General features: G+C 43.8%; 1 protein-coding gene across 5 annotated transcripts; it reads right to left on the reverse strand.

The window, feature by feature from the left end:
- Nucleotides 1–3,274: 3,274 nt before the first annotated feature.
- On the reverse strand, nucleotides 3,275–119,150 carry LOC130524891 (cadherin-22-like). Of its 5 annotated transcripts, none has more exons than XR_008950277.1 (15): nucleotides 118,921–119,150; nucleotides 84,551–84,697; nucleotides 55,124–56,002; nucleotides 46,041–46,335; nucleotides 34,723–34,842; nucleotides 32,299–32,466; nucleotides 30,952–31,133; nucleotides 30,021–30,277; nucleotides 28,393–28,529; nucleotides 22,365–22,486; nucleotides 14,923–15,040; nucleotides 11,202–11,351; nucleotides 10,861–10,962; nucleotides 4,058–4,796; nucleotides 3,275–3,558 (listed from the first exon to the last, which is right to left on the reverse strand). XR_008950277.1 is itself a non-coding variant. In XM_057031409.1 (15 exons), the coding sequence occupies exons 4-15, from the start codon at nucleotides 55,382–55,384 to the stop codon at nucleotides 4,240–4,242; spliced, it is 2,469 nt and encodes an 822-aa protein (XP_056887389.1). In that variant the 5' UTR covers nucleotides 55,385–56,002; nucleotides 83,951–84,029; nucleotides 84,551–84,697; nucleotides 118,921–119,150; the 3' UTR covers nucleotides 3,275–4,239. The 5 variants fall into 5 exon arrangements, 3 of the variants coding, with proteins under 3 accessions (XP_056887389.1, XP_056887388.1, XP_056887390.1); XR_008950276.1 differs by having other exon boundaries at nucleotides 3,648–4,796; XM_057031409.1 differs by adding an exon at nucleotides 83,951–84,029 and having other exon boundaries at nucleotides 3,275–4,796.
- Nucleotides 119,151–144,179: the final 25,029 nt, after the last annotated feature.

The raw sequence follows: 144,179 nt of genomic DNA on the forward strand, positions 1-144,179 counted from the left end.
TCTATCTCTGACTTGTTCACTTTGTGAGTGCAAAATAGAAAATAGCCAAAGGATCTTTGCGTGTTTTCTTTTTGGAGAGGAAGAAACAGCAACTTTACAGACACCATGTTTGAAAGCAGAGGAATTCAGCAAGTTCCAAATCACTGACTAAAAGAGCAACAACTGACAGTGAAACCTGTCCCATTATGCTCCAACAGTAGATCAGAAGAGAGACGGCTTTGCTTGATGAATTCACTGGATCTCCCCTATGTTTGGTCACGGATGTGAATTTTTACTTTAGCTAACAAGGACGGGTTATGACCTTTCGGGAGTCACGCTCGGCACACTTATGCTGTCAAACATCTCGTGTGGCCCCTCTCTATATGCAGTACATGCATGGATACTATGTAAAAAGAAAAAAATTATCTAAGGTGACTTTAGTTTCACTAGCAAAAAGGTAGAATCATACATCAATGTACTTCCTCCTACAGTCTAAGCCCTTTCTTTTGGGGGATTGCTGAATTGGTAACTCTAAATTGACCTTCAGCGTGAATGTGAGTGTCACTGTTTGTTTGGTCCCATGTTAGCCTTTGATGAGCTGCTGGCCTGTCGAGGGTGTACCCCTGCCTCTCGCCTGATAAAGAGGTTTATGAGATAAACCAAGAGATGGCTGGATTAAACAAGATGATTGCGAAATCACTTCAAAATCTACTTAAAACAACTGTAAAACCATAACTGTCACTGTAACCATAAACTAATTCTTTATGGACATTAATGGAGAGTTCAACTGTCTTCTGCAATGGTTGCAGAAGAGGGTTCATCCCAAACAAATTTAAGCAATTATTATTAGTGAATTGTCTCCCTGAACCGCTCAAAACGCTTTTTAAAGTTTTAATTTGTTCCTTCATCTTTTGGAAATACTTGCTTATTCCTCATCAAGGTCTGACACAAGGGGTTCATTTCTGGGGGGTCTGTCTGTCTTCCACTGCATGTCTTTCTCACATGTGAGTCACCTGTACTGTGCTCTGTTTGTAACTACTTATCAGACAATTGCAGGAGACTGTGTGCTCTTTAAGGACAAATGTCTCGAGTAGCTGCTAGGCAAGGATATGTGCTTGTTAGCTGTTGCACTGGAGCATGAATTAGTTGAGGCACATCGACTTTCATTTTGCTGAAATCACTGACAGATTGTCACGTGTCAGCTGTGCTCTGCCCCATGCAGTCTATCTCTTTTTTTTGCGAGTTTTATGATAACTTAATAAGTCATTAATATATATATACAGAAACTGAAATGAAGGTTTGTGAAGGTCACAATGCCAAATGAACAACAGGAAACTCACTGGCAGCTATTGTTCAGAAGTCCTTGCACATTAAATACGGTGCATTTTTTCTCTCACCAGCCATCCGTGCGAGCCCTAACAGCCATCTCACGTTATTAATTTGGCCCGTCAGAGTGCTGCATTTGCATTTGTTGTGGTAAAGTTAAGTCTGCTTATGCGGCACATTTTCACTCCCTGGATTTGATGTGAGAGCTGTTACGAGTCTGAGAGTAAATAAGTATTGCTAGTCCACTATTAGCCTGTGAGTGATTGATATTTTCTGCAGTGTGCTTTCATATTCCCCCCTCAATGTTTAATCAATGGCCATTAACAAGCCGAGTACAAAGATAAGGAGAGGATGTGTTGAACTGCTCTGATGGAGAGCAGTCGGTCAACACAGAGATCTGTGAGCGGAGCCATCCAAGGGCCTCGCCTCTGGCTGATTTACAGAAAGCCATTCTTATATTTCCACATGCAAGTCGTTCATTTCTTAGAGGATAAACAAGAGAGTAATGTGTGCGTGTGTGTGGAGGGGGGTATGACCTGAAATCATCAGAGGGCCTCCCAGGTTCATGCTTCATTACGTTATTTTGGCTTTGACTACATGAGTCACATGACCCCTGACCTTTAAGAAGACATTGTCCACCTCAGGGTTCCTATAAAGGAACACATGTGCTCACTGTCTCTCCCCCCCAGTGTGACCGTGGAGCTCCTGCTAACCTATATTTGGCAGATACTCATCGAATCTGTGATATTTGCTGGGCACTTAGCAAATGCTGGATGGCTAAAGGCTATAATAAATAATGGATGGGGGGGAAATCACACCTTGGCAAAAATAACTACATAAACACATCAGTTGCACCAGTAAAGGGCAAAATAATGTGGAACATATGATGGAATAAGTTACATGTTGAGGACAGGAAGTAATTTAAAATGTATTGAAACAGACGTGCAGTTTTTCAGTAGCTTTTTTCACTGTCACCGAGGGGTCAACGCAGGCACAAACACGGACGGCTAATTTACCTGACACATGTGACGCAACAATGGTTAAGGCATCGTCTTGGAGCTCTATGGCAACCAAACAGTATTTCTAGTTTGACAAAGGACGCCACATCCGGTCATTTAGGATGAATTAAATCCCATTTTGGAGTATGGAAAACTAAGGGTAAGTATTTTTTCCACTCCTCCTCACACATACAGTAAGATCTGTTGCCTGTTAGCTCGCTGCTCTTCATAAAAAGAACAAAAGGTCTCTTCTCCGCGACAGTCACATACCATTACAGACCTACAGTCTTTAAATATAGCCAGCGTGGGTGTGCCGTTTCATGCAGTTGCTACAACAACCGGTGTTGAAACGTTTTGGCTACAGAAAAAATAAGTAAATAGATTTGACAGACATACATTGACGACGACTCTGTTTACACGTGGGGACGTGAGTCAAGAGAAGGTGAAGACAGCCCTGCAGGATAATGCGTGATTATAAAACACTGAGCGATGAAGCTGATGTAAAATGGTGATTAGCAACATAAGTGGAACCTTAATCCACCTTAATACACTTCTAAACACCCTCCCACCCCCCCCACACACACAAAATTGGACAGTTGGACTTATTTAGGTGATGAGAAAAGGTGACATTGTCTTTGAAAGTTATGCAAATGAAGCCTGGCTCCCCTTTTTAAAAGCAGATCATCAAGATTAAAGTGATTTCTTATGCTCCTGTGACCATAACAGTTACATTAGTTTGGCAAAAGGCAGCCAAGAGGGAGATTAGACTCTTTGTTCAGCTGTGATTTTATCCTTTTTTTTATCCATCCAGCATTAAAATACATATATTCCCTGGGTTAAATCTCAGCTAGAGCAACAATAATTAAGAAGACGTCTTCAGCCAGGAGAGTAATAAATGGTGATCAGTAGCAGGAGCGCTGCATTATCACTAATCTCACCTAATGAGTAACTGAATGCACACGTGAAAGGAGTTTATTTTAAACCAAAAATTAAATATTTATTTGCTCTCATCACTTTTGAAGGTCAACAACTAACTCGAGGTTGTGGGTATCGGGTGGGTTCGCCCAGTCCATTCATCACGTTGCCCTTCAGTCCTCCACACAGATCACAAACCTTCTCCTCCCCCTTCGCGGGGAAAAAATAAAATCAGAAAAATGGAAATCATCTTTCATCATCAAATCATCAAATCATCTGTACGCGTCAGAAAATAAGGCTGGACCGTCTGCCGGGGCTCATTGTGTGTGTCGCTGATCCGCTATAGAAAGGACAGAAAGGAAACGGTGACACACAAACTGTTCTCAGGTTGACAAATCACTAAAATACAGCATATATACTCTGAATCACCTGACCGCAGCAGTTTCCCCTGTTTCCTGCTCAGATTCTCATATTTTACAAAAGTGGTCTTAGAAAATAAATACAAATATTAGTCTTGACTCTCGATGTCTTCAGCCCGGCCTCCCATTTCTCCTGTTTCCTTTAGCGTCTGATTAGCAAAGTTCGCTGCAAACTTCTCGGAGAAAATAAATAAGCACATACAAACAAATAAATACATAAATATTTCCTCATTAAATAAATAAATGTTCTGATGCGCTGCTTGCCGTGGTTTATCCCTTTTCTATGGTGAGTCTCTGAGGTGAAAACAGTAGTCTGGTCATTTTTCATAGGTGAAAATTCCCTTTTTAGTATAAATGACCGTATTTTTTTTTAGTCTGTATCGTCAACATCCATGCTGATGTCCGGAAAGTCCGACGTACCAATAAATGCGAAAGCTTACAAAAACTGGAGTTCACTGGTCGACAATGTGCGGGCAAAGAGGTGCTCTGTCGCTCATATGCGCTGAGGATGCAGCGCGCCAGGGGGCGAGAAGAGGAGGCCGAGGAGGAGGAGCAGGAGGAGGAGGGAGAGGTTCAAAAGTCTGTGCGGAGGAGAGGCTGTGCTAGGACCCCTCTTCCTCTGGTTTCCCTGGAGCATAGTAGCCTGCCAGCTGCCTGAAGCGCGGCCCCCAGTCGCTGAGGTAGGAGAAATCCTGCTCTGATGTGGTGGAGAGCGTGTGGATGGAGCTGAGAGAGAGCGCCGGCGAACTGGTGCCCTCGAAGGCGTACGTCTGGAAGGAGTCATACGGCGGCACTGACAGGTCCGCATCGGCCTGCTCCACCTTCTTCCGGATGTAGCCTTTGAACAGAGAGAAATCTGCCGCCACGGCTGCCGCCGTAGCCGCAGCTCCCTCTGCGCCAGCTCGGCCTCCGCCGACGCTCAGTCGGTTGGCCTGGATCCACTGCGGCAGGGAGCGTATGTCTGGGCCGGAGTCGCAGCTCTTAGCTTCTGGGAATTCATAGAGGTTCCTCAGTGCGCTCATGTCGTACGCCTGAGTGTCCTGCTCCCCTCCGCCCTCGTCGTTGTACTTAATGACGTTATCCCTCATGTCCTCCTCATCCTCTGCTATCCGCTGGCCCTTCCTGTGGCGTTTCAGGGTCAGGATCAACAAGACGAGTACTAAAAGAGACAGAAGAACAACCAGCACGCACGGGTCAGATGTGTCATACGAGCAAATTGATTCAAATAAAGGAAAATTTGAGCTATTTGTGCCAGGTGGAACCTGATGTCATTAGGTTCACAGGACCCCTCAGCAACCGGGAGTGTCAACACAGCCCTGGGCAGTTTATCCACACCAACTCCATCCAATTTTTTTGTGTTCGCTGAAATGTCCCCACATGATTAGAATGTCAGGAGCACTTTATTGTTTCACAGAAGACTATTTTTCATGAAGGCAACATCGATCCGCATGTACAAGTTTCCTCTTCCAAATGTGTCATAAATCGAAGCATTTTATTTCTAGGGATGTGGTATAAATGGTAACCACCCAAAATATAAGAAAGAGGATGGTGGAAAGACCACAAGGCACGAGAAGAAGATGTCATTCCCTGTTGGGCACATTCTATGGTGGTTCTAGTCATCTCAACAGGTTCGCTGCAGTGTTTCAGCCTCGCTTTTAATATCGCTGGATCAACATGAGGAGAGTGAGGTCAAAGCCAGGACCAGGACAGGTTTCTGCTTAATGGTCATTACAGGAACCTCTCGCTGTGCCCCACACACGGATTAATTGTTGTCAGGATGCATTTAAAGAGCTTATGCATCCGAAAAAAGCTCTTGTCGACTCAGGTCATTCATTAAAACCACAGCATTAGAAAATATGATTGCGCTCAATGTATTTTAAATAATGAATCTTAGGGTGTTTTTCACAGGCGACTTCAATTTGGACCCTATTTTTGCTTTGAATGCCCCCCTTAGGAGTAAAGTCACAGCTGTGGGGGGATCTATCGTTTCACATTTTAAATGCATGAACATTGATTTTCCCTTTTTAACAATCCAAAATTGCCTCCATGTGCAATGATATAAAATGGCTAATGGCGCCTGATCTGGACATCAATACCCCTCAAAGTCAAGTGAGCCATTCTCGCCACCTACGAAGAAAAAGGGAAATGCCCGAGAAAATTAAGCCGGGATTAAACACGATGAAATGACAATGATGGATCATTGTATGGAGTAATGAAAAAGGTTGTATGCGCGGATAAATCAATGAGGCTTAAGTTGACCTTAATTACTTTAATCAGCTGAGACCTGCACACCTCCATCATCCTCAGCCGGGCGCCCATCACTCGTCTAACGCCATCAGACGTAAACCTCAGACTTCATTCGATAAGAGAAGAAGCTGAGTAAAGAAGCTGGGGGCATAAAACTGTTAAAGGGGTCCTGCAGAGATGCTAATAGTGGCGGTGCAATTCTTGATTGGTCAAAACAAAACCTTTGACAGGAGTATTTCTCTTATGTTGCTTCTCTATTTGACTTATAATAAGCCTGCTAGAAAAAATGCTGTTTTCCCCCCCTTTTGGTAAATGTAAAAACAAACATCAGTGTTGCTCCCTCAAAACACAAACTTCCAACCCCTTTAACCAACCGGACAGTGACCAATGACTAGAACGTCAAAGGACGTCAGGAAGATACAACCTGCTGCCTCTGCTGTCTGAGGGGACGCGGATAGTTTAATATTTACACCTGCAGGATATTATCACAAGTGGGCGTTGGGGGGTAGACAAATGCAGTTGTTCAAAGTGACCTTTAATTTCTCTCCTCCCTCTAGTTTTTTTTTAACTCTCTTTTGTTTGTGGCCTAAAAGAACAGAGCAGAGAGGGGAAGCCATATTTGTTCCCTGGCTAAAACTGTCAGAAGATTCTTCCTGACGGAGAATATGAGCCGCTCCCTCTCCTGCATTGTTTGTGGGGCTCCTCTGGGAACGCATTGTCTGCAACTCTTCTGTTTACTCTTTCCCACCGTGAATGAGGCAAATTAATTGCCACGGGGCTTGGCTGGTCATGGTTTATAGCAAATTGCAACCCATACTGTCATGCATATTAAGCACCAGTTAAGACATTTACTGTTAATTTGCGAGGAGAGAAATGAGAGGTGCAATTGCTGATGTCGTAAACTCCCCCTTGTGGGCAAATCAGTGTGGGGAGAATGTAAGAGCACGTCGGTGTTGATCAAAAGGACTTGAAAGCACGTACGATGTGCAGGTGATGATCGAGTTGTCATGGCAACTGAGGCAATACTCGACTACCTATCAACACTTGGTCCTGAATATTGGTGTGTTAGAAGCAGGAAAACTGGGGTGAGTGGGGTTTAAAAATGTAACTTTTGACTGAATCAGAACATCTTTGAAAATGCTGCTGTGGCTCCTGTGGGAAAGTGGTCACAGAAAAGGACAGTGGTCAACCGGCAGCATCATCCAAGGCTCGCTGATGCCGTCGGGGAGTGAAGGCTAATCTGGGTGGTCCAGTCCATGGGTGAGCTACTGTCTCTACAGTTCTGACAGAAAGAATATGTGCATCACAATTTGTTGCATAGAGAGCTGCATAGTTACAGGCAAGCCAACGTGCCCATGCTGACACCACAGCACACCTCAGGGCTCTGGCGGAGTCCGTCTGCTTAAAGGGTCAACAACCGCTCGACCTAAAAACTTGAATCGTTGATATTAGCATATCCCTTGCTAGTGCTAGTGTACAGCTCGGGGCAAATCGGCCTCATATACATACAAAGTTAGTCCCTAGCTTTAAAGATACTGCATTAAACCTCCACACAACATGGTTAAATTACTTTTTGGGCTGGGCGGCGTGCCCCCACCCAGGATCTCATTCCAAGCAGATGGGAGGTAATTGGAATAGATGCCTGCAGATGCTGCAAAGCAGTGGGATGGATTCATCACATCAGGCCAATAAATGAGCTGATTGAGAGACTGTTTGTTTGTAAAGTAATTAGGCTGAAATTTGTTTCATTTTTCTCATCATCCAATAACTGATGGAAAAAAGGCGGTCCAGCCTCTGAAGAGATTGCTAGACGGCGTGTTTGTGGAGGGTGTTTATGTGGCACACAGAGAGGGACCGCAGTTTAAAAGTCGTGAATGATTTGTCTAATCAGGCTTAAATGTGTTAAATGCGTGAGCAGACGTGTGCACCATTGGGAGCGGTATGGCAGTCACGGGGGATTAATTAAGGTGCGGGAATCCTTTTTAAGAGCATTGTTCTCCTGAGCCATCACATTGACGTCGAGAACCGATTAATGAAAACTGTGTAAAAATAAATGACTATCATCTTTGCTTATCCCTGTTTGGCTGATTTTTTCTTTTTCCTGTTTGCTCTCTGATTCAGGCTTAAATCTAAGGCAGCCAAAAGTGTTGAAGCAAGAGAATCAGTTTAATTAAAGAAGGTAAATTGCGTGTCAAGGACTGAAGCCTCCGTGAGTGTTTTCTCCTGCGGCTGAGGCGGGTTTCGGTTAGTTTGGACAGTTTGGCCTCGCTGCTTGAATGTAATGAAAAAGAGCTTTAATCTCTTTGTTTAAACATGTGTTGGGGGGAACTGGGGTGATCAAGACTCCGCCTCCGCCACAGTATTGACAGGTAGCGCTAAGGATGCGTTTTTGTTATTGACCACAGCCAGAAGCAGCAATTATGAAGTTAATGCTGTCATATCAAATGCAGCTTTATTCCAGCGTGTTGGTGTTCGGCGAACGACCTACCGCAAAGTCCACCACAAATCACGGCGAGGCTCAAACGGCTGACAAAGCCAGAGACAATTATCGTAAATGAAGTGAGAGTAAAGACGCCAGCAGAGGCTGGACCGGTGGATAAACATGGACCGACTCGCAGAGGAGGCACGTCGGCTGGTGAGAGATAAAAATTCTGCCGCTGCTGGGACCTATTTCTCTAATCTTTCCCTTTTTCTTTTCCTGGGCGGTGAGGTGGTTGTGGCGTCTGGGAGCAGAAAGGCGTCTGCCATTTTTGCCATGCAGGCTCAAGAGCAGCGAGTATCTCGGCACTGCACCCCGGCTGGGGTGGCGACGCCGTTTCATCTGGGACTGAGGCTTTTGCCTTTTTCTTTTTTTAAAAAAAAAAAATCGTTTTGGAAAAATGGCATTTTTACAGATTTGCCCCAAAACTGTGAAGTGGCAGCTGATGCAAACAGCACGGCGGCACTTATTCATGCTTACGTTCCTTTACAGGCTGATATTGAGACAGAAAGACCAGTGCAAAGTGAGACAACTCCATCTGATCAGTCTACTACCGGCACCAAAATGGAGGTGTACGTGAATTTCCTGTAAGTGACTTCCTTGTTTTTTGATGTCTTATTTACAACGATCTGATTTCCCATAGTTGAAGGAGGTGTCTTGGTTTGTTCAGACACAATCTCCAGAATGCAGCCTGGAAAAAAGAGCCTCTTTTGTGCAGAGTGGGCCGGCCACCCTCTCCTGAGATGCTCTCAACACTTGTAGCCGTGCACAAGATACTGAGGTGAATCCAGAGAAATGGGATTTTTAGCTTTGGTGCTTTCAGATACACTGCAGCATAAATCTGCCGCTGATGGAAACCTCCAACGTTGCTCGGTTATTATGAAAACCTACTCGTTTTTCTCTCCGAGAATCAGAAATCTCTTACAGACTCTAAACCGGCGACCTTTTAACAGCGTGACAGAGGTTCATAATGAACCAGTCAAGTTGGGTTTTTTTTCACTTATTAAGAAATACAAAACACTCAGGTGTCTTTAGTGTGTTAGCAATAACCAGCTATCGTTTAATAATTAGCATCAGGTCCTCCCTTTCACCAAAGAACGATTGCACAGAATGAGGTACAGTAATCCTCACGTCACATTTGGCCCCATTAGTAGCTAAATAGGGACTAACCGGTGAATGTGGACTAATAATTTCTTTAGCAGACTGTGTTAAAAATCCAAAACATTGTTAAATCAGTGTCAGGGACATGGGCTGGACAATAAATCATTGATAAGGTCGGGCTTTTATTCATTTGTTCATTGGCTGGTGTGTTTATTTACAGCGAATGGAGGAGGTTTGGTGGAAGTAGAGTTCAGACTTTTCATCAAAACAGCAGTGAAAATAAAATATAGAAATCATCCCACCACCGTAAGGCTGATTTTTCTCTTTTTCTTTTCCTGCACAGCAGCAAGCGAGTTGAAAGGCCGGAGAGCCGAGTGAAGCTCAGACCTTTGAGGGGGATGTCATCGAGCCAAGAACACCAAAAACCACAAACACTGTTTATAAATCTGGCCATAGCCAGCAGAGCTTGCCTCTTTAGTTGTTCATAGCAGGGCCTTCTTTTTCTTCTTCTTTTTTTTTTGAGGCTTTTAGAACTGTGATGAATAAATGATGCCCTGCTTTTGAAGTTCACCCCAGTGGAAGGGTTTTGGTTAATGGAGGCTGGTTTTTAACAGCCCTCATTAGAAAACCTCTTAAAAGAAATATATGACATTGTTACGGCGGGAGCTGCCGGCGACCATCCCAGCGCAGTGTGAGCGTGAAAGACAAAACGGCGCAGCGGCTCTGTTCATTCCTCTTCCACTGAGGGGGCGGGATGCTGAGGTGCACAGCGGAGGCGTAGTGTGAAGCTAACTCATAAAATTTTCAAATATGGCAATAGTAAACCTCCCTGCTCTCCGAGAAGGCCACCGCGTTCGTGCATGTGCACGTTAATACGTGTGTCTATCGCCAGATTTGTAAATAAGTAAACACAATTAGGGATTAAAGACTGTCTGGAACACAGTTTAGAGAACGCCAGCCGAGCGCTGACGCAGCTCTTTTCCGTGCTTCCACCTCTGAGCTACTCATTTCCATGTAGTTTACCTTCCACACGCATCACCGCCGGCATCATTGAAGCCACCACGAGGTGGCATCAGGAGATCTGCGGAATGACGCAGGGACAAATTGATTCCCCCCCCCTGTCATTTGTGTCTCCTCATTATGAATCCCCGGTAAAAGTAGTCAATCCGTTAAAAGTCACATGCCTGGACGTGGAGACCTCAGCCTTGCCTCTTCACCAGTCCAGCATGATGTTACATATAAGGCTGCTATGGCTCCTGGGGGGGTAGTTAAACCCATCTATGACCTCGGACAGGCGATGCTAATGAATTGTACTCATCCGTCCCTCCAGCCATCCATCATACATCCATCCATTATCTCCTCAGATAGGCATATGTGAGTCCATCTGCCCGCTTACCTATGAGGATGAGCATGCAGACCAAAAGTGCTATCAGCGCCCCGGGGCTCAGAGCAGCGCTCATTACATAGGCGGTGGCGTTGCAGGACTGGATGGCTCCCTCTGTGTGGCAAAAGACAGAAACATCGCATTTACAACACATCTTCAACGGCAAACAAGCCCGTGAGACAAAGGCAAAAACAAGTGCTTGTTGTTTTTTAAATCTTGTACGTTTTCACTTGGCTTGTCACTATTACCGTCGGCCGAGAGCAAACAACGGCGAAAACGACCTTTTCGGGAGCAGGCGCGATGACAGTGACGATGATGTCATGTAATGGCGCGGCATCACCGGGGGTTCTCACCTGTGTCGCAGCCGCAGACGTGAATGGTCAGGGTGCCCGTGGAGCTGAGCGAGGGGGGTCCGCTGTCAACCACCAGGATGGGCAGGAAGTACACGTTCTGCTCGTGGCGGTTGAAGCCCGCACCCTCCATCCGGATACCAGCTGTGTTGTCTGAGCGGGGGGCGAAAAAGCAGAGGATTTACGAATGAGTGGAGTGAGGTTGAGGGAACGAATCTCCAGACAGACAGTTGTGGCGGAACATGTCGGGTGCATGAATTCACCGGGAAATGCTGCACAACAGCACACTTCCTCTGCCGAGGTTGGACACCTGGCTAAAGGGCACTAGGATGGAGGAATGGCCTATTATTTCAGGTTCCATGAACTCAGCTAGTTTGCGCTTGTCCTATTTTTAGATATGGTTTTAAAACCCTCCCCAGGTGAGATTGAGTCCTCATATCGGCTAATAATTCAAAATCCCTCATATGCTTTAAAATTGGGCAATTCTAAAATGTTGGATGAATAGCAGCTCTCATCAGAGTTCCGCCTTTCTCGGGCCACTGGTGCTTACCTTCTCTGCCCCACTGCCTCTTTTTAAACCAGCTTACGTCACACGGCTACGTTAGCAAGGTCAGAAATGTGATGCTTACCAGCCTCTTAAACAAAAATAGTGGAGAGAAAATGAGGACTGTTAAATTCAGCAGCGTGTCGAACTGCTGTCTCTCGCGGAGACGTAGATAAATGTTAGCTGGAACAGAGAAGGAGGCTTTGACAAATAGTGTCAAGGAAGCTTCGTGGGCAGACGAGCATGGAGGAGAACGGCCAATCCATCTCCCAGAACATATATCACCCTTATCCGTGTCATCTTAGCACTTCTCTGGCACATGTAGAACTTCTCGTGCTGCTGTTTATGTACAGAAATGTGACGCCCCCGATTTTGTCCTTTTGACTTCCACACAGGAGATAGAGGCTGACACCAAAAACGGCACCACTGAAGGAAATAGGAGCAGACGTGCTCGCCGCTCCAGTTATCCTTCAAAAATACTGACTCAGAAGTTGCAAGTGTATAAAAAAAGTCTTCTGTTGTAGGAGAGTTCAACTTATGACAATAAAAATAAATAAAACGGCATGTGTTAATGCAGCCTTTCTGTCAGGTCCAGTCTCCGTCAGCACCAAATGAGTCCTCGGAGTCCGCAGACGTTAAGATTGTGCTGAAATCTCAGGATTTTTATGATGATTCCTTCACGCTAATTGGGGCGCAAGACCGCGTCTCATTGTTACTTGTCTACAAAATGCAGGTGTTGTTTCCTCACTAGAACCAGCGGGAATCCAAAGTTCCTTATTCACGCGTAATTTGGTCTCTAATCTCCTGGGTGTTTACATCACCAAAGTTGATGAGAATTATGCTCCATTTACGTCTTTATTTGCTTTGAGAGCAGCCGCAGCGTGAAGCTCAGCCTGCTCGGGGTTTACTGGAGACGATGGAAATTACCAGCAGACAACAGGCTGCCTCCCGTCAGAGGTTTGCGATGCTGCGTCTTCACATCTGCTTTGCGTGAACCATTTACTGTAAATATTGGTTGCTGGAGGATAATTGAATGTTTGCCGCTCTACTGAAGCAAACATTTGTTTTGTCGAGTCTGACGGTAACGGCAGCTTCTCTCTGACACTCTGTGTGAAACGGGAACAGCAATAATTAACCTGATGACCACTTTTAATTCAAGTGAAGCAGGAATGCGTGTAAAAAAGAGCGAGCCATCGTGTTGCTGACTGTTTGTGAGGGCATTATGACCTTACGCCAGCTTAAAAGAACAGGAGGCACAGAAACATAAAAACATTCCAGATGGTTTTGTGCCATTCAAGCAGTCACACTAGTGGACACATTGTCCTGTTGTGTTTTCGGGTAACAGTTGCTAACAATGCGAACCATTCCTGGAGCAATCGGCCTTGTCTGACACTCAGAACTGAAATCAGACGCCTTCAAGAAAAACCAAAGTGTGAAGAACATGTTTTTTTTTCAAAAGAAAATGAGACAAATATACAGCGTCATTGTCTATATAACATATGGGTGGAGCAGACGTGGCCATCAGTGAGAATAATACAGGCTGTTAATACCTTGTCCATGCCCCCCCAAAGATGGGGCTGTTATCATGGCTGCCTGCCTGCCTGCCTCTGTAACCATGCTCAGATTCCCGGTGAAATCACGCGTGACGGCAACTTGCCAGCGTCGATGACTTTTTATCGCGGGAGGATTCCTGGCGACGACTTTAAAGAGTTTAGCAGCGCTGGGAGGGGCGGGGGAGGGGCTGGGATGGGGGGTTCCTTTCATCATTGTGTGTCAAGGCTCAGAGACATAACACAACGTGAGGCCATGATGGGGGAAGAAGAAGCTTGAGTGATTGAAAGTGACACGTTGACGCATCACGGTTAAATAAGGAGCGGTAGGAGGATGAATAAGTCTGCATGTGCATGTAGTTTTCTATTTTTCCCTCTAAAATGGCTCCCTGGGATGTGCAGCATTGTTGGTGAACAGATAAAATGCGGTCAGATGTTTTAATTCATCAAACTTTACAGTCACCCACACACACAGACGACACACACAGACACACACGCAAGTGCACGAACACGCACACCAGTGCACGAATACACAAAGGCAAAACTAAATCAAACAATGTGTGGGTTTCCATGTGGAGAGAGCGCGGTGTCCCTCCTGTTCCTCTCCTCCGTGCACATGTGTACAGTACGTGTGCACGGCGGGCGAGGTTACGTTCGCGAGCGCTGCAACATGAGCGGCAGACATTGCTGACTTTGTTGACATTTCCCTCGCTCGGGCTGCTCTCCTGACATTTTCCTGGTGTCAAATCAATCCTGATTTAGCCTGATGTCACATCCACTTAGCTACACGTGTCTAATCACAACGATCTGCCCAGCAGTTTTCGCTGAAACGCGGTCCTGAAATAAACAGAGCCTTCCCCATCTGAACAGGGTTGTTGGGATCTTTTCTTCTTGACAGCCTGCCAGCTGGATGATTCCATCCGACATGTATGCTAGCTATTTGATTAATCCCTTTTTGTACATGTTCTCACATTGTGCTGAAAATAAAATGCTACTGTCACTTCAACCAATTACATATAAAACGAGTTGTCAAGTTTCGACCTGGAATTTGTACATTCTTGAATCCAGTTGGGGCAAATTTGACTGAATTCTATGACAGGTATTGTGGGCGTGGATGGGCAGATGGATGGGAACGCATAACGGAGAGATACAGGTGTCACCAGATGGCGAGGGAAGGAATGGAACGCTGACACGAGAAATAATCACTGATCGGCGTTGCGACAAAAGTTTCCTCTTCATTCAAACTTTAAGATGGGTGTAAGACACGCCGCTGCTTCGGTGCAGAGAACACGAACAGGTGGTGTTTATCCAAGCTGCAGGGGAGGGGGAAAACTTAATTTCCATTCACGTTTAAAAAAAAAAAGGTCCATCATAGTTGTCAGAATTTTAAATTTTAGAATACTCCACCATCTGGAGCCTAAACCTGCTAACTTTATCACTGACATGTCTGCATTTACAGGATTGCCAATCGCTGAATTACAATTCCATTTCCAAGTAAGTTGGCTGCACCAGCGCCCCCTACGGGTAGCTTCCACTCACATATAATTGCATTCACCTTTCCACTCCTAAAAAAATCAAAATTCAAATTTTGCTGTCATCAGCGCGGCTGCATAAATGCGCGGACGCTCACCTGTGACATCCCCCAGGGTGAAGCGGCGATTGCTGGAAGCTTCCGGGTCCAGCGTGAAGATGAAGTGATGTCCAGCCAGGGGCTCGTCTCTGTCCACCACACTAATGGTGTGAATCACCTGAAGCAACCAGAAAAGAAGAAGTTCAGACCTAAATGGCACAAAATTTTGACCCAAGGGCAAAAAATGCAAAAGTGTGATGAAAGAGTTTTAGGGCTCAAGCAGACTCCTCTTCATGTTCTCACAGTCGTCCTACCAAAGAATATGTCCCGCTGTGAGTGAAGGCCAGAGACAGAGACCCTGGTTTCTAGGGTTCAGCCTCAGATAAAAAATTGATCCTTTTTAAAACACGCAATGCAGAATGATGGGATACAGAAGCACATCGTCATATATATCCGAAGCACCACGGAAAATACACGGGACTTGCCTTCGTTGGCTGGCGCAGAATAATATTTTATTTTTACTTTTATTTCAGGCCGTTGTGTTGGGGTACAACACGCTTGTTATTTCACGGCGACCCCATGGCAGCAACAAGGTTGCAGAATGGCAGTAAATGTAGGGTTTAATTAGAAATATCCTTTAAACAAACTAAATGTATTCATTCATTCATTTGTGTGTGTAAAAAAGGTACAATATATGTATTACACAGAGCTATAATGAGCCATCCAAGAACCATCCACCGGGGCTTTTATAGGAATTAATATTTGGTTGGTATTGAAGCCAATTCAAGGTCACTATTTGTTTTCCAGAGTGAAATTAAAGCTGATAAAACGTGAGTAAATTTCATCCACTTTCACGCTAAACTTTGCAGAGCCTTCAAACGGAGGTCCGAGAAGTGCTATTAATTGTCCTCCTCCAGAGTGTTCACCTCTGTCTGACACACAGGTGAACTGGTAGAAAGCTGCGGGGACGCCGATGACAAACAACCCCCAGCCCTGCTATTAAGTGAGGTATTTCTTACAGTGATTAAAGCGGGGGGGGGGGGGGGTCGATGACTGTAAGTCCTTTGGTCTCGCCGAAGGTATTAGATAAGCTCCAGGGAAATTTATCAAGCCATAGGCTGTTACAGATTCTGATAAAGCCCATAAAATACTAAATATCTCCTGTGTGCAGGACGGCAGAAGCTAACCAGCCTTTTCTGCATGTTCTGGTTCCTCAGCACTTTTATTCAAATTTAAACATCTTAAATAGGAAACAAGCAGCAATCTTTGGACACAAAGGCGGCATCAGTTTTACCATTTTTTTAAGCTCACGTTGCCCATTTGTGCGCGACCTTCTTATTTCTTTACCACGGCGCGCAAATCTGAAGTAACCGTCTGAGCGGAATCTATCCATTACTGTGACTAAGCTACTGCCAAGCACACTTTCAGACCTCAGTGCTGTTAAAATAAACAGCTTCTTACCACTGGCATAGTACCACACACACACACACACACACACACACACACACACACACACACACACACGGAAACAAGCTTAGTCATACTCGCAGCTCAGGGAAGCTGTTTTGGATAATGTGGCTTAGAGTAATTACAGAATGCTAAGGGTAAATCAGAGGCTTCTTTCTTAGCGTTCCGCAGGAATGTGCACTCGAGAAAATCTGAATAAAGCCCGAAACAGCAAACACGTCTCTAGTTCTTATATTTTCAGCTGAAGTCCCACTCTGGTAAACATTTGTGGCAATATGCGACCTCATGGAGCGCGTGAGTTGGCCCCACGCACGTTTCTCTTTAGCATCTAACTATTCACTCCAGTGCAGCAAAGCTGGGCAGAACCGCCATAAATAAATGCACGTGACACATGCATCAAAACTCGCACATGCATCGACCCAATCAGCAATTTGAAAGGTCAGGGTACGTCACGTTCCTTTTAAATATCGGCATGATCATTTATAACAAGCTAAATGTGGAATCTTTTTTCTCCCCAAGCGTGCATCACTGATACGTTTAGCTATCAAACATAATAATAATGACACGAATGACAATAGTTCCCCACCCGCCACCTCAGTATGGATGAGGGTCCAATGGTCCTAGAAGCTGTGTTGTCTGGGGTTTTATGCCCCTGGCAGAGTGACCCAAGACACACACACACACACATATATATATATGAAAAAACCAACTGGTATCTTTGTCAGCAGGGGTGAAATATGCAGACGAAATAACGTCTTAATTCTCAATGTCCAACAGCTCTCCTCCAATAATGTCCAGCAAAGGCAGGGCTGCATTTTAGACTGATCGGTCCAAGCTACTATAGAGTAGCACTTCTAAACTCCCGACAATCTTATCCGCTCCTCCTCCCTCAACAACTCCTTTTCAGGTTTGTTTCAGCCTGAAGCTGCATGAATGAGCAGGGCGTCAGCCTGGTCTCTATTATCAGCTGAAGGTTGACGGTATTCGCTGTTCTTGCCTCCGCGAGGCGATAAGAACGGCGGTGAAAATGTAGCGGCGGAGACACGATCTGCATTTTGCGACTGTGCCCTCAGCAGGGGGAAATCTGGAGCGGTGGCGGGGGAGAGATGGAGGGAAAGAAAGTGCAGTGAAATGAGGGAAGCGAGAGGAAGCAAACAAGTGTGTAGGTGTTTATTGAGCAGCGAGCGAAACTCCCTGAAGCACAATCACCTAATTAGGTGTCTATCTTGCAGCCCCCTTTCCTGATCCCCTTAAATCTCTCGCAGTTCTGCAAGGAGACTTTCTCAGGAAGTACAGCCCCCATCAGCTTTAGACGAGTCCGAAAGGTCAAGGTTGGATGACAGAGAGAAATCCACCACTGTGGCGGCAGGAAGAAAAGGAATATAATAAATAAATACACACAGAAACGAAGCAGAGGAAGATAATGAGAGAGGGAGGCTTATCGCTCAAGCCTGGAGCGCATGGTCAGGTCAGAGTAAAAACTTCACACCTTTCATGGGAAAATCGACTGACTATTTCTTTATTAATCATTTTATTTTTGACACTCACTGTGTGGAAAAAAAGCAACTAAAATATGAGCAAAAGCCTTTTTTCCTACTGCGGGTAATCAAACGTATATTATATAATGTGATCCACTGCTGATCAAATGCTTGAGCAGTTCGCAATACATCAAGCAATCAGTGAGGAAGGCAAACAGAATGATTTTCATCAGTAAAATTCCAGCAATAACCTTTCTCGCTCATTCATATCCCTCCGCCAATGGAAATAGATCACGACTACCCACTCCGATCCCTCTCGTGTCACAACAGCCCCAACGTATGCGATCTTTCACCTCCCATTGACCACCATGTGATGTAATGAGGGTGGTGGTGGAACTGGAGCCGCTCCCAGTACTGACCAGCTCCACATCCGCCTCCAGTCAGCGCCACGTGACCATCACTCAGGATAGGTCTGAACCCTCAGGGGGTCCCAGTTACTCGTGTGGCGTCTCCTCGGAGTCTCACAGCAACGGACGAGCAGAGGAGACGGTTGGCGAATGGCGCCGACAGGGGTCTCCGCTCTCACGGACACGTTGCCAGAGCAGGTTTGCTCGTTTCCCTTCTATGCCCAACACCGCCGTCTTGCCTCGGTAGCCTTCCTGCGTGCACATTAGGTGAGCTAGAGCCCATGCGTGCGCGGCGTGACGCTCACGTCCGACGGCCTGGACCCTCCGCGGGTTTGGAGGCTGTCAAACTAAAACGAGGCTGATCTGGTTGCGCTGACCCGCCCAGCCAGCTGCAAGATGGCGCAGCGGCGCCGACAGACCTCCGCTACCTCAGGACATACTTAGTGTTTGGCTTCCAACCCAGACATTTGTTTTTCGGCACATAGAGCACTATATGATATCTGTCCCTCCGCATCAAGTCAGACAAATACCACGAGGAGGGCAGGGAGGGAGCCGGGGGACGGAGAATGTGCTGTCGGTGGGACGCAAAGCAAGAAAAGGCATTTTATTCATGGAAATCGATTTATTTGAATGTTTTTCAGGATAATTTGAGTATAGAAAAAATGAAATGGCCATAAAGCTCAGGGATTCCCGAGGACAGTGAGTTTGATATGAGGACGAGGATGTTCATATATCTTGGGTTAATCGGGGTTATGAGGAATAGAGGAAGAGGAGCAGGAAGTGGATTATGTAAGCAGGGATCTGCAAAGGCAGGGGGCAGCGGAGGGTCTTCCAGACTCAAGGCCAGAGCCGCTGCGAGGCTGTATGCAGCCAGTGCTAATGAGACAAAAACCTCGCTCCCAGTCGGGTCCTGTGTGTCAATGAAGCCAAAATAGAAATGGAATTAAAAGTGATTTTGCTTTTTTCTAAAAAAGGTTGGAGCTTTATTGTCTGTGCTGACAGACTTGAACAAGATTAAAGCGCTTTCATTTTTCGCACATGAAGGCAACACGGTAGCGTACAATCATCATTTGCTGTCCCTTCCCTCGCCTTGCTCTGTGACCCTTCAGGGGCCCCTGCGAAGAAAAGGTGAGCACCTGTATAAAAGCATTGTGTCACAGACCCCTCTTGAGCTGTCTCAAAGAAAAATAGCTGCTCAGCCTGTGCAACATTTTTATTTACGTTTTGGAAGGGATGGGATGTAACCCATGTCTCCTTCTCCCTCCACATGCCTTCTCCATCGAAAATACAAACAAAATAGCATGTGTTGCCAACCTTCAAATGGGATCAAACCCAGCCACAGTTAAAAGGTTTAGGTTAATCTGATTTTCCCTGCAGTTCCACTGCAAAGCCAGACCTGAGCCATGGAGCTGACACCCTTCGAACAAGACAGATAACACATCGCACCACGGCACACAATGCTGGCTCCACGTTAGCTTCAAAACCCGCAGGATGATGCCACACTCTGACAGGCTGTACGCAACGAGTGTGGGCGCGTGGGTGTGTGTACGTGTAAATGCTCATTTAACTGACGCGCGCCTATGACTGTCACCAGTCACGTCTAACAGGGTGTCAAATGTGTGATATACAGCTAATTTAGCTAATCTAGACGTTTTATAGGGGTCAGCGGTGGTTAGCATGTATCTAGGAAGGAAAAATGATGGTGGTACAGTTTGCTGAAGGTTTACTGCTCAAAGTAAGGGGGGGGGAGTAAGGGGGGGGGGTAACTACTGTGTGCCTGTTTCCTGGAACAGCCGCCCCATCCAATTTTTAAAATTGATTGTTAGCTTATTTAAAATGTAAACACGCTTCTAGTAACTGACATATATGCAGTGTTCACTTGTGTGTTTTTGTGGACAGACAGGCAGACAGGCAGGCAGGCAGCAGGCAGGCAGGCAGGCAGGCAGGCAGGCAGGCAGGCAGGCAGGCAGGCAGGCAGACAGACAGACAGACAGACAGACAGACAGACAGACAGACAGACAGACAGACAGACAGACAGACAGACAGATAGATAGATAGATAGATAGCCCTCTATCTATCTATCTGTCTGACTTGACACAATGCTTGGAGGCAGGAATGATCTTTATGCAGGAGGAATAATCATTTCCATGTGATTAAGAGCTGAAGGTTAATGTAGGCACATGCAGATGGGGAACGTGAGCGCGGGTGTGTGCAGACCAGACAATATTCTGTGCTGGAAGCCGCTGTTACAAATGGCACATGGGGGCTATAAGACTGCAGGCAAAGGAACCTTAATTACACATGTAACTGCAGCTCCCAGCATGGAGAGCGCACATTAAAGCCTCGCGTATCAGAAATATATGTTTCTTTGCTCTGCAAATGATAATTGGGTCGTGGCCCAGGGACTCTTGACTGTGTAAGTATTCCCCACTAACTTTGTCCATTTCTAATTTGATCAGTGCTAAAACAACCCCCCAAAAAACACACCACCTCCTGTTGCTCTCACATCCATTGTGCTGCCTTTTTGTTTAATCCTTTCCCCTAATAAGACTTGCAGGCTGCATTCTGACTGGCACATCAATAAAAACAGCTCCTTTTGTACATAAACTGTTTTTATTATGCAGCATGGCACGCTGGAGGCATCCCAGCTCCTGGGCCTAGATCCAGAGATGTGGACCTGAACCTGCAGGAGGCTGCATCACTTTATAGTCACATTGTTGTTTCAGTCAGTGTGAAGTTGCATCTTTTATTTTCTTTCTGTAATTAAAATGAAATAAATGTTGCTCAGTAGTGAATGAATGGACCAGTTATAAGCTGGATTAAGTCGGTGATGAGCGGAACAGCTCGTTTATCTTGGGTCCCATCACGGCCGCACCTCCAACCGTACAAACAATGCTGTCACTTTAAAATGAGAAGCAGCTGATGCAACAGATTGTTTCCCACATCTGTCACTGTTTTCAGAGTTACTCACCATCTCTGCCAGCATCGGTTCCTCATCTTTTATATGCAAATGCACCTGTGCTTTCACATTCTGGTTTGGAGTTTGTCAAGCGTGACACTGCTCGCTTGACTTTAGAGGTCATTTTGGTGCCTAAACGTTTAGTTTGGTTCGGTTGAAATGGTTCTAGGTAGCGCTGGACAATCATGACCTTCCCGTGGCTCCAAACAGGGAGAATCCTTGAGCAGGACCCAGTTTATAGGGGGTGTTTCTGTTGATGGCCTGCTGGGTAGAGGAGGAGAAGGAGGAGGAGGAGAACCAATAGGGCAGAATTGGCTGGTTCCTGGATCTAACCCAAGTTACTTTTCTACTTGCAACTTCTTGTGACCTGCAGTTATGTTTTAAATATCAGCACCAGTCGTCAAAGCAACCATCTTCAGTTTAGCGTATTTGCATGCAAAAGGAGCCGTTTTCATATATGGTTCTATAGACAGAGGAACATTTCATTACTGCAGGCATGTATATATGGCACTGCTGTGAGTGAAGAAATAACTGCAATGTTTTCAGCTCTGGTTCTGCAGGCAGCGTAAAATACCACTATCGATGTTAGCGCTGAAAATAGGCAAACATCTGTCCTCTAAACTAGCCATTAGCGCTGTTGGGAAGGCATGCAGGAAACTTTCCTTTCACCCTTATTGTGTGGCAGTAATGACCTATTCATGTCAGGTTGCAGTGTGAGAGCCACACGTATGTGGCAGCTGTGCACAGTAAGTCCTGCACCTAAAGGTTCAGCAGCACAGTTCAGTCTTTTCTGCTTTCTTTTAAACCCACATTATTATTTGTTTATCTCCATTGTGACTCAGTGACACTTATGACTTGTGAAAACGATGTGAATGGGGAAAAAAAAGCCTTTTTATTTTTTGGTAAAAGGCAAGAATCTCTTTGCGATTGTTGCGCAAGAAAAAAACCAGCCCTGTTGTAATTACTAACCACAGCTGAGTACACTTGAGCTGAAGATCAATAAAAGTAACACCCACGATGTCAGGGTTGTGCGGTCCAGCCGATTTTTGCCTTTTACAACAACAGGTGGACAGACGTCTTTTCTTCATGCTGCTGCTGATGCAACCATCACGCAGCAAAGCTGGTCCAGAATAGAAATTCTGGTTTTACAAAATAAATCCTTTAAAAAAGTTATGAAACTTAAAAACATACCTGTCCTGGTTTGGCATCTTCACATATGGAGGCCTCGTATGGCGTGGCCAGCTCGGGAGGATTGTCATTCACATCAAGGATCCGGATACTGACCGGCGAGTGGGACGCCATAGTCTGGTTATCTGCAGGAAGATGAAAAATGACAATGAAATTCACTGTAAAAAGTAAAGTAAAGCAAAAATTCCTAAAATGACTGATTAGAAGAATGGGAATTTGATCTTCTATTTTTCCCCCCAGTCAGGCATCAGGTGCAGGAGGACACGCTCGGTGCAGCTGACACTGACATGGGCTTCGGATTTTGCTGGCATGGAAGTCAAGGTTGTTGTCGACAAGGTTGGACATGATTTTTAATGCTCTGAGCGTTCATGTTCAGTGCCAGTGAAACTTGGAGACACACAATTTTCCATGCGGAAGCAGACGGTCGCTCGGCTGCTGTGGGGAAGCGCTGGAGGGATTTAATCTAATGCCTCAGTAAATTGCACCAATCACCTGGAATAAGAAAAAAACACTTCCTTGCACCAGCGAGTGACATGAAAATGGCACCAAATATTACTTTTGTCTCAAGATCCTCACAATCCGATAACGACTCCTCAGTATTTAGCAGTTTAATAGAATGTGAGGATTCGCACACAAATAAATGGTGTTGACTCCACTGCAAAGGGACTGGCAGTAATTGGTTTTTCAGGCTCCTTTGAATGAGATTAAACACAAAAATATAATAACAGAAGGCCTTCGCAAGACATTTCACCCAATGGTGCAACGTATCAACATAGGAGCAGGATGATGATGCAGTCAGGACAAGAAAAGCTGCTTAAAATGATCATCACTTCCTATTGAATTGTAAATCCCAATCTTAATTATGTGATAATGTCTGATAGAGCCCCTATTTTACTCATAACATGCCAAGGACGCGACTATGGGGGGCTGGGGACTTCAAACATGCGCACGTATCCAGGTGTTAGTGAGAGGGAGCACGATCAGGCACCATCAAGTGCTGAACATCCAGGTTAATTAGAGAACATAACTTATCAATTATTTAGCCTACCCAGCTGTCACAACCCAGTCCATGCATGCAACGAAGACCTTCTCATAATAACCCGGCAGCAGAAGGGTGACAGTGATCATTGCTGAGCAGCAACGTGCATGTTTGCATGTAACAATACCTTAAAACACCAAATCCAACTGTGGACCAAAACACCCCAGGGCTTAAGGATTTATGTGAACATACAGAATACATATGATATTACACTGTGTCTGACCCTGAGGGGCACAAATCCTCCAGGTCAGGACCCTCATGCGTGGTATCACAGCTTTGCTTGGATACATACGGACTCGTGAACCTCGGAGCAACTCGTCAAACATTAAGATCTCCGCAACTCAAAGAGTAGAAAGATGGGATCAGAAGAATACCCAGGAGAATGTTTAGAGCCCTCCGTCTAACAGAGGCACAGCTGCTAATGAGAACGCCGGCCTCGGCTCACAGTCTTCACATCACCGTAGCGTTTTAATCGACTGTGACTTGCAACAGCAGCAAGCTAAATGCATAACAGAGGCAGACAAAGTGCATCCTCTCCTCTCTGCCGCGGCGCCAGCTTCAAAATCCTGTCACATTTTCACTCCCACCAAAAAACCAGGAAAAACAATGAGCGAATTCCCGCTTCTACCCATCGAAGAGAAGGGGGGGGCTCCCGTGGAAAGAAAAATAATATTCGATGAGACAGGTTCATTCATCTGGACCAAGTAGCTCTGTTCTCAATCTGTCTGCACACGGAGGAGAAGAATAAAAGGATTTCAACAGATTATTGGCATGTTCTGCCTCTGCGCCGCGCTCGCCATCTGTTGTGAGTCTTTCAGAACAACTGTACTGCAGACCTCTAAGGCACCCCATCATACTGACATGACTTCAAGAGAGGCAGAGGGGACGCCTGCGCGCGCCTCATTCTTGCTTACACGTGCGTGCCTGCCTGGGCCTCCCTGGGCTTTGTCAGTGTCATTTTCCCCACGACCAGATGATTTGCGTTTGTTGCCGGGAGGTTGGGGAGAGTGTTTGGGTGAAAATGTCCCTTTTGTGAGAAGTGGGAAATAAGGACACAAACTCAACAATGTCTGGTCTCTACAGGACCAGAGGCCCGGGCATGTGTGGAAGAAAACACCAGGATTATCACTGCAGATGGGTTTTTTTCTGAAGCTGCAGGGGAGCTGCAGCCGGGCACCTGAGCGTGTTTCCACTGTTCGTTTTGGAAGCTCCTCACATATAATCCACAATGCAACTGTTCCTTTAGGCAGACTGTGAATGAGACTGCAGATCCGTGCGCTTCCTCTGCTGTAACTGATTTGTTTACACAAAATAACCTGATCCGAAATGAATGCAAACAGCAATCTCACCAATGCCACAACACAAAGCAAACTCCCATAAGAAATATGCTTTTGTGTTAACAGAATACTAAAAACTTTGATTACATTCCGCAAACTGACACAAATCCAAGGCTCAAAAAAAAAACCATGGACACAGGAATCTATGGAGAAACATCGGAACATTGAAAGAAGCACAAGCTCACAGAGCAGAACTCTGCTTTTTTACACATCTGCAGGAGGTTTTTGCAACAATTTCCACATCATTTCATAAAGCCAGGCCGCTTTTATTGAAACCTGTCTGGAGGTCGTCTGATTCTCGTGCTGTTTGAAGCGTGAAGCTGCACTTGTAGATGTTAATCTTCAAACATGAAGCGATTTTAAAGTAACCACTGAGACAAAACCACACTCTCTCGATGTGTGTATGCTGGCTCAACACACGAGGATTTACACCTGTGTGCTGGTCTGAGCCACTCCGCGTCTATCTGGCGCTCTCTCCGGACTCGTGTACGTGACCATAAAAGTCAGATCATTATCCGATTTCGGGGGTTTGTATATTACTCAAATAGCACAAAGTGCTGTGCTTAATCGGACCACAGCGGTTATCTGAGCAGGAGAAATCAGATTAACACAAAGATATTTCTCTCCAGTACTCTGATGTCTTCGTGCATCTATAGCTATTCATCTGATTGATTTCATTCTCTGACATCTGTGCAGGAGAAAGAGAAAGAACAAAAACAAGGAGGGCGTTCAGCGCTGGAGAGCCGACCAAGATCTCCCCCTACAGCAGAAAGGAGAAGGATTTCTTGTTAAACTAACCCCCCCAACATCCAAATATGACGTCCTTAGGACTGGAAAGGATGAGACCATTTCTAAAGTGCCTGTAAATGCACCAGATCAAATAATTAATTAATAATTGTCTAATTAATACAAACAATGCAGAATAACCAGTGTCTGAACAGCACAGACACCCCAGCGTTACTAAACAGGCGGTTTTTCAGCCACCCTTCAACAACCTGAAAGAACATTAGGACATCAGATTTATGGATGGATGTCATTTTCTGGATGTGTTGTTGTCAATCTCACTTGGTAATAATTTAATGCTAAAGGGTGGCCGATATCTCCTCATCTGCATCATATCTGAGTGACACCGTTGATTTAGGTAAGTCAAGGCCTTGAAATAAGATGAGAGGTTTAGGGAGAGAGACAGTCCACCCAACTGTGGGAGATTTCTTTCCTCTGGATAAAACAGTAATCCTTCCCAGGACAGACTGTTGGAATTCAGCCAACAGCCCAGATGAGCATCAAAAGACCTCCAGACATCACTAAACACATTTAGGGTCAAAGTTCAGCATCCAGTACCCGAGACCCTGAGAAGCAGGTGCTGGCCAAACAAGACAAAGGCTCAGTTCACCCACAGAAGTGTTGGCGACACCAAAGGCTTGAAATAATCCGGGTCGTTGAGCGACGGCCAACGTTGGCCGATTTACTAATTCTGAGATATGTGGGCCAAAATTCCTAAAACATCTCATTTACAAATATAACAGTCAATGTTTTCCCGGGGGATAATAAAGCAGTGCTGGGATTTAGGAGAATAATCACTTTATTACTATTTTTTACTATATGGACGTAATGCATGACCTCAGCGAAGAGAGTCACGTCAGATCTGTGTAGGTGGATGCTAATTACCAGTCTATACTGGCTTCTCCTCTTCCTCCACATCTACACTGGTACATCATTATATCAGACCATCAGTCCATTCTCAACCTCTGGTCCCTGTCAGCACATGATGGTTTCACAACACCATCAACTACATTTGCCTCGGCGAAGCGCTTTAGCCCCTCTCTGGCGCATAACAATGCCTCGGTTCCATTTTGTCTTTCCAAATTTGTCCCAGTTGAAATTGATCCAATTTACTATACTCCGAAACACAGTCCCCTTTGATTGAAGGGAAACAGCAGCATCGTAACCAGAGTGAAATTCCTCAGGGGTTGCAGGATAATGGTAGTTCAGTTGCTATAAAAGTCAGCTAGCATTTTTTGGAGGGGGGGGGTGATACTTTAGAAAGTATTTATTTGACTGCAGCGGTGAAAGAGATAAAGACTTTCCAGCTATCCTGCTACAGTATCATTTTAGCCACAGGGTAAAGGTGCTCCCTTTTATCCCTTTTATATTTTATTTAATGTTGTGCAAGATTCTATCATACTTGCTATCAGTTCTTTTAAATTATACGTCAATCAAACTTACCCCGACATGTTGCTGCAAGGTAAAAGCCTGTCGAAGGGGGAGCCTATCCTGGGTAAATGCTGCATTCAGGGGTTCTGCATTTTCTGGATAGGAACTGATCCCTCCCCCTTCTCCGACAGGCTTCTTCCTTCTGGGGTCGCTACGTTTAATTGGACCAGCCTGAAGATGCGCCGCGTACCACATGTCCTGAGACCGTCGGGCTGCAGCTGACGGAAGCATCTTTGTTGCAGTTTTCTAGCCAGGGTTAATCCTGTAGACGTCTGAAAGCTGTTGTCCAATAACGATAGCACGGCAATACAGTAGTTCAAAGGTCGATAATGGACCGGGGGATAATTGTGGGTCGTGTCACATATCTTTGGTTTGGCTTCGGACAGCGTGACCTTGTGGCTCCGCGGCTTTAATGAGCAGGCGGACCTCACCGCAATGGGGACTCATTGAGGGGGGAGGTGGTGGGTTTGTCTTTGAAATACAGGGAGACATCAGTTTCACGCCCCCCTTTGGTAATTTCACGCAATAAAGAAACATTGGGGTGTGAATAGCAACACCACTCAGCACGGCCGGTCTGATTGTTTTTTCTTTTTTTGGGCGATATGATAGGCTTTATCTATCAAGAGCAGGCATGTGTTTATGTCTGATATTAAAGGGTGGCAGGACGCCTTTAAATGTTCAATTAGCATTAAAATGGACACATAAGATAATGCAGGCTCAATGAGGGAGCACACAAAAGGCTCCAAATCACTCTGGGAATTACAGCTCTTTAAAAGAAGTGACTTTTGTCTAATTTTGTATTAATGTTTGTATTGGGTGAGACTCCTCACTATTTAGTTTAGACAGTATTGATTATTAGAGTAATAGCCTGCGGCTGAGGCCCAGAAAGAAAGCTGGACTGGGAAATTAGCTTTGTTTATGTGCATTGTTTTCTCCGTCCTTTTTGCAAACGGGTTTGATGCAGAGTGCAATCTCCTCTGCTTTCCCCACAATCCAAAAAAGAAAAAAAAATAGCTTCTGTACGAGATTGAAAAAGTGGGCGATGTGTTCCTCCACTCCTCTCAAGTTAACTTCTAATCATACAGTAATAATTTCCCAGCTCCTCAGAGTTATTACAGTTTTGTCGGTTTCTTTGCAGTGGCAAAAAGGGCTCGATATGATGAAGAAAAATGTAAATTCTTCCTCCATTTTCAGCGGGGTGCGAGTTCGCTCTGATGCTCTTCAGCGCCGCAGCATTGAGAGATTTGATGATAGCAATAGTCAGGGAATACATCTACCTCACTCATGTTTTGCTCTTTACTGTTGTTCACCTTGTTTTGATGCGTGACTATTATTGGATGTCACAGAGAAGCAAATAAAACAATGATGAAGTGACCTACGATACAACTGGAATTGAAATGAAAGGCAATAATAATAATACTGATGATAACAATAATAATACCTGCTTCGACGGCCTTCACCGTGATGTTGTGCCAGCCTGCCGTCTCCCGGTCTAGATTCTTGCCCAGTGTGATCGCACCAGAATCCGGATCGATATAAAAGATCATCTCTTGGTCTGTGGCACGGTCGATGGAAAACCTGTAGCAACAAAAACAGTAGAAATACAGACTAAATAAATCTGAATTTACAGAGCGTCCTTTCCTGAAAACTAGTTATTGCCCTTTTAAACGTGTCGATTCAGAGCTTGTTAAGGCTCTAAAGCCTATTCACCTTTTCTTTCTCTGGTGAAAGAATGAAAAAAAAAATATCCCAAACATTAAATTTTAATTGAGCACTCCATGTAAATCACAAATGCATTTTTTATGGTGCAGGTGGTCGCCGGAGCCCTGAAAAGAATGTTGAATCAGCAAAATCTGCTGAAAGGTTTCTTTGTTTTAAGTTTCTCACAAAGAGTGAGTGTGTGTGCGAGTGTGTGTGTGTGTGTGTGTGTGTGTGGTCTGTGTGCATTCATGTGTATTAAATAATGGCTCTGCTGCATTCACGTCCAAACCAATCTTAACTTTGGGGACCAGGAAAGCAGAACTGCTGTCAGAGTCGTTTAATGTAGAAACTGGCTGTGAACAGCACATTCAGAGTCTGGAAATAATCTACCTGTAAACACCAAAGTTTACTTGGTCGGCGGCTCTTAGCAGCGATGTTGCATCATTGACGTTTGTCCTAATCAATTGTCACTGCAAAATCAACCAACACTCAACTTCCTGTTGACAATATTTCCCACATGCACGGTGTCGCTCCACTGCTTCCAAAAGTGCATTCCTTCCAATAAAACAGGCCCCAGTCATCAAGTCTGTGATGACACCAGAGCAGTCACACACACTTATGAGAAGGTTCAAGTGGAAATCTAAACTTTCACACCTCGCTAATTTTAGCATAATAGTGAAAAAAAAAGTGTGAATATTGAGGTAAATGCAGAATTTAGTAAAGACTCTCTCCACCAGCAGCGAATGCCCAGTATTTACTGACCTTCCGTCCATTACACTGGCTTTAAATAGGCTGTGACACCAGGGGGCAACTTTGCCCAGCAGGGGGGGTCCCAGTTAGCGCTCCCTTGATTTGGGCTTGTAGTTGTTTAGCCAAATGCGTGCAAATAGATCACAAACATCCAGCTCAGGGCTGCCCAAACACTGGAGAACGATAGTGCTGCTAGTGTGTTGCACTTTATTACACCTGGATCTCTGGGCCTCATGCATTTTTAATTGAGGCAGTTTTCACAGACACTGCATGTGTCATAGCCCTTATCTACACACGCTCCCCTTTAGCACTGCAATTGCTCCTCTTTAAGATGGATGAACTGCAGAATATGATACAGAAGGTTCTCAGAAAACATCTGAGAGAAGAGAATATCTTTTTTGCATTTAACGTTGCAACTTGCCGGGACTTTAACTCCAACTTCTACAGCCAGATATCCTCGTCCCCCTTCTGCACAGCGGTAATAAATAAGCTTTTCCCCATAAAGGCAACAGTGAAATCCATCGTGGCTCAACGTAAACACAATTTCTACACGAATCAAATGCATAAAAGTGCAGCCGGGACCACCCTTTCCTGCACACTGCCAATTCTATGTCATACCTGACTGATTTGTTCTTCACATCTGGATCACTGGCAGAGACGACGCCGACCAATGCTCCGACTTTTGCGTCCTCCTGGACCTCCATGATGGTTCCCTCAGGCGGTTTGAAGGTGGGTGGCTCGTCTACATCCGAAACGCTGACCCGAACAATGGTCTGATCGCGGAACGAACCCAAGTCCACAAAGCGAGGGTCAACGTGCTTGTTTACCGCTTCCACCACAACGTTGTGCGTGCGCCTGGTCTCGAAGTCGAGCGGCTGGAAGATCAAACACAAAAATGACTGTTTGACTCAAGAACACCAGTGGTTTGATGTGACATCACTCTTTGGTCTGAAATGGATCGTTGGAGCTTTCTGGAAGCAATACTGCTGAAAAGAAACAGATTGCTGTAGTATCGATTTCTGACAGTCATTAAAGGCAACGCTGATCTAGCGCTACTGTGGCGTGGGGGAATCCATCTTGTTAAAGTTAATATTTTCTCCAAGTTGCTGTTTTCTAGCAGCACCAGCCAACCAGGTCATCTAGCCTGAGTAAATCGTGACTACCAAAACTCAACATCTCTGCGAACGCGTTCCTTTTTTGAAAGACCGCAGCGCACGGGACCCCACGTTGAAAGGAGTTTTGACGAGACTCTAGACGGACAGCACACATGAGCGGATGGACGCCTGTCACGAGGACCAACCATCATCTCTCCAGCGCACGACTCTTTGAGTCAACTCAGATTTGGAAAAACTCCGTTGCGCAACCTGGAGTGCCCTCGCTTTTCACTGCTGCTTGTAGCTTCTGCTGAAGCGAGCGCGCGTTAGCTGCTCCGAGCATTTGTTTGGATGTTTACTAAGCTTGGAGAAATTTAAATAAAAAGCTGTTCCTGCCGACCAAGTCAAAGGCGGCTTGACACATCTGGTTTTTCTGCATGGTTGCTTGATTGTACCTTCTTGATGGAGACAACAGCTTCCTGTGTCTCAACGTCAGTGGTGACCTTGAAAAGCTCTCCGCCGTCTTTGATGAGATAGGTCATGTCCGTGTTCTCGCCCATGTCGGCGTCCGTGGCAATGACACGGCCGACCGGTGTCCCCACAGCTGCTCCCTCAGACACCGAAAACTGGTACATCTCTGGTTCGTAGATCAGGTGGAAGCAAAGGAAGTGGGTCAGTTTCATCAAAGCAAGGAACAACAAAAATGTGTGTCATGCATGTGGGAAATTCCACAAAAGAGGAAGGATGAAAGACATTTTCTACATGAAAGAGAGAGAGTAGCAGTAGAGGAGTGGTTCGGAATATCAGTCAGCGAGATGGATGGTGAGCAAACAGGGGAAGGGATGAGTGCAGGAAAGATAACGAAGAGGCAAAGAATCCAATAATGGGAGAACAAATGTAATCACACAAATAGACTGAAGGCTGGTTTGTCAGTGTCATTATTACAGTCACATTAACACGACTGGTGTTATGGAAAGTCATTTCTCTTTCTCACTTTTTTCTCAAAGGTCTGTACGCCTTTAAAAAACAGTCGGCTAGAGGCCTTCTTGTTTGCCTGTTTCGAACTCGACTGTCCCCGATGGTCCCTTCTTTTCAAGACCACATCGTAGACACGAGTCCGCAGACTTTGTACTGATGTCTAAGTGTTTCCATGCATTTCGATAGAACAACAATACGATATAAAAAGAATATCATCTCATCCAATCTTATCTTACACTATTATGTTCTGTTGCAGAGCAACATGTACCTGCCAATGCTGCTCTGGGTGCTGTGTTTGTGCAGTGAAGTGAGGAAGATTGCATTTTTGCTTGGATGATTTGACTCACGTTACACTTGTCTCTACTGCAAACCGTTTAGCCAAAAAGCCACTTTGACATCATAAATCCATAACATTACAATGAGGGAACAATCAGCCCCATTGATTCAGTCCTCCACAGAGCCTGGCTTTAAAGAAGGCTCAAACGTGCGGTGGAACGCATCAATTCTCCGGTTTGATGGACTACTTTATTCGGGGCTGAAGGTTTAATCACCCACAAAAATTAGGGGATTTTGAGAGACTGCATGAGGTCCATTTAATGTGGTTGCCGGTGGCGCCAACATCAGGCAGGCTGGACAGTTGCACGCATTTTTAGTTTTATCTTGTGTGTCTCATTTCATTTTCTTTCCTTCCCTTTATTCCTATTTCAGGCTCCGCTTTTGCAAGTTTCTTATTGCCACTTTCTCTTCTCCTCCAGTGTCTCACCATGATTCCATTTTCTGAGCTACGATAACCTGAGTGTCTGTGTGGGGGGGTGGTGGCTTACTCTGTGGGAAGCGAGGCGGATTGTCATTAACGTCTGTGATCACAATGGTGACTGTGGTGGATCCAGAGAGACCACCCATTTGTCCTGCCATGTCCGTTGCCTTGACGACCAACTCATAACGATCCTGTGTTTCACGGTCCAGATCTGCCACCGCTGTCATGATGATCCCTAATGATCAAGGAATAAATGAGGGAGCAAAGAGCAGAAAAGATGGCGGGGGGGGGGTAGAGAGACTGAGAAGTGAGGTCAGGGGAAGGGTGACTTCAGCAACACATAATTATTCATATCGGGAAAAGAAATAAATGGTTTTCCAATCGTCGTACGTCATCTCATGATGGATTCTGCATGATGGGACTCATAGTTGGCTTACAAATACCAAATCTATGGTGACTGGAGAGATGGAAGGGGAAGAGTGTGTCAGGTTCGTGCCTGCTGTGAGTTTTATGACTCGGCTGTATTTAAAAGCATAATACGGGGGCAGAATAAAGACGAGCATTACTGCTTCTCTACAGGGCTGTAATCAGATCTTAAGGAGACATCCAAAGAGAAAAAACATATCAGAGGGTGAGTCAGAAGTCAGTCCATTCACACTGTGGGAATTACATGCTAATCCTGCAAATTTTCACTACTGGTGGTCAAAACCCACAGCATTGAGACACTTCAGCCATGCTGGTGATCGAGCCGATAGCCTGTCTCATTAATTCACGAGCCTCGCATCACTGTTATATTTGAGAAAAGAAGCTCAACAAGCTGGATTGCTGTTGGTAAAGTGTCAGGCTAGGCGTAGTTTCTGGACATTCTTTTAGTGAAGGGCACAGAAATGACTAAAGCACCCGGTTCGCCAGCCAGCACACCTCAAACTGACCGGTGGTTTGGCTGTGCAGGGTGAATACGGTTGTGCTGCAGGCTGTGGGATTGTGCCCATTAGAACCTAATGATCCCTGGGTTTGATAGGAGGTCTGGGGTTTATGTTGTGTTTTGCGCACAACTCAATGTCTTAATGCAGCCACAGCAGAAACAAATCTGTGTGTCGCCAGCCTGACGTCACTCGGCAGAGACGAGGCAGATGAGCCCGTGCACACGTTCAGCCTGTACATTCCCATTACAGCGATGCACATCACGTAACTTTAACCTAAACCAATTTAGCAGCAGAGTAATAGGGTCACATTCACCAACTGTCAGATGGTGTCCCACTGTTTTATCAGTTAAACTAAATGATGCTATTCAAGTGTTGTGTTTTTCCTTAGATCAATTGAGATTCTTCACATCAAGTCGTTTGAACAAATATACGAAGCTGTGTCTATCAATGCCCATCAGGATCACAGCAATAAACACAAGTCTATATTTCAGCATGCATCATGCATTCCTGCTACTCAGAGAAAAGAAATATTAGTTTTCTGTCTCAATACATACACCTAAAATAGATATAACAATATTATATATCAGCAATAGTGATGACGCTCGTGTACCTCGGCAGTACAATTACCGTTAATGGTTTTACCAACCGAAGTTAAGTTGCCGCCTTGGACATTTTTGTATACTTTCAGTCAGGAAGTGAAGTTGAGTAAGTCAGTTGAAAACACAAGACCAGTCATTATCCTTGTGGAAGACCTTTGGACACCACAAGAGTCCACTCACAGAGCCATTCAATTAGGATGCAATTACACTTATGCAAGTGCAGAAAACATTCAGAACATCCAGGGAGATGTTTCTGCAGCTGCATTGTGCATCAGGGAGGCTGTAGTTGGTTGGTAGTGGAGCATGCTGGCCTTGCTCAATAGGAAGCCCTTTGAGCTCTTTTTTAAACAAGAATGACTGAGCCACTGTTGACTATGACAGACTATTCCAGTCTGTAAAAATCAGACCGACGCTCTTTGGTTGAGGGGTGAGTAAGAGCTGTATTAATAAGGCAGATTGCGCAGGTGTTTCATCGCCTTTTCATTTTGACCTTCTGGACTCTCGGGCCTGCCCTTCCTACAAGAGTGCAAAACGAGAGCGCGTGAAAGAGAAGCTCTCTCTGATAGGTCTACACCATCAGGGTCATTTATCATCCACGTGCTCAGGCTGACTTCACAAAAGTGGCGCAGACCAAAAAGGAATCATTAAAACTTTGCTGCATTTCCCCGGAGGCCCGATTCAAACGGCAATGCTAAGCTACTCTGCGGCTACGAATGGGCCTCAGACTATAGACTCCCCGTCTGGGGAAATTGGATACTTTTCATTGTATAGCTCAGGGAGGTTCAGAGGGGGTGAACCTACAATTAGAATTAAAAAATGCACTATAATGCCTGAAGACAGCTTGAAATGCTGGACTGTTCAGCAGGTGCAAGAGATGCTAACAATAAAGTAGGTACGTCTGGAAATTACAGCAAAACTCTGAAAACTTAAAAGGGAAAAACTGGACTTGGTGTTCGTGATTCTTACCGGTGTGTCTGTCAACTGAAAAGAACTTTTCTCCATCCAGAACGCTGTAAATTACCCGAGCGCTGCTGCCGTATGTGGGGTCGTCAGCGTCAGACGCAGTGACCTTCATGACGGATGTTCCTGGAATGAGACATCGGAAGCAAACAAGTAAAACCAAACATTCCAACGTAAATCTCGGTGCGTGTTGGGGTTTGATTAGAACCTGTTTAGGTATAAAGACCTTCAAAAGGTCTTTGTGATTTACTGACTAAACATGAAGCTATTGAGAGCAAAATGAAGAGGTGAATTCTCTGATACAGCCTTGTCAACATAATTTGTCTGTACACAAACATGGGAAGCTAATGCATTTCAAAACCACTTCAAATGGCAGTTCCGGATGCACATATTTTTAGACACAAACATTTTGACATTTTTTTGTTGTTTTTCATGTAGTGTCCCAAAAGATGAAAAATAAATGGAATGAACCAAGTGGCCTTAAACTGTGACAAGAGCCTGAAATATACAAGAAATGATTGCAAATGATTGCATGCGCTTAAGCAAAGATTACAGCTTCAACACGTCAAATTTGTATTTGTGGAGTAAAGTCGAGTTATTATTTTCCACTCAATGCAGAAAAATTGTCGACTTTGTTCGCGGTAATGGTCCTTTTTCCCCATTTTAAATACCTAAATGTTGCCCTTTTTGAATCTTAGACACTTAAAAAAAACAAAACAAACAAAAACTTTAAAACATGTTTTTTCCCCCCAGGGAAATGGAAATGAAGGTGTTCCATCCTGGGTGCCCCCAAGTCCTCAAGGACGAGGACTCAGCGGCCGTCTCCGTCCCTCTCAGTCTGGGTAATTACTGACAGCTGGTGTTGTCTGCCAAAAGGTCATCCCTGTTGCCTTTCTCAGAGCCCTGTCGTGCCACTTTCCAGCCACATAATGACCGTATGCTAATGACGCTAATTAGCAGGAAGTGTCAAGGCGCTGTTTGCTTCCTGTCATGCAATGGGGCTTTTAAGAGAAAGGAGGGGGGGAGTCTTGAGACTGCTGGATTATAATTAAAGCACCTGGTCATTAAAGCAGACAATTCAAACCACTGACCTGCTGCCTGTCACACATGCCTTCTACTGGGTATGAAGCAAAGCGGCGCGTGCACACGTTGAGGTATGAGGCTGAAACGCGAGGCTAATTTGAATGATGGTGCGGTGTAAAAATATCACTGGAAATAGGCGGCTGCGCGAGGAGTACGAGCTATACCAAAGAATCACGAATCCCGCCACCTTTTTCTGTCAAGTCTGGGGTCGACTCAAGGCCGTGAATGTGAATGGGAAGGCCGCCTTTTCATTTAATTCAAATTCATGAGTTTTATTACGCAAATTCATTATGTCGACCAAATATGCAAAAGTACACAGCAGCCCGATCCTTAGAAGATCAAGATATGCAGCATCGCAGTCAGGGGATAAGGAAAATAGTATTCTTATTTGATGAACAAAAAAAAAACATCAACTAGAAAAGCTACATGGAAGCAGTGCATTTTTATTATTATCATCAGGCAGTGGTGTGTTAGTTCTGCCTACCCCGTTGCCCCTACTGCTACAAGTCCAACAAAACCATTTTCATCCATAGGATTACTCTCTTATCTTAATTTTCCCCAGGTAACAATCAGTTTGGAGCCCAGCTGTTTCCAGGTGCTGGCTGGCAGCAATGTTAGATGGTCTGGAAGAACCATATAAATGCAAATGCTTCTTTATTGTGTTTATATTAAAACGAGGAGTGAGTGAGTGAGTTTGGCACTTGGACTCCTAATAAAGCCCCGGCTCGCATCAGTGTTTTTCGGTGAGAGAAGTCATTACTTACAGTATCAGCCGGTGTCTCACTTAAGCAATTTTGCTGTTGATGGGCTTGTGGGATTCAATAAAACCTATCGATTTCCTCCGATTCTAATATAATGCATATTGCAGTCACAGACCTATGTCTAATGGGTAAAAGCTCCAGATATTAATCAGCTTAAGAGTTTTATTTTCCTTTGTTTTCTTGTGTCTCACCAACCAAAACTTCAGTCACAAATTACCATAAGACCATAAGTAAAGAACAATGACACTATTAACTGCCAAAATACCGGTTGGTATTTTTATTTATTTTATTTTTTTAATGTTCCCTCATGGGTACAATTCTTTCTGCAAATTCTGGAGTTTTGGGTTTGTTTGGTTTTTTGTTTTTTTTTACACGCAGCCAAGATCTGCAGGGCTTTACGGCACAGTGTTCTTTTCTATTTTCTGAAACAAACAAGATCTAGTTTCCGTCCTGAGTTACAAACTTGAGACCGACTGATGAGCACTGACATAAGCCCACAGCCTGGTAGGTGAGACAACAACTGCCCTGAAGTCTTTACAGTCTCTTTTTAAATTTGTTGATATTTCTTTCACCAAATGCATTTTGGTCCATTCAGATCTTCAGCATGTGACACGATGCTTGTTCCACCATGGCTCTGAACATTTCCAGAGTCAAAAAGAAACCATCCAACCATTCATCCATCCCACAGCAAGTCCCTCGGGATCCAAACCCAGGACCTTCTGGTTATGCGCCCCTTAATGGAAACCAGTGCGATTTGTATTTTACCATTAGTGGATCAACAGAAATCTAAACACTAGTCCTCAAAGCGGATCTCAGGTTCACCTTTTGCTTGGCTGCTCAGCCATACAGCCTGATTCTCTTCATCTCACACACGGTTACAACATTTCTGTCGCCATGTGAAAACGCGAAAATCGTTTGGGTGTTCAATAATCATTCACTACGATTAAATGCAAATGACACAGCGGAGCTGAGCGACAGCTATTTATTTAGCATTATTTACGGCTTCCTTTGATAACAAGGCTATAACTCTGCAACGCTATAATTGCAATATGACAGCTGTTTTTCAGAGCAATAAACATCTTCACCGTGCACTTCAGCTGAACAGCTTATGACGAAAAGCAAATAAGAGCCAGTTGCAGCAATTTGCCTTTAGCATAGACTTAATTCCTTTTCTATGTGTCAATTTTGTTTAGTGGAACACATGATTCTGCTGATAATATTGTAGCATTTTCTTGGAGAGAAGGACACAAAGGAAGCGCCGTTCATCCCGCAGTAATCCCACAACCATAGAGCATGTGCTGTGAGTGACAAACAGCGTCCATTATCCCTTCAATAATGCTCGATCCAAACTAAAATACCATTCAGAGTGAGCCCAACACCTGGACCATCTGTGGGGGAGTGAAGTAAAGAGTATTGTCGCGACGGAGCAGTGAGGGATTGACTGTGGGGTGGGTGACAACGGCTGTATGCTTAGATTTATGCATGAGTTTGGTTTAATGGTATCAACACAGTCTGTCAGAATGGCTTCCCACACCGTTTCAGCACTCTGGGAGCGATGGTTCAATTACCGCAAGGGGAGCCGCAGCAGTGCGACGCATGTGGGACACCAGACTGACAGCTATTTAAGAGGTAGCCTCGTAAAGGAGATTTGTACCCAGCTCAGCTGGGGCTGTAGTGGTATGGAGCACATGCATGTGGGGGGGTTCAACTGCTCTGAAGTTGAGCCTCTTTCCTGCTCCGACCTACCTAAATCTAGAGGACTGAGTGCTCCCCACCCACATTATGGATCATTTAGTAAAGCCATAAAAGCTGAGGTGTATTCACATGAAAAGTTATTTCTTCCCTGCTTCTCCTATGATTCATTCCCCTCTCATCCACATAAACGGCTCAGGAGGGGAAGAGAGAGGTGCAGAGAGGATGGAGGGTGGGACGGAATGAAGTGCACAGTGAAGAGAAAAGCCGTCTTGTCATATAAGCCAATGGCCTGCTTACATTGATCCCCTCTGAGATCCCGTCGGGGATTTAGCGACACTTTTTTCCCCCATTTTTTTTTTTTTGCCAGAGAATCTAAATTTAAAATCAAACGTTTGTAATCCCTCGAAACTGTGACTTCTAATAGATCAGATCATATAGTGATTTGTAGGTGGAAAAGTTAAATCTTTTCAGCCTGATTCATGCCCAAAAAAGATGGATTTTTTTTTTTTTTACTTTTCCGATAGAGATAGATATAGACAGACAGACGGACAGACAGATAGAAAGGCAGAGTGTGGGAGATACACAAGGATGTAAATAGATACACACATTGTCACCCTCGGCAGTGTTGTGGAGGTAATAGATTACAGTTTGTGAGATGTAGAGTTCAGTAAGGAGGCGGTCAGCGGGGAAAAAAAGGTCTCAGGTGGGTCTGACTGCTTAATGTTGGCCAGGAAGGAGGACAAACAGAATGTGGACTGAGTGAGAGATGTCCACGAAGACGCCCGGGACAAAGCTTCCTCTAAATGTCCTGGTTGGGAGCGGAGTTTTGAGCAGTCCTGGCTGATGCAGCTGGATGAAGAGATGTTAGTGAAAGTGTCTGATGTCGGTTGACAGATTAATGAAGATGGGGTTCTGGCACCGGGGAGGAGTGCTTACCTATGTTTAATTTATATTTTGGAGAGGCTCAGACGTGGTTTTATTTAGGTGTTGGCTTTTTGAAGTATTTTTGTGAGGTTCAGCCAAGCTGTCAGCCAAGAGGAGCGTTGAGCTCACGTCTCTCTCCCTGAAATGTCATTCAGTTGTCATTAGAAAGGTTCCAGTCTCATCACGAGTGTGGAGCCCGTCATTTTGGTTCTTACAGGAATGACCCTGGTCAGTGGTGTGCATCAGCACCATCAATACGCTATAATTCCTCCGTGTAGCGTTACGTGATCTGAAAAATCACGAGACACTATCTATGGAGTTTGGCCAAGGCTGGAGGCTTTCTGTGATAGAACACACTGTTTCCCAGGTTCTGTGAGTCTGGGCCCGCCCCCTTGGGATCAGAACCTGCTGGTCTGGATCTTTCATGGTCTCTTCTAGTATTAAGGCAAGCCGGTCAGGTGGGAGTACTGTGCTGTGTTCATGAAAAATGTCATGCTCAAATTAGTAAGAATGGAGTTCGGAGTTAACAGGCAGAGCTCTCCATGCTAACTTAACAAGACTTCTATGATCGTCCAGTGAGGTTTTATGGAAGAAGCGCTGAAGAACGACCTTCATCAGTTTCACTGCTGCAGGTACTGTGGCACTGATGTCGATCCCATCATGCAGCGGGGGAATTTAAGTTGAAATGGGCGGAGGGAATCGATTGGAAATCGCTCCTGCCTTGTTGCATTGCTTCCTCCTTTAGACTTGCTGCTCCCAATGTCCCATCCTCTGTTGCCATGACAGGGCCTGACAATCTTAATGATGACTGCATCAATTTGTAGCCTCTTGGGCAACCTCTCTAGACCCCGGCAACAGACTAGGTGATTATTACTTCAAGCCTCTGGTAGACATCTGACTTAAGCAGAATTGAAAGCATTTCTCATATTAACCGTACTGGGGCAAGAAGGAGAGAGACACAAATATACGCGTGTAGTTGGAAACAGGACATGTATCTTTACTTTGAAGACCTCTAAATGAACTATTATCCACAGAAACCATCTTCTTTTGAGGCAGGTGTGCTAACAACAGCACCGCTGGAGTGTCCGAATCCAATAAAAGTTATCAAATATGCAATAAATCAAATGTTTCTCATTGCGTCATCAGTGGGCACGAAGGACCAGAAGGGTGCGCATGTAAGCGACACCTCAAAATGGCATCAAGCAGATTGTTTGCATCCTAGAATCACTCCTGCTCTACAAGCAATAGATGTACATTTTTTTTAAAATCTATAGCTGGACTTTCTACAGATGGGGATAGCACAGGTGCCTCGGTGCATTTCAGAAAAGCAAAGTGACCTCAGGCGCTAGGGTGTTTAATCTCCCTGAAACTAGACTTAATATTTTGCTACTTTTAACAGATAATATGATGCGTATCACACCAACCTGACAGTAACTGTGGCGGTTTGCGTTGCATGGCGATACGGAGCCTCGGCTGCTAGATAACAGCTATTTGTTGTCAGCTTGATGTCACCTGTCTGACTGCTTATTGCCTGCTCTGCTGTTGTTTGGACCCCGACTTGTCAGTCAGTGTTACCTGAGGTTAGAGGCCAGCGCGCGGGTGTCGCGTCCTGTCACATCGCAGCCAAGCGGAGGTCCTGCAGTGCTCGATGGCAGAACCACATCAATCACAGGATTAACTTCTGTTCACCCCCCATGTTGCTAATATACTCTTCCCTCTTCCAGTCCTCCCCCACACACCTTTTCCAAAATCTTCCTCCCCTTCCCGTCTTTGCCAGAAGGGAACCAGCTTGTGTTTTAATGACTGCATGGACAGAGGTTTCCTGGCATTTAAAATTCAGGAATAAAATAAGGAAATTGGCAGATTGGTGGAGGAGTTAGTATGCAAGATTTAACACACCGTTATAGTGAATTAATAGTGGAAAGTGTGTTTTATTATCACGATATAAAAACGACGCATTAGGCCGAAGGCTCCGGTGCCAATGACTTCTTTGCAGTTTGTCTGCTTGATATTGTGTTTATTAGATTAACCTTTTGAAGGCTGCAACGCTGCGTAACTCTCATTACGGAGCCACGCAACACAAACGATATCCCTTTAGTGCTTTGAGTTTGCAAAACTTTTGAGACCGAGTTCAAAGCCAGATAAATATTTGAACAGTTACTTTGGCAGGGGAAGAGAAAAAAAAGATGGATCCAGTTCAAATATTAATGTTCAGGCTTTGCAAAACATAAACATGGGGGGGGGGGGGTTCCTATAAGCGTCTAAACATTAAGATTAGGACGACAGGAAAACTGTGCTAAATTCCAAACTCTATATCTAGCATCACAGGAAATCTGCGGGATTTTTCCATTTCCATTCGCCAGCCACGATAAATATTTCTTTATTTATTATTTTTGTTTACATGTGCGAACACGTTAAAAAGGAACCAAGGCTGGTTTTCAGTCACAACAGGACAATTTCCAGACAAATCTCCCCAGTCGGATCATCTGTGCGCACGTCTAGAAGTAAAATAACCATTAGTCAGCAGAAACACAAAACATCTACCAGGAGGAAAATCACTTTCTTCGATCCATAAAACACACACACACACACACACACCACACACACACACACACACACACACACACACACACACACACACACACACACAGAGGGAAAACTTGGACGTATTAGGAGGAACTGGAGAGATGAAAAAGAAAGAAGCAAACAAGCCATGTTCGTGAAAATATTAAAACTTAATTTGTTAACTGCGTAGCACAGAGATTAAAATAGTAGCATATTAAATTATTAGGAAAAACGGTTTATAAAGAGAACAGTAATGTTTATCTACTGAAACCCAAGCTGCCAATAGATCTGCCAAGATTAAACCAATAAAATCCTAAACTAATAAAATACTTTTGTCAATTACTCTCCCTGGGGATCAAACACACAACCTTCTGGCTGAAAGACGCTGATAATGTGCCCAAACCGATGGTTCAAAATAGATGAAAGTATATACAGCACAAAGCTGATCATTCGAGGGCTCCAAGGGTAAATCACTTAAATAAAGTACAAACCATGTCAGAGAAGGGCTGCATGTGCTGGAACTGTTCGTCATTTGGGTTGGTGGCCCGACTGGCTGATTCCATCCCGCAATGTGCCAAAATGCTCTGTGCACTTATATGTCAAATACTTTTGATTATGCAGAACAAATGAGAAGTGTGCTATTAGCCAGCTTTGATGGCAGTTTTGATTATCCAAAAGCTGGGCGATGGTAGACTTTCACACTTCAGACTTCTCTGCGGCTGACGTGCACATGATTGCAGCTCCGTGGGGGTCTGTCGCTCTTTGTGAGAAATGTTCGGTGTAATTTCCTGGTAATTAGGGTTTGTAAAAGTGGTGTATTTTCACTTTCTGGTTCACTGTTACCTTTTTGCTTTTATAGTATTATTAAATGGAAAAAAGAAGGAAAGCACATTCCTCCATCTCCAGGAAGTACACCGTTCTTGCTTTGCACTGCAGTTCTGTAATAATAATCCCGGTCTCTCAGGACGCCTGTCCGGAGCGCTCCAAATAAAGATGTTATTTTAGACGAAAAGGGGAGAAAACTTTCTAATGACCATAACCATTGATGGTGGGTGAAATTTCTTATCATTTTAAACATAAAGGGACAATATTAATTGACAGAAAGACGATCTGACCATTAATCAAACAGACTTATCTCAAATAAATCTAACATTTTAAAGCATCTTGTCCTCCTTAACCAGGCAACATAAAGGTAATGTAAGACCATTAAAAATGCATTTGTCTTACTTAACAGGCGATACAAATTTTCCATTATAGTTGGATTTTCCTTCACTTACGGACATTTCTAACAGCGATACCACCCTCAGCAATGTATCAAACATGATCACAGGATAAAGCGGTCACACATTTATCATTTGGAGTCACGTAAACTCGCGCGCTTTAGGTGTCTTCCTAACGGCGAGCGATCGCGGCTGCAGATGCTTTTCTATTTCCCAAAATGGGACGAGTGCGATGACCAGATTTACGGCACTACACAAACAGAGGAGTTGTTGATACAGTTAATGATTCATGCACTGATGCTCCCTCTTCAGTGTAGTTCAAGAAATAAATATACTTTTTATCCCATGATGACAGAAGTCATCCAAATAACAAAAATCATGCAAATGACAAAATAATGAATGACCTATATGGCTGTAATTTGAGTGATCAGTATAATTATAGCAAGCAGTAACGGCTGAATGTTGGCATGTTTGTAGTAGTACTCTAAAAAACACCAAATCTCTGGAGTAGCTATTTGTGGAAAATTCAGTCTTGTTTCCCAGCAGCCACCACAGTTGTGTCACTCTTGATGGGGGGTAGGGATGGAGGCCAGGTATTCAGATCCTGGAATCGGCATAATTGAAATCCTACCCGTCGGACTTTTAATGCCAGGATCCCTGAGCAACGGTGCGCTTGTTCCGGACGCCCTCTACCCGCTAATTTCCACAGCCGTAGAGGACACATTAAGGTTCCGCAGCATCTCCATCCGTGTTAGTTTATCTCCGGACATTAAAACCGCGGTTCTCAAAGCAGCATTCGACGCAACACTCGATCACTCATGAACTGCAAATTTGATTTAGGACTTCAATTTCATTAGCTGAACATTTTTCCAGAGCAAGACGGAGCCGGAGCCCTCGTACTTTATCACCATCTCTGCTACCCCCACTTTGTTTAACCTCTCCTTTTAATTTAAACACCCTGGAGAAGATTATGTACGTGATTTTTTTTCTTTTACATTTCTGGCAGTACATGCTAAAACCACAGATAGCCACATCGACAAAAAGCAAGTCTACACAAACGAATTAGGCAGCGACCGGGAGGCTGCAGAAGCACGACAGCGACATGACAGGGGCGATAAGTAAAAATGAAAATGCTTCCCCCGCTGAATTATTACATTCCTGCTATTATGACCTCACGTCATGCTAGGTATTTTTGCTTTATAGTGGGCTGTAAAACAGCACAGTAAGCATAACACCAGTATATCTAATGCTAGCAACCCGCTTCCATCACCGCACAAAACACAAAACCAAGCCTGCTTCAGATGACTGGAAATATCTGGAGCAGAAAACACCAAGAGGACCTCATGGCTGGAGAATGAAAGCAGTGCAAGGGAATCCACCAGTGACCACAAAAACGCCCACAATCTGGAACAAAACCACCCCAAGTACAGTAAATGTAAATATACTGTATCAAAATCTCTGGAGCTCAGAAATGTGACACCCCCATCACCTGATAGCATTTAAGTGCATTTTAATGATTTAATAATGTGCAAAATAGTGCTCCTTTTTCTTCGATATAATTAAGAATCCCCCCCGCCAAGCCCACATGGGGATTCACAAAAGCTAAGAAAATAGTTTAGTGGAAGCCAAAGACCGGGCAGGACATTCTGACAAGACTGTAATGATCACATATCATCTAATGGAATAAACATCCATCTTTGCTTCAGTCTTTTGGACACGAGCGGCTGCATGCAAAATGCTCACACGCCGTTTCGGCGATTCGTCAACGTCACGCCAGCGAGGCAACTTGTTGTCACTGCTTTTTAATTAATATGGTCGCTGCGCTTTTGACCTTATCACGGACATGTCGGGAAATACTGCTGGTGTTAGCCGATGTTCAACACGGAAAGCAACAGAAAGACAAAAAGAGGAATGGGACGGAGCTGGAGAACGCTTGACTAAGCACTTGCTTTTAGCTCATTAGGGCTAGTGCTCTACAATGTTTAAAACATGAACTGTGCAGTCATTTAGTGCATAATTTGACTGTGGTGCAACAGGGTCAGCAGCCAAAGTGGATGGGCCCTGATCATTAAGATAACATTAACCAGCATTAACAAAGGGTGGCTTTGACTCCAATTTTCACTCTCCCTGTCGCGCTTCTCTCCAAAATTGCATTATTTATATCGATCTTCATCCTTCTCTTTTCCTTTCTTTTTGTTGCCGCCTTTCAAATTAGCCCCAAAACACCCTCACACTATTATTGTTATTATTTTTTTAGATGAAAAGGCCACGGTTGAGATCACGCTGAGGCAGCAGGAATTACTTTCAATGGGGCTCAAACAGGTTTGACCCCCCCTGCCCCCCCACCCCCACCACCTATTCATCCTTTTCATTATGGACGCGGACACACACATCCTAGTGACCGTGCATTGTTGTGTGCTATTGTGATACTGCCGAGCGGATCGAAAAAGGATGTTGTTTGCTGTACATCAGAGACCAGCCTGACGTTGATTTCATGTTAATGAAGCCCCCCCCCACCCACATCCACCTGTCTGCTCCACTCTGCCTTTGAGCCGGTGCTGCTTACACCTGCATCCTCCCCCTCGTCATTCTGCTCGTAACGGTGTGTCAGGACGCAGCCACAAAACTCAGCCGATAGTCACGCATGCTGCCCCCTCCACCCGTCATATGATTGCGCTGCCGCCTTTCATTTTCCTCCCCCTCCCTGTAACTACAGGGTGCCGCTAACCCCCCCCCCCCATTCCAGACAGGAATCTTCACATCACCATCCAACGTCCTCCTCCTCCACGATAAATCCTCTGACTCTACAGTTGTTTCCATCCTATCTCCTGTCTGCTTCTTTTTTTGCCTTTTTTCTGTCTCTACAGACACATTAAATATTTTAGCACTATGGCCGTTCTTGGCATTTTAGACTCAAGGGAAAAGTATGACTCTACAGAGCCGAGCCTATGAATCATGGCTATAGCTGTATTAGAACTGGTAATTCTGGACAGAATTTCTACCTTTGGGACATCTGAGCTTGAAACAGCTATCCAGATGATCCACGTCCGTGCGCCCTACATGACTCTTGCCTTACCTATGGGCGACAGCTCCGCCACGCTGCCGATATAGGGACCCTCCAGGAACTTGGGCTCGCTGTCGTTAATGTCCTGCACCTTGATGACAAACTCTGACTCTGGTTCCAGGGGATCGTCGGATAGACGGTTCCTAGCCTGAGCCCGGAGGGTGTAGAAGGCCTTCTCTTCCCTGTCCAGTCTCTCCGTTGCGTGGATGTCTCCCGTTAGCTCGTCAATGATGAAGATGGAGCCCGCCCCTTCCCCAGAGATGGTGTACTTGATGTTGCCCTCACCCTCGTCAGAGTCTGTGTGGATCTGAAACCAAAACAAAATAATCACATATTATTTATGGACACACTTTTTTTTAATGATGAATGAAAATGGACAGTAAACATCTAGCTTCTTGCTTTTGGCCCAGTGAGACGATGGAATTATGGAATACTTAGTTAGGGATCAACTGAAGTGCTTTACTTGGGGACTACAATATATTATGGGATACAATATATTATGAGTGATCTAAATAGAGCACAGCAGTTCTCACTCAAGGGATTAGGGAGTGGTTTCGGGCAATATTGAAGCTTAAAGCTCCCTAAAAGTGAAGTGTTTAGCGCCCCCTGCTGGTTGGATGCAACATTTCTCTGCGCTTCGGTAGGATTTGGACAAAAACAGTCACAATGCAGAAGAACAGAACATTTGGCGACAGGTACCCTGCACCCTGGTCAAAAACAGCTCCAGTCCAAGACAACTCTTGTCCAAACACCCAATGTTTGGTCTTCATTTATCATCATGTACATTACAAAAGAATGTTAGATTAACCACTTTGAACTTGCAACCTTTTATTGCTTATTTAGTAAAAACTAATGAGATTGACCTAATTTAAACAGGACTCACAGTTTAACCATAGAGAGCTATGCAAAAATTCTAAACATGCTCATGCGTTCAAGAATGAAGCACAATAGTTGTGATGCTACGTAATATCATTTTTCCCATAAACGGCCCCATTTCAGCACGAACCTGTGACCCTCAGTTGCAGAGGGGGGGTGATCACAAGTGTGTCAGTGCCATCTTCCCCCGTGTGAGGGCAGAAATCAGAGTAGCGTGACCAAGACAGCGTGGGCCACACAGCATGCAGATGAAAGTTCAGCACAACGAGAGCGTGGACATTTCCCTTTTAATCATGTCACTCATTGGGCGTGAGATTTTCTTGTTTTAGCTCTGCAACGGTGACTGCTCCAAGTCACTTGTACTTGGCCACAACCACAAGGGATTAGCACCTTTCTCCTGCTCTTCCCTCACATCCAAGGAGCAATTGCAGCTTTCCAGCTCCCTGTAGCCCAGTTACCGTCGCTTGGGGGGGGGGGGGGCAAGTTCTTGAGATGATATACACCTTTCCTGTGTGTTTTGCCCTTCACAGGATGAAGCCCAAACTAGAAGATCAAAGTCATTTCAAAGATTGTTATAGCTGGAGACACGGAGGTGCCAGAGCTGTGAAGTGAACTTAAAAGAGCTCTTATAAATCAGAGCTATAGTTCCCCCCTAATGTGATTAGAAGACATTCCAGAGGCAGCAATATGAGCAGCATCGGTCCCTCATCCCAACATCCCCTTTGGCTCTTTAGTGAGCACTAGTCCTGCTCTCTGTCCCTCTCTTACCTTCTATCCAGAGTTATAATTCACCACTGTGTACGTCGTGTAACTGTGGTTCAATGTACTAAGCAGACCCGGGGAGAGGGGAAATCACCCCGGCCTCCGTGGTTAATATTTTATAAAGGCTTAATTAAATATGGGCTTCCATCAACCTTGCGGGGGTTTTCATTAAGTATTCGTCGTAAAACTGTGGAATAATGCAAGGCGGTGCCATGATATTGCAGCCCACATCCATTCCCCCTTCATTTTTTATGCTTTTTTCCTCAACCCACCATCCTGAAGACAAATACACGAACACCCCGAGAAGATATACTGCCCGGGACATTGAAAGTATCAATATTTTAGTTACAATAAAAGCAGTCCCAATGGTCCTAACTGTGCGCCATCCAATAATAATCATAAAAAACCCACTAAGGTGCACGGGTGGATGACTACCACCACAAATTCCTCTCTTGTCCTCTCTCAGCAGTTCTAAAGGACATTCCGCTGACTAAAGGCTGTGTGTGAAATGTTGTCATCAGGTGTTAATTCAACGGCACAAATGCTGGCACACTGCAAGGTCCTACCCAGAGTGCACGTGCCCGCCCAAACACACGACGTAAAAGCGTACATACGTCGTGGTGGGGGGGGGCATCATTCTGCTGGCATGACTACCCCCCCTCAGGCTCAATATTTCTATCCGTCTGTCACTCTATCCACACTGGAGTGATTCAGGTTGGCAGCCTGATACACACACACACACACACACACACACACGCATACACATGCACACGCACACACACACTCACTATGCTTTGCTAAGTTGTTTTCTACATTCTAAAGGTCAAACCTCAAATGTCAATCAAATAACAAAAAGCATAACCAGGGGTGAAAACGTCTTGTTTTAACATCATAAAGCAGACAAGGGCAAAACAAGGGAGGCCTAATTATTTGTACATTTTACGTATCACATGGAAATTGCAAAAATAAAGCAGATTTAATGTAGCAACTTTATAAAGTATTTCTTTTCCTCACACATTCTATAGTTGACCTGAAAACTGTACGGAATAATAAACAAGTCCTGATGTCATAGCCAATTGATTTGTGCAGAGCAACAGTCAATATGGGATACTCTTCGCCCAAATGGCTGCACCAGCGGTGCACCGTCATAACTGCAACTCAGTGGGACGTGGACTGACAATACAGCTGGGTCAGGCTGTATTTCAGCCAGAAAGATGAAGCTAATACGCTTTCTCGCTTGCAGCACGTCAGATAATGGATATGATTGTTACCCTGTTCAGGAAGGTAGGGGCTCTGAAATAACTATCAATAATGAATGTGTACATGGGCTATTACTGTGAATCCACTATTGGCCAGTCTGGTCTAGAGTGTGTGGGGTTTTGTTGTAAAACTCAAAAGAAACTATTGTTACTGTTTAGAAGTGAGTCACAATGTGGGTCTAAGTGAAACTTTATTAAAGTAGCAATAAGTGGAACCCACAGGCTTTAAAGCTGAGAGTGTGCAGTGAGTCAGGGGAGAAAGAGGTTGCCGATGCCCTGCTGGGTTCACTTTAGGGTCACTGTCCGACTGTCACCGCGGGCCGACGTGCTGAAGGTGACAACATGTGACTCAGGGACAGAAAGTCATGGAGTCAGCTGTTTGGTGGAAGCATCAACTCTAAATGATAATTCAGCATTGAATGTCTTGCAGGGCCTCAGACAAAAGTCTCACATTTCCATTTTAACTGTAATTGTGTAACGGGAGGGGAGCAAAAAAGTACATTATTTGGCTTAGCGGGGAGGAGAATATGGGCTGCAGTGGATCCTTGGCTTATTGAGGGTTTTAAGCATGCAGCAAATTGGCTGTCTTATATTTAAGTCTGTGTAATCAGGAGTCAGCCTGGAACGTTTCACTGCAGCTTGTCAAGCTTTCTGATCTTAACAGCTTCAAAGTGTTAACAAGGTGACTGCATCAGAGGGAGCCGAGGTGGAGACGGCTACCAGCAGGGAGGGCGAAAGAAGAAGTAAATAAATAAAGAAGTAAATGACGGCAGAGCAGAGGGGAAATTGAGAGGGGAGTCAAGGGAGGAGAGAAATCTCAATGATGGAGCCACAAGGCTCCAAAGGGAGGTAGACACGCAGGACAAAACCACTCAATTCATGTGCAGTCTAGTTCATCCTCATTTATCCAGCATGCTTAAAGCAACTGGGTCAAACCAAGTGATATTTGCATGATATTCAGAAAATATAACTTTACAATTAGAACTTATGGTTCAAGGTTGTGTGCAGGGTGACTAGCTGTCAGCTACAGGTCCCACTGTGTTAACCTCAACACACATCCTGAAACTAAGATGTTTCCAGAATTCCTGCTAACAGAATATATTTGAAAACTCAATAATAATTAACCCAGATGAACCTTTCCTGTATTAGCAACTCTATCAGTTAACATTCATCACATTCCCCCTCCCTCCCACACACTTAGTTCTGCTCTTGGGTTTACAACCCTTAACATCTGCACACCATCTTCAGACAGGGAAATGTTTTTCGGTCTAAATAAAAAATCAAATGTATGTCTATATAAATAAAATTCACCCTCCTTCAGTGACACTTCTGTTACCCTTGATTTTAACAAATGAAGTTTCTTTTGGCGTTGACCTGTTTTGCTCAGCACCAAACTACATCAAATGGTATTTTGCATGCAAATAAGTTTCAGATTGTCCTTGTGTTCACAGCAATAGGTGATGTTTCAACCCAGTGCTGAAAATACTAATAAGCTGTTGACATTCAGCATTAAGGACACAAAAGAACATATAAAAATGTTTGAAATACCCGTTAAAGTAATTGGCCTCACATAAAACCTAAGTAAAGAAAATATAAGCAATTGTGTCTTTTTAGTATTATCTATAAAGGAAGCACACATTTATACATTTGGCGATACAGTAAAGAAGAAACAAATGACGGCCATCAAACATTAACGTGATTTAATTATGCATAATGCACCATTCATTATGCAACACATTTCATTTTGTTGGGACCAAGACTCACGACAAAAGTCCCATCGTGAGTTTTTTGTCACTATGTTGCTTTGAGGGATCCATCTTCATCAAAGATTGGTGCTCCAATACAGGGCGCAGAACAGGCACTGTGAGAGGGGCCCCACTCTTGTGGAGGGGGGGGAATTTTGAGCGATATGGTCAAATTGTGTGATTGCTGCGCATCGCTGCGCAACGTGAGATGCCCAATGAGCACCTCGCAGTCAGAGGCTGAGGAGCATCCAAGAGACAATACGACTCTGTGTTTTATGCTGCTAGTGTTTGCATTTCTTTTTTCTCTCGGCATATTTGAGGACAGTTATCAGCAAAAGAGGGGGGCACTTTATGGATTTTATTTTTAATTCATTTGCAGAAGGGCAGATATGACAGAGTGTAATCTTTCCATCTTTGATTGTTTATGCAGCTTCAACTCTTTAAAAATAGAAACTCAACTTCCACGAAGACAACCAGTAGTGCATTTGTTTCTGCATTTATTCTTGACAATGGAGAAAGAGACATAGTTCCCACCCCCACCTATGGTCATGAGCCATGAGTAGTGACCGCAAGAAGAGATCAAGGATACGAGTGTCCGAAATGAGTTTCCTCCGCAGGATGTGTGGTCTCTCAGAGATATGGTGAGAAGCTTGGTCATGCAGGAGGTGCTCATAAGAGAGGCGCTGCATCATAAGGAGCCAGATGAGGTGGGGCAGGTATCTGGGGAGAAGGCCATCCTTGTGAGATTTACTGGAGGACGGCCTCGAGAAAATGCTGGATAAGCAGAAGGGACCGGGGAGGGAGAAAATCCAGCCCTCTTTGTTTAGGTTACTGCCGCCGTGATCCAGCTCCCCATTAGCAGCAGCGTACGGATGGATGAGACAGGTTTAGTGTCATTTCAAAAGGTAGTGGAAAGTCTTGAAAAATCTCAAATCTGATTGTCAACCCTTTTGTTGGTCACCATGGTCAATTATTGGATCTAAGAGTTAATATTTATTTCTTTTTTTCTTGTGTCAAATATAAGCCTTTAAAATGCAGCCATGCCTATTCCGGCAGAAGCAGACTTTAATATTATGCTGCTGCTCAAATTCGAGCGCTGATATAGAAAACTCGGCACGCGTGAAGGTGCAGCAGTTATGCGGGGACTCGCACACCATTAATAGCAGTGATTGGGTCGGTATGTGCCCTCGTCACTTGAAGTGCAATAACTCCAGATAATTGTATTAATAAAATCATCTCTCGCTCCCTCCTGCTGTGGCTCTCCCTCGAGCTCCTCTCAGCCCTTTAACATCAGCTCACTGCCTTCCCTGGCACCCTCTCCAGTAATGAATCACAAGTCCCTGTGATGCCTCCCTTCTTTTCTACCCTTCCCTCTTCTGTCGCTCCATCCCTTCATTTTCTCTCTGGCTACCGTCCCCTGGCAGCCGGAGAGCAGATCCCGGGAGCCTCGTTGTTGGCCTCACCAGCAGGGATGCAACACAATCCCACAACACAATCCCAATGGCAGCTAAATAATGAGTGCAGGATAATTATGCCGTAGAAGAGTGGACGACATCTCTATTCATTTGCAGCGATGGCGGGATCGATAAACACCCAGTTAGTCGGTCAATTGTGATATCGAACTGATTAGAATCGAGGGTATCGAGATTGATGTGGGACTTCAATTAATCCCAGACGGGCTGCATTAATATTCTCTTTTCATTTCACCTCAAGGCAAATGAATTTTGCTCACTGCCCACTCTCCTCCAACAAAAGGACAACAAAGGAAGGTTCTCAAATGCGCTGCGGAACAAGGGAACGCAATTTTTACTCAAGGCTGTTATGCCGACATCACTGTACCAGGGACATTTGCATATGTTTTCACTGAATTACAAATCAGTCCAAATGAGACCCAAAGCACATCTTTTTCATTGCCTGCTGTTATCTGATTGAAAAGCAGAATTGTTTTTTCTTCTTGTTTATACTGTAAGAATGAAGCTGTTATCTCGTAAAAGCTGATCACAAACGCATCACCATTCACCCACTTGCAATAAAAAGCCCACAGCACACGAAGGAGATAGATTCTATATACTTTTACTGCTCTCTGTGTCTTCGTCAGAGGTTCTGCCGTTGTGCTTAAACTACGACCACGGTGGAGTGTTTCTGAGGTTGTCATTTTAAGAAGGGAAACAAGCCCCGTCCCAACTAGAGTGTCCACAATCACTCAGCAAACGCCCCTGTTGACACAGCAACCCACATATCAGGAAGCAGCACACAAAAACATTGATGCGGAGGGGGACCGAAATGATGGTCGTAGTTGCATCCCGAGAGCGTGCAGTCCACTGCAACGTGATGGGCTGCAGCAGTTCATCAATACCGCTTTACCCTATTTTAAGATATGACAGCAATGTGTACAGTAGTGACTCAGAAGACCCCAGAGGTCTCAAACAGGTGTGAAGGTAGAAACAAAGCTATCAATTTGAATATCAAAGTGCATTAGTGTAGATAACAGAAGGTGACCTACTCCAATATTTGTATAAATGACATCCTCCTCAGAAGAGAACAACAGAGCCATTTGCATGATAAGGTTATTATAAGCCATAATACGCATGTCTATCTAAATTATGTTGTAATTTTAGCGATAGATTATTAAAAATGCTAACGTATCAAGCTTCCGAGTCTCAGTCAGAGCTCGTACCGCGGAGACCGCCTGTCTTCTCGGGTCACCATGGTGATAGCAGAGCGAGGGGTGCAGACGCCAGAGAGGACAAAAGCAACGGAGTCATCCTCAGTCGTGCTCTATCTAGTTTATGGAATGGAACTTCAGCAAATGCTCATACATTTTATATTTCGTGAATTTAATGTTCAGTTTTGAAGTACCTTTTTTCAGGTTGGTAAGTGGTTCCTACTTTTCGTGACACTTCTAAAAAAGAGTTAATGGAGACATGCTTCCTATTCTTTACATTTACCTTCACCAAGGAGAAAGGAAAGGCTCAATTTGGATGTTGTGATACATAAACTCACATCTACCACTGGATGTTTTCAGACCTGTCCTGATAAATTTTGTTAATATAAACTCTGGGCCATTTTCCCTTCATATTTTTAGATTATGTGGATGGAAATAAGTGGGCTGGGACCAAGGGTTCCACTGCTGGTTGACAGTGAGAGTATTTGCGTGTAAACCAGGGCTTTTTGCACATTACTCACACTTTGACACACTCTTAGAATGTCATGTTAATGAAATTTGCTTCTCTGTGGAGGTGAAAAGTTGGTGTTACGTTCACACATTATGTGATTAATAGATTCTTATCAAACACAATCTGCCCTCCACCCCTTGAGCACATGCACGTGCATTTAAAAAAAATCACAAATGCACTCAGCACCTTTGTGTTACTGTCAAGATGCAAAATGTGTTGTTTTAAAATAATGAATTGGGAATTTGTAATTGTCATTTTCAACCCAATATAACAAATGGCTTGCTGGAGTTGTACTACAGAGGCAGCTACTAAAACTCCAGCCAGGGGCACAGGCAGCAGCGGTGTGTAGGAGGGACAACTCTGCCGAGATTTCTAAGTCTTTAGGTGTGAGTCTAGTACAAAAAGGAAGCAGATTTCATTTGCAGAAAAGCACAACCATTTTCCCAAAGTCTCTTTTGAAACCGAGAAGAAGGCGTCATCAAATCAGAAAACAAAATTTAGCTCCCACAAGAGTAACACTGGCAAAGTAAATCTGCTTTTGTGAAAGAAAATTCAATGAAAATGTGACGTCGGATGAAATGGACTGATACAAACACAAAATTGATGAATTATAAACTAGGACAGCAAAGAAGGGCAGACAGACGCTGGAACAAACCGACTCCACCGTGACTCGACAAAAGCAACGGTGAGACGTTCGGTGAGTTTTACTGTTATGAAACCACACTGGAACGCTGACAGTACTTACAGAGGATGGTTCGATGCAAATATCAAATACATGAAGAAAATCTAATACATAAAACCAAATATTTTTTAAAAATGAAGCAAACATTTACTTACATGGATGGATGGATGGATGGATGGATGGATGGATATAATATCTCAAACATTAACAGAATAACTGTGGGTGTTTTAATGTTAAGCTGCTGGTTTGCGAGATCATAAAAATAAACACTTTATTGCACATTTGCTGTTTATTCAATTGCGATTACAGTAAGAGCATATTAGTTTGAGTCTGTTACATGGAAAACCTACCGTGTTAGTGCAATTACATCAACTTAACTCTGCCTGTCAACGTTGCGCAATATTTTGTGTGGTTTGCGTCAACGTGGATGACGAGAATACTTAACACATCGTGGTCTTTGGGGAACATCTAGGTCTGTTGGAGTCGAATACGGAACTTTTTGGGCGATTTTCCGAAAAAATGTAGAGGTTCAGAAATTTGCTTTCAAAAATGCTACAGAAACACACGAGGGATAAAAACAAAAAGGGCGTCTTACCTTCCCTACGTAGAGCGGCTCAGTGCCCGTGTACTCCTCCACCACGAAAAACTGGTTCCACACCCAACCTCTCTTAACGCGTTCTAGGGATGAGGGTCCGTGGTCCTCTTTCCTCCCTCCTGAGGTTGGACTACTAGTCCTTGAGGCCTCGCAATAACCAAAACGGCAAACACTAAGAAGCCCCAGGGCTGCCAACAGTGTCCAAACCCCTGCAGTCCAAGAAGTAGCCATTTTGAGAACTAAATAAAGATTAAAATTCATGTAAAATAAGGGATGTGTGAAAAACTGGTAGGTTTGCGTAACTTCTGTCCTATAGGAAACAGATGCAGACTTAAGAAGTTAGGTAAAAAGTCAAAAGTAAATCCATGGGATCACAAAATAATCAGAGACTGTTTGCACACTGTACAGCAAGGTCAAGGAGCATATTTGATTTTTACCGCCTGCATAGTCCAGCTTCACTGTAACAATGGCGCCTATTCTTGTCCAGTCAAACGCTTGAACAAAAATAGTGCAAAACAAAAAAAAGTTTTTCAAAAATCAATAGTTTTGAAGGAACGGGTCACTTGTTCAAGAAAAATCTCAGGAAATGTAGATATATTCCACTCATCTGTGCTTTGTCACTTGCTGGTTTCGATACAAAGCTGCACTTGAAATTACGGCAGCGCTGCTCTTTAAAATGTCACGACTTCACTTTCCAAAGCAGAATCCTTCAAGTGAAAAAAGGTCATCTGATTTTATTGTCGGTGATTTTGTTTGATGTTGGGAAATTTCCCCTCCAGAGCCATCCAGTGGATCGGAAAGTTCATTCTTCAGAGGCGCTACGGTTTTCTTTGGCCATCACAACGCCACCAGTGATTCAGAGGCATGAAACAGACAGACCTGCGGACAGACAGAGGAAAGAGACCAAAAAAAATCAGAGGCGAAATGTGGGTTTAATTAAATAAAAGTAGCTGTTGTGATCTGGAGGATCTGCTGTTGTCAGAAACAACTGCGACGTCTCTTAATGTGCACTGTGAAGCGGACAAGGACGGAACAGTGAGGGAAGGAAATTAGAGAGAGGAGAGAGAGAAGGTGGTGCGACGCAGAGGAAGGTCCTGGTTCATTGCCCACCGGACCCAAAGCATCTGTCTGCCTTTCGTCTGGCTGATGGAGCGGCCCAGCATCAGCCAGCTGATTAATTGCATGAGGGAGCACTAATTGGATAATAGTTTTAATCAATTAATTCCATCCAATGAGGCAACAACTACCTAATACTTCAGACAAACACTGGAAAGAGCCAGGAAGGGCAGATCTCGAGGAACGCAGACACAGGTTGTACAGAGGGCCGTAGTTAACGGAGCAGAGAGTGATTGGAGGGGGGGGGGCAAATAATGAGTGACAGTGTGTGCTTTCCGTGGCTGTGGATATGATTAATGGGATCCGTGGAACTATGGAACGGAAGGCCGACGATGGGGTAAAAAGGGGGACAAACAATAACATTAGCTACGTCTTTAGTCCTGTGACCTCCACAAAGGAGAATCACAAGAGCGTTCGGAAGAGCTACAGGCCGGCAGGTACCTTAACCTATTGTGTTTCTGTGGGGTGAGAGAGGACTTCTAATCTCACACTCCCCCATCCCAGGAGCAAAGTCAGTAGATCCGGAAATAATTCTTTCTCAGCCTGTTGGCCGAGGCAATGTCCGTGGTATTGGAAACCAACTGCTCTGGGGGCGTCCAATCTCCAGAGCAAACAGTTCAAAAAACCAGCTTCAGTGGCTCAGGCGTCATTCTTCTCTTGTCCACAGTTGAGGTTGTTAACGAAGCGGGAGCGCAGGTACAGTCGGATTTACACACGTGATAGTGATGTTCTGATGCAGGAATGAGTCGATAGAAATAGAAATGTGACTGTAAATATATGACATATTGCACACCGATGTCTTAAAAATTAAGGAGGACAAAAGTGGATTGAGTTCACTTTCAAAATTCCCTTAAACCTGCATCTGGACAACATGAACATGTCATGTGCAGACCTCCAGGTGGCTCGTTGCCATCAACTGTAGCATCAACATCACCACGTCACCAGTGCGTTAAGACTCTGAGTCTTTGGTCCAGTTTAGCTTTGTCGTCTTTAATCGGCTAAAGAATGGTATCAGTCATCAGCTGCTGCTGGTTTGTCGCCCCGTGCTGCTGCTATCCTCACCGGTGGTTAGCGTAGCAGCTGCAGCAGCCCCGATGCCCCGCGGCACCTGCCCCAAGGGACTGATTTTCCTGTCCCTCGGCTTCTCTGTCAAATATTAGAGCACCCTCACTGTTTCACATCTGGGATGTTTTAAGCACAGGTGTGAAGGAGGGGATCAGTCTATGTTACTGGGCTCTATGTGACTGGGGTCAGCCTGGGACTAGCCAGCCTGGAATGCGGACTATTCAGATCATTGAGGGAGATTTAAAGCAACCTATGAAACTGACACAGACTGTTAGCCTACATCAACGAGCTGATTTAGGAGAAACTGTAGACGCAACACAGCTCAGCATCCAGTAAATGTACACAAAAGCAGGAACAGGAACATTCCATGAGAGTGACAGACAGGAATAAGCTCACACTTCCACTCTCGACTGAGTCGTCGAGAACATGGTGCTCCATGTATGTTTGGCATCGACAGCCCTCATTTCCATGATTTACCTGGAGGAGTGTGAGATACCTGCTGACTCTACCAGCGTGTCTCCCCGACCCGCCACACAGACATGAGAAAAAATGTGGCGAGGCGCTTTTCTGAATCTCCACAGAGACAGAACTGTGTCCTTCTGAGGCCGGCCATCCTCTCTTTTGGGAGAAGCAACTTCTATGGGTTGTCCCAGCAGAAGCTGATGTGTTGCTGACTCTAAAGCGAAGAACCAAAAGATCACTGCTTATCAACGTGCCACATTACTACCCCTGAGGACAGTAATCCTCCACCTTCTGATCAGGCCCCAGAAATACGCAGGAATGTAGAGGTCTGGGGCAACAGCGAGGAGGTAGCAGAGCTTTATCCAGGCAGAAGCCAGCTGCTGATGAAGGTAGAGATAAACATTACAAGCAAACGCAGAGATCAATGCGATACAGGCGAAATGCAGCACAAGCCACAAATATTCAAATATAAAACAGGTAGTTCTCTTTTCCATCAGGGAGCACTGAGCTTCGAATCGTTCACAATCTTCAGGCACATGATGACACGTCGTCGCGACACTAAAAATGTATTTTATGAAAAGCTCATCATCAACCTCTTGCACGTGTCTGTTGTTGCGTTCTCAACAGCAGAGGCAGACCAAATAACGGGCCAAAATAAACAGCCCCCCTCTTGATTTCATGGCTGGAAGAGTAAATTGATTCTAAAAAAAAGAGAAAAAAAATCTTTTCAAGTTCCTTCTAAGATATATTGGAGCTGCGAAATGAGAACTTCAAAGAAATACAAACAATATTTTTTCCCCTCCTTTTGCCTCAAAGGCAAACGGTATTGGAAATATAATTTGCTTTTGCTATTTCTGTTGCCACCCAGTTGATAACTTAACTTTGGGGCTGGCGCTTCGAATCTGTGTAATTAGAAAACATTTGGATGATTTCCTCCCCCCACATCTACCCAGGGCCCAGATGTTGCTCTACAAATGCCACCATTTATCGAGCACCAACTGTTTTCTGTCTGAAAACAAACCTACACTCCAACTCTTTCTGTTCAGCCTTCCCACTTGGGGGAGTCATTAAGTGTGTACACATTTATTCATAATTAATCCTAAAAGAAGAACACTCTAATGAGGGAAGATGGAGAAACAGTCCTGAATTCTGAGTTTTATTTAAGCCACGTCGAGTCCGAGTAATTAACAGAACCAAATTATTCAAAGACATTTGTTCCACTGGACAGAGGCTAGAAAATATAATTAATGCTCAAAAAAGCATCTGACCTGACCCATCTTTCCTTGAATATCAATCCCTTGCCCCTTTTTCAGTTCAAAGCTATGAGCAATGGCGGTGCAGCCACACATGACCCATTAGAGTTCTGGGCTGATTCGAGCACGATTCAGCAGCCTCTCCTCAGTGGGTATGCCCAGGGTCTGCCCCGTTACGCCTGGCAGTGGACAGACAGACGCCAGCCAGGCAGGACTGATCCCTGAGAGCTGATAGGCACGGGGCCAGAGCCCCCGCAGGCGGACTCTCTGTTGCTCTGGCACACACACACACACAGTTACACAAACATCTGCAGGCATGCTACTGAGCAGCATGTGCGCCTCTGACAGATATTCTGGTCTTGCTGGAACCTTTGATATCTTATATGTAAAAGCATTGTGTGAATATATTATTGTCTGGATCGTAAAAGGTCAGGATAAAGATACTCTCATCATCTGCATGTCAGTTTTCTGTCACATCCACTCCTAAATGGAAATTGACAAACACATCAATTAAGGTTCCCGATTGAAATCCTTTGCTGTCCAGGGGATCTTTTGTTTGCAGGAGCTCCCTGCGCCCGGGTGGCTTCGCTCCAGATCCTCCCACATCCCACCACAGTCCAAGGTCATGCTTTTGGGGAATAAGTGAATCAACAGTCCTAAACGGACCTGAGGTGTGAATGTGAGTGCGGGTGGCTGTCACTGTATGTTAGCCCGGTAATGACCTGCTGGGCCCGAGTGTTGCTCCTCTCCTGCCTGAAGGCAGGAATAAAGTAGGATGGATGGCTTTATTTATGTACTGAATGTCCATGCAAATTTTAATTTTAATGGTTGCTATCTGTAAATGTGAGAAAATTGTGTGTCTGTGTGCGTGCGTGTGTGTGTGCGTAGACCCTGTTCAGCGTGTATTCCTGACTATTTCCTGGTGACTAATGTGATAGAGAGCAGCAACCTCTTGTTAGAAATATGAACATTACAGGAATTAAATCCTGGAAAACCAGATATCTCCATCGAAATCCATGTTAAGTGTGTTGGCGTGAGCGCTAGGCTACGGCAGCATGAGCTAATGTTTGGCCGTTTTAAAAAATTAATCATGTTTTGCTGACTGAGATACAAAAGAAGATATAATGTGGATACCGACTGCTTGCTTATCGTGAAAAAAAAGGTTAAGCATTTCCATAAATCAACAAGTCATCACGTAAACAAGCTGCGAGCTCCGTCGCTCTTAGGCCACGCTAAAAATAAAAAGATCAAAACTGCTGCGTACACATCAAATACTTAAACCACAGCCACTTAATGTGCACCGAAGCCTTCGCAGTTCCAAATAGGAATATTCTGATTTGACCTCATTTAGTGCAGTTTACATGTAGAGAAAATGCATTTAGAACCTTCCAATGTCGTGCCAACAAGGTATAAAGTTCAACATGTGAAGCTACAACATAAACAAGAAGAAAAACATGTTTCTGCCTGAAGGGTAGCAATAAATGAATTCCATTACAGGAAAATGTTGTTTGCTCGTGTCTCTGAAGCTGTTTTGTTCTTATTGCGCTGCGATTGTTTTTGCTTTTCTCTTGGAAACGTCTGTCAAACTGGACGAAAGCCCGACACTTCACACAGCCCCCCGAGATAATGTGCAGCATTAATACAATACTTAAGGCTGCATAATCAGGCCGTTTCCCTAAAAATAATATTACAAAAACAAAGCATTGGGCTTGGGAAAAGGCAAAAACAAAACCCACAAATATGCAAGAAAATGCTTGCAAAGTGACGTGGATGGAGGTTTAATATGATTTGTTCACTGGGAATTACAATGCAAATCAGGTTTTATTCATTACCATGACTTTTACTTCAGTTCCAGAAAAGCAAACCATGAACTGGTTTCTTGATGATAATCTGAACAAAACACACAGGTCCTAGCTCATCCTTCCATCAGAGCTCCGTACAGAAACAGCAGCTGCTGAGGAAGTGGTTAGTTCAAAGACGGCGCTGCAGCCGTGAACCATGTTTGAACTGGCCAGTGTTTTGAAGCAGGAAGCTAAAATTCCTCACAGGGCTGAGGTTTGTGCATTAGCAGAATATGTCATGCTTTAATTCATAATTCATGTTTCCACAGACATTAAACTGCTTCTGCTACCAGTCTGAAATGTTTGCTTTCCTGGGGGACTGGAACAGCATCAACAAAAAAAAGTGCATTTCTGCAGCCACAGCAGCCACACACACACACACACACACACACACACACACACACACACACACACTTTTGAACTTGTAAATGTAATTGAGTCTAAACACGAAGGCCATCTCTGTGCCAGCCAGAGACCTCAGCCATCCAGTTTTGTGTCTGACACTTTATTTCTTGTCTTTTCTGTCTCATTCTTTATTCTACACACCTCTCTGGACTTACTGTCAACAAGTTCAAAAACCCTAACCTGGTTTTCAACTTTCTGCTCCCTACTCTTGGTGTTTTTTCCTTTCTTTTCCCCCTTTCAATCCTCCCCCCATCACACTTTACGTTGTCTTCACGTCTACTTCATCTTTCTCCCTCTCTTGTGCCATCCGCGGCCACTTTTATTGGTTCTTTTATTACCTTTCTGCCCACAGACTGTTTAACAGCATCAGCATCGCTGCCTTAGCAGGTTTATTTGTCTTCCCCCAGCGTCTAACTTTCCTGTCATCTTTCTCTCCTCTTTTTAATAAAACACAGTTTAGTGTCGAGTCTCGATGTCAGTAAATCAAAGAGTCTGTCAGAAACTTACCATACACACTATGATGTGAATTTGTTTTATGCTTATTCCTGCACATAAATATGCTAACACGCCACACGCGCTATTCTACAGTGCAGTGGGACACGCTGACCCTCTATCATTAGTAGATGTGTCTTTTCTCATGGACCGCTGTATCAAAACGCACTACAAGCACCAGAGGGAAAAAAAAACACTTATTCGAGCAATTTCAGCCTAAGTAAGAAGTTTATTTTCTGAATTAATAGCCCCAGGGCAAAGACGCTGGGATATTTAGTCCCCATGGCCCACTTTTAACAGTGTATTTCTGCAGCACACTGATGTTGTGAACTGATTTTATATTTACCAAAAACATGCACACCTTAACACACACACACACACACACACCACACACACACACACACCACACACACACACACACACACACACACCACACACACACACACACAACACACACACACACACACACACACACACACACACACACAGAGCGTAGATAGCGGGACAAACCCGGTTCCGTCTTCCATTGCCAGGATCTCCACATCAGATGGATGAAAGCTGCCATCAAAGCCAGGCCCAGGAGGAGTTCAGACAGTCTGCTTATTCAAGTGAGCCCAACACAGAGCCCAATCCCCTCCACCATGCTTATTAAATAGCCCATTTTGTCATTTCCAATCCCAATTTGTCACAGTCACTTGGTTCAGCGGCACTGTGCCATGTGGTAGAGGGGCGGGGGGGCGGGGGTACTGGAGACACAACATAGCATGCTTGTTTGTGGACTGCTGTGTGTGTTGTTAAACTTCTAATTCTTGTAAATGATAGAAAGATAACACAAACTTTGGAAACAAACAGCCTGGTAATACAATAAACGTGCAAAGGAAGTGTTAATGAAGGCTCAGGTAATAGAAAAGAGGAGGCTAGAGGAAAACATCCTCTAATGACATTCTGTGGTTTCTAGTCATCATCGGATGCACATTATTCTTCATATTAAATAGTTTACATTGGAAAGTCGACGTACTGCTTGACAGCAATGCAGATAATAGTCCAGCCTCCCGGACAGATTTATAATCTGGCATTCTATCTGCCTCAGCACAACTGTCTGACACCTTTCATCCATCTGCATCAGTCAGCCTCACTGAGGTCTGACGAGGATCCAGGCTTTCTGTTGAGCTGCCAAACGCGCTGTGCTCGGGCAGCATGCTGCTAAGAACCGCGGTTGTTTGGGCCCGTCTCTCTTCCCAACAGGACTGTGCATTCTGAATCCAAAGCCTAATGTTGTATTGGCAAGTCAATGATATGCAGTCGAGCGTGTCCGCCGAGAACAGAATCTGCATCGACACTAGCAACTGTCTGGAGGACGCTATTGCCTTACATTAGGCCACCGCCTTTGCCTTCTGGTTATAATGAGAGGTGACACTTTGTCAGTAACTTGCTAAAGTCGATCTCCTAATAAGGGTAATTGCTTGCTTGCCCTCCCCATCCCCCTTTCACTTCCCTGCAGCCTTCCTAATCCACTATTAGTCCTCTCCCCGTGCCAATACAGCTCTTCAAAACTAAAAACCACCCACCCACACACCAAGATGACTCTGCCCCCGCTCTCCCCTCTCTACTTGCTTCCATTTTATGTCCTTTTTTTTTTATAAATTGCTTTTTCATAAACTTCCTCTGTGTCTTCCTCCTCACCCAGCCTCTGCTTATCCATCATTCTCTGCTCTTTTCCCACTTGACATGACTTTGTGCTCATACATGCCACAGTGTCCAGCACTGCTGCCACAGCCCCATGACTCTGCTGCCAACTGCACAATTACTAAATCGCTCATCTCACGGGTGGCTGTATCCTGGCTTTGTCTGAGAGACAGAAATAGAGTGAGGGGGAGAGAGAGGAGGAGAGAGAGAGCGAGGGAGAGAGAGAGAGAGAGAGAGCAATCATATAAATGAAACAAAAAACAAAAAGGAATGGGATCCCAAGGCACACACCAAATTGAGAGCCCAAACTTGCTATTGTGTGGCTTCTCCGCCACAAACGTGCCCATCTATGCACGTCACGCACACACGTATGAACATGTGGTCTCTGTGAAAGACAGGTGATGGCGAAGGTAGCTGACAGCTGTCAGTGCCCACAGACCCCGAATGGAGGCAGAGTGCTGGTGTCTGTCAACAGTCCGCTCAGACTCTGTCCTTAACTTCAGAGCACTTAGGACCTCTTAGGCCAATCAGAACCAACTGAAGCCTTTCAGAGTCGCTTCCAGCGGCTGAACGGACTACAGTAATGTCAACAAACTGACAGGTTTCTTTGCTCTTTTTATCAAAAATTGGTGAAGCAGAGGATATTGCACACCTGTCTTGCTGCAGCCCAATTCGGGAGGGAATTATGATATTATCTGCATATAGTGTAAACACTGTCCCTCCGTCAGTGACCTTTATGACATTGAGTTGAGTAATTTTCTCCAAATTCCTGCTAATGCAGACCTTGCATGTCCTTTAGACACTATTTGATATTTTAAAAAGTGCATTTATGTAAAAGGTGTGTAATTGACTGACCCCGTGGGTCAGTTTAAATGGTGACCATGGGTCACTGGGGCATTCAGTTGACCTGATGACCTCAGCTAATATCACTTATCATGACAGGGATATTAAACCTTAATACATATGTACAGCAGCACCATTTCTATTCATGCTGTAAAGAAGAAAGCAGGCAATTATGTGAATATGCTTGGGAAAGTGCAAAGGTTTGGGACAATCGACAATACTTGAGCACCTCCAAGGTGAGAGAGTGAGAGCGCCTGTAAACTGGGCCATCAGTGCACGTGAACTCAACCCACAATCCACGTTGACCAACGTATAGTGTGATTGTTTTGTTCAAATTCATGAGAATAAATCTGTTGTGGCACTGACCTCTAACACCTGCCGATAATGTCTGTTAGTCTGTCACCTTTTCCGTCTCTCGTCTGCCTGTCTGGAAACGGCTGACTGCGTGTTTACCCCCCCCCCCCATCCCCCACTTTGACCGCACTTCTGCTACTTTGTTCCTAATCATGTTACACACGGTTTCTCATTTTTAACGTATTCACAGGAATCAAACTTTTTGCTTTTTTACTAACATGTTTAAATAACTTTACTCTCTCCTCGGTGTAATAATCTCTAGGCATAGCAAAAATATGGAAAACAAAACAAACAGTGCACTGGCTCCTGCATACTAAGACTAGAAACTTGCAAGCCCAAATCAGTTTGCATTAAAAATGCAGCATGTAAATCCCCTGAAATGTAAATGCTCAAGTCTCTTAAAGACTCTTGACGTTTCTATCACTAACACATTTATGGTGAGACACAGGTCGGCCACCGAGAATATCTTATTTACTTTCTGAATGCATCCCAACTCTGGGCCTGAGCTAAAGAAATGCATGTATAAAAACGCACGCCACTTGATAGCGCAAGCAAAACTGATCTCCTAAGCGGGTGCACCGAGGATTCTCGTCTGTCAAATGAGCAAAGCGGTTGCAATCCATTTAGCGTGTCCGACTTCATGAATATGTAGAATATATGCAGATCGGAATATGCCAAATGCGATCTATCAGACCTGAAACTGACTGCAGTGTTTTTCCGACTTTAGCGTGTTTGAAAGGCAGGTGCAACCTGGCACAGCGTTACGCACAAATGGCTGTGGTCACTGTGGCGAGAAGGAGGCATAGGTGCAAAGACAGATGCGGGGAGATTGTGTGATGCAGGATCTTCCATGTCTGTGTCAAGATATTTGGCCCCTCAGGACTGAAAAAGGGTGAGACGTATCATCTATCCAGCAATGCCATGTTTGAGCTAGCGCAGGCAATTTCTTTTTTGCTCGTTATTTGGGATCTGAGTAGATCATGGCCCTGCGTGTTCTGTTTGGCGAGCTCAGCCTTGAGAGGACCAAACCAGTCCAGAAGCTGCTGGGCCAAATATATGGGAGGGAAAAAGGAGTGATAAAGAAACACCGGCATGAGTGGGATTATCACTCCTGATTTCACTTTCTGAGCTCCCTGCCCACATCTCAGAAGTCCCAAGGGACGATCGCCAAAGAAATCATGCAACAGCACGGAGCGCTGATGAGAGGCAGCGCGTTCGCTGCCACGCTCCCAGCGCACATTCCAAAATGACATTCTTGTATTCGCATTAAGGGTAGCTGAACATGTTACTCGTGGGTAAAAGGTCAAGGCTTCAAGCCCCAAGACAGATACTATACGTGAGGTAATAATTACATAGCAGCAGCAGGAATTAAAGGGAACTTTAGTGTATGTCAGCAGTCCGTCAGCCACTGTCCTCCTCCAGTGGTGCAGAAATGTCAGTTTTGGGAAAGTGACACGAGCAGAGGCGACGGCCTATCCGGTCCTGTCGAGTGATCTGCAGCAGATCCTCGACACAGAATGACACAAAACACATAAAATAGATTTTATCCCGTTTAGCAGCTATTGATTTTCACTGACTCCTCGAATAGCCTGGGAAGTTTTCCTGCTGGGGATAAGCACCAACAGAAAATATCAGCTTTAAAATCAACCACAACATTTTAACAAATTCAAGCCTTCCGACTTCAATCAAATGAAAGTGAATATAATGTCCCCGACGCACAGCATACATAACACAGAAAACTCTTAACACGCTCTTAATCCAAGAGTAGATTTTCATCAGAACGGAGACAATTATTCCATTTGTTTTCCTTGGGAAAGAAGATAGAAGAGTGGCTCTAATATTGTTCCTCCCAAATTGATCCTTGTGTTGATCCTGCTGCAGGCTTATTCTGAGTGACAATAAACACTGTTGTGCCTCCCAATGAGAGGTCTAAAGAAAATCCATGCAAATGAAAGCAAACATCACAAACAGCCAATTAGCTGAAACGCTCTGTCACCAGCGTCGTGTTCTTCATGTTTTGTTTTTTTTCATGTCGAGCGACATTAAAACAAAAGCTTGCATGAAAGCACCGCCCTTTGTTACACATTAATAAAAATAAAATGAGCATTTGATTCAATAATCTTGATTTATTTTCCTCACCAACGGCCATACGGGCTATATGGATCTCCGAGCTATGTCTAATTATGGGATTGATAATGATATTACGCCACTCTTTGGAAACATAATTAATCATTTCCTGTCCTCAAGTGGCACAGATTTTAGTCTTTGAATAGAGAAACAGCTGCTAACTGCAGACAAAACTGAAGATTTTGCACAGCTGGTCTGTTATTACCCTGAGGAGCCTACGGGGGGATTTAAAGGCCTCATCAAACAATTCAAAGAATGCTGTCAACTCCTGTCACGCAAGGTGGCCCCAACTCATTGACAACCTGAGAGATTTGAAAATTCAGGCCTTTTCCTGCCTCCAACACATGATTTCACTACTGTTCTCTCTAGATTTGCTGGGGCTGAGGCTGGAGAACCACATTTTGGCCATATATTGGTTATTTCTATGCTGTTGTGTTTGCTAGTTCCTTTTCTGGTTGTCAACGTGACCCTCGTCCCTGTACTGCCATTGTGTGTTTAAACTATGTGAAAACCTTCCTTCTCCTTGAGCGTCGACCAAAAATTCATCACAAAAACATCCATTCCTGACACACGTGTGCCCCCCCCTGCATTCAAGTGCTCGCTGATGGAGGAATGCTGGGTTGCAGTAAATTAAATTGTACTCTCGACCTGCTTGAGTGGCACGAGATAACTTTGGCATCTAGAGTCGGTGCGATATAAATTAAAAGGACTTGACTAAAGTGCAGTCGTTTATCTTTGTGTGCAGCGGTAGGCATTTCTCCCTCTCCATTTCAATATTGTCAGTATATCCCACACAGCCTGATTTGACACTTTTGACAGGTTTCAACTTCAGTGTATTAGTTATTAGAATTATGTAAAATGTGAAAAGGAAATGGCTGAATTTTAAAAGCACCATGACTGTAATGCATTTTATGTATAGATAAATACGATACATCTTGTACCTCGCTGTCCAACTCCAACTTCTCTTAGTTCCATCCTGGCTCTGGTTGAGCAGCCAGTGTTTTCTTAAGCACATAAGAAGATGAGGGTTTATAGATTCCCCCTCGCTAAATCTCACAGACTGTTAAGTAACGCGAGTTTAAAAACAATTCATGTGATTCTGCTTCGAGCTCCATTTCGCAGTCATGGTTGGTGCGCCACTAAATCATGTTCAGTTGCACTGGCAACTCTGAAAACGCAAGTGTGAAAGCAACCGGGCGCATCCCGTGCATCCTATTTTGGAGAACTGGAAGCAATGAATACAGAGCAGCAGAGTCCGCCTACAGCAACTGATTTCATATAATAGCCACTTCACAGGACATACCTCCTCATCATCTCAGAGAGCCTTTTCCAAAATCAATAGTTGGCTGAACATTTACTTCATCATAGTCTCTCACACACACAGGCGGGCTTGCACAATAGAAATAGCAATCCCTCCTTTCTTTTTCTTCTGTGCTCTCTGCAGTCTGCACAGACCCGATGCTTTTGTGTCTGATTTGTGTTAAATGTCCTGAAAGTCATTATAAACAGTCCATTTGTTTAATATAACATGTTTTCTGAGACCATATTAATACTTGTTCCTATCATTAGTTCTTATATCCCTCTAAGGAAATGGCACGACGAGCAACACGAGGTGTGGGACCAACATGCAGTCATAGATAAACAAGCGCGGGCTGCTTGGATAAACGCATAGATCACAACCCCAACGTGAACTCTGCTGAGAGGGTCGTTACAGTACCCATTTGTTTTCTGAAGCCATCCGATTGTGGGTCAGGGGAGCCTGAGTCGACAGCTTACGGGGCAAAAAGTCAAATAAAACAAAGTGCTTCAGTATCAGACACAAAAGAATTTGCTGCTCCTGCCCAGCAGCAATATAAATGGGGTGGCACGAGACGGCTGAGGCTCATGGGGAGAAAAAACAGAAGAGGGGCGAAGCTGGCGACATACACGCTGGAAGCTGGCTGATTGTATTTTTTGCTTCACTTTATTGTCAGTAAATAAGGATGCAACTGCTTAGGCCTGTCACTGAAAGGCTTTTGCATTCGTGAGCGCGTCTTTGCTGCCTTTTATTTTTGACTCACCCTAAAACCAATCCTATCTGCTATCAAAGCAAGTGTGCTGGCTGGGCGTGCTCCCTCTGTCAGACAGTGACTACAGTATGACTGACAAGCTCATTACAGTATCCCCATTACGATATTGCCTAATCAATCAATTCATTGTGCTCTCCTCGAGGCAGAAAAGGCAATCTTTTGCATGAAAAAGACCCTTGCAGCAACGATTCCAGGGAGGGGAGTGGATGAGCATAGAAAAATAGTGACCTTCAATTGTATCAGCTGTACAACTGGTGGCATCAGCACCCATTCTGATTAAAACAGAAACTGTATAATAAAAGGAAACGTTATCTACTGCTCACTACTGAACAAAGCTCGAAAAAGGAAAAAATTCCTTAACAGAAATCCAGCCGCCCACTTTTCCGTGAAGTCGTCTCCCTCATTTCGTAAATGACACCTTTGAAGTGGGCTCACTTGCTTCCCGCTGTGGTCGCCGTATGGCTGCAAACACACAATCGGGACAGCGAGTTTGCGGCATCACGACCACTATCATTAGAGTAGCTTTGAAGTTATCATTACCAGCGTCAGTTATCATTACCAGCCTCAATAAATAAATAATGTCCATTAGAAGTCAATCACAAACACAGCGTGTGGGCACAGGTCCAACAGATGGAGGAAAATATGTGGGAAAAGAAGATGGACTTTAGAACCAGCCAGTAAAACAACTCATTTCATTGAGCTGTGATAATGTCCTGCAGCCCAGACATTATAGCCTGAAGATGTATATTTCTATCACTTTATTTTCATTTATGTAGCTGTTTCTACCATGAGGAATAATAGTGGCAGTACTCCGCTTATTTATCGGTTTGTTGAAAAAAATACAGCAAGTTTGAAGACGGCGAGAAAAAACACATACGTCATAGACAATGCATGTGTATTCTATACAAAACATATAACCGGTCAGCTCTCAGAACACTGGGTCCAGCAGTAAAGGCTTTGATTCTTGCACCGGCGTCGTGACTGGTTCCTGGATGTCATTTTATGTGAGTTCTGCCTTATTTCCATTGTTTGGCCCTGGACAGCTCGGTGCGCTAAAATCTCCTTCACATTAGGAATTACGGAGGGAAACAGGCCCAACCTTATTCTGGCTGAACAATCGTGCCTCCGTGGATGAACTGAAGTATCAGTTTGTCACAGATTGTTGCAACCAGCACTGATGATGACAGCAAGGACACAAAATTAGGAACTAATCAGTCAGGAGAAGAGGAGAGTGTTTATCTGTGGCTACTGGCTGTAAAACCGTTCCCCTGACGCCGTCTGTCACTCACTCATTGTATCTCACACTGGTACCGACAGAAGAAGCAATTTCTGGACTGCTTCTTCAGGACTTCATGCTGTGCTTTTAACAAGAATGGATTTCCAACCATGCACAGCCAGTAGAGCCCACGTATACAGTATACCTGTAAATGTCCGTTTAGAAGTCTAAAATAACCTGGTTAGAATTTGAACAACTGTCGCGGGGGAAAATGGCTGCTCCTTAAGTTGTTGATAAATGCCTTAAGTTAATGTCAACTTCACCAAGGGAGGCGATGGCAAGAGGTAAGAAATAGGGGTGAAACCTTGGGATTGATCAACGAGATCTGGAGAGTGAGGGGCTAATGGAGAAGCATTAATAAATTAGGAGAAGCACGCCAGAAAAATACACCCTGTGCGGCGTGTCCCACCTCAAGCAGAGGACAATTATAGTGTGCGTCCATGTCAGCTTTCAAACTTCACTTCCCTTCATTTTTCTTAATTACCGGGCAAATATTCTCTCCACATCTGCCTCATTAGCTACTTTGTTCGGCATTGAGTGATGTCACAAAGATGATAGAGGGACGGAGCAGTCATGCATGCAGGGAGGAAAGATGAGGTGACCAAGAGCTCTTGTCTTTAGACCAAGATTAGGGCACTCAAATGGTGCTCCAACTGCATCCAGCTACTGTTAGTCGATCCATAACACTGACAGGCAAAATGACTATAGATTATGGTTTTGATGCCTGACCCAGTGCTGCCTTGTGAGTTGAATGGGTGCTATGAATTTTAAAGGGTTATCTCTTCCCAGCAGGCGCCTCTCCCATTGAGGGGGAAAATGCCTCCGTGTTGGTACTCAGCTATTGTCTCAAATGAGGAATGTAAGTGGCGCAAACAAAGCTAAATATATGGCAAATGCCAGCAAGACACCCCCCCACCCCCCACACACACCTACTAAATGGAAGCCGTGTTATTAATATTCAAGCTGCCAACTCTTTCTATTAGGAAAAAAAAGCTATAGACTGCAATCATCCAGACGTGTATCAAAAACAAGCACATCGCAAAAGAAAATTACTGTTTTAGTTCATTAGCGGTGCGAACCTGCATCCTTTTATTTTTTGGAAAACCCAGTGGGCTTTTGCCTATTTTCTCCAATTTAGAAAATCTTGTTAAGTCACCCGTCCCTAGAATCTGTTCACTTCTCTCTCTAAGAGTTCTCTACCTTTTGTCTTGTCTCCCTCTTTTCACTCTCGCTCTGTGGCGCCTTCCAGAACGGAGCAGCGAAAATTGTTATTCCCAAGTCATTATCTTATTTGTGCGTCTCCACTCGGCTGTAAATCCTCCAGGTATTCCGCCATATTCTCTATTAACTCCACTGCAGTCAAGCTTCAACTGCCAATCACAAAACATTACCGAGGGAGAAGAGGGGAATTGAGACAAAGACAAGGGGAGACGAAGACACGGGCTAACAGAAAATGTGATTGAGAAATAGCAGAGAGGCTGGAAACAGGAAATGGACAAAAGGAGGAGAATAAAAGCTAAAGGATTTTGTTGGCCAATGAGACTGAAGGATGGAGGGAAAATAGAAACAATGGGTTGAAAACTCAACATTTTCCATTCCACTTTAGTGATGTGGCGCCTGTTACAATCGAAATTATGTCTAAATTGTCGCAGTCAGCTGGAGAATTTTCATTTCATTAGCATAAACGAACTGTAGTCTTTATAGTAAATGTGATATGAACCATCTTTAAAACTAGCACTTCAATCCCAATGGCGTGTTGCAGTCTCTTTAACAAGATGCTGTGATCAGCTGAATGAAAGGCAGCACTGAGGTCCAGCAGACAAGTGCAGAGACAGTCTGAGGCTACGAGAAGATCATTAGCAGCTTAAACAAGCGCTGTTTCTGCACCAAGATGAGCTCTGAATCCTGACTGAAACGTTTCAGACAGACTGTTCCTCTGCAGGTGGTTGAGTAATTGAGTCAGCACCAAACATGAGGTTGGGTTGAGGCCAATAATTTGCTTTTGTAGGATTTCTGCAATTTTTAGATTCAGTAAGTCAAGGACATAAACTGTATTTAAGGGGAGAAAAAAAAACTATTTAGCCTTGAACTGAAGTGTTAATCAAGGGCAAACTCCCTCCATAAGAGTGCTGAGATAAAGACTAACAGACATGTGGTGCATTCAATAATTAATAGCATCACTACTAATTACTCATTATTAGTAATTAGTAGTCATAGTAGTAACTGCTCATCTGGTCCTTCTGATGTAATTAATCTATTTTATAGGCCAGTAATTATTCTAATTTATAAGCCAGACTGTCTTTATAGGTAAAACTTGAGCGCACATTTAAACCCAGAATATTTTTCAAGTTGACTGTGATGGTCAATGGTGCCATCAGAAGAGAAGCAGGAAAACTCCCTGGAGAAGGCAACATTTCCTCTGTACGCCTACATACGGATGGAACTGGAAAAGGCCCGGGCCACAATGGATCCCAGGACCTTCTTGCTGTAAGGTGACTTTGCAGTTTTTAGAAAAGAATTAGTACAGAATTAGTACCTAAATGCATTCGCAGGAAGCCACCTAAAACATGAGCTAAATTCCATATCCGTAGGTGTCTCCTCTACCTTTCAAGGCAACTGAGCCCTTTTTAGCGAGGTATTTCTGCGCACACATTGCAGCAGCGAAGCCGTGAAAACATCTGCCCTTGCCACCACACAAGCACCAAATTTAGGCGACAGATTAGCACCACTGAGAGTGAAAAGGTTTTATTTAAAGTAATGACTTACATGTAAGCAGAGTAAGTGGTCCTCTAGAAAAGCGTCACCTTTCCACCGCATTCAGTTGTTTTAGTTAAGGATGCTTCAGAGCCAAACAACGCCCACATCTCACTCAACACACAATCAGATGTTTTCAGGTAGCGAATGTGTGAAAAACACTCTGTCTGATGTGCTAAGATATAACAGAATGACTGGAACAAATGTAGAAACTCTTGAGAATTCACTCTCTGCTGCTGAAAGTGCTCATGTTGTATGCTATATACATATAAATAGTTTGAAAATACCCCCCTCCCTGGGTAATTCTGGAGTACATTCAGGCTACAGCTTTACATACTTTTTTAACCTAATGCTCTCTGGGATGACTTCAAGTGGCTTCTGAGGGCTTCCCACACTTTATCTACTTTATATTTCAAAATCTATTATTTTTATACACCGGCGAAGAGTCAAGTCTTTTTTTTAACTTTCTTCTTTTTTTCCAACCGCGTGGTGGTTAAAAGTGCACGCAAAGGTTGCTGCTGAGAGCGAGACAGAAAATGGCAGCTGAGTGGCTCCAGAATAAAGCTGTCCGGGAGCCAGAGATGTACAGATGGGGATTTTAGCATAGCAATGCACGATTTAAAACAGATACATGTTAAGACGTTTACGGATAATGCCCAGATAGTATTTTAGGGAATGCAACGACTTATGGTGATTTTAATATCCTGACGTTTCTGTAAATGTTGTGCTGTAGTCAGACTAAAATGGGCTAAAGGGCTGCATCTTCCACCTGGCACGTGACATCCTGGCCGTTGCCAGGGCAACGCTGTGGAAACAGAAAAGATTCTATACCCAGCAAGATCAAGACTCTGAATACTCTCGAACAATCGAGGTCGCCGTGTGGCTAAGGTGTGTGTTGGGGAGCAATTTGTGCGCTGGTGATGCTGCACGGTAACATTTGACCAGGGACCAAAGAAAACCGGCTCTACAATCAACAGGTGACTCTTCAACGCACAATTGAGGTGCCGAACTAAGATGGCACAAATACCACACTCTTAAGACTGAATTGAGACTCACCATCGTCCTGGCAAATTTTTGCACCGTACTTGAAGGTATTATCCAAGGTCTCGGCTACATATACTCAACTGTGTGCGAGCATTTCATCGCTCATTTTGTCTTCAAGGTTAAAAGTAATTTTACAGCAAAAGCCTGTGAGTTTACATGTTTTATAACTGGCCCTTGCTCTGGTTGCTGCACACAATGTGCCTTTAAGAGGTAATTTTGCATCTTTTTCAGAACATAATCGCAGACGGCACTTTTATTCAAGTTTTGAAAAGTCAGTGGTGCCACTCCCTTTGTGGGAGGTTTTATACACACAAAAACGGTGTACAGTGGGACCTCTACTTACGAAATTAATTTGTTCCAGAAGTTGTTTCATAACCTGAAAATTACAAGAGACACATTTTCCATGTAAATGCCCTAATCCGTTTCAAGCCCCCAAAATCATTTTTTTTTATAAATCATAAAAATGCATCAAAACATGTTACAATTAGATAATCGCACAATACATGTAGGAATTCAGTGCAAGGCTTCTCCAGGAACAAAATGAACTTTATAACAGGCTAATCTTACATTAGCCGTCATTACTAGCAACGAACGTTAACACTTGTGGAAACACCGCCATCTATGATGCTAGGCGATAGCGAATGGCAGAGCAGCTACAAGCATGTTTGCATTCGCTAAACTCCACGAGCTGCGAGTAGCAGCGGTAGCGTATTTTTGCCTTTCGTATCCTGAAATTTCTTTCGTAACGAGGAAATATTTTCCCGTTTCGTAACCTGAAAATTTCGCATGTAGAGACGTTTGTAATTAGAGGTCCCACTGTACTGTGTTTCAGTTTGTTGCTAGGCAACGATGAAAGAAATAAAACACTGAGATGCACCCCCGTAATTGGATTACAGCCTGCTGTCTTGTGTTCAATGTGTAGTAATTACAGATATTAAAGTCGCCTAACCGGGGGAAATTGGCACCAACCCTAATGTTTTAAGCAGCTGTAAACATATCACGTTTGCTCCTCAATTCATCTGGTCGGATGATGGCAAAAGATATTGCCAGCTTTTCATTTTGAGTTCAATGCAATGAAGTCCGTCATTTCTTTGAGTGTTTGGAACTTAGAAGACCTAAATTCAGAAAGCTAAAAAATAATCTTCATGAAAAAGAATCAAACACTTAATAAATGGAAGCAGAAAATATAACCTCACACATTCAAATGTTACACAGGAGGCTTACAGGTGACTTAAAAGAAACCATTTGCGCGCTAGTCGGGCTAAAATGTGACTTAAAGAGTGAATTTAAGCTGCCGCATTTTTCCTCTCAACTGCGATCAATGTTACAAATCAGCCTAACACGCCCAGATGGGATGAGATCTCTGACAAGAAATTCCTGACCCAGCAGGCAAACTGCACGTAAAAAGTGAGAGTGGAGGCTTCAACAGAAGAATGTGAACATCCTGCTGTTGCAGTTGCGGGAGATAAACATTTTAAAAATATGGTCGGGAGAAAAACCTGAAACCAAGACTTGTTCAAAAATACTAGCTAGCTCTCTGTTGACTGTAGTCTGCGATGCTACAGGTGAACGACGCTGCTAACAGGCTGAAAAGTGCAAATCTACCATAATGGATATAATAATAACCTCAATTACAGACCTCTAGATGTATACTGGGACTACCACTTGTCCAGTTGGCTTGAGTGAGCTGTGCGTATCAGCATATGGAGAAAGTCCAGTCCTGAACCGCTCTCCATCGTTGTTTCCTCTCGTCTTCTATCTCGGATGGGTAAACACAACTGGCACCTTGCAGCACTGCATGGAAATCAGGCAGGGCGCCTACTCGGCCCCGTCTGCAGATTAATCCTTCACAGGTCAAGGTCAGGCACATTACAACAATGTCGGCCTGGTAATAAGCATGCCTGAAGATTTTGCAGGACCTAATTTAATTCCTAGAGCATCATGCGGAGTGGGTGTGGGACGGAGAAGGGGGAGCGAGAGGTTGAGAGTAAGAGACCGAGAGTGGGAGAAGGACAGGAAAGTGAAAGAATCGGATGGCGGGATTGACCGCAGTCCGTGGCAGCAGCGTCTGGAGAGCTCCTCCCTGACCGCCTTTGGGACGTTTGGATGTGGCAATCAGCGTCATTGAAAATGAACAAGGCCATTAGAATGGAGGACACAAGCAGCGTCCTCCACATTTGCCTCACCAAAATAAAGCATCAGAGCTCAGTCAATCTTACCTCAGGTAAAACATTTCAGAGGTTTGAGATTTTCTTCTGTTTTAATTGGTTTTAAACAAAGTAAAACACTAGTTTAAGACAGATGAGCCCTCGTATTTGTCATTATTCTCGTGGGACATCTGTGCTGCCTCCTTCCTTGTTGTTCCTTATGAATTGTAATGGCTTTATATACATATATACTAGGCAAGTTGTTAGCAAAAATTGTTGGAAATCGAAAATGTCTTCTCACACTTAAAGGGTTCATTTTTATTTTGCCTCCTTTTTTTGTCAAGATGTTGGGAAATGGAGCAACTCCACAGACAAGTGAAAGGGCTTTTTTGGATCAAAGAAAAAATGTCCCTTGACACCCATTCATGCTTTTAGACCCTCCCCCATGCAGCGTCCCTGCAAAAACCTGTAATGAAGGAAATTAAACCCACATAATAAAAAGAGGGCAAACATGGAGACTCTGCATGACAATTCTCTCAGTTTCCTCCCCAAAAAACACATCAATATGAGCTCAGTTTATCTCCTTATGCAGAGAATGTAGTGACTTTTTCACCTGCAGCTGAAGCTATATCTTAATTATCTGAGTTCAGACTGCAGACAGACAATATTTGACCGAGAGAAAGACGTTTCCGCTCCTCTCCTGCTTGTGTAAAAGTAAATCTCCATGCCTCAACTGGCTAAAGCTCATGAAGGTCCAATCTCCCTCTCAGAAGCTGTGTGCAGTCTAGTGTAGAAACACTACCGAATGCTGAAGCTGCTACAGCGTGTTGAAATTGTGGTCAAGAGTCGCCTCGTCCTGTTGTGTTCATGGTTCTTAGGAAAAAATAAAGAAAAAAATAACAAGAAACTTTTAAGACTGTAAGGCCCAGAAGGTCTCTGGTGTGTAGGCTGACATTACTGTCAGGCTGAGAATTAACTAGGTGCATCTGGCCTCAGCACAAACACAGGGACGTGACTTACTTGAAGTCAGGGAAAGGACATGGGTGAGGTCACGTGGTAGCTGTGGATGTTGAGGTCAAGGGTTAAGGGGACCAATAGCAGTTATCAAGACCCAGATATCTCAAAGGTCCTAGAGGATTGGAGGTCCTGAACGGGCCGTAGATGCAGACAAACATGCCCTGTCCAGGTAAATACTGTGAATGCGATCTACAAAGTTCGACAGGGGCCACAAGTGAGTCGCCCCGTGCACAAAGGAAAGCTCTTAGCCATGAAAGCAGCAATATCTGTGACTTTTTCTACCCACCATATTCAGAGCTGAACTCGAGGAAGCACACTGAGGCGAGAGTTAATTTACAGCTGAATAAAGATCTATATTGAGAATAGAAAAATGCTGAAGCATTCAGGAAACAACTTCCCAAATCTTGTTTTTCTCTTGCATACATGGGCATTGTGTCCAGCTTTTATTGAGGATAACTCCTTGTTGTGCCGGTCTGTAGATGTAGGCGCGTCAGCCTCGCTGGAGGTTTAAAACTCTGCGCCTCGCCATCATTCATTGCGAACTTAAGCCTTTCGGATGAAACACAGAACATCTCCAAGAAGTTTAATTGCTTTTGACTTTCAACACTTAAACTAGCATGACCTGAGTGGCTGAGGATCCAAACAGACAGCTGGGATAGGCTCCAGCAGCCCCCAGACTCTGAGAATTACAGTTAACGGAATAACAAAGAACACTGTCTGGCTGAATCTGACTTCAGGCCTGTGGACGTGCACTGGAATGTGACACAACTATTCTTTATGCGCGCACTAACATACAAGACTGTCTATTTTGAGCTTATGAGGGCTACGTGCTAGTAAACACGACACGCAGGAGCTAGCAACACCAATTAATTAAGTGTGTCATTGGTCTTCCTGCGAAAGTGGCCCCCAAGAGTGTGTGACACCTGTGGTGTATTGTTTTCTGTAGCTGTTCCGTGCGAGAGCTATGGAATGGGTGATAATTGAGAAAAACACGGAATAACTCGGGGGGGGAGGGGAGCGAGACAACCCAACAAATATCCAGCAAGTCCATTCCGGTAATGATGTGTCAGAAAACAGAATGTACTGCTCTGGCGGGGGCCAACAGGTTGTTTCATTTTATGGCCACGCATGCACCGACGTAGCACACATCCATCACGAGGCGACGGGACGTTATGGACCCTGAGAGGAAGCAGCACTGTGGATTACAGGCACACACCAGTGTAATGCATGTGTAAGGAGGCAGCGCACAGCCCACATCATGCGGAGATGCAAACACAACTATGAGGCCGCCTTAATGTATGAAAAACAAATAGCCGAAGCCACAATTCCTACATACGGTGCATTTGTGGATTACTATGACGGTAATAGCCCTCTGAACAACAGTGGGGTAATACACCCACTCACACAGCACTATCAGTGGAATTCACCGCTATGTGCACGAGCTTCTGGGGTAACATTCAGATCATGATTGGTCATTAAAGATGCACACTTCAACTAAGGTTGCTAAATACGGTAGATGTATTTATTCAGGTGCTAATGTTGCATCTGGGATATTCTGACCTGTAAGAGTTGCGCTTCGTTGCATCACAGAGGACGGGCGTTGGTGAGCAGCACGCGCTGCGGGAAATTCTCGAAACTGCGTGAATCTACCCCCCTAGATGTGAAGTGTTTATGATGCGGCTTACGCTCTCGGCTAAAATGAGGATCGTTCATTTATTTGGAAATGATCTGTTGTGTCACAGCAACAGCTGCATGAAAAATATAGGAATCTATGCTGTTCACGCTGGGTGACTTATAGATAAAATAATATCCAAAACACTTTTATGCTATTCAAATCAAGTCAGATGACTTGTCTGGGCGATGACTTTGTAATTTACATGGAAATCAAGACTAGGAATTGGTTAGCAAGAAGTTATTAAACAGAAGTTATTAAAAAGCAACATGTACATCAAATCTGGAACCATTTTATGGCGCTCGACAGTGCTAAAGAAACCCCAAACTTTATTTTAAACAAATGCTGTTGTTGCTTCGAGTCAATTCTTATAAATGCAAAGGCTGGTGGCCGTTGGGAAGTTTCTAAACATGTTCCAGCAGATCACATCAGCAGGCTGCTCTTCTCTGCTTCCACAGTTAGACGGAGGGAAACTATATTTTTAACCACCGAAATGGATGTTTTTTCCCCCGATGTGGAAACTGATCCTTTTATGTAAACCCGTTTTGAGAGCTCATTCGGTGCTTCCAACTTGTGAGAGGTGCCTGCAGCCTCAGTAATAGCTTGGCACGTCTTTCTTATGACGCAGAACAGGCGTTATAAAAGCTACTTGATAGGTATGGTAATTGCTGCCAACCCCAAGCCTTGAACACGCCAAGCTTGATTCTTTGGGAAGTGTGGAGATAAATAAGCCTCTTTTAATGAGAATCGAACTCCTGCTGAGATTATACACTCCTGCACCAGTGACACAACTTATCCCCCTGCAGGGATTACACCTCAGTTCTCTAGTTAAACACATCCATTCATCTCCCGAAGTGGTGTTTGAGTGATGGGGGTATCATTGCCTGTGGTACACACAGCGCTTGTCATCACTCTTGTTTTCCATCTTAACAAAGACGGTGGCTGAGTGTTTTGTATAATAGCTAAATGATTAGTGGGTATTTTTGATCCACGCAGTTACACCACTTGCGTATTTATGAACAGATTTATATCTGCCTGGTGACGAATAGAAGATTGCAAAACTAAAGCTGCGTTTCTAACACGGAGTTTACTGCAATTTAGTCGCACACGTTAAGCAGTATAGCCATGTAGCTAGCTAACAAATTCAATTAGAAAAAATGAAAATACAACTTTTACCGTGTCTATTTTGTGGAATTTTGTTTACTTTTTAAGTTGTGTCCCTACCTGGAAGACAGAGACACGGGGAGGTGACCGGAGAGGAGGAAAGAAATAAAGACCCGTGCAAGTGGGAGTGAAGACGGCGCAATGGCGTGGCTGAGTGATGGTGCCTCATCCTTCACCGCGGTGGCGCGAGACTCGGTCAAAGGCTCATCATTCTCGACCACGCGGTCACTCAGCGAGCAGGGGGCTAGTTCTGCTCCCTCAATTAAATGCCGCCCTGCACATAATTAACGACTGTTTTGTCCACAGATCAATACAGAGTCTGTTCATTAAAAGCCCCTTTGCCATCTCAAAGATCCCCTTACTTAGCTCACTGTTGTATGCCGGGAGGTGGTGGAGCCTGGCCCAACTTCCACTCTGGGTTTTTTCTGGAGATCCTTCTTCTTTTTTTTTTTAAAAGCCGGATAAATAGCCGAAGGACTCAAACAGGGAGAACTTGAATCTTTGAATATAGAAACCACATGAGCGCCACTCGCTCACTTATCTCATGAAGACATACGTACGTCATAATACTAAAACCATTACGGGGCAGAAAACCAGTAGCTGGCTGGACTGTCTAGGAGAATCCACCATTTGATTTATTCTAACTGTTAAAGTGATTAAGTAAACCAAGAAAACAGCAATGTATGGGCAGCTTTCTCAGACGTACAGTAAAGAAAGAGGCCCTAAAGAGGCAGCTCACCTTTACAGTCACACTAACCGCCGTCTTACCTTCAACATCATGTTCACAGATACAGAAACATCCCAACTGTTACTTCTCCAAACAATAACTGATAGAGTGAAGCCAGCAGGAGCTGGATTTAGCGTGGAGATGGACTGGCTGCCAGCTACCTGCTGTAGCTAGCATCCTCGTTTGGATCGCCGGTTGTTTCGGATTGAGGTTTTTTTTTTTTCAGGATAAAAAGACAGGAACAGCCTAATGGCTTGTAATCAGTGCGCGCCATGCTGCTGCCTTCTAAACTCTCCGATCATCTGTGGAATCATCTCTGGAGACGTGTGACGCGCTTTGAAAGTGCTGCGGCCTCCAACTGGCGTGTGTGTCCTGTTGTGTTTACCGCACTAATCAACTGGGCCGTATCATCAGTCTGATCAGCTTGTGTTGACATGTTGCAGAGCAATTAGCAATATAATAATTAAAAAAATCCAGCCTTTATCTATTTATAAATATACAACAGTAACATGAAGGAACTGATGCATTTCAACTAACAGTTGGATCCTGATTATTGACACACTCATACAAAAGGCAATTTTAAATATTGTTCAAATGGACTCAGACAGGTTGATTACTTGGCTAATTACTTTAAAAGAAGGTAATTATATATTGAAATGTTAAAAAGTATCTGTTTAACAAGCCTGTAACCTCATTAACGTGTCAATTTGAGGCTGTTGCCAATGATAACACGTCTTTGTGCCGTGTTTCTCCCTTTGTACGTGATGCAAATACAAAGAAACAAACAGAAACTTTTGAAAAAGCAATGCGACAACATTCTGCAAACGACAACGCAAAATGAGAAAATCATGAGATAATGAGACGAGCGGTTAAAAAGACAACAAAATCCCGGACAATGCTAGCCAGCGCTAGCTAAAGCGATCCAGCCAACAGCTTCTGTGACAGAAAAACCCCACTGGCAGAGGGAATGACATTAAACTGGCAACATTAATGACCCACGTTTCACAGAATCCCTGAATTTGTTTGTATCAGAGGAACTCATTTTCAGCGGGCCGGCCCAGAATCAGGGCACTGTTGGCCAGCTTCGCTGCGGATGAATTCCCTAGCGTAGCATCTGGCCGTCTCTGGGGAGCACATCAGTCTGATCACTTATCTGCTCATAAGCTGGTGTAAAATTACCCCTTTGAATCTTCTCTACAGTGATTTCTCATTCAGTGCGAGGCAGCTGTGTCCATTCATATACTCTTAATGTATTCCAAACGCCACAAACGTCTGCAAACTTCTTTTCTCTTGGTTTCCTAAGAGTGAGAGAGCAGAGCTCTGTTGAAACATGTGAGCACCCGCGCACGCGCACAGCCACGGGTAGGTTCTGCATGTTCTTTTTCCCCTAGACTTCATAATTCGACCCTTTCCACTTTTTAGATAAAGAGTGAATCTGAGATTTGGTAAAGCCTCTAACCCCCCCCCCCCCCCCCCCCCCCTCCCCTCCCCTCCCCCCGACAGCCTCACAGAACAGCCATATTTTCATTTGAAGAGGTTAATCCAAATCTTTAGTTGTTAAACCTCTCGGGTGGGAGCAACATGCTTAAAAGACCATTTTCCATCTCGCATCATTTTAATGCCCCGAAGAACAAATAAAACCAAAAAAAAAACAAAAGGTCCTGGGGTGGAATTTTAATTACTTTGGCACCAACATACAATTAATCCACACAGAGGAGTGGAATGTAAACAAAGACACATTTCACAGTAGCCAAAGGGTGGAATTATAGTACAACACAGCGGCACAATTACAAGTACAATAACATGTGTGGCACAAATATAGCTGGGAAAAATAATGTCGGAACTTTGCTCATTGCTGCATTATTGATTATGCATCTGTAAAGACAATTAGCAAATGCAGTGATAAAAGGATGGCACTGTGCTTTACTGGGGTTATATGAGTGTAATCAAAGCGTGTGTGTGTGTGTGTGTGTGTGTGTGTGTTGAGCAGTGGGACTTACAAAGAATAATACCCTATCCTGGCTTGGCAGCACTGACACACTTTTCTCTCATCTCTCCTTGTTTGAACCACATATTTGCTATATGGTTCAGAACAGGAAAAACACTCAAACATCCTCCTTTTGATGTTTTTTCCCAGCGTGTACATGTTTTTTTGGAAACAATCATTTATAGTTGATTTTGCTACATTGATGCTGTTATTGGAACACATGGCATTTTGTCGGGGTGAGATATTCCATCAAACGCTCGCCAACACATTTCTCATCTCTGAATCTTACCTTTTCAAATCAAACATGTAACCTCCAACTACAAGCCGGATATTACACGTTACGTCATATTTTACACGGAACTCTGGAAGCCGCCCGCTTGTGTCGTCCTGGTTTAACTTGAGTGTCTGCGAAGGACTAATGGACAGCTGCCCAACAAAAATGGCATTAAAGCATCTCAATCCCTTGTCGCTGTCTGCAACATAGGTCGCTAATCCCTTATCCGAGTTCTTAGCAGGGACACGAACTGCACCGCCAACTCAAACCATGTTTTTATTTCTGTCAAATGCATGTTTGTCATCATCATTTCCACCCTCTAAAGGGGACACTACTGTTTAATGGTAGCCTATAGAGCCCCAGGCTGTATTTACACACACAGGACCAGAGCAGTGTCAGGTACAGGTGCTGCTTGGACCGCTGGCTGGTCAGTGCAGTTTGTGTTTTTAATCATCATCATGATGAGCTGCAAAGGCCCTTACACACATGATGTAGCCAGCTGGCCTTTTGGAGCAAATTGGCTGAGTGTGTTTTATGCTGCTCATATCAAATGCCCATCTGGCTCATCCTATCCGTCACCGGCGTCTTCTTCCGAATCACTGCACGTAAAAAAAAGATATGCAAGTAATTAAATCCAACGACGGGCAACATGGACCGTAAAGTAGTCTCTAATGGATGCAAATATGTAAAATTTTGGTGACTATGTTAAACGTCTCCATTATTTCAGGAGGGTTTGTAGACATCAAGCGCTTGGTGGTTCCTTCCTGGTACCTTCATGTGCATCCCAAAGCAAATTCTCTTGAATGATGGTGACAAATTAACAGTTGGCTGAAGTTGGGCAGGACAATTACCCATCGGACACATGCAGCCGCAGTAGCGGTTGAGCGCCCAGTAAAATGTCCCTACTTCACAAATAATGCCCCAATTTGCTAGTAGAATGAGCACAGGCACACACACATACACACACACACACACACGCACACGCACACACACACACACGCACACACACACACACACACACCACACACACACACACACACACACACACCAACCTGAGCAGCAGGAAAAGATCAGGCCAGGATGTATCAGATTATTCCATGCAAAACATTCAATTACATCCGATGGTGGCTGCTGTAAACAGAATCAAAACAGGCGTAATCTTAGAGATTGGATGCGTCAGTCATATATTAACCCTGTATGCCAGGACCTGACACGCACGCGTGCACGCACACATGGACCGACATGTCAGGACTCTGAGCTGACTCAGCAGATCTGGGATTTCTCCACGGCATCAGGGACTTACATGAGGACAGAATGCAGAATGAATCATGTGGGGACTGGAAATGCTCTCTCGCTTCCATCTGTCTCCATTTAATCTCTTCAGCTTTAGCTAACTGACACATTTTATTATGGTAATCAAGTGCTGATTACCTCAAAGCATACTACAGCTGACGTGTTGTACAGACAAACATAGCGTGATTGTAGAGCTGTGATTTTGACCGTTGTAACCTTCTTCTTTTTACTGGGATCAGTTCTTTTTGAAGACAACAGTTACAAAGCTGCGTCTCTCATCTCAGTCACCATTTGTAAAAGAGGATCTATTTGGAGACATTGTGATCCTCCATTGTGATGGTGTTAAAACTCTTTATTACCTGATAGCACGCAGGCGGGCGCAACCCACCGACCTTCAGCCAGATGACCTGCTCTTCACAGGATTGCTGTGAGGTCACTCAGGTTTCTTTCCTGTTTGCCGTCCAACACTTGTTAGCCTCGTGGCTCTGGGGGCTCCTCCTCGACTCCTGAAAAAGCAAATAAATCCAAATAAATAAAGCGGAAGATGTGAAGGGCAACTCCATTGTTCCTTTCCTTCTTTTCTCACATTGGAATCTTAAAGTGGCCCGCTATAGTTCTAGTTCTAATTTAAAGGTTATGAGGTGCATGAAGCTAACGAGTAGAGGAAGGAAAAAAAGGGCAGAAGCAATTTACTAATGGAGCGTTGAGGGGGGTCAGAATGTGTGGACAGAGCTCAGTAAAAGATGAAAGATGAGTTGCACAATTAAGCTTGGTCTGTCTGGAATGTGTCTATATATATATAGACTTATTTTTTTATTTTTTTACTTTTCTTTTGATGGCACTATCATGCCATCATAAAGGCAAGTAGGAAAAGCAATAGAGAGTGGATGTGGAGAGGGCTGGAGGAGAGAGGGCACTTTATTTGCCCAGGAGATAATTCAATAGCCTGCAATCTTCATTTAATTACTTGCATTACACCTCAAAACCACCTCTTCCAGCAAGCAGCAGTCCCCGGAGATTCCAGTGCGGCTACTTAACAATGTTAATCACAGCGAGAGTCGCGTCGAATCACGCACACCTTGTCCTGAAGATGACCTCGCCAGAGACAGACCTCCTAAACCTGAAACCATCTCCAGCTTACAAGTGGAATTACAGCTCTTAATGCGGTGACTTGTTTGTCACAGTTCCCATTGAATGGAAGGAAATTAAGGTTCAGATTCCAGTCGGTCATCTGAGTCGCTGGAGTCCAAACGTACCTTTTTTATATCCATTTTCACCACATTTCTATGGTTCTGACGTGATGAGTAGCTCCAACTTGGCACATTATGACACGTTTAGATGTATAGTGCTCTGAACACATTAACTTCACTTCTGATGTATGTGTACAATAACTTTCAGTAAAATATGTCACCGTGTTATGGACAATGCTCCATATGGTACATTAAAATGCTGTAGCCTGGCAACAAGAGCAGAAATAATAATCAGTTATGATTAAGGCTGCAGCAGAAATATACAGACGCGAGCACCAAAGTCCGATAATGCCATTTCATGTGATGAGGGTGATATTACACGCCTGGCAAGGCGGCCCTGTTGCCTGGCATTGTGGGTAATTTCTGTTTGGCCACGCTCAACGGGGATTTGATGAGAATGTCTGTAACTTTTAGAAATGTATTTTCACTTTCTTTTTTAAATGAAGCGACATTTTCTTACATTAATTTAAGCTAACGATATACGTCACAATAGTTAATTTTAACTTCGCCAGACCTCAACTATATATAAAGAAATAGGAATTTATGGAACACAATGTTAAGTTCTCACTAATCGTGACAAATCCACAGTCATCTTGAGATTAATTGCAATTTTTCTAAATCAGTTTTATTTTAACTTTATTTGTGGAGAAACATGCACTCTAACATGTCTTGGAGGGCGCTGCTGAGAAAATATTTGGATTTTTGCTTCGTCCCAAACTAATGCAAATTGTTCTTTTAATTGATTCTAGCAGGTATAAACGAGGAAATATGCACTAGTCTTTTATGGTAAGCGAGCATGCAGCCAGGATTAAAATACTAAGAGACGGGACATTGTGTGGCACTGTGATAACATCCTCAGCAGAACCCAGACAGCAGTAGATTTGGGTCTTTTGATACAAATAACTTTTATAGAGATTATAAAAATGAACTGACAGCTTTCGTATAGAAAGCCTTCTGCACAGCAGGAAGGGGTCGTGGGTTAACTGGATCAGTCTGCGTGAGCTTCAAGGGCGCTGAGAGCGGGACGCTGAATGCTGAATGCTGTGCACTCGATCCAGCTGTGACACAGCGCTTTTGATCATTCGCACTTCCCTCTTGGACCTCAGCTCCATCCCAGAAACTGTTCCTGTCATGTTCGCTGTCAGTGCGACTCCCTGACTGAAGCTGGCGGCGCCAATAAAAGAGGAGACGTCGACACATGGAGGTGAAAACCTGAAAAAGCAACAAACGCGTCGCTCTACGTGCACCCTTCCTCTGGATCTTTCACTTTCAGCAAATTAATCACCAAAGTATGTGACGCAATCCTCTGAGCCCCCGCCACACAAATCCCATGAAACCTCTCCACCTCCCAGTGTGTACATGTTTTTTTTGCTCCGTGCTCTGACTCTCAGCCGGTTTCCTACCAGTCCCCAGGAGGCTGGAATCTATTTATACAGATCCTAAAACGTACCCCCCCACCCACTCCATCCCCAACTCCCCACAGCTGCAGCTTTGTGTGACAATGCTGTGACAATGCTGACAAACATCCGCATGACGGGCCCGATCTAATCTTTTAATCGCTCCGGTAGCTCGGTGTCTCTGGGTGAGCGCCGCCTGGACGGGCTCCACACACGGCGTGATCCCGAACACACGAGAGACGTAAACACGCGCAAAAGCGTCCACCCCCCCACCCGCAGGAGCCTCTTGTATCTGTGGGTATTAACAGATCAGCGCAGAGCAGCAGTCACCCTGCTTAAAAGTCTTTTCCTGAGGTGGTGCTTCAGAAGCCTGCTGCAGAGGAGGATAAACGCACAGCAATCCCTCAGGCCCACCACCTCCTCAGCTCCACTCCACTCTCTTTTCGCCGGCCTCCCTCCTTCACCGCCATGACTTACTTCTACCCATCTTTTCTCCCCCATCCCTCATCATTGGATGCCTCCTTATTTTCTGCAGCATCTCTCCTTCCTTGTCCTATTAGCAGTTCCCTCTTCTCTCCGGACCTTTGCATAATTCTTTTGACGCGCTCGCTCGCACTCCTTTGCCATTTTTGTACCCTCTTGGCTCACTGCTCAAACAAAACTCAATAATAATAAGTGAACGGTTCAGCATTACTCGTTTTTTTTTGTCTTCTAAACATAATGTCAGTCCGTGACAGCTTCTTTTGGGTCCCTTGTGTCTCATTGTGACAATTTGTGCACATAAATCATTCATATCTGTCAGGCAGGAAATGAAAATAAGCTGAGACGATCAAGACTGGCGGCCACGTGGCGGCCTTAATGAACAGAGACTCAAATGTGCCTCTTTATGCGACTCAGTGACTCATTTTTGTGACTTGGGGTCCTGAGAGGCTTGGAAATCACGATTCCTCATCTGCCAAATTCTTACTCAGCAGGGACGCTGGCTCATGGGATGATTCCATTACTCACCTCTGAGATGCTTTGCTTGTATGACTTTCATTTCTTAGGGTAAAAAACAAAGATTTTCTCAAAGAATGAATGTAGGTTCACCTCTGCCCCCCTTTTATTCTGCTGTTAAAAGACTTTATTAATCTGATTATCTTATTGCTCCATACAAAGGTTAACATCATCCAGTGAGTAAGGTTTAAATATACACTCTACCGCCTTAACTGCAAGACTCTAACACAGATACCACCTTTAATCCACAGCAGCAAACTGTCTTCTCCAAATGGCTCGAGTGATCTTACTGCAAATGCTGAATTATTGCAAAGAACAGAAACATAAAAGACGGCATGCATTGTTGCTCTCGTATCGACGCACACCAGTCTTGCTTGTACAGAAAGGCAAGCTACAGTTCAATCAGAATTTTACACATTTTTACACTTTCATGCCTTGAAAAACAGATTTAAGAATAGATCAAAAGACAGAAAGAATCCATGTTAAGTTATTTACCTTAGCAAAAATAGTGGGAAAAACTAGAAGCATCCTTCTGGCATCCTTCCATTCTAGTAAAATAATAATAATCCAGCGACCTTGCTTCTGATTACCATTGTGCTGCTTTAAAAAAAAAAAAAATTGGTTATGAGTGTTTTCGTTTGGATTATGGAAATCTACAGTTTTCACTTCTTCTCACTATTTTATTGTCGGTCGGTCCCCAGGGCTAGCCCGTAGGTTCCCCAATCCAAAGATGGACTCAATGTGCCGCCACGATATGCAGACAGAAAGTGTTCATTACGCGCCGCTTTAACTGACGGAACAAACAACAATCCACCTGAAGCGTTCATACATTTATTTGGGATAAACCGGAGCCATAAATCTTTCCTCTGTCCCAGTGAGACGCCACCAACAGCGGGAAGATGAGCTGGGGGGCAGAGCGTTGCTGTTTGGGTCCACGGAAGTGAGAGTTAAATCAAGTGACACGGAAACGCGTCTTTTCATTTGAACAGACAGAATGACGGACGGATGTGCAGGCAGACTGACGGGCAGACCAGGGAGGGGTAAAGTAGGCTGAAGCCAAATTAAGCTGATCAGAGCTCACTGTGAGTTAATCGAGTTATGTGGATAAAGAAGATCCCTGTGGCGAAAAACACGGCAAGTTGTGACTCAGTGTGCATGCATCTATGTGTGTGTGTGTGTGGGGGGGGGGGGGGCTGTCTCCCAGACTGCCCTCTTTTCTGTCTGTTTACCATATTTAAACACACCCGCAGACTTATGAGCTTAGAAATCTTTCTGAACAACTGAAGTGGGCCGTCGATTCAAATGTAGATTTAACCAACTGACAGGAGGCCATTCGCTGATGGAGACGCTCACTTCAAAGGGAAATTTGAAAGCAGAACCAATACGGGAGTCAATCGGCCACCTTTTCCCCTCATCACAGCGGAAGAATGAATGATTGCAGGGCAGTTGTGCAGTGCCAGAAACCAATGCACCTTTTTGAAATCCAGCCTCAAAGAAAGAACTGAAAAATAATAATGAAAAAGAAAAAAAACAAGAAAGAGAATGGGGGAAAAAAACAGGTGGGACTGAAGTTGGAGGGCCAAGAGATTCAAAATTGAAATAAGACTTAACTTCTACCAACTTTCTAAAATGCTTTAAGACAAACTTCAACATGAAGGAAAATGAAAAGGCATTATTTACTATAAAGGAAACAACACAGGAGAGCTCGGCAGCCAAGACGGCAGAGAGAAAAGGGATGATTCCCTTTCTTGGGTGACACGCGGCTTCCCCGCACAGAGCAGAGAAATAAAACATGGACGGAGGGCCACAGCAGTAGCTTGGCTCCAGAAAGAATATGCCTTTAAATTAAGATGACACGATCAAGGAAATGAAAAGGTTCCTTCAGAGGCCCTGAGTTATTCTTATCTGTGTGTGCATCACGTAGAGGTGAAAGCCTGTTACTTGGTTCTGAGACAATAAGGGGGAAGACGGGACACGCCGACACGTAAATCTCGTGGAGATTTGCTCATGAGGCGAGCCTTAGGAAGTGAGATGGAAGGGTGCCGCTGCAGCAAGGCATCGCAGCACGTGCACGCACAACGCAGCGGCGGCGGTGGCGGCGGCGGCGGATCCAGTAAGGCAGTTAAACGATATCCACACTCCTGTTCTGGGCTTCAGCTGTTGCCCCTAGCAGCAGCTTCAGGAAACTAAGTAGAGAAAGCACTTCCTTTTGGACTCAGCTATGATTTTGTCTCACGTCAGTGTTAATACAGCTGCTTGTTTAAAGTAACTCTGCCAAAAATAAAGAAAATTGAATTTTCTCTTTAAAAAAATCGTGTAAAAGTTTTGTGGCCTTTTCCTTCACTTTTAGACAAGCCATAACTTGCTTTTTCTCTGGACTTTCATAAAAAGTAGAATCCACTTGTAAGTTTGATTACAGCTCTGCTGGAGGCTGAGCTGGATGAGGAAAAAACCAGGAGAATAATGAGAAATCAAGATAATAACTCCACATCTCCATCGATGATCTTTACTTTTTCACTCCACTTCTGACATCCACAGTTCTTTGTTGAAGCTCCTCCTGCCTCTGGACATGACTCTGGGACAATAAGCCTCTCAAAGTCTCTACTGCTCACATTCAGGGAACAATTACATGTTCAGAACAAAAAGAACAAATCTGTTAAACCACAGTTCTGAAGTTGACCTTGAAAAAAGTTGGCAGACGAATTATTAGTGACAAAGAAGCCATTTTCCTCAGGACTCATGATCCATCACGCGTTCCCTGCCTGCTATAAAACCACAATTTTTACAGTAAGATGAGGGACTAGGATTGTTGCATTTCATGACTTAAACGGTCATCCAAAGCCTAACTACCCATCACCACGTACGCGCCAATGTATTAACTTCATGATCCTGGTTAATATTTATGCTGAACTCGACTTATGAGTAGTTTGAAAGAGGCATCGCTGCAGAGAGCCTGATATGGCCAGGCCATAGATTCTCAAACCCTGCATTCATTTTGTTCACTGGTTTTGCTGACTGGGTGAAAATATTAAGAATAGTTCTGGTGTTTATAATTGTATGTGTTTCCCCTAGAAAAGCCTACTTTTCATTTGAGGCCTTCACATGTATCGAGTGTCTTTAGTGAAAATTTGACACAAATCCATTTTTTTCAGTCTTTCAAGGCCAGTTATAGAGTCCGGTGGATTACGACAGATGCTTCAGGCTCTCTGAATTGCCCTTGTGGGATCCATAATTCAGACTTTTAGGCAGAATGTGAAGTCAATGTCAGAAGAGCCATGATCAGCGGTTGCCATACATCTTTGTGAGTTATGAAAATGTGTCCACGACTCCTTTGTACAGCCTTGAATCTAAAATCCACAAGGACCTATTAAAACGTCAAACTCTACTGTATTAAGCAGATTTTCCAACCAACTTGCATATACGGTGTGATAACAAGCAAAACAGTTTCGTTTTGTAAAATCTATTTTATCCATCCTCAGAAACTGTACGCTGCTAGTTCTTCCTGATTCCTCCTCAGCTCTGTTCATAATTATTTATGTATAGATTGATTTTTTTGCCCCACATCCATTGTGTTAAACCTCATTAAACAGTTAATTCTCAAATATGAAACACATCTCTCAAGGTCACTTACATAATAAAATAAGCAGTAGGATATAAAGTGAGATGTGTTGTGTTTTCAGGCCCAGATGGAAGCTGGTGGCACTTTCAAAGCGACTATTGTGTTGAGGTTCTGGATTTTGCTCAGATCGTGTGTAAAACAATCGCGCTGCTTTTTTTAAATTTCTTTAAAGGGGAAATGCTGGAGAGTGCGCGCTGATGGGAAAACAAGTTCGGTTCAACCGAGAGGTTAAAGTTTGGAGGGGAGCTAAAGAAAAAAAAAACTCCTCTTGAAAGCTTTTGTCTAACGGTGCCTGTCAAACACGGCAGAAATATGTTTCCGCGCTGATTTTCCGAAGGCTTCCTTTTCTCACCACTTTGACTCTCTGCCGCCGTAGCTGTCCTGTCTATCTCGGGCCTCCCAAAGGGAGGAGTGCATGAGCCCACAAACTGCTTTACAAAACTGTGGAACGACAATAGGCCTGTTAAAACCATTTGGCTCCCCAACACACAGCCCATCGATTTTATTGATTGCCTATTTTGCTGGGAAACCTCGTAACCCCCTGGAAGGAAGAGGATTTGCCATAATGGTCAGCAAAGTCATTTTAATTAGATATGCGGCTCTATCACGCGCTCTGTCACGCGAGCATTCACCAGGGTGACTCTGAACAAACTCCCCTTTCACGTCAGGTGCTGGTGGAGAGAGAAGCCTTTACACGCCTCATCTCATCATTCATCATTCATCGGACTTTTGCCTGATGGTCTAAGATCAAGCAGAGGCCGTGACCTTGTGAAATAAGGTCGCGCTAGCGAGAGAGGGTTGCCTGTTAGCCAGCAACGTTAGCCAGCAGCTCAGATAACGGCAGTTTACAAGCAGACATGTCAATCAAAAACCTGCTTTTCAGTCTCTAGAGGACTGAGTCGCATGATGCTCTAAATGAAAGTGAGAGGTAAAAATTTGGTGGCGTGGTCTCTGTGGATACTAATGGAGTGCCTAACATGATATACTATACTTTTACTTTGGTAATAACCTTCACGGCTGCTCAGATCCAATTTACTCCACTCTAATGTGCACCGAATGGTATTTGATCACAACCGTGTGCTACAAATAGAGTAGAACAAGTAGAACATTTAATTTAAAAATGCTATGCTAAGATATGAATTTCAGGCGTAGCAGCCGATCAAACTGCTTCCAGCGGATCTCGAGAAACATTTTTCATATGACCAACCGACAGAAAATCTTTGTATAAAATTGAAAAAGGGTCAACTTGGAAAAGGAGGTCAGTGTACAGAACTGAGACATCGCTTGATTTTAAGGGGCGTGTAGAAAAATTACAATTCTGATTAAACAACATCACCTGTAGTTATAGTGATTCTGCCTACATGATGAGATGGAAAAACCAAATCTTGACAGAAGAAAAAAAGAACCCATGACATAAATAGTACTTTGAGTGGCCCTCCCTGGAAGCATTTTTCGGCCTGTTCTAATGGATCCATTGTTCGGCTGGAAAACCAGCAAGTGGCCCAGTTGACGGACAGGACGTCTTTTCCACTTCGACTGTGCACCGTTTCTTGCTATTGGAGAGACTCAATGACGTCTATTTGATGGAACAACTGGATAACTTCAGGCAGTCAGCAACAGCAGAACAGTCAACCTGACCTGGCCCCTAATCTAAAACTCTGATCAGACCTTTCACCTTTCCTGCTGAGATCGACGGAATATGGGGTGCAAACCTATACTGTCATGTTCGAAGCAGTTGGTGATATCCTCAGCATGTTTTTGCCCAACAGCGCACCAGCCAAGAGAAGCTGGGAACATAGCCGGGAGCCTGTGGAAGGCTGGGACCAAAGAAGCATCAAAAGCAAAAGAGGAGGGGCCATCATGGAAAGATGAGCCTTCTGGGCGGCACATCGGACCGGGGATTGCAAGCCAAGGAAGGATGCAGTTTCCATCGACATAACAATCCGATGAGAAACAAGATGGTTTCTTCCCTCCAACACAATTGTCAAGAGAGCAAGAAAAAAAAATCGAGGTCAAGATTTGCCTTAATTCTGCTGCGTTGCACTCTTTAGTAGACATGATAGAAAATCTCCAGAGATAAAGTGCGAAGACATGCTGCTATGCAACATAACCAGTTGCTAAGATGGAGAATTTGACTTTCAAATAGAATAGTGGGGCTTTGTTGAAAGATGACCTGGACACTGCGTGTTGACTGTTTGCTTCTCTGCTGTCCCAAGAGAGGTGCTTGCTGCTTCAAGAGCGTGCTTACCCTTTAACCTGGCTGTCAACCATTTTCAGTGGTCAGTTAACAGGCTGGATGTGCACCAACATCGGCCATGATCACGCCAACGTATGTGGGATGGACAAAATTCCCAGACTTACTTGTGTCTTGAGAATATCTTTTTTTTCTTCAGATGAGAGAAATGACATTTTCTTTCCTCATTTCATATCAACAACAAAAAGGCTTTAAATTCAATCTTCAATTTTTTTCTATGCTTCAGTGTACACACCTCTATATGTATAAGTGTCAAAGTAGAGATGTTAGTGGCTGCTCTGTCGCAGCAAGTGTGTGTGTGAGTGTGTGCGTGCCTGTCTACACATTCCGCTCGATGTTATTTGAACTCTCTGGCTCTCAAACATTCAATCATAGGGAGAAAATTGAATGTTCTTTATCTTCCACAGCCCGCTTCGGGGGCAGTTTATATTGGAAGACACCACCAACTTTATCATGTCTGCTCATCTACCTTTACCCTTCACTTCTGATGCCTCTGACATGTGCAATCGTAAGTGTATTTCATAATGACAGCAGAGGGAAGAACAGGTTGGATGGTGGTGGTGGCAACTGTCAATATGTAGTCTCACTACATTTATTACTATCATATTAAGCAAAATAATCATCATGACATAAAGATATTCTGATTCTATTATAGCATCGAGACCCACAAGAATAAGGGCCAGACTTTGTATTACTCATTTTTCTAACTCAGTATTTCCAGCTGGGTTGGAAAGAGGGATTTGCAGAATTAGGGATAACAGCAGGAGCAGGGCAGCGGGTGGTACCACAGCATCATGGTAACTTTGAGTTTCGTGCACAATTTCTTTTGAGGAGAGTCTGCGTGTCCTCCCAGCGTCTGTGTGGTTGCAAAGAGTTTCGGGATTTTATATACTTTTCTTGAATCTTTTCCACCGTTCAGAAACAGGCAGATTTGTTTCACTCAAAAACTCAAAGGCCCTAGGGGTGTGTGTGTGTGTGTGTGTGTGTGTGTGTGCGTGTGTGTGTGTGTGTGTGTCCTGTCCATGGGTGTGTTCCTTCACCTGTACCTACTGGAACAGACTGCATACCCTTTATAGAATAGAACTTTTTGCTATTTGCAGAAGCAGAGCTTCCTCGTTGCCCCTCTTCTGTAAAGACCTCCACGAACCCGGTGTGCCAATGTTTTATCCAGAATTATTCACCCCAAACTGAGCTCCAGGACCACCACTGCAGCCCTTCCTGTTACTCTCCCACTCTTACGAATGTGACCTCCCCCAATGTTCCTCAACTCAACCCCCCACCCCCCCCCCCATTGTTTACAAAATCTGAAAAATTGAACTGCAGCTTGGCGGTCTAACACGCTCCCTTGTATTGACAAAATTTATTATTTTTGGTGAGGGAGAGAAACAAACAGCAATTAATTGGGAGTGTGCCACTAATTCCTATGGAAACAAATTGAGTAAATATCAGATAATTGCATGTGTGAGCAAATGTTTGTTGACAAGGTTTGCTTTAAGAATATGTAAAGCAGCACCAGCAACATTACTTCACCCTTGAAGACAAGGCACGCCAACAGAAATATGAATATAGATATTAAAGAGTTTTCAGCAGTTATATTTCGAGGGACACACAACGTCAGCGTGGATTGGTTTGCTTTACTCTGGTCCTGGAATCAAGGCTAAAAACTGGATTATTTTACTGAACATCTGACTTGCCTAAATCCATAAACGATGTGACTCATTATGATCTATATCTTTTGCTTGCGAGCTCAAAATGAATGTGTAACACTTTCACCCACTTGGAAATCACCAGAGGACAAGGCACCAAAGGTCAAGCGTTTGTCAATGTTTCCAACACTGCTGGGTATTAGGGGTCATTTGTGGAGAGAATCAAACAGAAAAAAACAAAAGCCTTTAAACTTTATGCAAATTAGCCAGAATAGAACAGCTCAATGTGGGGTTATCAGAAGTGTTAGGAAACATGAAACACGATGTTTATGAGCACTTAAGTGGGCACTTTGTTCAAGACTGTATGGACGGCCATTGTCAGCATGTCGCCATAAGGTGGATTATCATGTTTGTGATTAAGGTCTTTGTGGATAGGTGGTTCAGAAACAGAGAGTTTTACCAACACTTGTATACAGGGAGCAGACCCCCCCACCCACCCACACACACACACACACACACATAGTTGCACGCTCTCCAACCTTTAAGCCTGGCATAGAGAGTTTAAAAACTGTGCAGAAACATTCTGTGATCCCTGTATCCCTGATTGGAGGATATTTAATTTTGTCCAAAAAAAAAAGACCCACAATAGTTTTCTGCATGGAGTAGCTCAATTAATGCCCTTTCTTGCACAGTGGTTTGTCAAATGCATGAGTCTGAGTCTTGGTAACAGGAAGAGGCTCAGAAGGAAAGGCTCTAAAAAACATGATTACAAGATGAGAAAAAAGAAGAAGCCACAAGTAAAGCCAGAGGAGCTCAAATATGCCCACATGCAAGAGAATTTGCAAATATTCTGCTTTTGTTGCAATCTGTCCATGTAATCAACCACCATGTAATTATCCAGATTGACTCACTTTGTCTTTGACCATTTTGCACAATCAAAGAAACAAAAATGGTGGAGTTTGCAGAGAGAACGGGAAGCAAAAACCCCTGGGAAGAGTCACGTTAAAAGAGATAAACGCGCCAGAGCGCGGACCCGACATCTCTGTTGATAATTGTGATGGACTTTGGGGGCTCTTTGTCCAAGGGAAATGAATTGTGTGTGATGTGCCACCAAAGTAAAACAATAGCTGGTTTCATTTGTTTCTGTTACGCAAACAGGCAATAAATAACGCTGATTAAAATGTGTCGTGGTCACGCTTCCCTCCGATTTCTCTTTTCATTATTCAATGAAAAGCAGACATGCACAAACAAAGCAGTAATGACCTGCTACGCTGGAGCAGAAGTTATCAAGGGAAAATTAATCTGAAGGCCATTTACTGGAGTTTTTCTCAGCCTGGAAACAACCAAATTCGCAGTAAGCGACCTCCGTCCTGATAAACAGTCTGATTTTATTTTATGAATTTATTAAACTCAATTTACATGAGAAGTGAAGATAATACGTTTTTGCCAGTGTGCACGAACAGGTTTAATGAGATGGGGGAAGGTTAAAGGAACAATGGCGGTGGCACGACGGCTCTGTTCTAATCGTGCTGACAATGAAGCGTTTTTCAGGCTTTCTGTGATTTTAACTTGTCATTATCCCACAAAGCTCAGCTCTGCTCTGTGCATCAGTCCCTTGTTGGGCATTTAGCACTTGGCTTCGATAATGTGCCGCCTTCTGGTTTGGGGACTGAATGGAGCCTAACCACCGCGTCTCCTGCATAGCAATGATACGGAGGGAACACCGGCGATGCCTGGCTGATTTCCCTCACATCATTTTTACTGTGGACTCTTCTTTACGGAGAACGGCTGGCAACAGTTTTACGAGGAAACAAAAACAAAACAAAACAAACAGGAAAAAAAAACGTTCAGTATGGTGTGGCAGAGAAACAACTTGTGGGAATCAGATCCTGTTGGCCGGCAGCAGGATTTACTTATGCGTGATAGCACAGCCGTTACTTGTCTAATAAACCATGGGAACAAAATAATTCTGATTCTAGATTGTGAGCTGCAGTTTGGGAGGGAGATGACACTGATTAAATATAATACCCTAAAGCAGCAATGTAGCTCTATTACTGGGGGAAAAACTGCTTTCATCTATGATACTTATACTTGGCTCTGATACCAACAATCCTCTCTGATGTGTATATGTTTAATTGATTGACTTAAATTGGTGCACTACTTTGTTTTTCATTAAATATCCCCTTAACCCACTGGAATCGAGCCGCAGGCAGCAGCAGGATTCTTCTTCAAGTCCTGCTTGTGGATCAAAAATTGAAAAGTGATCTGCTGTCAAGGCGGAACTCCGACACCTCTCTCTTATGTTCATGTGCAGATTTTAGTACATATATATTGTATGTAACAATCCACGAGACAATGGTAATTTCCCCTATGTTGCATTATTAAACTAGGCTGCTTTGTCTCTCTCTGCTTCTGGTCACTGTGAAGCATCTATATTGTTGTTTTTGAGGTCAATTTATGATTGAATAAAAATGAAAAAAACAAAGTCCTACTGTTGCTTTTGATTTGTGTGTTCGCACAGGTTAACCTGTCTAACAAAGGTCATGGATGAGCAGGGAGGGGTGGAGCCACAGGCTGATAAAGATGGGAGCAGTCTTCATCCCGCCACTTGGAAAAGGTCCCGTGTTGTCAAGGTGTAAACATCACTCCTCTTTTTCAGCACTGCTCCACAGTCAGCTGCAGAAGCTCTGCATTCAAACATGGAGCCTATTTGCATTCAGGAGCAGAGAGTCAGAAGGATTATATCCAGGATCAAGATGTTTATGTTTACACATGCAGGTCTTCCAGAGATTTATGATCATCGGACACAAACACAACAATCCCAGGCCAGAGTACCCAGGCCAGAGTACCCAGCAGCCCGGGACAAACACTGGGGGAGATGCAAATGCTCCTGGTCAGCAGTTAATGCCAAAATCTACACCAAACATGTTAATCGGAAACACTATTACCAGAAACAGAAACATTATTACCAGAAACAGAAACGTTATTATCTACTTATACCAACCCAGGAAAGTTCATGAAAAACTTAGTTTCATTACTGGCGTGTAGGCAGGTAGAAATAAAACATATTCCAAGTATTGATTAGACAATTGTGTTACTACTCAGTAGATAACATTTACTTAACTAGTAGAAATTGTCCATCACGACATCTGAACATAGTGATCCGATGTGCCTCAACTGTCTTTTTCCTGGATATGAACTAAGGTTTGTGATTCCTTTGAGCAGGCTCGCATGAGCTGTCATTGAACTGGATCCGACTGTTCTGACCCTCCTCGCTTCATTCACCGTCTGACACACACATATCTTTTCACCGACAGTCTCCCTCCTCTGGTTTTTTTGTTCACATGAGTAAATCTGATCCACACTTATCAGTTAATCTGCCTCCTGAAGTTTATTTGAGCAGACGCTCAACGTTGGAGCAAGGTGTGCAACTACAGATATCAATGATGACTTGCTGTATTTTTTTCGGTGCCTTTAAACTGGAGATTGCAGCCAAAAGCAGCTTTATGTAAATCTGCTGTTATATATAAATGTAAAAAAACAATCAAAAAAATCTACTACAAACAAGTACCATTTGATTTTTTTTCCTCCTCTTTTTCTCCTGGACTGAAACTCATCAGCATCACAGAATGCATTGCACAATCAAGTTAATGGGGACTTCTGTATATCAAAGAAATGGGGTGGACGCGGCTTTTTAAAGTCATGGGAGTTTATATGAGTCACCATCTATACGCAGATTCTAATAAAATAGTAAGGATTTCCTTCAATGCTTTAATTTGACTTGTGTAGAATTTTTTGTTGCTAAGATTTAATCAACTCCTCAAAGGTCTCCGTATCTTTTGTTGAGCTGCGTGGAGGACACAAACACAAAAAAGTGAGTTATGTGTTCGCATTCATTCAAAACCAACCGTATATTAATGATCAAAATCTGTGACCCAGAAAAACACACAGACAATAAAGATATAATTCAAGTCTGGTGGAGGGCAATCCTTTTGAAAAAAATGTCAATAAAGGCTCAAGTGACAGCTACAGAGAAAAGCAGACAAAGTGTCCATTTACAAACAGGAAGGCGCAGCACGCACATATTTCAAAACATCCCTTTTTAGTTGATGTGGATTTGCAATTAAAGTTCCTGGTGTATTTTAATCAGTTGTAAAGTAAAAGTTAACATAAACGTTAACTTTGTCTCCAGTAGACAGAACTGTTGCGCAAGGTGACCCTCTAGGACGGGCTGGTGCAATCCATTATGGAAATGCTTCATTAGCCTTTATGATTAGACGTGTACAGTGAGTCTCTCACACTCACTGTACACATGAAATACTGTCTCTCGCCCGGTACAGAAATGGGCACTAGTCCGATACAGCAAGATCCATCCTAGAGAGGAAAACGTTCAGGGCAACGGCTCCGTGTAGGACCCTCCACTGGAGGTCCCCGGTCCTCTTCCTCCGTGGTGGCTTGTTAGGCAGGCTCCAGCAGGAGGGGAGGCTCCATCCCTTCCCAGCCAGTCAGCCTACAAGCTGGTGCTCCTGTTTGGACAGTCATATGAGCTGTTTCCTCGTTTTGCCCATGTGCTGGGTCGGTAAGGTCCGACGCCGCTCTGTGTTTAATCCAATGGCTCGCTGACTGGATGAAAAGGAGCTTGTCGGGGAAGTATATCCCCAAATCAGGGAACCTCATGCCTTTGGTCTGCGTGAGAAAACTCTTGATCATACTTGGGGGGTACAAATCATCCCTCTCACTGTCCGCCACCGTGTTTGACAGTTCACTGCCGTCGGACATGTACTTGTGGTCACTGGTGTTTGGGGGCAGCGGCTGCATCCTCCAGCCGTCCAGCTTTTTTGTCTCCACTGTCCTTCCTGACATTTTTCTGCTTTCTTCGCCGCTTTGTGGGAGCAGGCCACCATTCAGATACCGCCCCCCCCCGCTGCCCTCACTTGTACCCGCACCTCCCTCACCCAGCTCACCTGTGCTCACACCCACCTCACCCCGCTCACCTGTGCTCATTCCTCCCTCACCCAGCTCGCCAGCCACTATCCCTGGCGCCCCACGCTCACCTGTCACCTGCCCCACTTCACCTACCGCTACACACTGGTCACCTGTTTGACCCAAGTCTCCCGTCTCTCCTGCCTCACCCAGTTCACGTATTTCACCCATTCCCTCACCAGTCTTACCTAGTTCACCCAACCCACACAACACATCAACCACCACCCCAGTTAAATCCATTTCCTTCCCCACTTCGCCACTCTCGCCAGTCACTTCCACCACCACCTCCACGTTCTCCCTCTCTTCAATCACTTCAGTCTCACGCACACACTCACTCCGTTTTCTCCGTTTTCCGTCCGGAACAGCGGGGGCCCCCTCTGCACCGCACCACCGACGCCTCACCGCCGGAACCCTAACCCTAACCCTTCGCTGATGAACGGCGGCACGTTGGACAAAGTAATCCGTGCCGCCGGCTGCGTCAGCGGAGTCACCTGGAAGAACTGCCCCCCCACAGTGAGCCCCGTCTCCACCAACCTGTTCGCCTGTTCCACCTTCTCCAGGAACAGCACCACCGCCCTGTTCATGCGGGCGGCGGATTTCACTGAGCTGTGGCCGATTTCCTGGCCCACAGCCAGAGCCACCTCCTCCACACTGAGTACGGAGCCCGCTCCCACCTTCACCCCGTGCCTCCTGCTCAACCCGGTTAAGCTGGCGTTGGCCGCCATGATGGCCGCACGTGGTCAGCCGCCCCACAAACTCACACAAGCACTCGCTAACACTAAAATAAAACTACAAAACAGACAATAAATCAAACTATATTCACAAACATTCACACTCACACACAAAAGGAGAGAATAGGAAAGGCGTTTTTGCCCAGTATCTCGCTCGCTCTCTCTCTCCCGCTCACACTCCGTCCACCACCAGCAGAAAGAAAGAAAGAAAGAAAGAAATGCTCTAGTGCAATAAGAGGACCAAATGCTGCCTTTCTTGCCATTGTCCCCTTTCTGATCTGACCACTGCAATCACCCCCACCCCCCTGCCCACTACTCAAACCTCTTCACCCACCCACCCACCCCCACGTTTACCTGAGCAGTGCTCCTCCCAAGAGGCATTAAACTCGCTGGCCCTGTTTGATTTAGGCAGGTCGGGTGTCAGTGTTCGCTACAAGCCCACGGTGAACCATGAATAATGGATCTGCCATGGGTCTGAGTCCCCCAGGGACTCCCAGCTGCCCCCTCCCCCACTTCCGGTTGTGACTGGAATAGTCAATGTCCCATTAACAACCAATGATTCATAAAGGTTCTCACTGTCAGCACACAAGAAACAGGAAATGTGAAAATTGGATTGTTAATGGGAGAGCAATGGCGCACCCCGTTATGTACATTTTGCAAATATGCTCTCATTGATCCAAATACTTTGATAATTAAAAAGATGCTAAAGGCCATTTTACAGCCATTAAAAATATAGCTGGTAACAAACTTACAGACGCCTTGTATGGAGATTCTCACTGACTCCAACCTCCGAGTTCTACCTCCAGAGTCATCCGTGGTTTTACATAATCTTTAGCTGATCCTAAACTTCAAAGATATGGAGATGTGTGATTGTTGGGACTCAAAAGACAATTTCTTCTGTTCAAATCCAGGGCTGATAAGCTCAGCTGGAATCAAAGCACCACAGCAGCCTCTAATCTTTTTCTGTTCACATACGCGTGGATATTTAACAATTCCTCCTTGTTCCCACCGTGTCTGTCTGTGAAAGGTGTAATCCTGATATGAGCTTACATTCTTGCACTTGCAAATATTTGTTCACCTTTAGAGGACTCTAATTCAAATGAGCAATTTAGATCAAAATCAGTTAGATAATGTCAAGCATTTAATTATGTTAAAACATGACATAAATGCATGACAGTGCCCTGTTATTGTACTGCAACCCTACGATGCACTGACGCGCTTTAATTTCAGCATACGCGACCTCAGCACCACTTCCCTGCAAGTCAGTGAGTCCACTGAGCCCTAATATGTGACGACATAATTTCCTCAAAGATCCCTGTAACGTCTCTTTGCACTGCTCTTCAACAGTAAAGGAGCTGCCCAAGGTCAAATTAACATTGGCTGGACCAGAGGTCAACAGGCTGGCCCTCTCTGCGCTCTCTCAACCACGGTCTCCCTTTTTGACTTCCTGTCCACACGTCCTACATGCGGCTATGCCTTCGCTCTAAACGCTGGTCATGGCAGCCGACCTGTGCAGAGGGGCATGTAATCACATACTCATCGAACATTCATTGGCTAGGAATAGAAGCAGTGCAATTTTGAAGGTATCAAAAAAAAAAATTCTCTCTTTGTATGAAATCAAAACACGCGTCCTTGTCTGTGTGGCATTTATGCGAGCAGAAGAGCAGGTCGGCCAGGTGAACCTGTCAGCTCAGAACAGGATGGCTCTCCTCTCAGCAGAGAGGCTCAGGCTCTAAGACTTTTCCATTGTCACGACAATAGAGACAAGAGGTTGCACTGTCCGTTAGTCCTGCCATTGAAGACGAGAGGTGTCAAGAACATGACATCAAATGTTTCAAACGGTTCATATTTGAGGGGACTCTAAAAACAGAGGCTAGGGTGCGGGAGAACAAGGGAAAAGATTTAACTTTATAACCTGCCGGTGGAGCTTATTAGGCCACTGCAACAGCATGCAGTGATGAATCACCTGTTCCAATAGAAACGATGGCAACTGAACTTGTGCATCAGCTGAATGTTGATTTAGCCCTTTAGGGGTATTTCATTTTCAATCACAATAGCAGCTATGAGCAGCAGCTCATTTGTATGAGGCACTTTGTACAATTTGTAGAGAGTTCTCTGTGAAGAAAAAAGACACAATGAATTTCCGGTAAGACAAAAAACGTACTGGGAACAGCTTCGCTCAATGCCATGACTTATTAAAGTAGCATGCCTTCAGCAGGTATTAATATCATCACCTGCTACACAACACTGAAGCCTAACTTTGCCTTTAATCCCAGCAGGTGCCCAGGTGGCACACAGGGATAGCCATTTTCTGCCTCTCTCCTGTCCTGTAATGGCCCAAAGAAACTTGCCTTTGCCTTTGTTACGGATCACGAGCTCCACACGCCACATGAATCACAAATATTTCGGTTTGTTTAAATTCATTTCCCGCTTGCATTAAATTCAAGCCCATTCTCATGCCACTATTGTGCTATTTTCTCCTTGTAACAAAAATGTAGAGAGGCATTAATGCCCAAGCTCACAACCAATATGGAGCTTCCACTGGTGGGTAACGCCGGTAAAAATGTCAGCCCAACCTTATATGATGCCACACTGTGTGGGATGAACTCTGCTCATGGCTCTGCCCAGTAACATATTTCCAGTTGTTTTTTGAGCCGCTCATAGATAAAGGTAAAGGCTGAAGGTTAAGAGGCGACCAACCATTTTTGGTGCACACTCATCCAATACAGAGCGCCGGCCGAGGTGGGTTTAGGTCAATTCATAAAGTCCGGTCTCCTGGATATGGCCACCTTCTTATGGTCTGTGCTTGTTGGGAAGGAAGGAACCTGGGCGTCAACTGAAAACACAACCCTCGGGTCAACCCATGTTCCTGGATTATCTTCCCTTGATTGTTGTATTGGGCCAGAGGGAAGAGCAGTTGTTGGAAAGGAGAAAGAATATTCCAGCCTCATTTTGTTGCTGTAAACTGTCCATTCACCTATTTTTGGGGATATGTCTGATGAAATGCAGTAGGAGAAGCGTCAGACTGCAAAAAGGATTAGAAAGTGAGTCCCGAAACACATAACAAAGAGGTCACAGAGGTTTTCAATCGTCTGTTATTACCAGGCACAACAAAGATGCAGGTGCAGCGATGCTCCCACAAGAGGGGAAAAATCCATTACTGAGACTTTAACTACAGCCTGCAGGGCCAAATCTGCCATAAGTATGTATGTAGGCGGGACAAGGATCATTTAGCTGAACTGTGTCAGACAGTGGAGGATATTCACCAAAACATTGTTCTGCATGCTTCACTGCAGAACACTGAGCTCAGAAGCCATTTGGACAAATAAACTTCGCTGAAGGCTTTGTAACCATGAGCGCCTCTTTAACGTGCTTCATGTTGTTATTTTCCCATCAATCATCATGAAATGAGGCTTTAGCATTACAGGAATGAATCAGCTGACCATCTTCTTTTGTTTTGTTTTTTTTTAGTTTCGCTGAACACCTTTGTACAAGAATGGGGAGTGCATAACACAGAGAATAATAAGCAAAAACAGAGAATAATGAGCAGGCGCTGATGTCTACATTGTTATTTTTATTGCATGCTGATAACAGGAAGCTGTAATGGCTGTGAGCAGTGACATGATTGGGTTCCCAAAAGTCTCATTTCTCGTAGCTTCCCAGCCAGCGCGGTTGTTTGTGATGTTTCGTGCATTTTTTTGGGTGCTAGACTGAATGACTGATTGTAGCTTAATTGGGAAAAAAGGCTGAAGACTGTTCAGCTCTGAGAATTCTGAACAAAAAGAAACTAATGTAGCTGTGTGAAATGCCAACTAAACGGTAAAAAGTTACCCATTACATCATAAGGCCGACTGGACGGCAATTAAAATGTGATTCATTGGTCCTCATTCGATATTTCATCATCACTGCGATTGCCTGTAAAAACAATTTAGCTGGCCTCCAGCTAAAGCCACTGTAAATTGTGTACCCCATTCCAGGGTCTACTAAACTATACCCTGTCAGGAGAAGTGAAGGCGAGACAATTACATTTCAGTGTTGCAAATCTCAATCAGCTCAAGAGAAAGGAGCTCGGAACATAATTGTCCCGTTTATCAGTTATATTACAGCTTCCTATAGGCACTGAGGTCAATAAATCAACAGGTAATGTAGAGATGCTACATTAGACCCTCTCAGTTGACATATCTCTAACAAACAGGTCGTCCTTCACTTAAAAGAATGTTGTCAATGTTCATGTCTTCGACAGTGAAGCAGGCACCAATGTAACATTATATGTTGGGCTTAAGACGGTATCGCGTGCTAATATTATGTTGGGGAATTGCTCGGGAGGACGGCAACAGGTGACGACTAAAGATTGGCTGGCAAAGTCATAAATACATCACCCGAGAATTCAATATTTCCAAGTCTGTTATGGCTTCCAGTTTGTCAGGGTATTAGTGAGATCTCTGGAGCTGAGAGGTAAGTTGAATCAAGTGGAACCCCAGAAGATCTCTCCTGGTATAGAACACCGCGGCGGGTGAGAAAAATGAACAAAACAAGAGAAAAAAAACCCCAAAAAAACAAAGTAGCGTTCAGAACAGGAAATAAAAGCACCTAATAGCAAACCGCAGGCAAAATGACTCACCTGCTTCTTTACTGTTGCTTTGTTTTGTTTCTTTCCTCCTTAGTTAATAACACAATTAAAAATGAGCTTTAACAGTGCTGTAGAAAAACACACTTGGCAAAAACAGTCTAAAAGGTGCACACGATATCCTAAGATATTGCACTGCTCATTAGAGACCAGCAGGCCGACTTCACTTTTAAATTGGCTAGGTAGTCGATTGCACAGATTAATTTTGTTGTCTGTATCCCCAGGTAGAAATCAACAAATCATTTCTATTATTTATTCACACAACAACAAAAGTCCTCTCGTTGCACAACTTTTTTAATATGATGAGCACAGAATTCATTCAGGAAAAAAAAGGAGTCAGAAATATCCCGAAATTAAATTATCGACATCAAAAATCCGATTCCCTTTGATGCAAAGAGAGGGAGGTCAACGAGAGGCCACTATGAAAGAGTTCGGAAGCCGAAAGCCAGCAAAAATAAAAATAAAAATCACATCTTTGTGATCATCAATGTTCATGGATTAGACAAAAAGAAAAAGGATGTTCACACAAAGGAGTACAGGACTCACCAAAGTAAAGCTCAGTGAGGAGTTCTTTGGACTGAGGACATCAAAATGGAGCTTTGAGCCTCGCTGGGCACTGGAAGAAATCACCCCCTTGAGAATCATGGGTTGGAATCATGGTTGGAAGCATTAAGAAGCGAGGATGGGGGCAATTCTGACCAACAAACTCTCACTGGCAGCCATCAAACAATGGTGCCCAGTCAGATGCTATTTACTTTTAACACACTCCTAATTTATATCTCTCTAAAGACATATCAATGCATCTGAGTTCTTCATGCGAAGGCAACATGACGTGGGTGGAAGTACACAAAATTGGTTATTATTGTATTTTCAAAGCCACAAAGCCGTGGCAAAATGCTGTGTACACCTTTTCAACAGCGATGATGAACTGGGACAGACTCATCTGTTTCTTTTCAGAACAGAAAAATAGTTAGTGTGCTCATTAATGGTTGAAAAGACTAAATTACATGTTTTGCACAACCGCCAAGTACCCCCCCCCACCTTCAAGGAGAAAACGGCGTTGAAACCGTGTCGTTCTCTGCTGTCTTTTTTTGAAGGGAAGAGGAGGTAGAAGGGAAAAAGGCAGCAGCATATAATTTCCCAGTAAATCCAGGTTTTCACTGGTTTTCCAGCTACAGCTGGAGAAAGAATCCAAGGAGATGCTGCCATCAGGGATGGCTGCACAATCCCCCTTGAGCAGAAGTATTGTTATGTCTCCTGGGTATTATCTTACAAAGCCCATTATGTTAGAGAAACAACGAGGACACACAGGCCCAGCGCTGTCGTAACAGACACACACACACTCACACTCTTGCACGAACACTAGTTTAATCTTTGCAAAGATATGTATTATCAGTACAAATCCCAGCGTGTCCTGGGATTACCGATATGTGTGCATGCAGCTGTGCGCCATTAAAAGCAGATGTGGCATCTTCACAAAATAAATTCTCAGGGACCAAAATCAGCAAATGTGTAGATAAAAGAGCAAATTGGCCCCACGTTTAGCCCACATTAAACCACTGAAGCTTAGATGTCTTGTGGATTTTCACTAAATTATCCCGGTATGGACGTAATTTATTTTATTTATTTATTTTTTTTCCAGGGGGGAGGGATAACTCGCTCTCTTAAATACATTCATTACATTTTATCCTCCCTAAATTGTTTTGCTTATCTCAGATCCAGATGAATTCAATTTTAATTAGAACTGTGCTAATGAGTTCAGATCTTTGTGGTGATAATGGGCAACACACGTAACAACTTTTAGCCTCATTGTGTCCTGATTTGCACCCCGAGCTGGTTTAACATAAAATGTGCGATGCTCAGACTGGGCTAGGTTTGGGAAGGAGGTCAGGAGGCATCAAACATCGGATGTTGCATATTTTTGGATTAGGCCAGTTTCTCTCGTGTCTGTTGAATCACCACTATGGAATCACTATGGAAGCCACCAGGTGCGTGGTGTTGTGGCTCTGTCTGGCCAAATGGTCTACTGTACACTTTAGGGGATTATCATGTCTGCCCTTATGTAAGAGGTCAGTCAGGGGTTTTGAACAGTTAAACGTGTTTCCAGCCAAAGAACTTTCACAGTTAAAAGGCGTTAGTCTGTGTGGACACGTGCTGCAGTGTGGTAAACGTCCAGTTCTGTTCGGTCTCTTTGGCTGCCAGAAATCTTTAATCGTAGAAAATAGTGTGGTTCAGATTTGCAGTTTACTGTAAAAGCATTTTATAGTGCCTATTGTGCTCATCCAGACGTGGGTGGGTGTGCTGTCAGCACTTTACTGGCGTTTTAGAGATATTTGTTACAGTGAATTGTGACTACTGGGGCTTACTGGGAAGGAGCTCAGACGTTCTGTCTCTGGCCAAAGACAGCTCTTTCCTTGTGCTTCTTCCCTGCTGGTGTTTGTGAAGGAGCCGGGCAGCAGATTCTCAGACACTTCCCAAACATGTGGAATGACAATTTTTGTATGTGGGTGTTAAAGCAAGGAGCTCATTTACATTCCAGAATAATCTTCTCCATCATGCCACCGTGGATGGCTTCTTTTTTTTTACTTTGAATCATACTGATGGATTCAGAACTTATTTAAAATATATTCACAACTAAAAATACACCGGCAGTTAGCAGACATCTGGAATGGAACGACGCGATCAATTTTCTTGCAATTAAAGCCAAGCTGCCACGTTAATCATTTTTAGTAGTGTTAAAATGCACCTGATGTGGTAAAACCAAAATCAGAAGGTCTGAAGTATGCATTCAGGTTTGGATCAATCAAACGGTCCAAACTGCAGATGCGAGAGCCCGTTTGCTCCCCAAAGGTGGGGCAAATGTCATTAATGTTAATCAGGTCAGCTCTGGCCTAGTCCAGAGTACAAAGGATGCTTCCTTGAGAGGAAAAGACCTCCTCAGACAGCAAAGGAGCGACCGTATGTCATCAGTGTTGAGATTCAGCAGGAATCCCACGATCATTACGCCTGCTCTCACTCCAATATTGTACATTTCAGCTCTGGCCTCAGGAGCAGGCTTGACTAATGTTAGGTTGGGAAGGGCAGAAATGCAGAGGACCAGCTTAGCTTAAATGCTTAGGAGCAACAAATGTGGCTTCTTTTTTAATTTAGCTGGCTGATCGCTGTGTACTTTAGGGCTGTTGGCGTTCTCGGTTACGTTAGCATCAACAGCACCAAAAAGAGGAAGTGCGGCAGACCTGAGACACTGTATCTTTAACAATTGCACTAGACATGCACAGCTGTAGGCCGGTATTTGGAAGTGCAACTATTTTCAAACTCTATTCAGTTCCTGTCTGATGAATATTACCAGCTACAAATCTCATGCTGTTGTCAAGAACGCGACACAACTGTGAGGCGGAATCAAAGATATCTCAACCCAGACTTGCATGAATATTTATCTAAACGCACAACTTATCCACGTATCAGACTCTAGTCAACACCAGCATCTTGAAAGAGTCTCAGCTCACCGGAGAGGGAACTTTTCAAACTGTCTTAGCAGCTCTGATTTACTTTGCTGGATGAGCCTCTGAGAGACTTAAGCTTTTTGTAGGAATGCAAGTCTGAGAGGGAACATACTCTTGAGAGCCCGGTGCGGGTACATGATCCAATCTGATGCTTGTAGTGGTGTCTGTGCCTTTCCCCGCTGCTTGATTTGCTTTTATGGCCTTTAAGGGCTGTGATAGTCAAGTAAAGGAGAAGCGACCTTGAGGAGGGGGATTTTTCAGCAGGTTGCGAGTGTTGCAGCAGCCTTTCTGCAAAACCCTCAGCGCTCACTGCTTGCTTTAAAATCAACATCACACATTAGCTTTAATCCGATTTACAAAGGTTTAAAGAAAAAAGATTTGACACACGGTCTCCCTGGGCACAGGCCTTTTTTCCCCCCAAAGCAACCTCATTAAAAATACACACTGATCAAAACAAGATTGTCCTTCAACAAAAGACACAAGGTACTTTATAGAAACATTAACTAAGAGATCCTGACATTTGAAAATCATGTGCCATCGGTTAATGTAGGTGATGCAATAGATAAAGCCTAAAATAACGGCATGACAGGGTGGTTAAAAGGTGGAGCTGGCTGTGGGACAGAGGTTAGAAAAATGCTGTCAGCTCATGTGTAATGCTGAAAATATGATGTGTTCACTACCAAACCCAAACCTGCAAAAGCAGAGAAGGCAAGGACCAACTGCTGGCAATTTGACTGGTTTTATTTGCATATTCAAGTTTCGTCTCACAGAAGTACAAGTAAACAGACACAATAAATGACATAACGTCCAGGGAAATCACCTGAGCTGCAATATAAGTGTGTTTAAAGGGTGTTGCAGTTACTCTCTCATCCTGCTTCACAGGGGGATGGTAATCATGAATCAAACAGTGGTCAACCCTCGACCCCTGAGGTCAATGCGCTGAAGTGTCCTTCAACCTAAAACTGCTCCCGAGGACAAATCCATGACTGATTACATGTGGAAATGGTTGCTGTAACTGATGACCTGAAGGTTCCTTGTGAAAGTGATCCTGTGGAGGACTAGAAGAGAGTAGACTTCAAAATTGACATTGTTTGAGTGCAAATCAATCTCCCCTCATAAAGAGGACATGTAAAACACATTAACAGTGTTTTTGCTCTTTTCACCAACTGCTAGCGCTCAGAATGCGAATGCTTCCAAATGAAAATGCAGAAAGCTATCCAAGCAGCTATTAGATGCATGGATTCAGATATCAGGACCTTCAGGATCAACGTCTTCTGAGCCAAGTTTAACAACACCAGACAACATTGCTGCATGGTTTCGAGGGCGGAACATAATCAGTGGATTATCCAAGTGTGCTTGAAAGAAATCCTGTTCATGATGCCCACATATTGGTGTCATTTATTTTAAAAAATCTCTTTAATATAAAGTGATTTAATTGCTGGTAAATAGCAATAAATACCCTTGTATTACTCACTAAATGGCATTAAGTGTAAAGCGCTCCCAATAACTTGTGTTACCCCCATTGGCAGAAATAGCTTCAGTGAGCTGCTTCTTGCAGCCGTCTCAGACAGACTCGGTCTGCAGAATTCTTTCAGCCGTGAGACGTTTGTGGAGTTTCTTGTATGTACAGCCTGTTTAAAGTCACCCCCACAGCATTTCAATGCAGCGGTCTCCTTCCGTGAAGGAGAAAGTCGTGCACCGTCTCTTTCTGACTGTAGAGACTTGAGCTTCCTCGTTGGCGGCAGCAGCAGCAGGAGCCTGCTGGAGGCCCCGTGCTGATGCTTTAGAGGGTTTGGAGACTACTTTTCAGCATCTTGCAGTCTGCTGAACTTGCTTGGACAGTTGTACCGGAGCAGGTTGACAGTCGCTTGATTCTTTTTCAAAAGACTGCGTCTAAGAAGCCGAAACATGCTCACGTGTCGGAATTGCACAGCAGTTTTACTGCACAGACATGACATTTATTGGGATTTTTTAGGGGGAGGGGGATGTGACCCATCTTTATACTCCCCCGGTCCATGTAGAAAAAAAGAGTGAGTGTAGTTTGTATAAAAAGAATAATTTATTTGTGGTTTTGCTCTTTCACCAGATGCTACATGAAGTGAAATTCACTCTATGATGTAATGCCAAGAGGCATTAATGAACAAGACAGTAATAAAACAGCTTCATCGGTATGGCTGGAATAGACGGGAACCTGTTCTGGACAAACAGACGCGGGCTTAGAGACAATCTGAAGGGAAGAGGTTTGAGCTGAAATTGGAACAGTCGGCATCACAGGGGTTAAAATATGTCTGCCGACTCTAAACAAGGACGCCGTTTCACGATATCGACGAGTCCAACTCCCACCTTCATAATGTCAGTCAGAATTGCATGCAGCCGCATTTGTTGTCTTGACAACATGAGTGCTGAGCATAAACTGGTTGATCAAATGTGAAGAAAGGAGATAATTACAACATCTTGGATGGATCTGACATCTGGCACAAAGACAGAAGTTCACGTCAGAGGGGCTGTTAGATCAATTCTTCTTTTTTTTTTTTACAGTCTGCGCCGTTAATTGGCATCCTGTTCTTTGCAAATTTAGGCTGTGCACTGAATTAGTAAATATGTATTATTCAAGCCAAGTTAGTTTAGGGTTCATATTGGTTCACCAATGCAAATGCTTAGACGAAAATGTTGCCACAAGGGAGGAAACCTCTGAACCTCTCTGTACAGTCGGCCTGTATTTTTCTAAAATTTTCTGTGATGTTTCTCTTTGCATGTGTATACATGCTTATGCACTTAGCTGTGTGCAGGTCGGTGTGCGTGCACTGCTGTTGTTGTTGCTGCTTTCTTTGCACGACTGTGTGTAAGCAAGCTTTAAAAAGAGATCTAATAATATTACCAAGGCCGTACAACATTTCCCAAGAGTCTGTTCGAAATGCATAATTCAGCAAATGCTGAATTTAAGGAAATTTGATCTTTTGGGGTTGGGCAGCGCATCAAACAGTATACAACTTTATCTCCCAGATATGCCATGTTAAATTTGATCAATAAGGAATTACGCAAATTAAGCCTCCACTAATTTTTATCTTTTGTGCTTCTGTGAGGGAATGAGGACTACAGTCTTTGATGATCTCTACGTCCAGCCACAAAAACTGGTCAAATACGTGAGGCTTTTTTAGCCCCACAAAAGATAACCTGTAACCTGGGAAATGAACAACATAAATAACATTGCATTGCTGGAATAGTTAGCGCAGTATCCACTCAGAGGCTTTAGAAGCAGTAGAGGACTGGTCTGTGACGCCCATTGTTTCGAGACTCCTCGTACTCAGCTGAGCCTGCAGGCGTATCGGTGTATCTTCCCAGTTGATCACCTAATGGTGCAGGTAACTGGCTTTTGCAGTGGGTGGTCTTCTCACCCACAATTACCACACCAAAATCAAAGTTATAACCTAGCTGCCAGACACTTTCAGTGTCACCTAAACATATGCTGCCCTATCCGTATCCAGCATGTGGGCTGGATACCACAGTATAGTAATTACAAGAGTATTAACAACAGCCATAAGCAGGAGCACCTTCATCATCACCGTGACTTTAGTCAGTTGTGAAACCCAAAATAAACCCTCACAGGCACAAAATGTTTCACAAGTATAAATTATCGGACACTTTAGCAATAACAATGTCGAAATTCTGCATTGACGTTTGCCTATTATATGTTGTCTTGTCCTCGTCCTCTCAAGGTTATGAGGTGCTGGAGCCGGTTCCAGGCTCGGAATTTACAGAAGGCAAGAAAGAAGAAGAAGAAAAAAAAGAGAGATCGAAATCTTGAGAAGTTGCCAGTTCACAGAAGGGCTGACGTCGATGCTGGCTGGCAGATGCTGGATTGTTTCACATTCATGGATAATCTTTGGTCTCTAATCAACCAAGCGTGCATAAAATCAGAGCTATGGCAGGTAAAGCAGAGCAGCTGTAGAACACCCAGGAGTGGAGATTGATCTTTTTCGAAGAAGCGGTTCTCGCTTCAGAGCGTCGACGCTGCGTTTTTATGCGCGCTACATAAAAACAATGGCTCGACTGGGAAATGGCCAAACTGGTCCGACACCCGCGTGTCCCCCAACTTCCTGAATCAAGTTGAGTTACTAAAAAGGTCTAACTAACCCTTAAAATGATGTATGATTGGTATCACAGCCCAGCCGAACTGCGGTTATCAGTCTTTTCTATTACTACTTGAGTCACTCAGTAAGTCTTTGAAAGTGACAGCTCGTCATAAATCTCATTTCAGGAACGCTTACTGTCGACGAGCATCCTCCCCCTGCAAAAATGTCACCTTCTACAGCCAGTAGATAATCGCAGATCAGAGAAGAGCTGGAGAAACATCACCATCACCCATCATACAGGGCGAGAGTGGTTTACTGACATGACAGGAACTTACAACGTAAAGAAACCAAAAGAAAATCAACCATAGAATGTAGACGGTTTGCTTCTTAAAATGACCCCAGAGCCTGCTCTTCACGTTGGTTTCCATGCATAAATCAAAGAAGAGCAAACACAAAACATGATAATAATTTCCTCTTCACGCCTCTTTGTTCATTTTAATCTGCCGCACGGGGAGAAAAAAAATCTCTTCAAACCTGCTTGTCAGTCCCCGTGTGAAGCCTGCGTGCACTGAATCACGGTGTTTGTGCGTCAATACACGTCAAATAATTCCAAGTCAAAGATGCGGATGACTTTTCCCTACCTTGGCAGCCTTCATCTCTCCTAAGCCGTCACCGACGCACAAACACTCCACCGCACAGGATCTGCCAGTGAGGTTACGGCAGACTCCGCGGAGGAGTTTTCATGAACCGTGACATCCAGGTGAAGAACTGCCTGTTTGCAAAGCAGTTGTTCTTCCCACTCCAGCGCGAAAAGGCACAAACGTAAATCTGCCGACCGGCTACAGAAGGAGGAAGATTGACTGCCTGGTATCCCGCAGTGATGGAATTCAGCCTCCAGGAAACCACGCACATTAGGCAGAGAGCCGGCACAGGCATCAGCACACGTACCACAAGGTGGGAAATTGCTTTTTTTTTTTTTTTTTTTTTTTAAAGCAATCAGTCGTCGGAAAACACGAGTGAAATTGGAAAGATTTTCGGCGTGGCGGAGCATATCTGATTCACTGCTGGATTCAAGGGGCTCCCTTTATCCTCCAAAACACCATGAAAATTCACATCATCGGTGCTTAAACCGTTGACTTTGATTACATGTTGGTCAGAATTAAATCCTTCATGTAAATGAGGCCCACATTTGAGGACAACTTTTTTTTCCCCTTACTCTGAAGTACAGGGCACGTCCCCAGGATGCAAAGTCCTCAAGTACTCCACTCAAACTTAGATGAAAATATGTAACAGCCTTTACAGGATTTAAGGACAAGTGCTCTTTTTCACTCATTGCGGCTCTATAATAGATTGCGGCGCTTGTTGGTAATTACGGCTTTGAGCGAACCTTCAAAACTGTAAAGCTGAAAAATAACGCAATGGCGACACCTTCAATGTAATAACATGCATTTCTAACACATTTGTTAAACATATTTTTGTTAAACATACAGCATTTACTTGGTGCAATGAAGTCTGGATTAAATGACCTAATAAAGGCCTTGTGTGTGTAATTTGGTGGCAACTGTTGGTATGACAACAGGCTACTGTAGAAACATTGTTGGAGCCATTACTGGATGTGTTGGCACTTAAAGGAACCAAAAGAATTTGGGTACTTTTTGATTAACACGATTGTTCTGGCTAAATGAATGAATTAACATTTACATGATATACCTTTTTTTATCTGTGTTGGACTGCTGATACCGCTCAGAAGAGAAGCTAGAGCCAGTAGGCTATTAGCTTAGATTAGAATAGAGACTTAATATATCCGCCGGTATGTTGTACTTAATCTCACTAATTACAATGTTTCTGCCTGTTTCCTGCGGTCCTTAGGCTAAGCTTCTCACATATTGGTGAAGAGTATGGGGGGAAAAGGAGGTAAAATAAACATCGTGTCATCTCTGTGGAGAAGAACTTTTCTGGAGCCTTACAGCAAAACAGTACTGCAACTCAGTCATTAAAGTAAAGCTTTATTTTGAAGAGATGTTTATGTCGAAACAGCGCGCAGACAGGAGTTTATTTCGAAAACCCTGCCTACATTTTGCTTATTAGCTCGGTAGAGAACAGCACCTCACTTTCTCACGTCAGATCTGACTGTCAGCCGGGTGAAAATGGGAATTATTAAAACAGAACGGACAGCTAGGCTCATCCCTGCTATCAATCCACATTATTTTTCACAGCTTACGTGGAGAATGCACCACACGGCGACAGATTCATCTAATAACTTTGGAAGAAAGTGAAAAAGCTTTGTTTAATGAAAGGCCACCAAGGCTTTAACACTTCAACAGAAAGCCAAACGACCACAGATCATAGAAAAACAGGCCAGTTCACTCTGATACTGTATGTGTTTATCTGTTTTATGGGGAGGTGTTTGGAAGGACACCAAATATTCCACAAAGGTAAAGTATTGTATAAATAAACAATTAAAAACCTTCCACACCATGTTTCTGTCATTGCTACTCATGTGACTGTTGTCCTACACACAGCACAAAGAAAACACACGCTCTTCCAAACTATACTATAGACTATATACTGTACTATAGACCACCGTACTATTACAATGACCTGTCCTGCTGAGGTGACACCCCCACCCCAGTTTAAAGAGATCGGCTGGGTGATACTCGTTGGTCAAACGCTCCATCGTGGACAATAGTGAATGAGGTGGCCTCATGGAGCAGACAGCCCCCTCGTTGACAGAAGATAACGCACCGATACTGCTCTCTATTTTTCCCTCTGCCCCCTCCCCCCGCCAACCCACCCCACTCCTCTACACGCACAGCATCAACGATGCCTCTGAGGTACTGTTTCCCAATTTTCCAAAAAGCTGAACATGAGCGATTGAAGACAACAGAAGATGATAGATACAGATGCAGACAGAGAGACAGGCCCAAAAAGCCTTGCAGCCATTTAACCTCCACCGCAAATAGATTTTTGTTGGATCAAAACATTGCCTGGAACCTTTTTTTTTTTCCCTTTCAAATCCAGTGCAGAGAGATGTGGAAAAAATCTTGCGCCGACACTGTCCTCTCCCCTTGTTGCACTTTGATTAAGGAGCTCGAGTGTTTATACAGCCGATGGAGTCCCTGTCTGGGAGGAGGTCCCATCCCTGAGCACCAACAGGACAGCAGGCGTGAGCAGCGAGGGGAGTAAATGCTTGGAGGTGTGTGTGTGTGTGTGTGTTTTCGTACGAGAAGGAGCGATTATACAGAGCTGCAAAGGAAAGAATCGGCCATTCCCGTACAGGACCAGCTCGGTCAGTCCCATCCTGGAATGCCTTCTCTTTCTGTACGCTAAAAACCATTTAGCTGCCTAAATTTGTCATCTTTACAGCCGCAGAAGTGTCATCTATCATCCATCCACTCCTCTCCTTCTCTTGCTACCGCCCTTTTTTTCCCTGTGTAACTCTGTCGTCCAAGCCAGCCTGGTAAACGGTAATCAATGTCTCCCAACGGTGAACGGCTGCATCTATAAATGATTTCTCAGGGCGGCTTTGTGGTGGGCGTGCGTGTGTGTGTGCATGTGTTAAAAAGTGTTAAAAAGCCAGCCTGGAATTGGCACCGACTCCCATAGCTCAAGCTGATGCATTCACTTTTAGTACATACAGTAAATCATAATCAGCCATCTGGATTATGGCTACATGGCCCTTAATGTCGACCCTGCTTGGACCCCCAGGTGAATAACTGGCATCCGGCACACGGTGCATGAAGCAGACACTCACCTGTGACTGAGCACAGGCCATTTCTTGTCCTCTTCTGTTTCCTTTTGCACTGAAATGGTTTCCTGTTTCCTGTCAGCCAGAGTCTGTGTTTTGTGTGCTAATTGAAGACAGTTACCGTAGCTGCTGCTGCCACGGCTGAAGCAGAAAACCGAAATGAAATCACTGCCAAAGATCAACAACCTTACTCAGAAGCACGTGCACAATATCAGTTGTATTGCGGCTCTGGAGAACTTTGTGCATGCATTCAGCTGTGAATATAGTAGCTTCGCTGATCTTCACCCAAACCAGCATCCATCCCGCGTTATAACCTAGAAAATCAATTCTACAAACACAGGGTCAATAAAGGTCGTTGTCCTCACCCAGAGGTTCTGCCTCTTTGATGGATTCCTGTACAGATCTACACCTAATTGGAAAATTAAACCCATTGATTGGCTGCTGGGACCTGCAGGCATTTCTCTGAGTTACCCCAACACCAATTAGCTGAGGATAAATGATAAACTGAGGCCACATCGGCAGTCGGCGCACATGCAAGCACGACGTTTCTGAAGCAGACAATCAAGAGCGTAGACACCCCCAAGGGGTAAGTTGAGCATTCCAGACCTCAGTCAAGGTCACCCACTTCTCTCTGGGCGCAAAAATGCACTTTAACCTCGCGTTCACGCGTTCTTTCCTGCAGCATGAGGGCTGACTTTAATTCACACATCGCAGAGATGAGATGAGGAGACGAGGATGGATGGTGAGGGAAGTGCAACTATCCTCCTGTGTACGGTTATCTGTGTCTGGCTGCTGAATTTTCATGCATTTCATTTCTCTTCACTGAGCCTGACCGCTCATCTGTGGCCGTTATACGGGCTGAAGGGATGCTGCCGAAGCAGCTCTAAATGCCATGTGCACCAATCACCTGTCTTGATTTCCATATACTTACAAGACATCTGTGACATGACACTACAGTAAAAGGCAGAGCGAAGAATTATAACACGCATGAAATGCAGAAATGGACAGTTGGTGTCGCGTAATATTAAAAGTTTGAGGAGCAGTTGAAAAGGCACGAATGCAATCACCTCTTATTCAAGATGTCTATTTAAGGAAATGTTTTTTTTCTTTACTTAGAACAACGTATAAAGGAATGGAATATAACTAACGTGCAAACAATGTTTTCCGGTTAAAATTCCCAATCATGGCTGCGTCTAAATCTTCTTTCGGTCACTGAACAGAGCGGCACACATCCAACTTCCATAAACGCATTCTGTTGGCGCATCAAGTGGCTGCAGCCACGACGCTTCCGCGGCATTTCCTTTCTATAGTCCGTCACTTCACCTGGGATACATATTAAAATGAGCCTCTCCTGTTGGGGTTGAGCGTTATGGGTCCATCTGGCACGGACAGGAGACGCACGTTTACAGTTTGCTGCTGCTCGGTCTTTTCTTTTTTTTTAACCATAAATTTATGCAGCGCATTTATCCAGACCACAAAGAGGTGATTTTTCCTATCCACCGTGGTAAGAACTGCGACGTGGCGGTGCTTTACGGATCGGAAACATGACTTTTCTTCCGCGCGCTGCTCACCGCAATCAGAAGAAAAGCGGCTGCCACAAATTTGTGTTACAAGTGGCCACAAGTTTTGACGAGAGCCTGAACAAGCAGACAGAAAAGATCCGGTGCAGCGTAAATACCACAATGATGCTTTGACAAATTCATCCACGCAAATAATTCAAGCACTCATAAAAATCCCGTTTGCGCAAAATGACACCCCCCACCCCCCAAATGCCGCGCACAAAAAAGGAACCGTAATTTCGTGCGGGTTTGGTTGAGTTCTATGTACAAAACCAAGATACGGAGCATGGATAACTTTCTCATTTGCTTAAATCTTATGACTGAACACCAGGGAAAGTCTTACCTTGTCATCAGGTGGCGGAAACACACGCCTTTGGCTCGACAAGTTGCCACAGGACGTGATGCCGTCCATTCGTCTTCCCGCTGCTCCCGCAATGAGAGAGGCGTACCATCCCCGGCGCGATCGGAATGAGAGCGACAGACGCTCCGTGCGTCCCGTGTGCCAGCGCTCTCCGCGTCTGAAGTCTCCCGTCTCCGAAACGGAAAGAGTGCTGCCGGCGCGGTGCGGAGCGCAAAGCCCCTGGTGGTGAGGGAGGGGATAGACAGCTGGAGAGAGGGAACTTGAGAAAAAGGACAGAGAGAGATAATTGAATCCTCCAGCAGAAATATAAAGGAAATTGAGATTTCTTTTCCAATAACTTAACAGGCAGTGATTAAATATCTAAATTTAAACTTTGAAGCTTTGAACCTCATGTGTAACCTGAATATAGGCTGATTAATTTACACTCTCCATAGTAGTGTCACGAGGTATGATTCACTATTACTATTGTACTGTGCGTTCCTTGGAGATAAAGGTATTTATGACCTGGTCATTAAGCACGATGTTTGCCTTGTAGAGGCTCATTAATGGATTGCAATTTCCCAAGCACAGTTGTGCAAAAAAGGCCCTCTAAACTCAGAACTGGGGGGAAAAAAGGTTGTTTTCAAGGTTGGTTGTGTGTTTGTTGTTTTTTTTTCTCTTTTAACAAGGCTGCATGAATGTCATAAGAGAACAATAAAGAAAAATGAAGGCATACTTGGGGACAATGGATGGTGATGAACTCTGGATGTGGTATTCACATTCATTGTTCTAGGGTGTGTCTGAAATGAAAATGTCAAGTATGTCTGCCTGCTTTTGTTTTGAAGGGATCTGCTGATTGGGGGGGACACAGAGAGACACCGAGGGAAGGGTGGGGGGGGGGGAGTTATGCGGGTAAATAATACCTGTGTTTTTTCAAAAGATTGGCCGGCAAGGGTTAGTACACGAATGCACCAGAATGCATCTCCTTGATATATGCCGCATCTGATGCTCACCCATAAAATTGGCTTTGGCCTCTAGAGTCATGTTCTACAGCTTCATGGAGTTTTGGATGAACTCTGTTAGTGTCCTGTTGATGTTATACAGCTTTAGGCACTCCAGTATCCATGTGTGTGGCATTGAGTCATAGGCTTTCTTGTAACCAGTCCAGGCAGTGAACAGGTTGGTGTGTCACGTCCTACAGTCCTGGGGAATTCCCCTGTCAAACAGTAGCTGGTGCTTAGCACCTCTGGTGTTGTGCTCTGCTCATGTATTGATCCATGTGCCTACTGATCTTAGCCGCTATGATGCCTGATAGGAGCTTCCATGTGGTGCTGAGGCAGGTTATGGGCCGGTAGTTGGATGGTATTGTGCCCTTCTGAGGGTCCTTCATTATAAGGACTTTCCGGCCCTGGGTTAGCCACTCTGGGTGGTTCCCCGATGTTAGCAGCTGGTCCATCTGTGCTGCCAGGTGTCCATGGAGTGCAGTCAGCTTCTTAAGCCGGTAGGCGTGAATCTCTCCAAACTCTTGTTTGGATGCCTACTAAGGTGATGACTACTGGGACTTGTTCTGGAAGTTAACTGTGCTGTCTGTAGATCTTGCAGCCATTGGGCATTAGTATTGTGCATTGCCTCTTTGTCCCAGATACTCTCCCAGTATTGCTCAGTCTCAGCCCTGGAGAGGCCTGTTGTCATCTTGTTGCCCTGCCATTGAGAGTAGACCTTAGCTGGATTGGTGGAGAACACCTTGTTTATTCTACCTCTCATCTACAACCTCTACCTCTCTTGTGTACCTCTTCAGTCAGCTAGACAGGGCTGTGAGCCTTTGCTTAGCAGTCTCCAGTGCCTCAGTTGTGGACAGTTTGTTACATTTTTTGGGCAGCTCTTTCTTTAGATTGACACCTCTACTCAGTTCTGTTAGAAGGCTGACTTCTCTCCGTGCCGCCACAATTTTTGCCTCTAGCCTTCTCCTCCATAGGGCAGTTTGCTCTTTCTGGCTGTTCATGCTCTTCATCTTGTAGCCAAGCATCTGTAGGGATGGTTGACAGTGCCGTGTTCAAGGCCTCCAGTAGAGATTGGTCTGGTACTTTGTTTGTTCACCTTGGCAGGGAGGTAGTCACATCACGAAGCAGAAACCGTTGTGCAATTCAACAAAAAGCCTTGTGTGGACGTACCCATATTGTAATAGTAATATGCTCGACCTGGTGACACATGAGCCATGTCTCTATATGCTACCTTTCAACTCATATACAAATAATACACATTCCTCACTTTCACACTGTGACCTCTGACACAGATCAGGTCTAAAATGCAGGTATTCATCCATCCATCCATCCATCCATCCAGCCATCCATAAAAACTAAAATGATTAAATGATGTTTCTTTGTTAGACATGAACATAAAATGAGTTATTATTATTAAGTATTTTTAAAAATCCATCTCCTCCTACTGGGTGTGTGCTCGTGGCTGCACGCTTCTGCTGCCTTCCAAAAAAAGGATCTACAAATGTAAACAAACAACACTTGCACAATTCCTGCACTCCTGCACATTTCTCAAGGATTTCAAAGTGTTGTTCGTGCACTTCACCATTGTCAGATGCCCCATTACAATGGTGGAATCTTCTGAATGCAGCCCATAGAAACAGTGGAACATTTAGTGCTGAACATTTAGTGCTGCCACCTAATTCCAAGGCTGCACATGTCAATTAACATTTCTGGTAGAGATACAAATTTTCTTCTGGAGTTCCACAGGGGCCAGTTGTCAGTCCATTACTTTTAGTTGCATGTTTACCCCTACATATATGCCTCCCTCTGAGATAAGATATCTTCTGACAGCAGAATTTTAACCTCAAAGCTAGACGATGAAATCCTGGACTTTTATTTTGATGATTAGTATTGCAAGATAATGGGTTACAACTGGAAAACCTGATTAAAACATCCACTTTGTACAGCTGAAATTGCCTTGTGCCTTAATAGCTGGCAAATTGGATAGACAAGCCAACTGTAGCAACATATTTTCAGGATTACCCAAACAATCAATAGAAGAGCTCCAGCTCATCCGGAGTGCAGCAGCTGGACTGCTGACACACTCACAAAAATATGAAGTCCAGGACTAAAAATGCCCACTGTTGATGATAAAGCAATAAAGTTTGTGTGATCAGTGCAACTCTTACATGCTCACAGGCCACTGTGTGCTATGATCGTAAATAATACAAAGCTCTGTCCCCAGCGAGTTCAGAACTGAAGAAGCCTTCTGGACAAAAGGCGAAACGTCTTCAAAAGAGAATAAAAACAGTCCAGTTGACACAGAAAACTACCTTTGATAACTATGACCTGGATACTTGAGAACCCACAATAGAAAGTGACCTTGGAAATCTCAATTTATGGATTTGTGGAGTCTTGTGATTGTTGAGGGTAACAGTAAACAATATATACAGTATAAAAGGGTGTATACACACATACACGCCATAGTGATCCATTTAACAATAAAAAAGCACGTTGAATTATATTTAACTTTATTTCTAATATTTCATTGTACACAAAGTAGCAGATTTAGTGGTGTTTTAATTTTTGTGTCAGGGGAGGGATCAGTAATTCCACCGCTAATGAAGAAAGAGGAGCTTTAATTCTCATTACACATCAAGTGTACAAATAAATTCAAAGGGCAGTGCCTTCCATGGTGGAAACCCACATGGACGCAGAGCGAACATAATGCTGAGCTAGCATGCTAACTACATGCTATCAAACTTCAACAAGCAACGTGGGGTAACTCCTGCATCCACAATCTTACTCCTCACTTGCTCGGTAACTAAAAAAAGAGATGCTGGCAACCTCCACAACCCTGATTAAATATAAAGTTAACAGAAAAATAATAAATGGTTTACAGTTCAAAAAGCATCCATTTACCCATTGTACTTAGCACTGCGGTGCTGTAACGTGTGGCACCTCACATCAATTATAGACAGCACATTAGGCTATTTAATGAAATACTGGAAAGTAAATAGACACATTTAAAGCACCTGGAACCGTTTATTTATTATCACATTTAACTCCGGTGATGTTGTGTTCACATTGCTTTCATTCAGTGTTATAAACAAATGACTGTGAGGACCTTTGGAAAAAACAGCAAAACGCTTGCATTGAGAATACAAAAGAAAAAAAAAAATCACTTTTGCACATTATGTTTAAGAATATCGAGACAGCGGCCCTGCAAGCTATGAGTCAAAAGGTCCTTACCTAGCTCTATTTGTCTGTGGAAGGGATCATCTAAAGAGCCTGCATACACTCAACGCTAAAGGTTTTCTGTAAATTTCTCAACAAGGACACAGAAAACTATTTATTCTGTTATTTATTCCATTGCCTCAACTCTTTGTGTTGTCTTTATTCATTTGACGCCTCTACATTCTGCGGTAGTTGTGCTTAATACAGAGAAATCTGTAACGCGTCACATATTGTTAAAACACATGAGCCATTTTCAAGGGTAAATACATTCTGAACATACGGTGGTCCTGCAGGCGCAACCAGCAGGGCAGCGATGTGGCTTAGTTTGAGAAGAAGGAAGGCTGGAGGCACTACTTGAGGGTTTCATTTGTCTTCTCAATTACTCCTAACTAGAATAATACTAGAGGCTATGGTCAAAGGTTTCTCAGCCAATTCCATTTTCCTGCCAAAGAAAATATATTTGTCAGTCAGGTTGTTGCGTATGAAAAGAAATGTACTTCCCCAGGTTCTAACATTGCTTATACTCAGTTGGAAAAACCTGCTAGGTTACCCATATTAAAGGGAACAATCCCATTTTACTTTGTGTGTCCAGTGGGAGGAACAGATGCTTCACAACAACTGTTTCCGACAGCTTTGAAATATAAATTTACCTGGCAGGATTGCTTGTACAGCACCGTGGCACTATTGTACCTGTCGGATTGTGTTTGGTTAGTTGTGAGCTGTTTACATCCTTTTTCCTATACCACCCTGGACGAATTCCCACTTCGACAGAGAGAACTCTGGGAAGGGGCTGAGCCAAGTGAAATCAGGACCAGGGACTAAACTGACCACTTCTGGGCTGTAAAGTCCTCTTCATGACAATGCAGCTGCGGCCTCACAAAAGCTGCTCCATAAACATAATAACAGCTAACATCTCTGACATTATAATCAATTAACAGAATTCTTACATGGCTTTATCTCAGAATAGTTATGTTCCGATAGATATGTTCTTCATTGTTTGGTATTAATAGTGGTAAGTTCTAAAGGAATTTAGATGAAGGCTGCAAAAAGACAGCTCGAGGCCCTTTAGACTTGATTAGACATCGATTTAGTCCAAAGTACTACTTAAGAATTCGTGCCTAGTTGGTAAACCTTCCAATGAAGTTCTCAAATCTGGATTTAGACAACTACTACGACTACAGACTCATTTTCCTTTTACAAAAAAAAAGCAGATTATGAGAAGGGAGTAAACCAAATCCAGTTCGGCACCAAGGGGGAAAAAGTGTTACACTTTCAAATTTTTTGCTATACGCAGGATCTTCTGACTCTGACCCCAACAGCTACTCTTACTCAATTTATATTATATACTATGGTTGATATATGGGCCCTATATTACTTCTGATATTAGTTTTGGCACAGCTGGAAAATAGGGAATACACTTTGACAAGTGTGTGTCCAGGAGCAAGAGTAAGGAGAAAGAAGGCAGAGGAAAGCTGCTAGTTTGTTCCATGTCCAAGGAAGTCGCATCCCTTTATACCGCAGAGCATCTGAGCTGCACAAAGGCTCATTTTGTATTCAAGGAAATCTCCTTTTTTATTTTCTTTCCTTTGCAAAAATGAAAACAAGAAAAAATTGTTTATTTTAAAGCTATTACATACCCTGCAAGAACAGAGGAATTTGCTCTGCCTCCCAGGGCTGTGAGCATGGAACAACGATGCCGTCATTTTTAATTTTTTTTTTTCTTTGTTGCATTCCTAGTTCCAGAGTTTTTCCAGCTTGTTCATTCCAGAAGAAAATAATCGTCTTCCCCTTTTTTTTCTTCTTCATTGTCTGATTGGCAGGATGTTGAAGTGGCCGTGGTCATTCCCATCTTTCCAACAGCAATGAAAAATCAGCGGACAGTTTTGAGGAACTCCACGTTCTTATTAGCGCCACCTCGAGAAAACAAATTCATGTTCTTGCAGAGTTGTTCAAAGCACCTTTAAACTAACTTTAAGTCATAAATTACATGTTTTTCTTCTTTGCCTTTTTAGTTTTTATTTGATATTATGCTCCAACCTAAAAATTTGGTTTTTTTTCTTCTATTAGAGTCTTCTGAGACATGACACAAACTGCAGCGTATCTCTCCTCTCTTGAATCCTGTTCACATGGCTCTCAGATCTATCTTTAGTTGTGCTAAGAATTTTTTTTATAGCAATGTCAAAGTGAGCTGCAGGCCCATGGTTAAAATCAACAATCCTGCCAGACATGCCCTTTTCAGTTTTGAGAGATCAAAGAAGAGCGACCGCGGGCCTAAATCAATAGCAGATCAACAGTGTTTTAGTAAGTGGATGTAAGCCTCTTGGTTCTCCTAGCGGTAGCGATAGCTCCATCCACCACATTTCAAATTGATGGGTGTCAGGCACTGCCAGATTACGAGCAACGGTCACCCGAGAAAGAGGAGAAAGAAAAAGACAGAAATATCAGGCAGGATAACAACACAGAATAAACACAGTTACTGCGGTTTACATAAAGTCCTGTATTAAATCAAAATGGTTTGGGATGGATATTTATTCATCATTTACATACACACTGTGATTTGTGTAAATATGATTTCTACTGGCTCTTGCAAATTCCATAATGCTTGCTGCATTGCCCGATTTGCCCTTGAAATAAGACCAAAGTCCAATAACATACGCACATTGAGGAGCAATTACAAAGACAGGAAGGGAAACTACATAAAAGATGAAACTAACTACATTAAACCAAGGAAATGTGATAAAGCTCTGCATGTCTGAATGTCTCTGGAGTTGAGGACAGAGTTGTCACAGATGGGGGAGTGTCTTCCCCCAATGAAAGGCTGAACGTCAACTTAGGAGCTAATGAAATATCTGCCAAAGGGACCTCTAATGTGTCTGCTGGTCCTAGCATGAGGAGTGGACCTGGAAATCTGAGCAGGAATCCTGTATGTCTGAGAGGTGGCGTAGAGGAAACACGTCTGGAGCACCGTGTTCCTGCTAAAGTGAAGGAGTCGTCAAGAAATATCTTTGGACCGTTGCTGGTCGCTGAGCACGAAGAAGAAGAAGAAGAAGAAACAACGAGCAGTCAAAGCAGTTATCAAGCAGTCAAAGCATAAGTCACATGGTACCGAAATATTAAGATCTGGGAATCTTTTGGGCTGAGCTGCAGCGTTCCTGTTCTCTCCAGGGTAAAGGGCACCAGATGGATGTACCACTGGACTGGGATCTGAGGTGGACACCAGTTAGAAGCCTTGGGTTATTTGGCGTTGTGCTAAGGCCATCTTGTTGTCTGAGACACACTTTGTCTGCGTTGATGTTTGGACAGGCTGTACATATCAAAGTAAGATAAACAAACCTCCCCATTCCCACTCGTCGTTGCATTTTAATAGGATGTATTATTCACTTCATTCCTCAGATGTTTTCAGAATATTTTTCTGCTGTTTTTCCTCCTTTGATTTAAAAATATTTCAGCTGGCTGCCGTCCCACCAGATCCTCCCCACCCTCCCCACCCCCATCTGTACAATAACCACCATCTTGCGATGACTTGTACTGGCTTTTGGAGCTGGTACCACTAACAGGTTAGTCTCAGACACTGGACTGTACGTTCTACCCAACAAAACAAAGTACACCTTCTACTGTACTGAATCTCTTTTTGCTGGTGTCCCGCCAGCACAGCAGGAACCACCTGTGCTCCGTCTCTGCTCCTCTCTTTTCTCATGAATATTTCGTTGAGCAGGACCACGGACCATAGTGGGGCTGCTCAGATTATTCCTGATTTTGGCTCCCATTTCTCATGGATTAACTTTATCCTTCATGTGGCACAAAATACAGTTAATACTCAGCGAATAACACCAAACATACCATAATATAGGCAAATGTGTGTATGACTGTCACCAGCGCATAAAAGAATAGGTGGATTCATTTCCATTCCATTTTCTAACCGTGCTTGCATATTTGACATGAAGAATTACCACAAATTAGCATCAACAATAGAACTTTATCCCCAGGTTTTTGCACTTTGAGAGCTAATTTGTTATCTGTGATTGTATCCTTGTTTCTGTGTTTCTACCAACAGTAAAGGCTTTTAAACAATATACCAAAATGTAGCTAAAAGCTAACACTTTAGCTAACACTTGACTGTAAAAATAACAACTCCTTTACATTTTCAGAGCATCTTTCAACACTTATAAATAAAATTGATGTCCACAAGCCAAAGCAACAGATGAACACTTTTCAGCATTTTGCGAAGGCTACAGGCGGGCTCCGTTTATCTCATTTGACAGACATCTGAAGTGTATCAGCTGTTATCGCTCATTTCATCTTCTGCAGCATGTGGGTAGAAAAGAGTGCGAGATATCACTCAGACTCCCACAACCCACGGCTAGATCACAGTCCCCCAGCGGGGGATATAAAGTACCACGGCTTGATAATCTGTGCTGATTTGATCCCGTCGTCTCAGAGGCGGACGATCTCCCTCAAAGAATGCCAGACGGTTGAAAGTGTTCAGAGCTCATTTGCCATCTAAACAAGGCTGAAGCTCAACATCACTGAGACGTAATGAGCCTGCTCCTTATGTTTAATGTTGAATTGTTCCACAGCCAGTGTGAGTCAATGCAAACGCCCAGGCCACGTAAAAATAGCTTTTCATATTTACACAATTGGAGGGATGATATTGGTGAGATGGACGTGCAAATGGCAGTTATTTTCCAAAAGAGTTTCTTAAGTCATAATTTATTACCAAGGCACTGCATTACTCTGTGTGTGTGTGTGTGTGTGTGTGTGTGTGTGTGTGTGTGGTGTGTGTGTGTGTGTGAGAGAGAGAGAGAGACAGACTATTTATTGAGCACCACTGATATCCACAGACAGTTTAACTAAAAAAGTTTATAACACAATTTTAAAGCAACAGCTCACAAATGCAGGAATCCCAATATTCCAGCACATCCTTACATGGCTCAGACTTGTACTGGTGAGTGCACATTTTCTCAAGAAGACATATTTCACAAGTGGATCATTTATTGTTTTCAGACTGGCATGTGCTGCCTGGGTCACGTGCAATAACTCAGGCTGAAATTCAAAAAAGTTTTGTGTGTGTGTGTGTGTGTGTGCGTGTTTGTGTTATAACTGCAGATGCAATGCCAGGACCACAATCAAAGTATTCAGCTTCACCTGAGATTCCACAGTCTGAACTCAGATTTGAACCCACGACTTCAGCACATTTACAGTTCCAGAACTGAACCCTTCCTTTTACTACAGCAAGCAACTTTAGGAGAATATTCACATTCACCAAACCGTTGTAAATGAACTGAATGTGTTTTGCAAATAGAAACCGTGGTTTGCCAATATTCACAAAGCAAAACCTTCTTAAAATAAATTCAAAAGAACAGTTTGTGCATAGCTTCTCACACGGCTTCTAGTTCGGGCTCCCTTTTTGGCACATTTATGTCCAGAAGACATGCGCCACCATCTGGTGTGGAGGCCGAATTGTTGGCATAATCGATTTCTTCGGTACTTGTATATTTTTGTCCCGCATAAAAAAAATAATATTTTTTTGAATGATGTTTCATATTTGCAAAACACAATCAGTTCGTTTCCAATGTCCTGGTATGGATTTAACTCCGTGTATTCTCCTCAGTCTTGAACTTGCAACAGCTGCTCGGACCTCAGCTGCTTTTACAGCTTTTGAATATGTTGCAGCGCAGAAATCACGCTCTCTCACTTTTGGTGTGGAATCAAATTGGATTTATTCTCAAAATCTTTTGGCATGTTTGGGTGAGACGCGAGGCTGATTTGCTCCGGAGGTGCGTGCGTGCGTGTGCACACCATTAAACCGCCCCAGCTCCGAGACTAATTGCTGACCACAGCGATAAGTGGGTCTCGTTCGCTCCTCTGTCTTGGAGCAGTGGAGCAGCGTGATGAGCCCCAAGGTCACGCAGAGCTCTGACTGACATGCACAACTTCTCCCTCAACCATTCAGGGGCCTGTCTTGGCAGGACCTCCCTCTACCGCGCACCTTGGTTGGCAATCAGTCATTCACGACTTTGCTGCCTGTGACAGGCTGACATGAGCGGGCAAGCTGATAGATGGACTGGAGGAGAGATGGAGTGATTCCTGTGAGCGACACACTAAACCGGCATGATGTATAAGGCATTTTACAAGGGAGGGGGGCATGCTAGTGTCATGGAAGAAATCGAACTGAATGAGATTTTTATTTTTATTTTTTTTGCAAACCTTTTTCTTCCTCGATTTTTCTTTTAAACCCCAAATTCAACGACTCAACTTCATTAAATCTCTTTTCACTCACAGAATAACCCCCCCCCCCCCCTTTGTTTTTTTTTTTTTTTTTTGCAGACAATAAAATCTTGAAACAAGATCCCTTTTTAGCCACAGTCTCCGTTGATAAGGATACAACAGAGTTGATGAAAGGTCCCAACGTAACATTTGATAACTATGTAATTCATGCTGTTCATGCTGCTTTTATAAAACCGTCAGATCACATACTGGGGGAAAAAATAAGGATCCTTGACCAAAATAGATGAGAAACACATGAGTTTCAGCAGTGATGGGAGACAATGGGGGACAAAGAGGAGAACAATAAACATACATGACAATAGAGTCAGTGATAATATTGTAGGTTATTGATGAGACATGGATCTATTCTGTATAACAGCAAGCATTTATGACATCCCAACATACTCGGCTTTGTCCACCAGCAGCTGTCATGAATTATCTGACACTGAATTCAGCTTTTCCATTTCACACATTCACACCACCAGGTGGTGACAAATTTACCACAAATGGCAGTTAAAGAATTGTAAAAGCAATAGCACAAATGTTATTAATGCTTCCCTACTGTTCCTTAACAGCTCCCAGGCTTCAGGCAAAGAAAGACAATTTAATTGGATTATGCGGCACATGAATATAGGACACGTGTTCTTGGTTTCTACGTGACATGAAGGCCATGCGTCCACCTCCTAATCTCTGCTAGGAAATGTGGCATACATTTCTTAATAAAAGCTCTTTTCTTCTTTAGAACTATTTATTTAATCACGAGGAGGAAGAGGGGGGAAAAAAGCGAAGCAGTTTTCATGTCATTTCTAACGAGCCACACTGCAGCGTTATATGGCAATTACAGACATACTTCAGCAGCCCTGCCTCAGACATAAACCGTAATTTTCATACACTGCGATTATTAGATTTTATGAAAACTTTGAGGCAAACTGGGGCCCATTACCATTCCCCATCTCAGTCTCAAATAAGATAAAAAGAAGACAACTTCAAAAGCAGCAGAAAGTCATTCACCCGGATACATTTTCTCTTTTTTAATCACCGTGTAATTTGTAAACTGTGTCCAGGCTAGAACAAAGTTAGATGAGCTATTTGCAAGACGTCTCCACCCCGTAGCTTCAGCGTTAGATGATCAGGCAGCCATACGCATCGACAAGCGGGGAATGAGACCAGTGTTACGCCCTGACACCATTAACTCTGTAAATCAAACCTCGGTTACTGCCGTTGACACCCCCGATGCTCCACGTTCTTCAATCTGCACTATAAATAAGCATTGCAGAACCTCCCGATGTGCAGGCGCGTCTCTAAAACTGTCCTGTTATGATGTCAACCTTGATGGTGGCAGTTTAAAATCTGCTGACTGCTTTGAAGCCACGAGATCGATGCCATCTGTATTTAAATCTTGCCATTAACTCCCCCCCCCCCCCCCCCCCCAACTGACTCCAGGAATCAAGCAAATACAATGATTCCAGTGACCAACACAGACTTCCAAGAGGCGCCCACTATCAGCTAAAGCATGGGGCTGAATTCCCATTAGCTACGTTCTGTGATAAAAGCAGGGAAAACGGATGCGTGCTTTTGATTTGCAAGTTAAGTTGAGCCCCCGCCCGGCAAGAGCCAGGTATCCCTTCGGAACTGTGGTTGACAGTCTGATGTTTGTGAGGTTTTGAAGAAGTACTTCCAGATGAAGAAATTCTGCGTCACATCTGACCCCAGTGACACCCACACACACCCCATAATTCACGAGTCTGATTATTCTACTTTAGCTGACACGGTGCTGAACATAATGGCAGAAATTGTTCAGAGTGAGTGGAATCTCCATTATTCTTTTCACCTGCCTTTTCTGCATGATTTTCCAGTGGCTCCTGCTTTTACCTTGAAATTTGGGCTCTTCTTGAGCACCAAGTTGTGGCCTAAAACGAGGATTTTAATTGTGCTGCTTGTGTATTCTCCTGTTAAAATCGTCCTCAGATGACATCGGTGAAAGTGACTTTGAGGCGATACCTGCTGTGCTGATATGTCTGATGTTCACAAAAGTGTAGCTCTGCTCCCATGTTGGGAAGAGAAGAGTTCCCGTTAAACCTGCAGTGCTAAAAAGTTACTAGGGAGAAGTTGTTTCGGCGTGGGGTATGGCGGTGCAGAGAACCTGCTGTGGAGCGAGAAGGTTACGCAGCAGAGAGCTTCTTCAGATTCTTGGCTGGGTCAGGACCTTTCTTTGAGCACTTACGGGTCTGTGTTGTGCTACGGCCAAAAATAAATATTATTCTTATTATTGCTGTTGTTAATATTGTCAAGATTGTCTGCAGGCGCTTTACAGAAACCCAGAGAGCAGAACCGGACTCAAATCAGGACCCTCCTGCTGATGGCTGGCCGGGTAAAGGAGGAGAAGAAGGTGACAGGAGCAGGAAGAAGGTGCAGAAAGGGTATTTTCAACTGTTCCACTCACGTCAAGTTGTGGAAGTAGGGTGCTGCCTGTGGCACTGAGCAGTTAAAAGCGAAAATCATGGCTGCTGTCAGAATAACTAATAAATGAAAGCCCCTATTTTGTACCATACAGTGTCCGTTCGACAGGTGATAGGTCATGGAGTGCTAAATTGGTTTATTTTTCATGTTGTACAATTAACATTTAAGAAAAAGCCTTTAGCACCTTTTTTCTTGACAATAGTGATTTTAATGAAAATGCAAAACTCTAAAAAAAAGAGGAGAGGAAAACAGCAGCTCTGAGAAGTTTGACAAGAACAACAAAGACAAATTGGGCTGGAATTGGATTTGATTTCAAAAACTTTACAAAACAATAGATGGTTAAATCCTGAAAAAAATGTTTTTTTTAAAATCAAACTTTCACTAGTTTACTGCTAATTGTAGATGGAAAATACTCGCTTTAATGGTTAGGGTCCAAAGGTCATTGTTTTAACAACCTATTAAAAATTACTTTAAAGAACTATTTATGCTTACATCCTCAGTACTGTTTAAATAATAACTCTGCTTTCTTTATGTGGTGCCTCGCTGTGACTTTCACTCACACTTAAAATTTGCTGAGTGACTTCACTTAGCGCATGTAAATTAAAAAGGGTAAACAGAAGAAGAAGGCGACTGAACTTCTCAAAAGAGTTCGCCTTTGAAACATTTGGATGTTTTCTAATGTCGTGTCAGCATACTTCCGAGTTGCTAAACTGCTAGCTCGCTATTAAATATCGTTGTGGTCTGATGTCTTGGGCCAACTGGAACTGGCCCAATACCCACAAACTGAAAGATGGCAAATTGGTATTTACTGAGTCAGGTGACATGATTTCAACAATGCACTAATTACACTACGTACTGTTCGTGTATACTGTGACAAAAATGATAGTTCAATTAAATGGTTTTGCTCAGCTAGCGTTGTTGAGCTGTGCATCAACACGTGCCGACATCGTCACACCTTCATTCATATTTATGGGGACAGTCTGGATGACGTGTTTTGTGCATCATTGCCACAAATGCATGTGCTCCAGAGAGCTATTCTACATAGACTGATAAGCAGACTGCATAAATGTAAATGCATACAGGTTTCACAGGTATGTAGAACAATTTGAAAAAAGCAGGGTCACCCCGGTACAGGTGGTCGGTCTCAATAAGGTACTTTGGTACTCCAGCTACTACTGCCTGTATTGTATGTGAAGCGAATACATTTAATCACAACAGATTTTAATTCTTGATCTGCCCTTTTAAGACAGGAGGGCAGATAAGGATAATCAGACACGCACTCACCCTCCCTAAAACACTCAGTTTTGAGGATGGCTTAAAATGCCACCATTAAAAAACAAACAAACAAAAAAAAACAGTGGACTGATTATTCATCTAATTTCCAAGAATAGTTACATTTGGAAAATTTGCCTTGTGGCGATGGAAAATACGTTTTTCACGATGAACAATAGCTAGCCTCCGTCATGGTGGTCAAATTTGGGCTCACACGGTGGAATGAATGGCAACACGTCATGAAAATTCAGCAACAACCCTGCACCATGCTTATAAATTCCCTTTGGTCACACACACATTTTTCAAGAAAATTAATTCTGCTGACTGATTTGCTTTTGTAATGACCTAAAGGTATGCCAACACCACGATCACTCATGTGGAACTGAATGACAATAGGAAGAAAAATAACATAGAACGGTCCATCCCATGTGTATATAGCTCTATACATTATCAGGGAGTTTGGATTCTTTTATTATTATTTATAATTTGAAACTGATGGATTTTGTCCACAAAGCTCTCCCCCACCCTTTCGCATCACAGGAAGTTGAATGCCGCTTTTCTGTCATCCATAGCATGAAATGCATCAACTGATACCTCAGATTAGCATCATAGCAGGGAAGGCTGCGATAAGTTGGCTGCAAAAATAAGCAATGGGGGAGGGACCTTGTTGAATTAACCCGTGTTCAAACTTTTCTAACACTTAACAGGAAACCAAAGAACGCACGGCTAAAGGGAAACCCTGATGGCAGAATGAGCTGGCAGTGTTTTGTGTGTGCGTGTGTGTATGTTTTTTGTTTTTTTTTAAGAATCTTCCTTTTATGATTCAAAATAAAGTCAGGTGAAACAGCTTTGGCCTTTACACGTGAGCTATGTGTATGGCATTTCCCCAAGCTGCTCTCTGCTGCCACATCAAAATATGACATCAATGTGTCTTTGGTAGAAGCGGCATTGTGGTACATTTTACTCAGTTTGCGAGATGGAAAGGGCATTTTCAAAACAAGCCCTTTCTGGTTTGTCATTCACACACACCCACACAGTCTGTTGCACCACACTGAGCCCCATCTGACAACGTTGCAGCTATTGTTCTTTCTGTATTGAGCTTTGTGCGATCTGACAGCTGATATATTTGCTTTATTAGTTTGTTTTTTGGATTTTTAAGTTTTTCCTCTAAACCAACATAATAAACAATTATCAACGGTCTTTAACAGACTTTTGATTTATTTTTTTAATTATTGTTTTCTAAGCACAGCAGGACAACTGTCACAGAGATAAATATGAGAAGTGCAACAGAAGGTTTATTGTTACAGATTTATTTATTCTTTTTTAAGTTATGGCTCATGGTGCTTTGGTGGATTCCGTGTTTGGAGCAATAAAGGAGGGAGAGGGAGAAAAATCATTGCCTGGGCAGGAGTAAAACATGAAATCCAACTGCTTTCGTAGGATGGGTCCCCACAAAATCAAACATTGGTCCTCTGACCGTATATTCTGGAAGCAACTGCAATTCCTCCCTGCTCCATGTCTGCCCACGACAACTTTTCCATCTCTGCTCATCTGCTTCTTCAGTTTCACACTTTTGTTGCACTTCCAGCACCCCCTCTCTGCTCACGCCCTCTCTCTACTGGACGGTCCCTTTACATTCACACTGTACACAAACTGCGCCAGGGTTCACTGGAAGACAAACTGTGACCCATGTTATCAAGTGGACCAGAGATTACTTGTTTGGTGTGCACCAGAGTTCTGGAGACCTCACAAAAAGTTGACCATCCGAGGAGAGACCCGGCCCATTAAAAGTGGAACCAAGAGGTGTAGTGCGAAAGCATCTTAAGAACGTCAGGTTCCACACCCCTGGATACTGTTGCAGATGAGTTAGTCCCATCAGTCCATGCAAACAGTCATTTACAGGCAAGTAGCAACAGTGGAGATGGAATTGAGCACCTAAATCAGAGCTCTGTATCAGAAAAGAGTTGGAGCCCCCCAAAGATAACCCCCTACACCCAGTGAAGGGCATCACTTCAGAGTGGATAGTCTGGCCAACTCTGCTGAAATTTCTCCCCCCACAAACCAGACCTGGTGAGGCTGGCTGGATTGAGCAAGATCTGATTTGTGAAAGGTCAGGTTAAGGTAAGGTTCTCTAAAAATCAGTAAGTGTCTAATTGGACTTTACAGCAGACGTTCCCGAAATTTTCAAAGGCAGAGAACACATTTTGGGCACTCTTAGCCCCATTTCTGTGTGACTTTATAGCCTTACTCAATAATTGCCTATTTTAGTTGGCTGCCACTTTAAAACCATTGCGTGAGAGTATAGTTTCATTAAAATATGAGACACTTTACAGTAAATAATTGGCTGAGTAAAGGCATTAAAATACTCATTCACCTAAAAAAGCTATTCTGACCCCGAAGTGATGTGCACAGTATTCTATAGTGAGTGTTAAGGGTTAAATTCTAAGGATCAATGTGTATCACTTCAACCCCTTAAAAAGGGATTGGTTACAGAGAGGAACAGGCACAACACAAGGCACTGGAGCCACAGGGTATCAACACAATATGTTATCCGAAGTATCAAGTGCAAAGTTTCAACTTATTACTAAGATCCAAATTACAACCAAATTGATTTCTGTGCAAGAATCAAGCTCAAAAGAATTTGGCCTGCTTCTTTAAATTCCACACAGTTCCTGCGGTGTTATCCGTAAAGTTCAGCTCGCTTCAGTCAGTGTGTCTTAAATCAGTGCAGTCTGTAACTCTTAATCGGTCATACCACGCGGTGCTCGCCATCTTCCTCTCAGGGAGAATTGGAGATCCAAGGTGCCTCTGACCAGACAGAATGATTGATCTGTATTTCAAACAAAAGATTACAGGCAGCAGTTGCTGAGAGCTCCAGTTTCTCACAGATAAACTGCAAAATAGAATATTGCAGATCGTATCTCTGACGGGATTATGTGATACAAGCTATTACATAAGCTATTCTCTCCCCTTCCCCTAAAAATCACATATATTACACCGCCCAAAAAACAACAACAGACACCTCTGCAGGCATAGAGATTGTTTGTGTCTTTAAGCATCAGTTAACCTGCAGTTTGTAAGGATGCCATCAACTTAAACATTATGCATGAAGCTGATTAAAGGTGTGTGTGTGTGTGTGGGGGGGGGGGGGGTTATGGTTGGCTACACTGTCAGTTATGATATTGCAGACTTGTCTTGATTTTGCCTCATACCACTTCTGGATATTTGGATTTTTTCCATCTGCCAATTAACAACGACAGGACGTTGTCGCCAACTAGTGGTCGGAATGTCAGTTACACCCAGTGAGAACCACACTGTTAAAACCCAATATAGTAGCTTGTTCGCAATGTATCAGCATTCTACACACATATGTCAGTAAAGTACCAATATATGGTACATTTTGATTGAAAGTCCAGTTTTGTGAAAATTTTTGTGTAGATATACTGTATAACCTTCCATTTTTTTGCTGTCAGAGCAAAAATTTCAAAAAATATGCAGACCACTGCAGTGCACTTCATTTTAGCTTGTATCTTTGTTGTTGTTATTTACAACTCTGCATAGAAGAGCAGCAGCCAGACGACTAATTATTACACATTTAAAAATACGCACCATACTAAAGAAAGTCAGGGGTAACAATAAAAGTGTCTGCAAACATTATATTGGCACATACCATCACCACTTAATCAAGCATCTTGAATGCAACAAATTACAGTAGTGCCTTTTATCCTTCCCTCTGTGCACAATGTGCTTACACCCACACAGCCATGTCAAGGAATCTGCTCGCTGCAAAGCTCCTGATTGGATGGATATCTCAGTGCACTTCTCCATCAGAATGTCAACAGGACTTGCGCATACCTACCATTGTGTTTGTTACAGCCCAACACCCTTTTACCCTTCACGGATCTCAAATGCTCAAGTTGAAAGCTTTTTTAAGTGTTTTCCCTCCTAGTCAGATGTCTATGCTGTGTTTACATCAACACTTCTCTTCACTCTCTGAATAACAGAGCAGTTGGGTGTTATTTTGAGGTTTTTTGTTTTTTTGTTTTTTTAAAAACAGTTTGTGTTCCTCAACATTTATTCAAGACTTCAATTTTTTGTTATTTAGAAAATACAAATGTGCTTTTTTGAGCTCCACCATTTTTGACCATCACTGGAGCAAATTCAAACACAGCAATGACTTCAGTTCACAGCAGAGTTCAACAGTCTCCAGGGGGCTGATGGACTAGGGTTTACGAGTCTTGCATGTGTGAAATGGGCGTGCACATCTGTGTCACGTGAAAATATCCTCAATTTTGGCCCCTTTTCCTGCCACATCTATGCAGAGGTCCTGAGCGAGCCCTGTGGATAGCCATTAATGAAGAACTAGTGAGGCTTATAAAACCTTAATGGCAATCCGGCACCTGCATGGATGTCAGTATGGGTCGAGCCCAGCCAATCATCTACACAGAGAATCTCTAATTCACTATGTGGAAGGGGGGGCTCCCCATGAGAACAGAGACCTCTGTGATCTCTCCTCTGAGGCTGGCGGTGAAATGGGCTATTCTGAAATCATATAAGATGTTTGTGTTGGCAGAGTGTTTTGAAATGCACAGACAGACCGCAGAGGACTCACAGCTGTCACGGTTCACAGAGAGACAAACTGCAGGTAGAAAACTAGCATTAAAGCAGGGTTTGCTAGTAGAGTATGTGGTCTGAAAAGACTACACAAACTGTTTCAGGACATATCCACTTCCGTACAGTCTGCTTTAAAACCAAGGCCACCTCTAAAAAAAAGAAAAAGAAAAGCAGGTGTGCCAACATCTCTTAAGTGCTTTTCTACTTATCCTTGAACATGCCTGACATAATCGGCTATTGAGCCAATATTTTCCCCCAGTTGTTCAGTCTGACTCGTGATTTATGCCCGATGTCAAGCTGTAAACTATGACCTATTAGTGGTGATGAATGGTCACTCTGTCTCCACCTGTTTGCTGCAACAGAAAGTACCTGTCTTGGGACAGTTTTTTCAGTCTTTCCCTTTTAAAGTTTGTCTTGCACAGGATGCACAAATGACAAAATTGCTGTTTATTTATTTCAAGTAATAGCAAAAGAGGCAAGTCCCTTTCTTACTAAGCTGTGCAGGAACATAAAATGGAAAAAGATTTTTATGTATATGAATTTCTCACATAACCACCATTTGTGGGAGCACCCTGAGAAAATCCAATTGTTTCAGCTTCAACCATCCAGTTTCTACCATAACTTATAGAGAGGCAGGTTTCCAGTTCTAGCACTACTTAGTTTCAAACTTTGAGTGTTCTGTGGTCCAACTTTGTAATTAATCATCAAAACTGAGCTAAATCGGCTAATTTGAAAGACAGGCCACATCATCCGATTGCTCCAAATGATTCATGTCTTTGCATGCGTTTAAAAAATCTCACACTCAGCTCTCGCCTGTCTATATATGTCTGCTTCCTGTGTCATTCATAATGGTGAGAGTCTGATTAGGGGATCTTGTTGTCTTTATCAAATATGGGCCTCAAGTTACAAAATTGTGATAATTTCCATGAAACTGTGCTAGCCTAACACAGTGAGACCATTGCTGGAGCACTAGCATGCTGCTACACTTTTATATTATATTATCAGCAGCAGTTTCTGGTCTGCTCTCAGCTGGGTTGTCAATCATGATTGTTATGAGATTTAGGAATTTATCATAATCACATACATCACAGAAATGAGTGAAAGAAAACTCCTGGTTTATAGAAGGCACATAAAAGCCCGAGTGGCGGGGATGAGAAGGAGATCAGATACCTGAGAGAGCCAGTGTAATGAGGAGCTGGACTTCTCCCAGGGGAGGGGTTGTTCCAGGCATCCCCCTCCGAGGAGGAGCCACCAAGGCGGGCCCCGGACACAATTCTACATTTCTCATCCTACACCCGAACACCTGTGTTTTATCCCATAGGATCAGGAGGAGGGAACCGGGGAGAAGATGATCTGCAATGCTCCTGCTGAAAGTGCTACCTCTGTGATCCAAACCCAGATAAATGGAGGCAAGGGGAACGGTCCATAATGCGCTAATCTGACGCTTTGTCAATAGAAATAAAGACTCCGTTTCAACTTAGCAGGACTGCAGAGCTAAGGCATGACTCTTTGTCTTCTTTGAAGTGGACGAACCAGAATAAAGAGCTGCCACACTGGGATATTTCCCCCCTCAGAGGGTGTTTTTCAGTTGGCAAGGTGTGTTTGCAAGACACGCTTGATTCTAACGTTTAGAAAGCAGTGATGGCCTGCCACATAAGGAGAAGCACTTTTGTCTCCCCTTTAAGCATGCAAATACTGATTTTATTCCACTAGATGCAAAAATTCACCAACTATGATTTCTAGTAGTTTTCCGGCTTAAAGGGGGGGGGGGAGGATCCCTGGAGCCTGGAATCCTCAGGATGTGTAGCTTTCATCCCAAGCTACTCAGAAATATAAAACAAAGCAGGTGTCGCATTAGCACACTGGTGAGAGTGAAGAGGACAAAATCAGAGGAAAAGTGGACCAAATGGACTGTAAAGTTACAGCAATGCCCCCCAAAAGATCTGTAGAAACCTGTGTACGTCAGCAGTGTAGCCAGTGCATTACAGTGTAGGCATTTAAAGCATCAGCTTATGCTTAATAGAGTAGTGAATTAAGGATGTCGGAATGTCAGCGGTCAACATATTTATTGAGGCTTGATAACCTCTGCACACATTGTAAAGAGTATGATCGATACGATTTATTCCGTTTGTGTGTGGGCTGCTCTGCTGCAGAAAGGCTTTATTTTTTGAAGCATGATGGGGGATTTGAGCTGAGCATCTGCTACCATGACAGCTCCAGAGGGCATTTTAACAGGGGCACTGAGAATGATACATCTGTGACCTTTCTGCTTCTCAGATAAACATGAATGAATGCTGCATCCCACGGAGATGAATTATAACACAATGGTGCAAAACACAAATGGAGGATTCCTTGATTAAGCCGAAAACGAGCCTTGTCGGATTATTTAGCGACATTTGTTTCCAAATAACTTGAGGATCAATTTAAATTCAGGTCAATGCAAAAAATGTGTTTCATCAGCTAAACATTAAAAGAGTAAACAGGTTAAGTACCTGTACCCAGAAGGAACTGGAAGAAGATGCTAGGAAAAGAATATGAGTCTATTTCCTCTAAATTTCTTCTAAATATAACAGTCTTGGCAAATGGACTGTGAATGGATGTAGACAACAGAACAAACTATGACAACACTCGAGTGACTAAACTAAAATAAAGATGAAAGTAAATAGATTACATAGAACAGCGCACAAAGGAAAACCATGATGAGTTCACATGAAGTCACTTTGGCGGCCTTTCTCAGAAAGGCTGCTTTGAAAACACCACTATGCCACCAACTCAGCTTTGCTTTCAACCACAAGGCCCGCTGAGGTAAAATTAACAGTAGTAAGCTCTTACAAAGTCCATACCCTGACATGCTCTCACGGTCCTCCCCACCTGGCAACGTGACAACGTGCCACTAACTCCAAGTATGTTTCCCTTGACACGCCTGAATGTAACAAACATCTTCTTAATCATCACTCAATTTAAAGGTAAAACAGGTGTCTCACAGTTCTGAAATCACATCTCTGGCATCAAGATTGAAAAGGGAACCCACCAAAATGCACAGCACGCACGGTTACAACAGTTGTCCACAGTCAGCCTCCGGTGCCCTCTCCAAACCCTGGTGTGAGCTTCAGAACAGGACAGGAGGCCCAGGTGAACTCCCAGCCCTATTTGTAGCACCTGCTTTTCTCCTGGGTCCTAGTGCCCTCCGCTAACCTTTCCTGCCACACCTGCCCCCCCCCCCCCCACACACACACACACACACACACACACACACAAACACAAACACACGCAAACACACAGTTCGTTGTTACTCCTCCCCAAGTTACGCTGTTGTTGAGCTGTTTGTGTACCGACAGCAGGACATTAAACAGGTCATTCTGATGACATGCTGTAGTTCTTTAATAGTGCCTAATTGTAATGGAAAAGGTCCAAGAGGTGTCAGGTGGTGTCGGAGTATCAGGAATAGTAATGTGTTGTGTTCCAGCTTCCATGAGCCTCAATTGGAAATGTTCTTTGTTGTGCATCTCAGGCTCTCACTGGCGAAAGCAACTGGCCATCTGGAACTAAAGTTCCTTCTCACACTCTTAAGCCCACTTCTCTACAACAGAAGAATAGCCGTGGACCTTTCTCTGCCCAGAGCGTCCAAAGATTCCTCTATGCCTTGTAAGGAACAGGCTTCTTTGAGAAGCCTATAGTCCACTCAAAGCCTTCTGCTCCCATTCTTTTATTTCATGACCACTACTGGGGAAGCATAGGGGCTGGAGCTGCGTCTACCAAGACCACTGGACAACAACTCCTGACTGATCCTCCAGCATCCTGCCCTGCTATTCTTGCTCAGAGGAAATTGCAGCCCATGACACTCTTTTGATTCTAAAGTTTAGCTCAGTGTCAGCAGTGATGGCCTGCCACACAATGAAAAGCACTTTTGTCTCCCCTTTAAGCATGAAAATACTGATTTTATTCCAAGAGATACAAAAATTCACCAACTATGTTTTCTAGTAGTTTTCTGGCTTTAAGGGGAAAAAAATCTGTTCTTTGAATCTGAAAAACAGATCAGGTGCAGACAACATAAAATAGAAACATTACTAATCAAACGCAAATTTCCAGTGTCTAATTTTTGTTCTCTTTATTATGTGTGTGACAACATTGTTGTGCATTTTTTCAGACACCTTCAACTTCTGCTCGTTCCTGCTCTCAATAATCCGCCGTCCTCATCATTATAGGCTCCATTACTGATATTATATCATGTTTTATTCAACACGGCCTTTAGTGCAATGCATTTCATAATCCGGCATGCTTGCCACTATGGTTTCTGGATTTATATCATTTCCTCACCAGCGACTACACCAGAGCAGGGGATCATTTTCTGTCTCCTGTCGATAAATCTTTTATTGCAAGTCAATAAGCTGATGACATTGGACAGATAGGTTTCCAAACACTTCCCTTTTCTCCTAAATAATGGGACTGATTTAACACCTTAATTAAATTATTCAGGGCTCCAGGCTTCTTCATCAGTTAACAGCTTCATTCTAGATTAAGTACATCCAACCTTAGAAATGATGTACCGGTATATGCAGTATGATACTATATTTTACTGGGGTTCTCAAGATGGCCTTTTAAAACATTTTTTTCCTCGCCCTCATGTGGTTAGAATTATGCTTTATTTATTATGTGGGAATGTATTCATGCTTCAGTGCTCTACATGCATCAGAAGTCCCCTTTTCTTTGTCCATGCAGTTGATCCTTTACCAAGTCCCAGTTTACATCAGATTCTTTTACCCAGATGTGTTTATGAGATAGAAGAAAAGAAAATTCTTCGAGTCATTTTTTAAAAAAAAATTTGCTGCTCCATGAAACGCAGGGTGCGGTGTCACACAAAAACAAGCCTTCTGAAGATCGCCTTCAAATCTGGGGACAGTCCAGCTCCCGTCCAGGCAGAGACATGTCAGAGCCAAACTACTGTACAGACTGAATATGTGGCACTGAATCCAACATGAAAGTACTCTTCCATGCTTTTAATGATCAACTGCATGGGAAAACCATGTGAAGTCGGGCGTTTTTTTCATTAAAATCCCACCTGACTCTGGAAACGCAGCATCGGCTCTAATGCGCAGCGACTGCAGCCGTTCACTTACACTGCATTTACAAAAATGTGCACGTGCAAGTAGAATGGCCTATTGTGGCTTCGATCTACCCTGCCCCCACTATCCCACTCTCTCCTGTATAATTTTGCACAGCTCGACTTTCAAGTCTACCTTGACTTGAAAGGCTTTTGCACTCTTTCTTTATTCTTTTTTTCCTCATCCAACATAAGAGGACCTAACCACAGGCCTGCAAGAAGAAACTGTCCAGAATTCAATGTATAGCTATAATGCTGTCCCCCCCAAGAAAAAGCAGATTCTTTATGGATTAATAGAAGGAAGAGGCCATTTGAGCTGGTTCTTTAATTCAGAATGGCCTTTAAAGGTACGTCAGACTCCCAGTAGAACCAATTATAATGCTCAGAGTTTTATTGGACCATGTTAATACCGTATATCTGACCATCCTACAACAGTGAGCTGCTTTACCTAGTTACTAACGGCTCTTTGAAAGAAAAAAGTAGCAACCTCAAAATCTATTTCAAATAAGAGTCTCAGGTTTTTCTGTTCATTGTAAGAAAACAAAGGGCAAATTTAAATTATTCTCATCATCCTTTTTGGTTTTTTTACACCTTTGATGTTGCTGAAGCATCATCAAAGGATTCTGCGGACCTGGTTAGTCCATTTAGGAGTTGGAAAACGTCCCCTGACAAGAGAACGTGGTGTTGGTGGTACAGGCTGTCAGTACTCTGATGTACCAGTTGGCAGGGACTGCAAGGTTGAAGGCTGCGGAGGAATAATCTGTCTTCAGGCAGATGAGTTGGAAGGTGTTAACGTTGGCTTGGAGACAACAGGTTTTGGCCAACATTTTGAAGTTTTTTGGGGGGGTTATGGCCATATTTCCACATGAAAGACAAACAGATGAGACATGACCTCATTTTATCTTTCCCAGCACAGTTGCAACACTTGTATTTGACACACCTTAACCAAAGAGCAGGACCAAAGCCAAACTGAACAAGGTGAACGTCACAAACTTTATGAACAGCAGGTTAGACAGGAGGGACAATGACTCAGAGGGGGAAATGCAGTTTGTACAGAAGGCCGAGAAAAGGCTTTTCACTGAGAGCGAGGCTACATTTCCTTCTAATACAGAACCATTGGTCTTGTATCTGGGTCTCAATTATTCAACAGGAGCACGGCAACCCCCTCTGAGGAGGAAGTAGATATTGGACTCTACATTACCTTCTCAACAGGGGAATAGCAGGACGGCAGTACATTCCACCTGAGAGGCTCTTCTGGGACCAGGCACCAGCTGCGCCCCTAATGACACCATCCATTTCTTGGGGGCCTCCTGCAACACAAATACAGCGAT

The sequence above is a fragment of the Takifugu flavidus genome, chromosome 4, assembly GCF_003711565.1.
Source record: "Takifugu flavidus isolate HTHZ2018 chromosome 4, ASM371156v2, whole genome shotgun sequence".
Lineage (NCBI taxonomy): Eukaryota > Metazoa > Chordata > Actinopteri > Tetraodontiformes > Tetraodontidae > Takifugu > Takifugu flavidus.

Excerpts from the sequence above, each read along its gene's own strand:
- LOC130524891 (XM_057031410.1), bottom strand. The coding sequence starts at position 55,384 with ATGAATTTTAATCTTTATTTAGTTCTCAAAATGGCTACTTCTTGGACT. Across the intron at positions 32,467-34,722 it reads TTCAGTTGACAGACACACCG|GGATCATCATGACAGCGGTG; the intron begins GTAAGAATCACG and ends CTTGATCATTAG. Across the intron at positions 15,041-22,364 it reads AAGATGCCAAACCAGGACAG|GTGATTCACACCATTAGTGT; the intron begins GTATGTTTTTAA and ends TGGTTGCTTCAG.